The sequence below is a fragment of the Silurus meridionalis genome, chromosome 4 (assembly GCF_014805685.1).
Source record: "Silurus meridionalis isolate SWU-2019-XX chromosome 4, ASM1480568v1, whole genome shotgun sequence".
Lineage (NCBI taxonomy): Eukaryota > Metazoa > Chordata > Actinopteri > Siluriformes > Siluridae > Silurus > Silurus meridionalis.
In genome coordinates, this window is record NC_060887.1 from 10,413,665 (window position 1) to 10,557,843 (window position 144,179).

The 144,179-nt window shown below is 38.5% G+C and overlaps 7 protein-coding genes across 12 annotated transcripts; 2 read left to right on the forward strand and 5 right to left on the reverse strand.

Annotated features, from left to right (window-relative positions):
• Positions 1 to 4,769: 4,769 nt before the first annotated feature.
• On the reverse strand, positions 4,770 to 6,351 carry s100w (S100 calcium binding protein W). Of its 2 annotated transcripts, none has more exons than XM_046846942.1 (3): positions 6,196 to 6,351; positions 5,673 to 5,803; positions 4,770 to 5,124 (listed from the first exon to the last, which is right to left on the reverse strand). In XM_046846942.1, exons 2-3 carry the CDS (start codon positions 5,799 to 5,801, stop codon positions 4,963 to 4,965), a joined length of 291 nt encoding a protein of 96 aa, XP_046702898.1. In that variant the 5' UTR covers positions 5,802 to 5,803; positions 6,196 to 6,351; the 3' UTR covers positions 4,770 to 4,962. The 2 variants fall into 2 exon arrangements, with proteins under 2 accessions (XP_046702898.1, XP_046702896.1); XM_046846940.1 differs by having other exon boundaries at positions 5,667 to 5,803; positions 6,196 to 6,349.
• A 23,880-nt stretch (positions 6,352 to 30,231) lies between these two features.
• s100a10b (S100 calcium binding protein A10b) lies at positions 30,232 to 32,154 on the reverse strand. Its single transcript, XM_046846939.1, has 3 exons — positions 31,998 to 32,154; positions 30,633 to 30,782; positions 30,232 to 30,498 (listed from the first exon to the last, which is right to left on the reverse strand). Exons 2-3 carry the CDS (start codon positions 30,771 to 30,773, stop codon positions 30,340 to 30,342), a joined length of 300 nt encoding a protein of 99 aa, XP_046702895.1. The 5' UTR covers positions 30,774 to 30,782; positions 31,998 to 32,154; the 3' UTR covers positions 30,232 to 30,339.
• Positions 32,155 to 37,975: 5,821 nt separating this feature from the next.
• On the reverse strand, positions 37,976 to 43,160 carry krtcap2 (keratinocyte associated protein 2). 2 transcript variants are annotated; one of them, XM_046846933.1, is made up of 5 exons: positions 42,974 to 43,160; positions 41,179 to 41,330; positions 40,780 to 40,843; positions 39,876 to 39,942; positions 37,976 to 38,453 (listed from the first exon to the last, which is right to left on the reverse strand). In XM_046846933.1, exons 1-5 carry the CDS (start codon positions 42,975 to 42,977, stop codon positions 38,333 to 38,335), a joined length of 408 nt encoding a protein of 135 aa, XP_046702889.1. In that variant the 5' UTR covers positions 42,978 to 43,160; the 3' UTR covers positions 37,976 to 38,332. The 2 variants fall into 2 exon arrangements, with proteins under 2 accessions (XP_046702889.1, XP_046702888.1); XM_046846932.1 differs by having other exon boundaries at positions 41,179 to 41,333; positions 42,974 to 43,156.
• On the forward strand, positions 42,279 to 60,128 carry trim46a (tripartite motif containing 46a). 4 transcript variants are annotated; one of them, XM_046846890.1, is made up of 13 exons: positions 42,279 to 42,775; positions 44,566 to 44,746; positions 46,648 to 46,903; positions 47,148 to 47,298; positions 48,600 to 48,798; positions 50,327 to 50,473; positions 52,637 to 52,732; positions 53,176 to 53,429; positions 54,273 to 54,394; positions 55,414 to 55,752; positions 56,398 to 56,627; positions 56,754 to 56,821; positions 58,133 to 60,128. In XM_046846890.1, the coding sequence occupies exons 2-13, from the start codon at positions 44,687 to 44,689 to the stop codon at positions 58,521 to 58,523; spliced, it is 2,313 nt and encodes a 770-aa protein (XP_046702846.1). In that variant the 5' UTR covers positions 42,279 to 42,775; positions 44,566 to 44,686; the 3' UTR covers positions 58,524 to 60,128. The 4 variants fall into 4 exon arrangements, with proteins under 4 accessions (XP_046702846.1, XP_046702845.1, XP_046702847.1 ...); XM_046846889.1 differs by lacking the exon at positions 42,279 to 42,775 and adding an exon at positions 44,149 to 44,374; XM_046846891.1 differs by lacking the exons at positions 42,279 to 42,775; positions 56,754 to 56,821; positions 58,133 to 60,128 and adding an exon at positions 44,149 to 44,374 and having other exon boundaries at positions 55,917 to 56,530.
• An 11,077-nt stretch (positions 60,129 to 71,205) lies between these two features.
• On the forward strand, positions 71,206 to 75,580 carry si:dkey-247k7.2 (uncharacterized protein LOC797677 homolog). The gene is made up of 4 exons (XM_046846936.1): positions 71,206 to 71,345; positions 73,812 to 73,900; positions 74,979 to 75,103; positions 75,318 to 75,580. Exons 2-4 carry the CDS (start codon positions 73,828 to 73,830, stop codon positions 75,456 to 75,458), a joined length of 339 nt encoding a protein of 112 aa, XP_046702892.1. The 5' UTR covers positions 71,206 to 71,345; positions 73,812 to 73,827; the 3' UTR covers positions 75,459 to 75,580.
• An 18,174-nt stretch (positions 75,581 to 93,754) lies between these two features.
• Positions 93,755 to 102,207, reverse strand: slc50a1 (solute carrier family 50 member 1). The gene is made up of 6 exons (XM_046846926.1): positions 101,988 to 102,207; positions 99,420 to 99,497; positions 99,164 to 99,287; positions 98,377 to 98,538; positions 96,390 to 96,509; positions 93,755 to 95,711 (listed from the first exon to the last, which is right to left on the reverse strand). The coding sequence occupies exons 1-6, from the start codon at positions 102,053 to 102,055 to the stop codon at positions 95,607 to 95,609; spliced, it is 657 nt and encodes a 218-aa protein (XP_046702882.1). The 5' UTR covers positions 102,056 to 102,207; the 3' UTR covers positions 93,755 to 95,606.
• A 4,330-nt stretch (positions 102,208 to 106,537) lies between these two features.
• efna1b (ephrin-A1b) lies at positions 106,538 to 117,576 on the reverse strand. Its single transcript, XM_046846923.1, has 5 exons — positions 117,290 to 117,576; positions 108,605 to 108,900; positions 107,596 to 107,658; positions 107,315 to 107,425; positions 106,538 to 107,192 (listed from the first exon to the last, which is right to left on the reverse strand). Exons 1-5 carry the CDS (start codon positions 117,379 to 117,381, stop codon positions 107,068 to 107,070), a joined length of 687 nt encoding a protein of 228 aa, XP_046702879.1. The 5' UTR covers positions 117,382 to 117,576; the 3' UTR covers positions 106,538 to 107,067.
• Between the last annotated feature and the right edge of the window lie 26,603 nt (positions 117,577 to 144,179).

Sequence of the window (144,179 nt, forward strand, 5' to 3'; positions counted from 1 at the left end):
TACTCACTATTACTATCAAAAGGCATGTTAACAAAAACAAATTTTAAGCATTTTTAGAAAAAAAAAAAAAAAGTGATCCGACAAGGGCACGAGTCACAGGAAAATCCCATTACTATTTTTGTTGCTTCAGTCATTCTTCACTCATGCCCTGCCCTAGCAAGTGTTAAGTGACAGAAAAAATGTCGAGACTGTGTTTAAATATCACAAACAGATTCCACACAGTTCACACAGTTGTCTTGCATACATTCTAAACATAATTGCTGGATATACAGTAAGTACTCAAAAAATACACTGTCTAAGTATAACACTTGTGTAGTGTATTGTACTGCCTGTGCTGTGTGCATATTTTTTTTTTATTTATTTTTTTTTTTTGCATTTGTACATTATGCAGTTAAATGCTTTTCTTTAACTCACCTGGAACCCTTATAGATGCTCAAACTCGTTTTTAGAGCACAGATCCTTGCATTATTATTATTTTTGTTTGTTTGATTTTTTTTTTTTTGCATTATGTGTTCTGGCATACACCTCAGTCAACAACATTGTCTTTTTTAGCTAAAGATATTCTCAAGACATTACTACAAAAGACAGATAGAGACAGACAGGCAGACAGTTGTTAGATTATCAGATATTCACAAACTTTAACACATTAAAATGGAAAGATAAAATCACTAGTATGCACCATTCTTTCATTCTTCTTTGCTTATTGTGGTCAAGGGTTACATTAAATCTCGGGAGATTTACCATTAAGTTTGACGAACATTTAATTCATCAATTCATTTAACATTTAAAGCATACATTTTACTTAACATGTAATTATTAGAACTGAGACACACATACAGTGGATTTCAAAAGTCCACATTGAAACCACATTTTGATCTGGGATTTATTTTTTACTGAAATTTTAGAATTTGAAAATGCGCAACATCAGGCAACACCTGTTTCACACTACTATATAAATGTAACCAAATTAGGCATGTGCTTTGTACATAAGATCAGATTTTTCATGTGTTCAGATGACACAACTTTATCTCATTTAACATGGATCAACAGGTTTTACTTGTGTTTCAGCTCAAATGCACAATGCCATTAAAGCAAAAAAGTGGGATATACCAAATATTAAGACATTCATTCATATTTTTTAACCTCTTTCTGAGACATTTTTCTTAAGATATAAACACTGCTGATAATGACATTTGTAGTTACATGGCCCCATATGTATACTTAGCAATAAAATAAGACATATACTATATACTGCATAACTAAAATATTCATGGCAACAATTTGAAATTACAGTATTGTTTGTTTTTAGAATTCTGTTAAATTCAGTTGAAGTTGAATAAGTTATAGATGAGTCAAATGGCATTCTTCTTAGTTAATTGTCCGTCTTGAAATTATTTCAAATATTGTAATAGAAAATACTGTCTATGACAAATCTGAGAGTAATCACATGCTCCTAAATCAGTTTTATTTAATATAAATTAAATATGCAACAGTTACACAAATAGTATCTAGTAGATTCGGTAATAAATGCAACACTTTGTCGTTGCAATACACAATGATATGGAGTAGTTTACAGTTTTAATAGGCCACACTATTTGTAATAAAATTTTGGTAAATAATCTACTTAGATTGCTTAAATTATAAGGAAGGTTAACATTCTTATCTGTAGCAGGAAAATGAACCAGAAGCCGTGGATGACCGCAAAAGAGTGTGAGCTGCTGAAACAAGGAGACTTCACCTTCATAGCATGTGACAAGACGGCCTCAAGAACAGCAAGAGCCAAACTGTCCCATGCCATCAGAGAGGCAAAGCACACACACACCAAGAGAATCCAGAGCCACTTCCAGGACAGCAGAGACACCCGGCGCATGTGGCAGGGCATCCAGACAATCACAAACTAAAAGACAACTTAATTTGCTTGTGACCATGACGCCTCCCTCCTAGATGCGCTAAACGACTTCTACACACGGTTTGAGGTACAAAACAAGGTGGAGGCGAGTAAGATGGCCCCCTTCCCAATGACCAGGTGCTCTGTCTAATCAAAGATAAAGTGAGGAAAACTCAGAGTTAATCCATGGACAGCTGCTGGAGCAGACAACATTATTCAGAGTGCTCAGGGAATGTGCAGAACAGCTAGCCGATGTCTTCACCGACATCTTCAACATCTCCCTGAGCAGCAACATTGTTCCTACGTGCCTCAAAAGCCCAACGTGATGAAGTGCTTTGAGAGGCTCATCATGAGGCACATCAAGGCCCAGCTTCCACCCTCATGCAGTTTGTGTATCGTCCTAACTGTTCCATTTCCATAACCTTCCAGCTGGCCCTCATCCATCTAGACAACAAGGACACGTGTGTACGAATGCTGTTCATAGACTTCAGCTTAGCATTCAACACAACCATCCCTCAGCATCATAAGCATAAGCTGAGCCTACTAGGCCTGAACACCTCCCTCTGCAACTGGACTTCCTGACTGGAAGACCTCAGTCAGTCTGGATCAGAAACAACATCTCCAACACCATCACACTGAGCACTAAGCATTTGTTTTTGGATTTGTTCATTTGTTTTCGGATTTGTTATTTTGGTTTTGCATTTGTTATTTTGTTTTCGAATTTGTTAATGTGTTTTGCACTTCTCGGCCACCGTACGTTTGACCTGCCGCTCACTTGGACTGTGAACAGGAAAGGCGAATCATTCGTCATGCTGAAAACAACCGGGCATGAAAAAACGCACTTCACCTGTGTTCTGAGCTGCACGGCATCAGGAGAAAAGCTTCACCGATGGTGATTTTTAAACGCACGATGATGCCAAAGAAAAAATCTTAAGAGAAATTGTTGTCAAAGGAAGAAGGAAGACAGTGAACAATGACTTTCTTGGTACACTACTGTTTAGATACAAGCCGTGTAACAGACACTGTCTTTTGTTAAAGCCTGTGTAAAGTTAATTAGTTTCAATGTAGGCACCTGCAGCTTATAGACAGGTGCGGCGTTTTTATGTTCAAAATAAAAATCTTTGTAAAATTCAGTCGGTGCGGCTTATATTGGGGTGCGCTTAATAGTCCGGAAAATACGGTATTTTGTTTATACTTAACTATATTATACTGTTTACGTGTTGTTTTATGCACCTCTCGACTGCTGCTACTGCTGTTTTTGCACTGCATTGTGTTTGTTTACATATAATCTTGTTCATAGTCTTTTATAGTCCTCTTTGCACAGTACTGTGTATTCAGAGTATACAGTAGGTTTACTGGTCAGCGCTATTTTGTGTTGTGTATCTGTCCCACACTGTCTTGTGTTGTCTGTCTGCACTGTTTTTTGTCTGCACTGTTTGCACTATGTTGCACTCGATGCAATTTATGTAGATTTATGTTGTGTGTTGTAGCTCTATGTTGTTTATTGTAGCACCAGGGTTCTGGAGGAACGTTGTCTCATTTTCACTGTGTACTATGTACCACTGTGTATGGTAGAAATGACAATAAAAGCCTCTTGAACTGACTTGACTTTAAAAGCATATGAAAATTAATTTTAATTCAGCCCATATTTAATTTATTGATTTACATTTTTTAAAAGAAAACCAACTTTATAAAATTACATATACATATAAAATGCTCTTATCCAAACCAAATTACAGTATTATTATTTTAATGAAAAATGTCAAGATTTCATGTGAACACTGATTTTTATTACTTATATAAAATGGTTATAAGCCTTTCAGCTATTTTGGCCTGACTGATCTCTGCAGGATTCCTTTAGCAATACTTTAAAGAGTTTCTTATTCAATGGCCCAACTGAGGCAAGTCATGGGGCTTGAATTTCTGACCTTATGAGTAGTAATCCAGAGGCTTAACCACCACTGTCCCAACCACCCTCCGCCACAACTATTATGCAGTTTGACACCAAAATAATCGAAAAATGCTCTGTAGCCAAATCATGTTAGCTTCTGGAACTGATACTTGTCCACCCCTTTTGCCACATTACTGTGGCAGTTGACACTTTGAGGCAGGGTTGACTGAGCTCATGCTTAAAACACACACACACACACACACACACACACACACACACACACACACACACACACACAGCCACAACAACAATTATTCAAATTAGAAGGTGTTTATAAAGCCTGCTACAGAGGTAGGATTACTTGTGCTCTTTTTCCTGAAGAACTTCGCTTGACATAATTATTAATGCAGTGTTTAATTCATGCTTTGCTACATCTGGAGCCTACGATTTAAAATCAAACATTTATTATATAGGCAGTTCCTCTGTACAATGAACTTGCCTGTGTGTGGGTGTGAGATAGCTGTCTGAACTTTAATCATGAGACCTGTTTAACATGCTCGTGGTCTTTAATTTTAAGCTGCAAATGTGAACAAAGAAGCTTTGTGATGTTAAATGGGTTCTTTACTGTGTCTTTTGCTGACATCTGGTGCTCATTTACAAAGACAAATACTGTATTACAGCTAGTTGCTACCAAAAAGTATATATAAATAAATTAAATGTGAAAAATATTTTCCTACAATTTACATTGTAAAATCCATTGTAATTTTCATTAGTAAAAAATCCAGGAATATTGCCTTATCTGGTTTTTAAAATGCACGATTCATTAAAGTAGATGCAGCGTTAAAATTACCACGGTTCATTCATAGCCTTTCATTAGCAGAACACGAGTAAGTGTACTAAAAATGCAGCTGGCAAGATTCAGCTTCAGAGTGAGATTTATACAAATGTTTATAAAGTGCCCCAAAACCAGTAATGACACACAGAACAGCATTGAATGTTAAGTATTTTTATTATTCACGTCCAATGTGACATACAGAATTCTGCGTATATGCAAAGCTAGGAGAAAATATGATGAAGAAGCACAGCACATCATTATCAAGAAGATTGACATGACAAAGCTTGCACTGATCAACTTTTATTTTCTTTTATACATTGACGATGGAATAATGGTGCATGTTGGAGTTCAGTTTTTGCCTTTGCACTTGTCCTTGCAGTACTTCTTCTTGAAATAGCCCTGGGAAAGTTGGGCTACAAACTGGCTGAACTCTTTGTAGGAGACCTGGCCATCACGATTTTTGTCTATTTTTTGCAAGACATCTTTCAGCTCCTCTGGATCGATTTTACTCTGAAAAAAGAAAGAGGAGAAGAGAGATAATTGAATTGATGGTTTATTGTACACATAATGTTTCTAGATTTTTTTTCATTTAGAAAAGAAAACAAAAACCAATCTGCAATTATGATATAGCAACAAAACTCTCATATTAAATATTTTCATTTGCTCCTATTGGATCATTTGTATGGGATTGTTTTAAAAGGAATGTTAACAAAGCTTGCACAGTTGACACATTACACATTATGTATTTATTACAAATATTGGAAATATAAAAGTATAGGAAATAGATATAAGAAGAACTCAAATGGAATTCTGTATTGTCTATCTGTCTTGTCCATCAATGTTATTTATTTCCCAACATATCTGTAGGTCTCTACCATGTACACCACATTTTGGACACTAAAGCCCCGAAGTGATAAAAAATAAATAAATTGACTTCCAGTTGATTTTGAATTTAAACTAGTTTTATACTGTACTATGCATTCACTGTTTTATAGTCAGTGTTTATGATATACATTGTGCAGCTAAATGCTTTTTTTTTGTCTCTTTCTCACCTGGAACTCACTCAGTTGACCCTTAACCAGTGCACCGAGCTCTGCATTACTCAGCTTCATCTTGTCTTCATCTTTTCCGGCATACTCCTCAAACACCTCTACCAAAGCGACAATGCACTTCTCTAGTTTAGACATGACTGAAAAAAAAGAGAGATTTCTTGCTAGATTTCTTGCAAGATTCACAAACTTATCTAGGTCTCTGTCACAAATCCATCTTCTACATATTTTTAGAAAACCCATGAGACATCAACCTAGAGTACATGTACATGCAATGAAGTGGGGTAAATAAGAAACACCATATTTTCCCTAATCTTACTACTGAGCTACTGAACATAACATCACTTATTTACTTAAATACATATAGAATTCATTTCAGTTTTTGAACGATAAACAAATTCCTAACCACTGCTTAATTCATGCAAACAAGCACACCCATGAATACATGCATATACACACACACACACACACACACACACACACACGCACACACACACATACACATACACACATTCCAAGCATTTGTGCTCACCTAAGTGTTTGCAGGTCCAGCAGGGATCTCAGGTGAAGAGTGGCTAAAGCGTAATGATATATTTATAGCCATCCTTCAGGCTGTGATTCATGCAAGAAACCCCCCCTGTTGTGCAAACCAGCTATACACAGGACTTAACACTCCCCTTTTCACTTGTCGAACTTGTCCAGCATTGCAAAACAGTTTTTTTGTTCTCTTGCACAAAATTGCCACCCAAACACAAATACATTAAATTGTATATGACGCACATTTCTTGTGTCTTTGCATCCATGTTTAAGCAAAGGTTGATTTTTTTGCCCAGATCCCATTTTCAGTTACTTAGAAAGTTTGATATGTTCAGCTATGCCATTAAGCGGTTAAATGCATTTTACTCTTATTATCTTTCTTTGTCTGTCCTAATGGCAGTTGACTGACCGCTAAGACTTTAATAACTGTCTCTGAACAACCTGAGAGCAAACCGGATGCTCCAACAAACACTGCATCTGTATAGTTACACACCCATTAAACAATAAACTTGGCAATAAATGTAAAAATCTGGCATTCAACAACAATAGTATAACAGAAAGGAAATGGCAGACATATTATGTAATGTGGATTAAAGAATAATCGTTTAGGAAGTTAGATGCCAAAGGTTTATATCATTATCTCGAGGTGGGAAGTGATATAGTACAAATACTTTGTTACTGTACTTAGATTTTTTCTGGTATCAGTACTTTACTTCACTTTTTTGGACTTTTTTTTTTTACTTTTTTCTACTTCTTACATCTTAAAACCAGACTAGTTATTTTAGTTTTAATCTGTTGGGTAATATGATCAATATTTTTCTTTCCATTACGCACAATTTAAGCCCATCAACCTACTTCTTGTCATAACGTGGCTTTTTTAACCTGCCATTGGTGTATAATTTCCTGTCTCTTACACACCACAGATGTAGGCTAGTTTACGAAGTCAACAATGATTAAGTCAGAAGGCAACAAGAAGTATGGGACTAACACCAAAACATTATGAAAACAAAATGCTCCAGAAATCTTTATTTCCAGAATTTCCCAATTTCATTTGAATCAGTGCTTTATTTAACACTGTGAGATGTGAGCCCATGCATGCAGGATTTTTGATACAGTATGTTCATGTTGTGAATATTAGATAGTTCACTGATGTTATATTCAACACATGCTCTGTACTGTACTGTGCTGTTAAAATAATCTAAATCCTGCTTGATTCATTTTTGCATACCCATACAATCAGTTTTGTTGCAACCGATTCAGTCCAATCTATTACACTTCGTTAAATTAAATTATATATGTTATATGATATAATATAATGATTTTATATATAATTATTAGATTATGGTGTGTGAAGCACATTTCTTTGGTTCTGTGGATGGTACAGGTTATCAACAGAGCCATATATATTGACAAAAAAACAATTTAATAATCTAGTGCACCTACACTGAAATCACACACACACACACACACACACACACACACACACACACACACACACACACACACATTCATTCACAGCCTTATTACTCTTTTGGGGACCTTAGATATATAATAATTAAGTATGTGTGATTAGTAATATGCCTACACGGAAATCTACACCTAACTATGATCAGTAACAAAAAGCAAGTATTTTGGCTCATAATCCCATTAATAACTTCTGTAGGTTTTTGTTATATGTTTCTCTCATGTGAATCATTCAAAGTTCCAGACATTTGTGTCCTTTTGTTAACATCTAAAACAAACAAAACAAAAAAAAACACACACACCCACACACCTCATACCTGTTATTATAGCTCTTTGTTTTGTTGAATACATGCTCATTTGCATTTTAGCATTGAGGCATAGTACTTATAGTACGTTTCCACACGATCTCAATTTATTAACAAAATTCTAAAGCAATTAGCAAAACAACCCCTAAAAGTCTCCAAACACCTGTAAAAAAACAATGGTAGTGCTGCTGTGTAATGTCTTTGTTCAGGATCTCAGTTTAAATCAAAAATGTCTTTAATGCTGAGGAGAAAACCTTGGTTTCAAGCCAGACCAAATCCTTGGAATTGATTAACAATTTTGTTCCTTCTCCAATTTCCTATCACCTGCCTTTTACCACTTGTATCATATAGAACATCTACCCATGCAATCTGGCCATGCATTAATTACCTTCCTAACTAACAACTTAATGTGCAATAGATTCAGACTGTTGACTGTCTTTCCATTTAATCCAGAACATCCAACAACAGTCTGATTGTTAATGCTACATATTTTTCCCATTTACTTCTAAAAGAAATGTCATCTTAGAAAGTAAAATACTCAATATGGAATGAGTAAAGGGAAAGCCTGTATTTCCAGCCATTTGTGGTTCTTCCCCAAGCTGATAGCAAAAAGTTGGAGGCACACAATTGTATAGAATGCCAAAAGCATTTAATTGTCCTTGCACTTGAACTAGGAGACCCAAGCTTGTTTCAGCATGACAATGCCTCTGTGTACAAAGCCAGCTTCATGAAGATATGGGCCTCAATCCTATTGAACACCTGTGGGATGAATTAGAAAGCTGACTGGACCCCAGCCCTTCTCAAGGGTCAGTAGTGATTTTTCTTGACCGGTTTCTGGTTATGTATGGTACAGGTCCTGGAGAGTGGGCAGAGGAGTACCAATGATTTTTTTCTGTTTTCTGCACTCTATTCCTATCCTGTTTTCCTGTGTTGCTGCTCCAAACCAGATGGTGATTAATGAGAGTGTAGAACTGCATCAACAGTTTCAGTGGCAGACCATACTTCCTTAATTGGCGTAGAAAATAAATCCTCTGCTGGGCCTTTTTGAGAATGGAGTTTATGTTAGACTCCCATTTCAAGTCTTGGGAAATGGAAGTGCGCAGAAACTTGAAGTTCTCCACAGATGACACAGGGCTGTTGGATATTGTGAGGGGGAGTAGTGTTGAAGGGTGTTTCTGCACCAGCTGCTCCACCTCCTACTCGTATGCAGACTCATCGCCATCTTGGATGAGTCCGCTGAGCGTGGTGTCATCTGCAAATTTCAGGAGTTTAGCAGTTGGGTCACTTGATGTGCAGTCATTCGTATAGAGGTATAATAGGAGTGGGGAGAGGACATATCCCTAAGGAGCACGAGTGCTGACTGTCCGAATACTGGAGGTAATACCTCCCAGTCTCACCTGTTGTTTCCTGCCTGTCAGGAAGCTGGTGATCCACTGACAGATGGGAGGGGGTATAGTGAGGTTTAGGAGTTTGGAGCGGAAAATTCCTGGAATTATTGTATTGAAATCCGAACTGAAGTCAACAAACAGCATTCGGGCATATGTTCCTGGGCCTCAAGGTGTTGCAGAATGTGCAGCCCCATGTTGACTGCATCATCCACCGATCTGTTTGCTCAGTAGGCAAATTGTAGGGGATCCAGCAGCTGTTCTGTCTCCTTCTTGAGGTGGGCCAATACCAGCTTCTCAAAGGTCTTTATGATGACAGATGTGAGAGCGACAGGCCTGTAGTCATTCAGTCCAGTAATAGAGGGTTTTCTTGAGGACCGGAATAATTGTGGAGAGTTTAATAGAGGAGGGAACCTCACACAGCTCCAGTGATCTGTTAAAGATATAGGTGAAGACAGGAGTCAGTTGGTCAGCACATGCTTTGAGACAGGAGGGGGTGACACCATCTGGGCCGGGAGCTTTCCTTGTCTTCTGTCTCTGAAAGAGCTGATACACATCCTCTTTACAAATCGTGAGCGCAACTTGAGTGGTGGAAGGAGTTGATAGAGGGGTTCCCAGAGGTTTATTGGGGTCAGACAGTAGGCTGGGTTGGGTGAGAGGTGTGAAGATATTGTTCTTGAACCTGCAGTAGAAGGTGTAGCCAGGTCTTTGTTTGCTTCAGTGGGGAGGGTGGTCTTATGTAGTTTGTGGTATCTCACAGGCCTTTCCACACTGCCGAGGATTGTTAGCTGAAAACCTGCTTTTCAGCTTTTTAGAATAGCTTCTTTAGGCTATTCTGATCTTTTTTGTCAGTAGGTTCCTGGCCTGCTTGTACAGTGCTTTGTCCTCTCCTCTGTAGCCATCTTCCTTGGCATTTCAAAGTTTTTTCAGTTTGGCTGTGAACTGTGGTTTGTTGTTACAGAATTTGTAGAAGGTTTTGGTTGGCACACACATGTCTTCACAAAAACTGATGTAAGATGTCACATTGTCAGTCAGTTCATACAGGCTGTCAGTTCCAGCCTCAAAGAAACTCCAATCAGTGCAGTCAAAGCAGTCTTTTAGTTCCTGCTTTGCCTCACTGGTCCATCTCTTCACTGTTTTGACTACAGGCTTAGCAGATTTTAGTTTCTGCCTGTATGTTGAAAAAAAATTTAACCAAGCAGTGATCGGAGTTCCCTAAATCTACCAGGGTACAGAGCGATATGCTTCCTTAAAAATGGTGTAGCAATGATACAGTGTGTTTTTCTCTCTTGTGGGACAATTAATATGCTGCCTGTATTTTGGAAGTTCAACTGTTAGTTTTGCTCTGTTAAAGTCTCCAAGGATAATAAAAAGAGAATCTGGGTGTTTTTGCTCCAAGCCGGATATTTGGTTTGCCAGGTTTTGCAGTGCATCACTCACGTTGGCCTGCGGTGGGATGTAAACTCCGGTGAGAATGAAGGAGGAAAATTCCCACGGTGAATAAAACAGTTTACAGTTTATGAACTGTGATTCAAGTTTGGGCTGCAGTATTTATTCAGCACTGTGACATCTGAACACCAACATTAGTTATTGTAAACGCCGCCTTTCATTTTGCACGATAGCTCTGTTACGCTGCGCAATTGGACGCTTGAGAGAAGTAATCCACTGTCTGGGATTGAGTGTCTAAGACAAGTTCTGGTAAATATTTCCAGCCAAATTTCATTTGAATCAATGCTTCAGTTAGCCCATGCATGCAGGATTTTTGATACAGTATGTTCATGTGAATATTAGATTCACTCAAATTATATTCAACACATGCTCTGTACAGTGTTAAAAATAATCTAAATCTAAATCTTTCTTGATTTATGTTTGCATTACTCATGCAATCAGTTTTGTTACAACTGATTTCGTCCTATATATTGAACTTCTTTAAATTAAATTATATATGTTATATGATACAATATAATGATATTATATATCATTGTAGATTATGGAGTGTGAAGCACATTTTTTTGGTTCTCCGGATGGTACAGGTTATTAACATAGCCTGTAACAAAAAGCAAGTATTTTGGCTCATTTAGTTTAATAACTGCTTTGTGTCGTTTTGTAAACATCTAAAACAAACACACACACACACACACACACACACACACACACACACACACACACACACACACACACACACGCCGAATACCTGTTATTATAGATCTTTGTTTTGTTGAATACATGCTCATTTGCATTTTAGCATTGGGGCGGAGTACTTATATTACGTTTCCACACACCCTCAATTCATTTGCAAAATTCTAAAGCATTCAACAAACCAACTCCTGAGAGTGTCTTTTTATATACCTAATGTGAATGTTGTACTTCCTTGTGGAACTTGTTGAACAACATGCAAGCCTCTTATGTTTCCAAACTGGCAATGCTGCAAAGTAAACAAAGAACATTTGTTCTTGCTTCAAAATCTAGTGGAACATCTTCTCAGAAGAGTGGAAGTTTGTATAACTGCAAATGGGGACAAAATTTGAAATGAAAGTGCATACAAATTAAAGGTCAGGTATCCAAAAACTTTTATTCCCATAAAAAAACCCACATGTACAGTGAGGAAAATAAGTATTTGAACACCCTGCTGTTTTGCAAGTTCTCCCACTTAGACATCATGGAGGGGTCTGAAATTGTCATCGTAGGTGCATGTCCACTGTGAGAGACATAATCTAAAAAAAAAAATCCAGAAATCACAATATATGATTTTTTAACTATTTATTTGTATGATACAGCTGCAAATAAGTATTTGAACACCTGTCTATCAGCTAGAATTCTGACCCTCAAAGACCTGTTAGTCTGCCTTTAAAATGTCCACCTCCACTACATTCATTATCCTAAATTAGATGCACCTGTTTGAGGTCGTTAGCTGCATAAAGACACCTGTCCACCCCATACAATCAGTAAGAATCCAACTACTAACATGGCCAAGACCAAAGAGCTGTCCAAAGACACTAGAGACAAAATTGTACACCTCCACAAGGCTGGAAAGGGCTACGGGGAAATTGCCAAGCAGCTTGGGGAAAAAAGGTCCACTGTTGGAGCAATCATTAGAAAATGGAAGAAGCTAAACATGACTGTCAATCTCCCTCGTGGGGTCTCAATGATCCTAAGGAAGGTGAGAAATCAGCTCAGAACTACACGGGAGGAGCTGGTCAATGACCTGAAAAGAGCTGGGACCACCGTTTCCAAGGTTACTCTTGGTAATACACTAAGACGTCATGGTTTGAAATCATGCATGGCACGGAAGGTTCCCCTGCTTAAACCAGCACATGTCCAGGCACGTCTTAAGTTTGCCAATGACCATTTGGATGATCCAGAGGAGTCATGGTAGAAAGTCATGTGGTCAGATGAGACCAAAATAGAACTTTTGGGTCATAATTCCACTAAACGTGTTTGGAGGAAGAAGAATGATAAGTACCATCCCAAGAACACCATTCCTACTGTGAAGCATTGGGGTGGTAGCATCATGCTTTGGGGGTGTTTTTCTGCACATGGGACAGGGCGACTGCACTGTATTAAAGAGAGGATGACCGGGGCCATGTATTACAAGATTTTGGGGAACAATCTCCTTCCCTCAGTTAGAGCATTGAAGATGGGTCGAGGCTGGGTCTCCCAACATGACCATGACCCAAAGCACACAGCCAGGATAACCAAGGAGTGGCTCTGTAAGAAGCATATCAAGGTTCTGGCGTGGCCTAGCCAGTCTCCAGACCTAAACCCAATAGAGAATCTTTGGAGGGAGCTCAAACTCCGTGTTTCTCAGCGACAGGCCGGAAACCTGACTGATCTAGAGAAGATCTGTGTGGAGGAGTGGGCCAAAATCCCTCCTGCAGTGTGTGCAAACCTGGTGAAAAACTACAGGAAACGTTTGACCTCTGTAATTGCAAACAAAGGCTACTGTACTAAATATTAACATTGACTTTCTTAGGTGTTCAAATACTTATTTGCAGCTGTATCATACAAATAAATAGTTAAAAAATCATACATTGTGATTTCTGGATTTTTTTTTTAGATTATGTCTCTCACAGTGGACATGCACCTACCATGACAATTTAAGACCCTTCCATGATTTCTAAGTGGGAGAACTTGCAAAATAGCAGGGTGTTCAAATACTTATTTTCCTCACTGTATGTGTATTTAATGTAATACTTGAAATCTGAAGTCTTGTTCTAACTGGAGATAAATGTTCTAATTTAATGCTTTTATTTACAGAATGATACAGGTTTTGATTATTTGTATAGCTGGGTATCATCGTCCTAGAACTGAACCTTGGGTCACGCCATAATTTACTAGCATTAACCTGGATAGCGTTCCATTTAAGTCTACAAAATAGTAACATCATATATATATTGACAAAGAACAATTTTAAAACCTAGTATACCTACACTGAATATCACGGGGCATTGCACACACACACTCACACACACACACACACACACACACACACACACACACACACACACACACACACACACCCAGAATACCTGTTATTATATATCTTTGTTTTGTTAAATACATGCTCATTTGCATTTTAGCATTGAGGCGGAGTACTTATATTACGTTTCCACACACCCTCAATTCATTTGCAAAATTCTAAAGCATTCAGCAAAACAACCTCTAAGAGTCTCTCTTTAAATACCTAATGTGAATGTGGTACTTCCTTGTGAAATTTGTTGAACAGTATGCAAAACTCTTACGTTTCCAAACTGGCAAAAAGCTTTTTTTATTTTTATTAAATAAAATAAAAGGTAAATTCATCTATGTAAGAATTTTGCAATAAATGATTAAAGCATTGTATAAAGACTGCAAGAAATGTGAGATCTTGCAGTGAAGCTTAAAACAAAATAAAAAATACAGGACAAAAAATGGGCAAATGGACATTGGAGATAGACTAAAGGACACAACAGGAATACGTTGTAAATGATAAGGATAATAAAACATGTCTGCATATGTGTCCACCAGCCACGCCTCCCTCCTGTACTCAGCACTCTCGCTCAGCCTCTCCCTCCTACTAAGCACCCACACCTTTTCCCCATTTTCTTTCCCCTTTATAAGGCCTCGTTTTCCCCTCACTCACCGCCCGATCTACAGGTTACTCCATAGATTTTTGAGGAATACCTTATGCTCTGTTAGCAATCTGGTTCCAGACTCCACTTCGCTGGAAGCACTCTGTTTTGTGTACTGTTAGATTTTTATAATGCCCAAACAAAACTTAATTCTTGGAGAGTTTGTCCGTACGAACTGCGATGCCCGTGGTGACTTTCTGATATCAGGGAAGAATCAGATGAAGACTCTCTGTATACCTTACATACTAACATCATAAATATTCTATAGACACTGAACAGAAAAAGAATGTGTGTGAACCAGTGTGAGAACCATCTTAACACGAACATGTACCTAGACAAATAAAGCCCTATCTACTTTACTCCCGGTCTCTGCCGCGTGGTCTAGTCGTGGCAATATGTCTGCATTAGTAGATAGTCTAGTGCTAATGGCATTATTAATTTTATTATTATTTATTATTATTAGCATTAGTAACTTCAACAAAATTACATAAACCCTGTGTGATCTAAGAAACACAAGTTCATGTTATCTGGTGAAGGAAAATAGTGGCAAAGTCATAAATCTTTATAGACATAAAAACAAAGACATATATAACTTGTCACTATGCTCCTGTTGGGTTTGTTTTTTGCTAGCATGCAGTGTAGCCATAAGAATGTCAGTCTAAAATACTATAATGTGTATAACACAAACAGTTTCAGTTAAGGAAACCCTGTAGTTACAACTGGACTCCCAACAACTGTAAAAAACAAAGGTAGGGCTGCTATCTAATGTTTTTGTCTTTGTTCAGGATCTCAGATTAAATCAAATGTCTGCAAAATCTCTTTCTTTTCCAAGCTGATAGCAAAGTTGGAGGCATTCTCCTCTTCTTCTTCTTCTTCTTCTTCTTCTTCTTCTTCTTCTTTCGGCTGCTCCCATTAGGGGTCACTTCCAATGAAAACCCAACATCTTCAGCTCTGCTACCTCCACCTCCACCTCCTGTCTTTTAGTCAATGCCACTGTCTCTAAACCATACAACATAGCAGGTCTCACCACAGTCCTATAAACTTTCCTGTTCACTCTTGAGATACCATTCTATCACAAATCACTCCTGCCACTCTTCTTCACTCTGCCTGCATGCTTTTCTTTACTTTTCTAACACACTCTCTATTACTTTGCACCACCTCTTCTCCCTGCAATCGAACCACTCCACTGCCCTCCCTCTTATTAACACAGATGATACTGTCACCACAAATAACAATATCATCTGCAAACATTATAGTCCATGGAGAGACTCCTGTCTGACCTCGTCTGTCAACCTGTACATCACCACTACAATCAGGAAAAGGGCTCAGATCCGATCCTTGATGCAGTCCAACCTCCATCTTGAACCAGTATGTCATTCCTACTGCACACTTCACTGCTATCACACTGTCCTCAAACATGTCCTGCACCACCCTCACATACACACCTGACTTCCTTTTACAATACCACAACTCCTCTCTCGGCACCCTGTCCTATGTTTTTTTCTTAATTTACAACCACACAATGCAACTCCTTCTGACTTTCTCTATACTTCTCCATCAACATTCTCGAAGCAAATAATGCATCTGTGTTGCTCTTCCTCAGCATGAAACCATACTGTTTTTACAAATGGTCACCTCATCTCTCAGCCTGGCTTTCACTACTTTTTCCCATAACTTCATGGTGTGACTGATCAACTTTATTCCCTTGTAGTTACTGCAGGTCTGCACATTTCCCTTATTCTTAAAGATCAGTACCAGCACACTCCTTCTCCATTCCTCAGGCATCCTCTCACCTTCCAAAATCTTGTTAACAAATCTTGTTAAAACCTCCACTGTTATCTCTCCTAAACATCTGCATGCTTCTACCGGAATGTCATCGGGTCCTACCGACTTTCCACTCTTCATACTCTTAATCGCTGCTCTCACTTCCTCCTTACTAATCCTATCCACTTCCTGCTTCACCATCCTTACACCATCCAACCTTCTCTCTCCCTTATTTTTCTCATTCATCAGCTGCTCAAAATACTCCCCTCATCTTCTCAACACCCTTTCCTCACTAGTCAAGTCATTTCCATATCGATCCTTTATTGCTTTAACCTGCAGCACATTCTTCCCCGCTCGGTCCCTCTGCCTGACCAACGGGTATAAATCCTTTTCTCCTTTCTTAGTGTTAAACACATACAGCTCCTTATATGCCTTCTCCTTGGCTTTTGCCACATCCCTCTTTACCTGCTGCCACATCTCCTTGTACACTTGCTAACTATTTTTATCACTCTTTCGATCCCAATTCTGTTTTGCCAACCTCTTTCACCTTATGCTCTCCTGCACTTCTTCATTCCACCACCACGTCTCTTTGTCTTCCCTTCAATTACCAGAAGTCACACCAAATATCTTTTTTTTTCTGTCTCCCCTATTACTTCTGCAGTAGTTGCCCAATCATCCAGCACCTCTATACCAGAGCGGCACGGCAGTTCCTGGGGCTCACAAATGGACCACGCAGAGAGTTTCGAGACCGGCCTAGGGCCTTTGTCTCAGGGCCCCGTGTTGGGAGTTTCTGGTTATCGCGTAACGCTACCAACAGATGCGTCCTTCATAGTGTGGGGAGCGGTCATGAGTAGTCCCCCCATCCAAGGTCTATGGAAAGGGCCCCATCTACTTTGCCACTTCAATTGCCGAGAGATACTGGCCGTCCTTTTAGCCTTAAAGCATTTTCTCCCAGACCTCAGAGATTACCACGTGCTGATCCCTACGGACAACGCCTCAGTGGTTTCTTACATCAACTATCAAGGAGGTCAACTATCAAGGAGGTCTGCACTTACACCCCCTGTACAGGCTGGTGCACCAGATCCTCTTGTGGACCCAGGGGAAGCTCCTCTCAGTGAGAGTAGCTTACATCCTGGGTCAGTTGAGCGAAGCAGCAGACACCCTGTCGAGGGAGGGGTTAAGACCCAGGGAATGGTGGCTCCACCCTCTCATTCGGGAGATTTGGGAGAGATTCCACTGGGGCTAGGCTCATGCATGGCTGAGGTTGCATCTGTATGTGCCCCCCCGCAGCTTCCAGGAGTTTTGGAGCTAGTTTGCCAGGACAGAGTTTGTCTCCTCCTGGTGTCTCCAAGGTGGTTGTGGCCCTTAAGGGGCACAGCTTCGAGGTTCTGTCCTCTCCACTGAGGTGGAAAAGACCATTCTCCACTCCAGAGCTCCCTTCACGAGGTTGTATGCCGCTAGATGGCGTCTGTTCTGCTTGTGGTGCGATCACCACCAGCTGGATCCAGTCCACTGCTTGGTCGGGTAAGTGCTGTATTTCCTCCAAGGACAGTTTGCAAAAGGGTTGGCTCCATCCACCCTGAAAGTCTACGCATCCGCCATTTCGGTGTTTGAGGCCAGCGTGCGACCTAGAGTGCCTGAATGGGGCCTGGCCATTGTTTTGTGGGCTCTTTTTGAGCCCCCCTTTGAGCCTCTGGCCGAGGCATCTTGGAGGCATCTTTCTATCAAGAATGCGTTCTTATTGGCCATTTGTTCTCTTAAGAGAGAGGGAGAGCTACAGTCCCTTTTTGTGGCCCCCTCCTTTCTGGAGTTTACTCCAGGTATGGCCAATGCCTTTTTCTAACCTAGGACGGTTAACATCCCCAAGGTGCCCTTGGTCGTCCCACGACCTTTGAAGTTACAGGCATTCTATACTCCTCCCTCTCAGGCCCCAGACCAGGAGAAATTGAACCGGCTGTGACCAGTACGCACAGTAGCTCCATAGGACAGGATTTATCCATTGATTCCTTTTTAATAAGCACTTTATGCTGGTCAGGGTTTATGGAATATCAACAGCGTATCTTGGGAACACTACATGTGAGAGAAGAATACAAACTAGATGGATGGCAGCCAATAGCAAAATAAAATGCGTCAGGAGCGGGTTTCTGCCCAGTAAATGCCCCGACAAAGCAGACGTGTAGACTTTAATGGTGAACGGACCCAACCTTTTGGGAACTGTTTCTGCAGGAACTCCATCACTGAACCAACCAGGCAGTGGACTGTGTCAAATTGGTGCTGAGCACACCACACAGTAAATAGATGCCATCTTGCCCCCTCATGGAGGGAGCTCTGGATTGCCAAAAGCCCTGTGGGGCTACCAGGAAGATACAGACTCAGCTGCTTTGTTCACTTGGCCTGGGATGTAAGCTGCTCTCAGGAAGAAGAGCTTCCCCTGGGCCCACAGGAGGATTTGGCGCAGAGCCCCGGTGGTTAATATACAAGGTGTTGTCCGAGCGGATCAACACATGATTGGCATCTGAGGTCCGGAAGGAAACGCTTCAGAGCCAGAAGCACAACCAGCATCTATAGGCAATTGATGTGCCATAGTAGATGGGTACTTTCCCATAGGCCTAGCATAGACCGGGCACTTCCAGCATGGGGCCTTGAGATAGGAAACTGGGATCTCTACAAACATCTAAATCACGTAGGAATCGCCAAGTAACCTTGATAGTACGGAGGGGATTGCCCTTCTGTGAGAACCCATGGGCCCTGAGCCACCACTGAAGGGGTCTCATGTACAGTAGACCAAGGGGAATGGCATTAGGATGCTGCTGCCATAAACCAGAGCAGTCTCTGAAAATGCTTGACAGTTTCTCTGAACTTCCTGATGGCGTAAAGATTGACGCAAGGCAGAGGAAAGCTGCCCGCATCCAATCACATATCACGCCAAGATAGGTGGTTCTCTGTGATGGAGAAAGCCAACTCTTCCCGGCATTCAGCCGAAACCCCAGTTCCTTCATTTGAGCGAGAACGATGCCAGACCGCTAACTGCTCTGATTGAGCTAAAATCAACCAATCGTCGATATAGTTAAGAATGCGGATGCCCTGAAGTCTCAGGTGAGCCATATCTGTATCGACACATTTTGTGAAGGTGCGGGGTGATAGGGCAAGGCCGCACGGAAGGACCCGATATTGGTATGCTTCAACCCTAAAAAGCAAACTCAGGAACTTCCTGTGAGAAGGGAGGATGGTACATAAAAGTACGCATCCTTTAAACCTACTGTAACAAGCCAGTCCTCGGATCTGATCTGAGACACGACCTGCTTGAGGGTCAGCATTTTGACCTGGAGCCTTATCAAAGAGCAGTTTAGCTGACAAAGATCTAAGATAGGATGCAATCCATCATCCTTTTTGGGAACTATGAAGTACCAACTGTAAAACCCAGACTCTCTGTCTGATGGAGGGACCACCTCGATGGCCTCCTTCCTCAGAAAAGTAGCTACTTCTCATTCCATGACCAGAGCCTGCTCGGTTCCCACCAGAGTGGGACAACACGTCTGGCAGAACTATCCAGGCTGCCAGGTACTCTCTTAAGGTTATCAGTTTCTCTAGACTGACCTCTGGTCTGCCTAGAGCTGGAGCAGTGCCCTGACGCAACTCTAGTGACGAGACCTCCTGGTCTGCAGTGACGCCGGCTGAAAACTAAGGAGGGATCTCATGTCAGCGAAAAGGCCTGAGTGCAAGAGTGGGGCATCCAGCAGCATAGCTTTGTCCCTGTCAATCTCAGACAGGGTGAGCCACAGATGTCTCTCTGTGGCTGTCAGGGCAGCCATAGACCAGCCAATGGCCTTAGGGGTCTATTTCCTGGCTCATAGGGCCAGGTCCGCCGTACAGCGGAGCTCTTGGATCTGGCCACCCATGATGTCTCCCACACCCAGCTCCCGCAGCAGGTCAGCTTGGTATGCCTGTAACACCAATATGGTATGCAGACATACAGCGGCCTGACCTGCTGAGGCATAAGCCTTCCCCACTAGCGCTGTTGTAGTAGGCAGAGGCTCGGTGGGTATTGTCGGGGTCTTAAATAAGAATGCCACACCTGAGGAGAGATAGCCTACTAGCATCTCTTTAACCCATAGCATGACTCCATAGCCATGATCCCTAATCCCCATGATGTTGGAGTACATCGCGGTCTTAGGGCTAAAGTTCCGGCGCAGCTCGAGTTCCTGAAAGGTTGGCTGTCAAACTTGTCTGGGAAGTTGGCTGAGAATCACTCATCACTTTAGAAGAATAACATGTAGTACATCTAAACTACCCAAACCAGTCACTCTGCTTTGCCAGCATCAATAATTGACCACATCTGTTTTTGTTTTGTTTCCCCTTTTGAATCAGAGGAGACCGAAAGCAAGGCACAAAGCCCTTGTTTTGAAACCGCAAACTGAACATTTCTTTCAAACAAATTACAAAATTTAATTAATGCTTATTACAAGGTCACACAGGCACCAAGTTCACATTTCACCTGCAACAGAGCAAGCACTAGTACAAACAACTGCAAAATCAAGCAAACAATTGTTGGTCTGATAATTAGATGCCTACATGTGTTTTGGCTTTATAGTGTGTCTGTGATCTCAGTAGAAAAATAGGGTAAGTCCTGTGTTCAGTATATTACTTGAGCGCTCCCATACCAACCATGGCAAACAATGTTTCAACAAACCTTGCAGTACACAGAGGCATTGTCTTGACTGAAAGAGTTTGGGCTATGACTCTATAGTACTGGTTAAACACCAGCTTTGTTTGAAGCTGCAGTATACAAAGCTGTTCTAGACAGTTTTATGCTTCCAGCATTGTTTGGGAAAAGCATACACATGGATGTACTGGCCAGGTGTTCTCACGTTTCACACCCTATTAGAAGATAAAACAAAATAATGTTGGATTCTTATTTATTGCTGTAGCAAACATAACCAGGAATGCTTTTGGTTTTTCAATGACAATAAAAGCATATTTGGCAAAAAAAAAAAAAAAAAAGAAAATCAATAAAAACAACACTACCTAAAAAAATAATGAAATCCTCCCATAGCAGATGACATATGTATTTCTTTTTGCTTCTCCCATTAGGGGTCACCCCAGCAGATCATCCGTATTCATGATCCACATGTTTGATTTGGCACATGTTTTTACGCTGGATGCCGTTTCTAGCACAACCCTTCCCATTTATACTCTTGAGACTATTAGTTATTGACCAACTCATTAAAAAAGAAAGCTTATAGGTTTATAGAGCAGTAGCTAGGCTAAAACTTGCATAGTATTCGCATTAATGAAATCATTTAATTGAGTATGTATTGTATTAGCACTGTATATATAACACACCTATTTGTATGGCCTACTAATATTTGTTTCATACCACCCGTATAGCCCAAATATTGCTGTGGATGGTCTCAACTAAATTGCATTATGGATTACACTTACTGAAGGCAGTTCATGCCCATGTCTTGTTCAATATATAGTATAATAATATATATATAATATATTATATAGAATGAAAGCACAATTTAATTAAACAGTAAAGACTTTTCAGCAATTTGAGTTACAGCAGCTCGTCTTTTCACTTGGACCACACGGGCCAGCCTTCACTCCCCATGTGCATTATTGAATCTTAGACGCCCATGACCCTGTCACTGGTTCAACACTGTTCCTTCCTTAGACCACTTTTGATAGATACTGACCACTGCAGATCAGGAACAGCCCACAAGAGCTGATGTTTTGAAGCCATCACATTTTGGCCATTATCAATCTTAATGATAACATTATTGCTTAAATCTTTACACTTGTCCATTTTTCCTGGGTATAAATCATCAACTTTAAGAATTTAATGTTTACTTGCTGCCTAATATATCCCTCCCACTAACATACTGTATGTCATGATGATGAGATAAACAATGTTATTCACTAACTGGTCATAAAGTTATAATATCATAATTTTATGCCTGCTTGTTATACACCTAAGATGAAGGATTCACTTTTGAGCAGTGACTTTAGTTTGTTTTAACAAATTTGAACTATTAAATACAGGTTCTTTTACATTTCATTGTAGACAGAGAAGTGCTAAATGTTGTTGTCATTGCCACACATACCTTTATTTATTACATATAAAAAGTATCCTGTGTTCTACACTAATAGCTGAAAATTCAACTCTGAGTTTGGCTGATAACGTTATGTTTTACAGTGTATGTCTGCATACAACTCATTTTACTACAATGGGTGAATGTGGTGTTTTATTTACTGTGACTGCAAAAATGGTCCAATAACAATTATTTTTACACAGTGTTATTTTTTTGCATATCTTAAGGTTCAGCAATTACATCTGCATCACCCAATGAAGCAGAAGCACACAAAGTCCACTTGTTCCATGATTTAGTTAAGTCTTGCTTGTACTGCAGTGTAAAATCTGTAGTTGTGCAAGGACTGCATATGCAAAATATAAAAAAAAAACATGAGCAGCAAAAGTAAACTAGGTTTAGAAGCTCTAAATGAAATACTTTTGCTGGCATCTGGTGGTCATTTAGGGAAAACTTATAAAAATAAAATTAAACTGAATTAATTAAAAAAAAAAAAAAAATATATATATATATATATATATATATATATATATATATATATATATATATATATATATATTTTTTTTTTTTTTTTCCCATTATAATTGCTATAATAGATGGCAATCATAGTTTCATGTGTTTTGAGGCAGTTGGTAACTATAAGCACACTGTGGTTAGGATCCTATCTGCATGGGAACTAATAACAGCAACAAAATGTTGTCAAGGGAACTAACACCAATGTTGAGATTTATTATTTGTGTAATACAATTTGTTCCACTTGCTCTGCTGTGTCTACTGTATACATAGATCTGGGATTGCAGAGGATGTTCAAGGTTGTGGTTGCTATTGTTTCTATATGCTCTTAAATTTCGTATGGCTAAGAAACAAATAAAATGGACGTGATGACAAATATGTTCCAGAAGATTAAAGTTGCAGTTTTACTGCACTTATTTAGTATGATTCAAGGTAATGCTTTTTGAGCTCAGCAGGTGGGAGGCTACGTTTTAGACTGTATAGTCCAGAAATGCCCAAATTATTGTGACCTTTGATTTGGCCCACAATGCCATTTATGACTAAATTAAAAAAGAAAAAAAGAAAAAAAGAAAAATTTGAAAAAATAAGAAACATTTAGAAATAACCAGCTGTTTGCCTCTAATTAGAGGTCATTGAAATAAGCAATGAACTTTATTATACAATGAATTGGATTGTTTCTTACTGTACTATGTGTGTAGTTTTTCTCTCTGGTACACTAATACAGGGTACATGGAGAAATTTGCCTCTATCCACTCGTAGTGCCAAGGTATGGAAATGACCAGAAGCAATCTGCCGTATTTAATGTAGGCTGAGTAATCTAACAATGTCATGTTCTGCCAGAACTGTATTCAAAATCTTTATAATTCCCATTGTGCTGTTTAGCCCATTGTAATACCTCCAGTAACTCTTTCCAGATGACTTGGAAGCAACTTTACACAGAGAATTTGCATAACAATTAAAAGAGTGAACACATATATTCAATTACTTAGTTAATCAGATAATAACAAGGACAGAATGAAACTGGAAAATTGGAAATGCTTAATGATTAACTTATCTTAAACTTACCTAACTGAAATTTAATATTGCACACAAGAATAATGTAAAATAAAATAAAAGCATGACACCATTACAGAGGATCAAATGAAAAGATTACTATTGTATAGTTTAACAGACTAAGATTCTTGCAGCATCAAGACATCCAAACATGCTAAGTGAAAAAAGGTGCCTCATTTATATATCTAGATTTTAGTTAATTAATCTGAGAGTAAACTTGTAGCTTGTGATCTGCAGATAGCTCCTTTAAAGTAAGGTTGTTAAATACTCATTGTGAAACTGTAAGAAAACCTCTCTAAGTTACATATGTAACCCTAGTTCCCTGAGGGAATGAGACGCTGCATCGAAACGATTTGGGAACGAGAGTCCAATAACACCACACCGACCAGTCTCTGACTAGAGTGAATGAGCACAGCTAGGTTGAAGGACAGAGGTGCCAGGAGTGGCACAGAGGTCAAGGTTATAAAACCTGGCAAAGGTGAGCCGAGTGGACCAGCCCGCAGTGTCGCAGAGGTCTTGGAGGGAGAATTGGAGAATTGTCTCTACCACCTCGGTGGAGAAACCGGAACCTCTGACTTGTGCCCCTTCAGGAGCCACAGCCACAGCTTCCACAACTTGGGGCGGAGGTGAACTATTGCACTGCCTGATTGAGAGAGGAGATCCCTCTTCAAAGGAATCTCCCATGGAGGCTGTTCGAGGAGGGCCACCAGAGGGCCACCAGAACTCCCAGGAGCAGCGCGACAGGGAGGAAGGCCACGGTTGTGCCATGGCATCCAGTCCCAGCGGGGCTGGTGGATATAGGGAGAGCCATAGGGGACAGTGCGATGTCTCTAAGGACACTAACAGGTCTACTTGGGGTTTGCCAAATTTCTCCCAAATCTGCTCCATCACCTGAGGGTGGAGGCACCACTCCCCGGGCTTGTACCCCTGAGGGAGAGGAGCTTTCCCTGGGCCCACAGGCGGTCTGGCACACCAGCCTGTACATGATGGCCCCTGAGATCTGGAAAGAAGTGCTTCAAAGCCAGAAGCACAGCCAGCATTTCCAACTCAATTGATCTGCCACCATAGATGAGGACTCATTTACATTTACATTTGCGGCATTTATCAGACGTCCTTATCCAGAGCGATGTACAAAAGTGCTTAAAATCTCTAGTAATGAATAAATCTACACTGGTACGCAAGATTACAAACTTAATATAAATATAACTCGAATTCTACAAACTTGGAAAGTGCTAATTTAGGTATTTAAGGAAGAGGTAGGTCTTCAGTCGTCGCTTGAAGATAATCAGGGACTCTGTTGTACGGACATCTGTGGAAGTTCATTCCACCACCTCGGTGCCAGAACAGAGAAGAGCCTTGAAGTATACTTACCTCTCATTCTGAGAGAAGGTGGTACCAGTCGAGCAGTGCTGGAGGATCTCAGACAGCGTGCTGCAGTGCGAGATGTGATGAGGTCACTGAGGTAAGATGGTGCTGGTCCATTTTTGGCCTTGTTGGCAAGCATCAGTGTTTTGAATCTGATACGGATCTGATCTGAGACACAACCTGCTTGAGGGTCAGAATCTTGAACCGGAGCCTCATTAAAGAGTGGTATAGCTGACGTAGACCTAGGATAGGGCGCAACCCACTGCCCTTTTAGGGAACTATGAAGCGTTAGAACCTGGACTCTCTGCCTGACAGAGGGACCACCTCGATGGCCACCTTACTCAGGAAAGTGTCTACTTCTCATTCCAGGACCAGAGCCTGCTCCCTTCTCACCAGAGTGGGAGAGAGCCAATTGAACCAAGGCAGGCAAGACCCAAACTGAATCGCATAGCCTCGCTCTACCTAAAGAAGCGGTTCTACACGCCCTCTGGTCATCTCTTCACAGGTCGGGTCAGGACCTTTTCGCCGAAGCCCTCTTCCTGGAGATGACAGTCTTAAGATCTGTAACCTCACAAGGTTTTGACCCAGGGCAGCCATAGACCGGCCAATGGCCTTAGCGGTCTCTTTTGTAAACTGTAGATCCAGGTCTCCCATATCCAACTCCCGCAGCAGGTCGGCTTGGTTTGCCTGTAGTACCGACATGGTGTACAGACATCCAGCGGCCTGACCTGCTGAGGCGTAAGCCTTACCCACCAGCACCGAGGTAGTGCGCAGGGGCTTAGTGGGTAATGTTGGGGGTTAAATGGAGGATGCCACACCTGAGGAGAGATAGCTAGCCAGCGTCTCTTCAACCCGTGGCATGACACCATAGCCAGGATCCCTAAGCACCAGGGCGAGAAATGCCACCCCCAGGACCTGGACACCTCTGTGTGCAGGTCAGGGAAAAATGGAGGCTGTGATGCCGCTCATCAAGCTTGCCCGAGGAAGGTTATGCTCACCGGCTGGCAAAGCTATATACAGCTTCTGAACGGTACGTGTCGCAACATCCAGGAGCTTCTTCGCCTTCGTTTTCAGAGGAAGAGAGGTGGAGCTGTGCACTCTCGTGACGGGGGACTGCTCTTGCATGCCTATTCCGCTCCCGGCGGGTGCTCAAAGGCAATCGGCTCTCCTGATCTCTCTCACAGGCTGTATGTATCCCTTCCCATAATTAAACAGGCAGGAAGAAGCACACAGCCGAAAGTGTGCTTGGTTTTCTTCAGTGCCTTCATTAGATATATATTTTTTGACAGACAGATAAACATTACATTTACACAGAGCGCTTCATGAACAAACAGAAGCTGAAGCCAGCTTCTCTCCATGGCCATTTTATTCTTTCTGATCATGACGTCATCCCAGTCTGCCTTCAATTTTGACTGATTAGATTCATTATTCAGAGCATGGAAAGTGTTCCGACGCAGCCCGAGTTCCTGAAAGGGAATGGCGCATGGTCTTGGGTTTGTAACTGTCTCAGTCTGAAAGTGAAAAAAAATAAATGAAATGAATGTTATGCTTACATGATATTGTTATGCGGGAAACGGAGGCGGAAGCTGTAGTGACAGCAAACAAAGTTTATTCATGCAAAAAAGGCAAAGCCAACAGAAAAACCACACAAACCGAAAGTAAATCCGCTCAGAACAAGTAAATCCACAGGTGCGCTAGGGAAAGCGTGGCGCGGGGCTGGAACACAGGCCCTTACTCCACACAGTGACACTAATACAGCCGTACCGGGAGGATCAGGGTAATCCGAAGTGCGCTCCGGAAGGGAAAGCGCAGCCGTAGAGAGAGAGAGAGGAGTCCGAGAATACCGGTACGTAGCGGGAATGCGCATACACCGATAAGCTTGCACATGAGCCTACACAAACATGCATGAACATACATAGACACACATGAACATACAATAACGGACGGGGAGTGTGGGTGAGTGAGCGGTTTATATTGGTGCTTGGAGTGAGTGAGTGAAACGAGCCCCAGCTGTTCCCCATGAAGCCCAATTGCGAGCAGATCCGTGCGGGCGGGGTACACACGGGAGAAGGAGCGAGGTGCCTTGGGGAAACCTGAGGTTTGTCAGCCGCCGAAGGGGGCGTGACAGGGGGATTCCTGACAGATATATTTAACATTTAGTATTTATCCAGAACTATTATAAGCAATAATTATTACTATTTTCAGTATAACCTCAATACTGCTTATGTGATAGTGCTTACATAATCAGTATAGGTAGAATTAATCTTATCTTATTGATCTGTCCGGGGTATACTTGATGTTATACCAACATAAAAAAACTTACAAAAATATCCAGTTAAAATATTTAATGTCTATTAGAGAAGTCAAAGGAGACACATAATTTAATATAAGCCTTTGTTTACTCCGGCACATTGAACGATTTTGTTGCTGTGGAGCCAAAGGTGCTTAAACCTGAGCATGACAAGCTGATCAGCAGTGACACTGCTATGACTCTTGCTAGATTTTTTAAAACATTGTGGATTTTCGCTAGATGCTAACCAGAAATGTAAATAAAATGCAAGAGATCTTTACATTTATTGACTGAATGCAGTTATTAAATATCATGTAGTCAGTGGCCTTAATGAAGGAACCTTCAAATTTTCTATCTAGAATGTTAAAGACCCAAATCAAAATGAAGAAAAAAAAACACATGTTCAACAATACTCACTTTAAGTACAAATACACTAAAATAATACTTAAGTGTGGTAGCAAAGTATAATTAGTTATACTTTGCTACCACACTTAAGTAGTTAAGTAGTTATCAACCTTGCTTAATTGAATTAAAAAACAAAGCATTCAAAGTCTTTTAATAAACTAATTACAAATAAACTTCTAATTAACCTCACAAATAGAAATGTGCAATAAATAACCATTTCAATTATTATTTAATCATTAATCATGTAAGAAACACATTGTGCGAGTATTTAGAAAATAAGGACATGAGCAGTGTTAAACCAGTAACGCGTTACTTTTGACAGTAACTAATACTGTAACGCGTTACTTTTAAAAATAAAGTAACTTCGTTACCGTTACCGTTTAGTGCGTTACCCTTACTCTAACCCTTTTTTAAATGAATGAACTTGGTCTGAAGTGTAGACTACAGTCTAATCTGTTTACAGCAGCAAGGCATTGTAGGATTGGAGGATAAACCACTGTATACACGTAGAAGACGCATTGTAGGATTGGTGGATTACCCTCTGTATACACGAAGAAGATGCACTGTGGGCGTGTCTCCGTTTATTCAGGTCTGTGCAGCAGTAATGGCGAGTCAAGGCGCGAGCAAGACGAGTACCTCAAAGTGGAAATATGCTCATTATTTCACTTTAGTTGAGTATAAAGACAAAAACTTTTAAGTCAAATGTAAACTGTGTCTTTCTGGTTTGAAGGTCGTGTCTACTTTGATAAACAGCAACTCCAATCTGTTGAAGCACCTCCAGGAACTCCATGCTAAATGCTAGAAGCTAAAAGCTAACCCGGTGTTCTGTTTTACATTGTTGATAGTATTCATACTTCAGCTGAGAAAGGAACATTTTTAAGAGCTCAACACAACAGCTTTTATGATGCAGAAGCCACTTTAGTTTTTGATTGTGAATATAATCAAAATCCTTGTTTTGTGTAATCCTTGTGATATATTCAGTTTTTGCTGGTCTGACTTTAATAAAATAGTGTTTAAAAATGACTTTGTGTTTAAGTCAGTTTTGTGTTTGTATAGAACATAACGCATAAAAGGGCATTAATGGGAACATTAAAGAATGTTTTTTGAAAAAGTAACTAAATAGTTACTTTTAACAGTAACGCATTACTTTTTGGTGTAAGTAATCAACAAAGTAACTAAGTTACTTTTTGAATGAAGTAATGAGTAACTGTAACTAGTTACTATTTTTTAGTAACTAGCACAACACTGGACATGAGCGTACAAGTCTTAAGTTTTAAATACAGTGTGACCCTTTATAACCACTAGTTCCTCAGCAACCAGTTTCTTTGTATAGATAACAGACACACCCTCCTGCTCATGGAACCGGAGAAAGGGGTGGGAAGGTATAGCAAAAAAAAAAAAAAAAGAAAGAAACCGCAGTGGTAGTTTTGAAGTAAATTCAATATAAAAGCAGCAAACTTCGAAATATTATTCATGTTAGTTACCTCAGTGTCTAAATGTTCAAAAGACATCAGCTGCAGTACATTAAAAATTGCTGAAGTTATTTCAAACAAAGCTGCCAAAGTGGCACTTCCTTATTCTCACACTTATGTCATAATTGTTGCTAAATCAGTGTTGGAATGGTGGCACAAAAAATCTAGTTCCAAGAGTTTTGGTTCATCATAAACTCTCGTGTGCCACTGATTCATCTACAAACATTTAGTTGTTTTGGAAATCTATTATCATTTTCTTTTAAAATTATTTTGCTTATACTTGTATACAGTAGTTAAAGGATTCATAGTTTATTGGTCTTGAGAAAACTGATTCCTATTAGTACATGTGTCTAAACACATTTAGCATTGCAGTAATCCAATACAACAGAACTAAGCAAAAAGAAACATTTACAAAACAAAGAAATTAAGGCATCAACATTAATGAGGAATAATTGTGAGCTGGAGAACTTAGAGCACATTGGAAGATGCAGCCAGCCTTTGTCCAAGTAAAACAAAAGTAACATCCTGTTTCAATGAGTCATGAGAAACAAGCTGGATATGCATCTGACAGACGTTTTATACATAAACATAAGTTAATTTAGTTTGGTTTTGTCTTGCTTATCTGGAAAGCAGCATCTGCCAAATAAATTCATTATAAATGTATGAGACATTCTCAGGTAATATGATAACTTTTCTGACATGCCTTCTTAAAAATCGTTATGATCTGGTTAGAATCATTGGCAGAGCACTGAATTTGAATGTTTTGTATACGTGCAAGTATTATTAAACAGAGACACAAGAAAAAAAACTGATTCGTGGGTCTCAGTTGCATTTATTAACTCATTTTTACAATACTATTCAGTAAAAAAAAAGAAAATACCAAAACAAAAACATATATTTGCACTCTTGGTCCCCTGCCTTTACTTTTTTGTTTTATTAAGGTGCATCTGGTAACACTGTTCACAGGCAATGGACAGACCGACCACAAGGGCCACAAACTCTTCAAAGTTCACCTCTCCATCGCCATTGGTGTCCAGATCTTTCATAATCTTGTCAACAGCAGCAGGGTCTTTCTGAGACTGCAGAGAGCGAAAAAAGATTTAATGCAGAAAAGGAGAAGTGGCAATCATTTACATATGTGTAAAAGACAGTGAGTAAGAGTTGTAATAAGAGAACAAAATATGCTAAGGAGAGAGAGTGTTGTCTGTGGTACCTTAAGGAAGCTGCTGAGCTCCGATTCCATGAGCTGCCTGAGCTCTCGGCGGCTCAGTGTGACTGTATTGCCATCTTTACCCGCATAACGGTGGAACACAGTGATCAGCGTTTCCATAGCTCTCTCCAGATCAGACGGCATGGTGACTCACTGCAGAGACACAATGAATAGTGCTTTTACAACATCCATCTATTCTCTCAGCACACACCCCTGTCTGACTAACTGGACTGTTTTCATAAAGACCATAAATTAAGCTTCACTTTCTTCCCATGTAACTTCCTTAAAATCCCCCCCCATTTCTTTTTTTGTCTTCCATAGTGACATCATTGCTGCCAGGACCACTGCCTAATCTCCCCCCTACTATTCAAACTAATTCTGGGCTCTGAATATCTACTGCAAAATAAAAGCTGCTTGTTGGCACTTGTAAAATTAAGTCTTGCAACATGCAATGACTTCATCAAAGGGATTTTTATCTCAGGCACTTTCTTCCTGTGATTTCCTGTGATTTTGCTCCTCAGAAGCAACTAATATATATATATATATATATATATATATATATATATATATATATATATATATATATATATATATATATTTATTAATCCCAAAGTGCTACACTGACAATAGAACAGTGACTTCACTGGAACTAAGTCTGATTTGCTGTGTCTCAAGGCCAAACAATTTGCGATAGTTCGGTCCAAACTGTTAGGAGTTCCAGATTACAAACACCCAATCTGGCAACACCATCTATTACGCACAGTGATGGAAAAGTACACATATCTAGAACACCCTTTTTTTCCATGAACTGAAAATCTAGCTGATGCAAAGTATTTAAACAGATTTTTTTTTTATATAAATAACCAATGATGTGCAGGATAGATGCTACATACTGCATTTTATTGTTTAATATTTATATGCACATTTCACACATTTTAATAGACATTAAACTTAGATCTGTACACAATCCCTGAGAAGTATGTCTAATGTGGCAGGAAAATGTTTTTTTTTGTTTATTTTTTTATTTAACAAAACCAATGTTAAAGTTGGTGTATATATATAATAGGAAACGCCTCGTGTAAAAGGGATGGACTTCAGATGAATTCATACATGTTTAAGTTGGGTGGAGCACTGAAGTGCATTCATCTTCAACCCTGAGTCCAGAAGTTAATATAGTTAATATATATTAATATATAATTAATATGTATACTATATATATATATATATATATATATATATATATATATATATATATATTATAGAAAACCGGAGAATGTTTTTGTTTCCACAGAAAAAAAAAGTAAATACTCTTTCTAAAGAAAAAACGCATAGGATTTTTTTTTTTACTTCATATTAACAACAACTTACCTTTTTTCAGGGACAGAGATGAATTTCTAAAGCAGAGATTTTAGCCTGGAACAGGAAAAAAGTCTACACATTCCTCACTCTAGTTATTTATAAGGCGGCTCCACCCGGCCTGCAGTGTGGGCGTGCACAAACACAAGCGCAAGCAGGTTTAACCGTTTCAGCATCTGTATGCGGGATGTGCGAGTTACTTCACTGATTCGACTCTTTTGAACTACGTGCTCGAGTGAATCGAATGTTGGGGAGTCGAGTGCGGGGTTCACGAGCGAGGACGTCGTTGAGCCTTCAACTGCAGGCTGTGGCGCATTTGGTACCTGGCCACCAACAATAAAGCAATCAACATTTTCATTTGTATTTCAAATTGTTTGACTTTCACATCTTTTGAAAGATTTCATTTTCCCCACCCTGGTTTCAGTCACAGTTTTTTTATGTGCATCTTTCAATTGAACTGATTCTATATTATGGTGAATTTAGTTAAATTTTTGGTATAAATGTAAAAAGAAAAAACTAATTCAATCATCTTATATGCATAACAGTAATGCTACTTGTTTAAGTTAATCAAACTGGAATTCTACTCACAGAGAGAGGTACTGCCAAAGTTTATGCAGCTTTAAACTAAAACAAAATTAAATGTTTAATTGGAACTAAAGACCTGTGTGAATCGATTTTGGTCTTTTTCTCTTTTCATATATGGCATCGCATGCCGACGTTGAATTTCTGTATCTATAGTCTACAGGCTATAATCTATAGTCTACAGGCTACAGCCTAAACATCTATTTTAAAGGCTACCTAATCTTAAATCTACAAGTACATAATAATAGTTCTAATAGAAATACCATAATACTCAATGCATGACAATACAACTGAAAAGTTAATAGTAGCTTAAAGCTCTAGTGGACTAATGTAACTCTAGTAACTAATGGAGCTTGATGGTTATGATTATAACTGACAACACAGCTAAACACCAGACTACATTCTGCCAGCCCCAAATTCTACATTCAAACCTCTCATAGCTTGTAACTTCAAAAACCTAGTCTACACCTGCACTGTGCAGTTGCAATATAATGTAACATCACAGTGTGGTTCCGGAATGATGCTCCACATAAAACTTTAGAAACCCCTGATGAAAATTCACCTTACAACCAAAACAGAGGTTGAGCGAGTTAAACTGGTAGACCATGTTCCTTCCTTTATATCACTTTGCTAAATTAAACATCACCTGTTTGCGAACTCCTAATTGTGTTTGTGTCTTAAACAAGGCTAATTATATTAGCAATATAGAAACTGTTTCCCTTCTAGCAGATGGTCAACCAGCTCGATCAGCTCGACCTGATCAAAGTCTGCAAACACTTGAATTTTGGGGAATCAAATGCAAACAAATGAAACTTACATCAGCATTCAACTATGTATTGTTTTTGGTTTCGCCAACTAGGAATGTATTTTATAATAAAAATTGTGGTTCCTGCAGACATAAACAGCCAGCCCTTCTATTATAAGTTACATGGATAATAAAATCAGCTGTAAGCCTGGACATATTTCATACTCCTTAATCTACTTGCAAAGAAGCTTCCTAACTGGTTAATACAGCTAGGCCTGGTTGCCAGAGGACATTTTTAGAGTGCTTTTGAAGATCTGGGTGCTGCCTTTCAAGATCCAAAGGCAGTCAAATCAGATTGTACATAAAAACAATTAGAAATACTACAAATAATACTTGAAATTCAACAAATTTTAGAAATACATGCAATATCGGTAGAAGAGCAGGAAACATATTATATTTCTTATTAGAAGTGTGCATGCATAAAGATTGTTGACCAGAAGTTTACATAGAGATTATACTGGAGCCTGGTTCCACCCTCCTCTATTTCCCAACAAAATGAGTCATAACTTCCAGCACTGCCCTTACCCACAATCCCCTGTGTGTGTGTGTGTGTGTGTGTGTGTGTGTGTAAAGAGAGAGAAACATAAGTGTATCTTTTGGATTGTAGACAAAAACTCTTTTTATCAGGTTGTTATTTTGAAGGGAAGGGCTGCTTTTGGCTGCATACCACACACATACACACACACTACTTGCAGATATGCAGATCCTTTGTTATCGGTGTCAGGGACTGCCGAATTCATTTGGGTAGATAAGATGAACCGACACCAAAATCCCCCGGGTTAAATTTAAGTAGTGTAGCTGTGTGCTTTTTTGTCCAGCCGAATCAACTTGAACACATTGTGTTGATTCAACACTGAGGACTGTTTCAAGCAAACTCATGCTTACTCGTGCTACATCAGTAGCTCCCCCACACCACAAGACATAATTAATTCTTACTCTGCCTCAGACAAATATCAAATATCAGGCTAGGAAAGAATTTCAACCAATCCACATGGGATTTGTTTATGATAAATGGAAAAACTATATTAAATATCTATCAAAATTTTAAATAAAAGTCTTATGAGGTGAAGGGATAATATTTACCACATAGCCAACATCCTCCTTTTGAAGTGAACGTCCGTGTTGGGTGTGGTACAATAGCATCATTCCCAAGCAAACATGGAGCAAAAAAGAATCAGCTTTTATTTATTTTGCTTGAAATTGTCCACCAGTCAGCTACAGCAACATTCCAGAGTCTATTACAAAGAGACCCTGCTAATTATTGCAGGCTGTAATTTAACAGAGACAGAAGAAAGGTGCAGAATAGGAACGGTGATTGCATAAGCCTGTGAGAACCACTCCTTAGAATTTGGAGTTTGACTCGGGTGTGTCTTGTGGAATTAGAGACCATGTGTTTGAATGCTGGCTGTACTGCTCCACTGACATTGATTGTCTAAAGTTTTCAGTGGCCCTCTCATTCTCTACATTCCGAAACAAGGCTGCTGCAAGTTTGAGCAAGTAGGGTTTCAAAAATGTTTATTAAAAAATCATTAAAGCATTTAAGATTTATTTATTTAAGAATTTAGTGACACTGACAGGCTTCACATCTGCCCCGACACCTGGACATTTAAATATTGTAAAATAATAAAATAATAATAATAATAATAATAATAATAATAATAAATACATGTCCCTATCTTATTCCAATTTTCAGCTCTTCAATTTTGATAGACTCTGATTTGTGCTCTAGTTTCTGGCTGGAACCAGGACTTATGATGTTATAGAACACCTGGCTCAAGTATCAGCATGTGTTCCGAGAATGCTTTTCTTACAAAGTGTTCAACTGAGTTATTGCAGACTTCTTGTCAATTCAAAACTGGATGTTCTACCTGCAGAATTGCATTAGACCTTTTTTTATGACATCCTGTGTGAAACTAGAGCTATTGTAAAGAGCCCAACTTTCAACCAATCAGGCACCAATAATCATGCCTGAGTTCCTGAGATTTCTTATTCCAATTTAATGTTAAATGTGACCATTACCTAAAGCCTTTGGTCCATTTCTGCATAAATATATGTATTGTACAAGTGTACATAATAAAATGTACTGCCAAAGGAATACTAAACAAGATAAGTCACCTTATACTTAACCCAATTCTGTCTGTATCTGAAGATTTTCTATAAATGCACACAATAATGGCTAAAATTCATTTGAACAACTTTGTACCATTTAGCATTTTTTCTTTCGAAGATAAAAAAAAAATACTGGTGTCCCTTCATTCTAAAATATTTATAATATACTATTTTGAAAAAAAAATTCTTACCATGTCTTTGGGGTAAAACAAAGGATTGGCTTATAAAACAGGTTTTCTCACTTTTTGACCTTCTTTTCCTGAGTTTAGCATTCACTGGTAGCTCTCACTGATGCATACAATTCTTTTGTAATCAGTTCACATCAGTAACTGGTAAAAGCTGCTTTCTGTGGCAATCTGATTCAAGGGCGTACCATTTTTAGTCATAAAACATGTAATACATGTCATGTTTTGCTTATGTTATGCTTGGACTCATTTAATTGGAAATAAGTAGGGACAGGATCAGTTGGCTTGAGTATAGGAAGGATAAATATAATATTCACTATACTGAAAAAGTAATTGTGGCCTGGAAAATGTCAATAGTACAATTAATAAGAAGTACAACAAGAATGATTGTGTAACACATTTGCTATGCTTAACAATTTCCAGAACTGAGCACTTTGCTATTATAAGAAACTGCTGATCTCCTTTTTGAAAAAAAAAAAAAAAAATAGAGAGTTTACACAGCCTGGTGTAAAGAAAACCCCCTAAACTTGCATGTAAGATGAGCATGTTGTATGCTAGGTGGCAGTGTTGTATTAACCATAACAGAATTGAAAGAAAAGGGAAAAAAAAATCATTGGGAAAGAACTCAAAGCCGAATAAATATTAAACAGAAAGTTTCACTGTGCCAATTGTTTTTGTATTTTAATTTTTTTTATATTAAGTATTGCAGTGTGTTAAATCATATATGTATCATGACTTGACTTGAATAATACAACAGTTTAAATGCATGTTCATAAAATGCCTTGTTAGTAAACTGTAAGGTCAAGCCATCACACTGTCACATGGCAATTTTTAGAGGCTTGCATGGTCTGAATATATTCAGTCGACTAGACATTTACAACAATTATTTTTCAATTTTAGAAAATTGAGCTAAAATACAAAGCTGCCTTAATTTCTGTTACCCCGCATTAATATCCACACTAGATATTATTTTAAGATACTGTGGTATTAATAATAATATGTTAACAGGCCATTGTGATCATTTTAGATACCACTAATGAGCCGTTGAACAAGACCCTCAATGGGTAATTGTATAAATGAGATAATTGGAAGTGGCTGGTTAAAGGCATCTGCCAAATGTCCTTAATGTAAGAACGGTTGGGCTACTCACTACTAAGTCCTTTTTTGACACTTTTAGTTCTGCTGTGGTGATTTTTGGGCTATGGTCTTAAAATTTTGATCAGCTGATGAACAGCCTGTTTGAGTTTAAATGCAGTTTTCAATACATTGTCAATCTGTTATTTTTTTCTCTTGCTCCTTTTTCTTCTTTTGACATTTTGAAGCAGCTCTTACAAACTGGTTATGATACTTATAATACTTGGAATGTTTCCCTTGGTCTTAATATTTTGTATGTATGTATATTTTATATATATATATATATATATATATATATATATATATATATATATATATATATATATATATATATATATATATATATATATATATATATATATAAATATATATACTTTTGCCCAGACATGACCCTGTCCCTGAATTCCATGTCAAAAACTTTTATGAGTCTCATGATATTCAGCAGCCCTTAAAGGGAACAGGTGCAAAAAAATAAAATAAAACATTTATGTTTATTTCCAATTTATTTGGCCATGACCAAGAATAGGAAAGTTGTTTTTTATTTTAAAAGTTAGTGAAAGCAAGCTTTGTTCAAAATAAACTTGCCAAACTGACACTCTTGGGCCCTTGAGCAGGGCCCTTAACCATCTGTGCTCTAGGGGCGGTGTATCGTGCTCTGACTCTAGGTTCTAAACAAGCAGGAATATGTGAAGAAAAGAACTTCAAACCATTGAACTACATTACATTGTATATACAAAAAGGTTTGTATGTGCTGTTTGAACATTCCAGTCCACATTTAATCCCCATTTGCTGTTCAAATATCCTCCACTCTTCTGAGATGTTCCACTAGATTTTTGAGTGTGGTTGTGGAGATTTTGCTGATTCAGCCACAACAGATCTTTTAAAGTCAAGTACTGTGACAAGGCCTGAGGTGCAGTCAGCATTCCAGTTTATTATTCAATAGGGTTGAAGTCAGAGCTCTATAGCAGGCCATTTAATATTCCAGATCCAACGTTTGGTTCTTTTACTTATACCCATCCAGACACATCCTATACAATTGTGTGCTTCTACTTTGAGGTAACAGATTGGAGAAGAACCACATATAGCTAGGAAAGTCTGGTGTCCCAATACTTTTGTCCATATAGTGTATTATAGGGTTTAATTCTGCTTGCATTTGAAAAAGGAGAAAAGAACAATTTAAGGATTTTAAGTGTTTTTAATAGCAAATCCTTTAAGAAAAATACTTATATACTGATTTACACAGCTACGACTGGACACAAAACATGAGAGATTTGATCAGGAATCAGTGCAGTTAACTGCAGTGTGTGAAAAAAATGTAACGCAATATTTGTGTATTTGTGTAAAAAGACAAATATGTACATGAACAACTTGTGTATTTAACTCTGTTGGACTCCTGATTGGGGATTGTGTCTACAGTTTGCTGGAATGGAATGGAATGGTTCTAGAATGGGCCAAATTTTCACAAAACATTACTGCAATATGAGAAGTACTCGGTGTTGCTGCTGTTGGGACGATGACGCAGATTCGGTCATTCAATTCTTCCTTTTGCCCTTGCCGGTAGATTTTGCGGGAGTTGCTACGGGAGCAGCCACCTGGTACAGAGCCGTCGACACTTTGTTGATGTAGTACAGCGCAAAGAGCGAGAATATCAAGCTGGAAAAGGAAATTTGAGATGTTACTTTTTTAATTTTACACTTTTATTTTAATTTTTTTTTATAAAAAATACATATTGGCTCAAGACTAAGGTCATTTGCATACAGCTTGCAGGATGTGCAAAATATAAATGTTTATTATTATTGGGGTTTTTTTTATGTCTTCTGTAAAGCATGTAAATATTTTAAGTAGCCTTTAAAGGGAAATTATAACAATTTACACGGAATGCAAATTCCCACAATTGTCTTGTGGGAAGGAGGAGTTCAGATGTTTGAATTCTGATCTCAAGGTTGCGAGTTCAAATCCCACCACTGCCAAGCTGTTCAGATATTTACTAGTAACAAGATTTATTTCTCAGTACACTATCATAAAAGAAAGTTAGAGTAGGATCAGAAGGTTGTGTAAATGAAATAATAGTAAGTCGCTGGTTAAGTGTCTGCCAAATGTCCTAAAAGTAAACATCTTGCCTTCTTGAGAGCAAATAAATGCTTGGATCTTTTGTAATAGTACAGTATAGTACCTGATTCAAAACAACAGGCTTCCCGTCATACCAGAAGGAATCCTCTTCTGAAGCTGGTTTACAAGAAACCCCACAAACAGTTTGCTCAAGACAACCTGTCCAATTAATTACTGAATTACTGGAACAATGTCCTGTGGTCTGATGAGACTAAGATAAACTTGTTTGGCTCAGATAGTGTCCAGCATGTGTGGTGACGCCCTGGTAAGGAGAACCAAGAAAATTGTGTCTTGCCTACAGTCACGCATGGTGGTGGTAGCATCATGGTCTGGGGCTGCATGAGTGCTGCTGTACTGGGGAAGGGAAACAATTAACGTGTGCAAACGGTAGTTTTTCAACATTATAAAGACCCGATAGTTGATGGTGTGGGCAAGTATGTCTCCAGACCCGAACCTGCTAACATCAAGCAGCTCCGTGATGTCATTATGGAAGAGGATCCCAGCAACAACCTGTGCAGCTCTGGTGAATTCCATGCTCAGGAGGATTAAGGCAGTGCGAGATAAAAATGGTGCTCACACAAATAGTGACACTTTGGACACAGTTTTGACATGTTTACTTAAAGTGTACTGACTTTTGTTGCCAGTTATTTGGACAATAATGGCTGTATGTTGAGTTATTTTCATAGGACAGTGAATCTCTACTGTTATACAAGCTGCACATTGACTACACTAAAATATAGGCAAATTTCATTTCTATAGAATTGTGCCTTGAGGAGATTTATTAAAATGGATGCTGAAATGTAAGTGGTGCACTCACTTTTGTGACATACTGTATGTATGATGATTTGCCAGATTTAATATGATTAACATTTTTTTTTTTTTTTTTATGTTAAGCTAAAACGATGAGTACGCACAATTTCTACATGTCAATCCAGCCGCTGGTGTTAAGTGTTTCTTGTTACTCACCATGTGGTGACGCACACGCGATGAACCAGACCAGACGCAAAAAGGGACAGACACAGGCACAGAAAAACTAAAAAAAAAAGAAAGAACGGGGAAAGAAAAGAAAATATTTAATCTGAATACATTTAATAAAAGGATATTATTAAACCTGTATTCTTAAATGACCAGGCATAACATTATGACTGAGCGAATAACACCGATTATCTCTTCAATATAGCACCTGATAGTGGGTTGGATATATTAGGCAGCAAGTGAACATTTTGTCCTCAAAGTTAATGCATTAGAAGCAGGTAAAATAGAATGGATAAAGATATGAGTTTGACAAGGACCAAATAATGATGGCTAGACAACTGGGTCAGAGCATCTTCAAAACATCAGCTCTTGTGGGATGTTTCTGGTCTGCAGTGGTCAGTATCTATCAAAAGTGGTCCAAGGAAGGAACAGCGGTGAACCAGTGACAGGGTCATGAGCGGCTGAGACTCACTGATGCACGTGGAGAGCGAAGGCTGGCTCGTGTGGTCTAATCCAACAGACGAGCAACTGTATCTCAAATTGCCGAAGTGTTAATGCTTGATGGGTCAAAACTGTTTTGGCAGCAAAGGGGGACCAACACAATATTAGGCAGGTGGTCATAATGTTATGCCTGATTGGTGTATAAGGCATATAACATACTATATAAACAAAAGTATTGGGACAAAAACTATAAGTCACCCTGGATAAGGGCATCTGCCAAATGCTATAAATGTAAATGAAATCTCCATAAGCACACTTCAAAATCTAGTGGAACATGTGGAATGGGATGTTCGAACAAGTACAAATCTAAAGCTCAGGTGTCCACAAACTTATGCCCATATAGTGTAATTATAGAGACTGAACAGGAATGAAGGCTGCAGTTTTGCCCACTCACTCTCTGGAAAGATCTTCGCCTGGAAACCTTTACCGAAGACAAGATTCTCCAGATTGTTGAAGGCCTGAGAGTGAGGTGTTAAAGAAAAACTCGGACATCACTTAATATGTTCCTATTAAACACTACCACAAAAGAGCAATAATCCAAGTATATAGGTACATAGGTACAAAATATCTATGTGCTTTATTTTTTTGTATGTGTTTTTGAGTGACTAAAACTAAGATAATGATGAACTTATTCTTCAGGAATATACAGTGAAAAATATTTAATAAAAAATAAAACATTTCATTTTTTTCATAACAAAAAATGACAACCGTCCTCTTCATAACTGCTACAATGGGACAGTATTTAGGTGATAAATAATGAACAATCCGCAGGCCAGCAGCCATTTTAGGATACAGTAAGCGAGCAGATGAAGAGCATGGAGCCCAGAAAACCTCCCAAGATGGTAAGCCACTCGGAGGAGGCCAGCTGCTTGCTGAACATCTGCATACCAGCGAAGACCAGCACAGACAGCAGACTGGACAACACCAGCGACGTCCCTGTATTCACTGCTGAGGAGCAAAAATAGTAATATGAATGAAAATAATGTAAAAATGAAAGGAAAATACAATTTTACCACAAATTTCTGTTACGTATCAGTTCTATCTTGGTAATATTTTGTTAATGGACCGACTGCAAGCAATGATCTGACCCTAGTTTATTAGATTGGTAAAAAAAATTACATTCCAAGAAGCTTCTCTGGTCACAGTGTAGGAAAAAAAAAATCTAACAATCGAGTTTCAATATGCAATAGTCTTGTTTGCAATTAACAAATGACTCGAATTTAGCACATCGTCATTATCTTGTTATAGTGGAACCGATAATAATGTTGAAAAGTCAAAAGATATTATAAAATATTCAATATTTATTTATCTTTTGACTTTTCAACATTATTATTATTAACCTTTTTTTTGTATTCCCAATAACAACTCACCTTAATTATACGCCCTGTTTCATATCTAAAAGTACTGCATTGTAAGAACAGGCACTCATCATTTTATTTCCATTTGTTAAAGTCCTAAAGTAACCTCTTTATCTTATGTGATGCACACTACTGCTTTTTGCACTACTATGGACTATGTACATTAGCGATATGTCCTATACTCTGTATATTGTGGTCTTATTTAATCTGTATAGTCTTGTATAGTCTTGTCTATAAGCTAAATGTATAGTGTTGTTATTTATGTCTGTACTTTTAACAGTCACTACCAGCTGAAACCAAATTCCTAGTGTGTGTGTGTCAACACTCTTGGCCAATAAACCTGATTCCAATTCTGATTCAATTTCCAATCAGGTTCAAATCCCAGGTCATAGAGATCCCCAGCTCTGCACATGTGAGTGTTTTTAAAAATCCAAACACATAGGTTCCTAATCTGATCAGCCTTTCTAAACTGAGTTGAGATGATGACGATGATATATATATATATATATATGTGTGTGTGTGTGTGTGTGTGTGTGTGTGTTAGGGCAAGAAACAAGGCTGAGCAATCAGAAGTGTTGTGTATGATAGAAAGCATTATTCATGAAAGTATAAAGGTAATATATAGTATACATGTGAAAGTGTATTAAAATGTCATTTTTCATGCCACACTGTGAGCCTGAGCTGGGTTTAAACGCGTTGTGTGATTTGTAGGCGGAAACATTATTCAGGACACAGCGCTAGTGAGAGGCCACGTCAGTGTACGTCTTTTAAAACGTTCCGACCGGAAACACGAATAGCAGTCTCTGTGAAGTTAGGCTTCATTAAAAAAAAGATTTAATAAACAAAAGAAAAATCACATGATGTCTGATATAAGACATTGACTCCAAAATGATCTACGCTGAAACATCCCGATTGTAATTCCTATACGTTTTTTATAAACTGAAAGACGATCAGCCAAGACTGTATGAATGCAATAGAAATGAATGCAACCCAAAGCTGGACAAATGCATTTCTTGGACAGACAATGATACAGTACGTAACAATTTATGTCGTTAATTTGTCATGAATATCTGCCATTTATGTCTAAGTTATATCTGCAATGCGCGTGAACACGACAGGCGCAATAATGCACGTCCACGTTACATTTCTTTCTATATTTATATTTATTTCTGTTTTTAAATCTGTATAACCTGATCTCATTTTTGATTAACCAAACGAATAAGCACATACCCATCCTGTACTCGGCTTATGCAGGACTGTAAGGTAATGAAGCTGAGAGCTCGGCCAGCACTTCGGAAAGCTTCTTCCGGCGACACCGAGTGACGTCACCAGGATGGCCGTATCCTAAATTTGCGCTTTAGCGTGTGCATGGAGTGAACTACACAGGGACGTGAGCGCTATTGTTTTTCACATTTGCCTTAGCCACTTGATTCAGCATTAAAAAGGTGGGGTTGGAAGTTAACCAGAGTGAACGCCTCTCGTTTACTACTTATTAATTTTCAGTAACGACAGACTGCAAATGAGCTCAACTGAGCCACCCAGTGGACAACTTCTGAATAGCAGGGAAAGTGATGCTTTAAAACATAATAAGAAGAAGAGGAGGAGGAAGAAGAAGAAGAAGAAGAAGAAGAGGAAGAAGAATCACCTCTAATGATACTACTAATAATAATAACAGGAATAAGACAGACACCACCAGCAATAATAATAATAATAATAATCATAATCATAATCATAATCATAATAATAATAATAATAATAATAATATTAATAATAAGAGGAAGAAGACAAAGAAGAATAACAACACACCTCTAATGACACTACTAATAATAATAAGAGGAAGAAGACAGACACCAACACCACCACCACCAATAATAATAATAATAATAATAATAATAATAATAATAATAATATGAAGACAGATACACTACCACAACCAATAATAATAATAATAATAATAATAATAATAATAATAATAATATGAAGACAGATCCACTACCACAACCAATAATAATAATAATAATAATAATAATAATAATAAAATAATAATAATAATAATAATAATTAATAATAATACATTATTCTTGTTATTACTGTCATTGTAATAACTGCTGTTTGTTATTATTATCACTTTGTTGTTGTTCTCGGTACTAATAGTCTGGTATCATACAGCAGTGTTTTTCTGATATGTTCAGGGTCTATCAGGTAGAAAGCTGATACCTGCAATAATATTATTTTCTTTAGCGCTTTTCACAATGGACATTGTCTCAAAACAGCTTTGTGTCTTACACCTTACAACAACATCTCTTAATATCGCACTCTTTCCCCTGGTTATCATTTGGGCACGTGACTCAGTGCTTGTTCCCTGTGCTGTTGCGGTGCCTCCTCCGCCCTCTGCTGGTCAGGGCTATGAACTACACACGTTCATTCTGTAGACCTCTGTGGGTATTATGAGTGGATGATTCTTAGCTCGTGATGAGAGCACCGAGGCAGCGCATATAGACCAGGAATATTTTATTAGTATTTTTTTTTGAAGATCTGTTTTTAAATATAGAAAAAAATACCAGTTGTATTCCTTATTTGCAGTTAATAGATTTTCGGCTTATACGGCAACAAAAAAACGCATGCTTTACAGTGAGTGAACTCATTTCATCATCTCAGACGGCTTTTGTAGACCCTTTTTTTGCGTTTTTATTCCAGAAGGAGCGTTGTAATCCATTTACATATACAGCCAGCCTAAAAAAAACGGGGAGACTCAAACGGGATTGGCGAATTAGATCATTATTGCATGTAACAGGCTGCTTTTATTTATGTGTGTCATGCAGGCTCCAGGTGAAGGCCAGCCCCATTCCTGATGTGCATCCCTCCTGATGCTGGACTGTCCGTGCGCACCGTTAAACCATCAGATGGAATAATTATCTCCTGCACCTTGGCTCTTTTGCGATCATGGCAGATGCAGAACTGCAGACTTTCACGTCTATAATGGACGCGCTCGTGCGCATCAGCGTGAGTATATCCCTCTCTATTTATCTATAGGCATCTCTGTATATCTATATTCATATCATATCTCTCCTTTTCTCTGCTTTCGATTTTGGGGTCTTTGGGGATGCTTATATCATCATGCATCACCGTGAGATTATTGGGCCGCTGCATGCATCTCACCAACAGCTATATTTATCAGCGAAAGCGTCTCGGGGGCGCGCGTGCGCGCTCGCGCTCTCTCTTTATTGCGCTTAAAAAAAAAGAAAAAGGTGTATATCCGGTTAAGCGGAATATATGCACTTCGATGGCGTGTCAGGCCTCATCACATTATAACTCATCACAGCATTCTACACGTGCACGTGTTTTTTACCTGAAGAAGTCCGACACCATTTGGGTATTTCAAGACAAAAGCCGAGAGAGGGATGCGTGCGCGACCGGGACGTGTTGCTATAGTGACGGACGGTACGACGAAAAAGAGGGGAGGGGGGAGGGGTTAAAAGGTGAATATTATACACCTTATAAATACCAAATTATAATAAATAATATAACTACATATTAGGTAAAAACAACAACAACAACCCCAAAACAATCGTTGTGTCGTATTTTAAATAAATCCTATGGGTTGTACCATCTAGGACTGTATACAACCGTGATTACAGTGACAGTAACCCAAACCACAAACTCCTCACTCTAAACCGTAACCACTAACCCCTAATCTATAACTGTAACCCCCTAACCCCTAACTCCCCTCCTAACCATAACGCTAACTCCTAAACCACTTAAATTAAGAGGATTTTTTTATTAGCACTTCCAGATTACATCGTATTCGTCACGCAATGTGTTATTTGATTAAAAACTGTACAGAAGCATACTATAGGCTATCCAATTTGCCCTCAAAATACTTTGACTTGCATGTCTCAATAAGCATATAATATCCTCGAAGGGTAGAGAAGCTCCACCATATCACTGTATAAATGGGATACAGTTGTCAGGCAGTATTTCAGTTAAATAACTATACAAAGAAATCATCCTATGTGATGAATCTGTTCTGTGAATGTTGCATCACTTGTATTGGTCGGCTATTTGTAGTTTCACAACTGTCCACAATTTGCACAACATTCATCCACAACTGTCCACAGTTTTTGCTCCAGCAGTAAGGCAAGCAAAGTCATACTGCTGAAGTGTCTGATCTTTGTCTAGTTCTTCACCTCAAAGCTCAATTCACTCACACACACTGGAGAGGAAACATTTCGCGGAAATTAGCGAAAAGAGGAAATGTTTGTTCACAGCTCGCATTCGGTCCAGTACACGTTGCACGTTGAGTGTTGCTTTAAAAAGACAATTTGAATTTCTCAAACTGATTCTGCTCCCTTTCTTTTTTTATTTCATTTTAAAAGAAATGTCTGGCCTTCAAACCGGGTCATGCATCTGTCTCGCTACACCTCTGCTGCGTTAACACTGCTACATGCCGACACACACAATAGGCCATGTGTCTGTTCTAACAATACAAATATGGCAAGAATAGTCAAACACTAGATTTGCCATCGCTCCCACCCTCATTAAATGGCATAGATAACAAAATTAGACATATACTAAAAAACAATGGATTATTGTGCTATATTTAGTATTTTTGATTCCTCATCCCGTACTGGGAATATGAAAGAGGACAAACCTGACGTAAAAGGGTTGTTTATACGTCTCCTGCATTGGTGGTTGGGGTGATAATGAAGATATAAAAAAAGACTTAAACATGGCAAAGAAAACAAGCTCAAGTCCCTGTTGGTTTGGAATGTAAGAAAGTTCAACTGAACAGCAAAAATAAATTGAAACATCACAGAAAATGCACTTTTTTTTGACACTGGTGATAAATAACAACCAAGAAAATTCTCTCTCTCTCTCTTTTGCTCTCACACATATACACACAGTCCAATATGAAGAGTATGGAGCGGGAGCTTCGCTGTCCGGTGTGTGAGGACTTGGTGAAGCAGCCCATTGTGTTGCCGTGCCTGCACAGCGTTTGTGTGTTGTGTGCGGCGGAGGTGTTGGTGCACAGAGGCTACCCTCCCCCTGATCTCCCGGCCGAGCCCAACACGCCCACGTCCAGCCCCAGCACCCGCTCACCACGACATGCACGTCGACCGCCACCCAAAACTGACCGTCTTGAGCGGGTGCTCAAAACAGGTGTGTGTGTGTGTGTATGTGTGTGTGTGTGTGTATGTGTGTGTGTGTGTGTGTGTGTATATTTACAGCTACAGTCTAAATGAAATTGCTCCAGTTTTTGATGTAATATTAAAACGTGATGTAAAAATGTCTCTGCTGTACTTGCTAATTGTCTAATTAATAATCAGAACATTTATTTTTTTAAATAAAAATTATACAGCTCTTTCTTTCTCCTCCAATCTCTCTCTCTCTTTCTTCCTATCAGTATGTGGTACCTATCCTGGACGGAGGCGGAAAGACACAGTTCCTCTGAACATGTTGTTTCCGTGTCCAACTTGTTGCCGGGATGTGGAGCTGGGAGAGCGAGGCCTTGCCGACTGTCTACGTAATCTAACACTGGAACGTATCATTGAGAGGTCGAGCACACACACACACACACACACACACACACACACACACACACACACACACACACACACATACACACAATATTGTCTTTTGCAGTTTATCTTTGCAGTCAACTGTAATACAAAAAAAATTTTCCCCAAAAAATATTTTTATAAAAATCTAATGTAAGTAATGTAATAATATATATAATATCCAAAAATAGTCTATCAATAATGTTTTTGTGCCTATTGTTGCTGTTGTTAAAAAAGTTGTTTTCCAAAACACACACACACACACACACACACACATGCACACACGCACACACACATGCACAAAAATAATTCCGGTTTCCTGGACGCATCAGATGTCTCTATAGCTGTTAATGACCCTGCGCTGAACATTTCCATTTCCTGAACACATTCTTTTTAAAGGTCTTACCAGATATTATAAAGATTTTATAAGAACTATTTCTTGGCAGGGTCAGATTTCTCTTTGTTAACTGTGTGACATTCTTCAAAAAGCAGGTTGCTACAAACCGGTTTTAGTAACATAGCAGAGAAGCTGAGCATTCTCTAAAAAATAAAAATCAATGCACAATGAGAAAAATGCTCTCAGACTGTGAGGCTTCGCTCACTGTTTTTCCTGGCAACAGCAGATAGAAAGTCCACGTAGCCCTCAATTCTTTATACTGACAAATGTACCTGTCTTTATATGGGCCAAAAACAGCCTTTCTAGACGGAAGATCACAGGCACACTTAATTAAAGATAAGCAAAGCAAAAAGGACTAAAAGAAAGGAAGAAAGAAAGTGTGCAGTGTGTAACGTTTAGTAGTGTGCTGATGTGGTGTTTTGTGTGGCTTTGATACGCTGAGGGATTGCAGCATGTGGAAACATCTGCTGAGGTCGTTCCTTTGCAGGGTGTTTGCTCACACAGACGTTTTAGACGACAAAGGAATTGAGAAAAACATATTATAGTACCATTTATCATGCGGAATATAAACACATTTGTATAGAAATCATTTATAGAAGCATTTGAACAAGAAAGTTGGCTTGTAAAATTTAACCTTTAACCTCAAATCATGTAATTAGCAAGTAGTTACTGCCACTTTTAAATTTGTTTCATATGTATATAATACTTACGTTTAAATAGCCTATTAATTGTCCCTGTGATTTCAGCTTTGTAAGAGCTAAACCTTTTATGGAGTTTTGTGGCCGTCATTAAATGCGAATGCGTCAAACTGCTATATGCAAATCAGGTTTATGATTCAATAGTTTCTATTTGTGTGTGTGTGTGTGTGTGTGTGTGTGTGTGTGTGTGTGTGTGTGTATAGGTACAGACAGACAGTGAGTCTTGGCAGCATGGCTGTGATATGTCAGTTCTGCAAGCCCCCTCAAGCACTGGAGGCCACTAAAGGCTGTGCTGATTGCAGGGCTAACTTCTGTAATGAGTGTTTCAAGTTGTACCATCCCTGGGGAACCCCACGCGCCCAACACGAACATGTCCTACCCACACACAGTTTTAGGCCTAAGGTAAGCCTGTAAACATTAGCAGACTTCTAAAGGTTTGTGGTTATCACAAATCTATGGAACTGATTAATTATCTGTTAATACAAACCTTCTGCTCAGGCAAAATCAGATGATGATGTTATTCATTTTTTTTGTCTGGGCTCCTTAGTAGGAATATGCAAATTATTGCAATTATTTCCATGGTTCTAAGCGACCACTCTAGCACTGACTGTTAAGCCGAGGAGAGTCTAGGTTAAACATCTTCCATATACAATGCACAATGAAAATATTTTTTTTGACCTGTTACTTGGGTAAAAATCATATAGTTTTGTTCTTATTACTGTTTGTAGTTACTTTTCACTGTTAGTCCCTATAAATATTGTAAAGTTTGTCCTAATGTATTCCATCAGTGCAGTGTTAAATTAAAAATAAAAACATCAGAATGAAACCAAACAGATAAAATAAAAATGAAAAGGTAATTAGGTAAAGCTTAAATAATAGTAATAAAAGTAAATACTGAATTTATTTTATAATTAAAGGGGTTTCAGAACTTCTGACTTCCATTATCTCTATTATGTAGATTTGCATGAGTATTCATGTCCTTGAACTTTTTTTTTTCTCAAGGGGATGGCCTCGTGATTGCTTCTGTCAGACAGTGTCTCTGAACTTACAGTAACACTGCTGCTTGCTCAAAATGTATTGCATCAGTACAGACTCCCTCTGAAAAAGCACAGCCAACTTTGAAAGGACAAATCATATGAATATAGAGATTATTTTTACAATATTTACTAAATATTTTTCCTTTAAACATTTATCAGAATTCTTTTAAAAAAATACCTATTTGTGTTAATCATGCTACAGATGCACTAGATAGAGATTGGGTTTAAAAAAAAAAACCTGAATATTTCTTTAATATTGGTCAGGTCTGCTGGGATATTAGTAGTCAGCAATAAATAAGGAGATAATGAAAGACACCTAATATATTTCTATTAGAAACTCCTGTGCTCGAGACCAGAAGGAATAATGCATCTAGAATGTGTATTGTGTACAAATGCACATGCTTTTCTTCTTTAGCTTTTTCAGCTGTCTAATAAGAATAATGTTGATTTCTTTCATGTCATTATATAGAATGTTTTGATGCACCAGACTCTATGTGTTCATGTGGGATATTTAGAACACTTAAAATCTCTTTAATCTTTATTAAAAATATTTATGACCAAGCCTAGCTTTTTTTTGTCCAACATGACACTTTATATGCTTTAGCATAGGAAGCAACTTTGTGTCTTTCCATAAATATTGCGAGTAAAATCCAATGTATCATTAAAAACGCGAGTATAACATTAAATGATTGATATTGATTTAAAACCAAAAGCCATTCAAGAGCATTAAAACATCATTACACAAATGAATTATGTTCGAGAGAGGCATCGTACCAAAATAAGTTCATAAAAATAACACAATAAATACAAATAAATGGCATGTAATTATATTATAATTGTAATGTTATTTTGGTAATGAAGGGCATTTCTGTATATCTCTCTCTCTTTTTCAGGTGCTGGTGTGTGTTGAACATGAGCAAGAGAGAATGCAGTTTTACTGCCGATCGTGTCAGCGTCTGTTGTGTGCGCTCTGTAAGCTTCGTCGTGTTCATAACGGGCACAAGGTCATGCCTATCACACACGCCTACCAGACGTTAAAGGTACTTCTTTAAAACCTGAAATACTTGATTAAGCAGTGCCTGTCATCTGTACACTCAATGTACATTTTAATCAATCGATTTAATAACCAACAATTAGCCTCAGTTAGTGCATCAGTTAAGCATCAGAACAGGGACCTCAGTAACTTTGAGCATGGCGTGGTTGTTTGGTACCAGTGAATAGCACTTCTACAGGTTGAAAAGCCTTCTTGTTATCGACCTGAAGGTTTTGGTGTGCACTGAATTGTGAGGTGCTTTTCTGCTTACCAAGGTTGTATTAGAGTTACTGTACTACTCTGGCTGTTCCGCCGGCTGATCTGCCACTCCCTGGATATGTGTTGTTTCTCGCACTATAAAGTGTAAACCCGAGAACACAGCTGTGCTTGAAAATCTATGGAGATCAGCAGGTTTTGAAATACTTCAGCTTAAGCACTAACAACAAAACAATCCCAACAGACCTGACTATGACTGGATATTTTTTGTTCTTTGCACTAGTCTCTATCAATTTCTAGATATCAGCAGATTTTAAATTATTCATACTGGCCTGTCTGCCACCACCAAACATACCAAAGTTACTAAAATCATACTTTTCCCCCACTCTGATGTTGGATGTATTCACAACAACAGACTTTTTAAGACTTTAATAAAGTTTGAGTTCTTGTTTTAATGTTTACTTAAATTAAACATTCAAACTGTTACAGTATAATTTAGTTTTTTTGTATACTGCTTTAAACAATGGGCATTGTCACAAAACAGTTTTGCTGCGACATATAGGTTCAGGATATGCATTTTAACGTGCTGAGGAAAAACTCAGAAAGAGAATCAGAATCAGAAATAGCTTTATTACCAAGTATGCTTACACACACAAGGAATTTGACTTGGGGTCAGGAGCTTCCAATCCATTCAATCAGACTCAAAAGGGAACCCAGTGATAGCAGATATTGCGATTATATATTCCTTGCTATGTGGTATATGGTCAAAATGTCTATCATGCTTATATGAATCTTAAAAATGAAATTAAATCTCAAAATTAAACTGCATTAGTAAAAATGCTATTAACTAAGGTACAGTCTCACTGTTGTCAGGTTTTAGAAAAGCACATACACTCATCATCCACTTTAAAAGGAAAACTTAAACACCTGGACATAGAAGCTGTTATCTAATGAGCCAATCATGTGGCAACAGTACAATGCATATAATAATGCAGATGCAGTTCAGGAGCGTTCAGAGTGTTTTTACATCAAACATCAGAATGTGATGAAAATGTGTGATCTCTGTAACATTGATTGTGACAAGGATGTTGCTACCTCGAGTAACTTCTGATCTCCTGGGAATTTCACACACAGGCACTTTTAGATTTGACACAGAACGGTGCAGAAAACAAAAAGGACTGAATGTCTAAGAGGGGAAACACCTTTCTAATAATAACATTCAGAGGAAAAGATTGAGAGAAATCTATACAGAGTTTTTATATAAGAAATCCATATAGGTAGTAATGAGCAGGATCATGTTAAAGTGTGTTAAATATGGATAAATCAGCGTTTATTATAACAAAAAAAAAAAAAAACTTACAAAGCTCTGAATGGATCATTATTTCTGTATTTTTTATTTGTAAACTGCAATACCAGTAACACAAACATTTATTCATCGTTCATCTTCCATATGCACTTTATCCTGTTCGGGGTTGATGCAGCAACACTATCCAGCACAGGCTCTTACAGCTCCAAAAGGTTTTAGATGAATGTCTGGGTACGATACTGTACACTGGCCCCTGTACACAAAGCCAGCTCCATTAATATATGGTTAACGTGGGTTGAAATGGAAGATATTGAGTGACCTGCTATAGAGCTGTGACTACAACCCTACTGAACACCTTTGGGATGAACTAGAGCATTAACTAAGCCTCAGGCCGCCTCACCTTACATCAGTATTTGACTTTGCTAACCACAAATCTCCACAAGCACATTACAAAATATAGTGGAACATCTTTCCAGAAACATGATGCTTATTATAACAGCAAATGGGGACTAAAAGTGAAATAGGATGTCCAAAAATACGTTTCTTATGGTCAGGTGTCCACAAACCTTTGTCCATATAATGCTAAAGTTGCAATGAAAGATATAGTTTGTTTTGCTTTGAGTGACTACATTTTGTGATTTTTATCAGGATAAAATTACTAAGCAGATGAACTACGTTCTGGCCCATCAAGAGCGAGTGCAGGCCCAGATCACTCAAGTGGAGAGTGCCATCGCTCAGACCGAGGTAAATCTTTATATATTTGACATTTTATCACATGAAAACATTCAACCAAAATGTGCTGAATAGGTCAAAATAACTCATGATAAATTGGAAAATTAAAAAAAATCTTTTATAATGTTTTTCTTATTTTCACGTGAAAGTGAGATAAAGAAAAAGGTAACTGGTTTATTGAATGTATGGTACAAGAAGTCATTTTTAGTCACTTGATCTCACTTTAATATTTGCACCTATACCTTATACACAGGTTCTAGCAAGAGAACCTCCTTGTGTCTATTTTTGCTATTAAAGGTTTATATACCCATAATCTACTGTATGTTGAGTTTTTAGGTAATTTGTATTGATATTATGCCTTAAAAGATGAGCTTTGTGACCTCTAGGAACCTGTGTTATCATTCTATGCTGTAAACATTGAAAAAATGTATTTGTAAATGTATTTGTGCACTTAGGTGAACAGTGCCGTTGCTAAAGAGCAGCTGAATCAGTGTGTGAACAATATGTGTGAAGAGCTGGCTGAGCGACAGTCTTCTCTGATCAAAATCCTTGAGGAGACTCGTGTTCAAAAATCCGAATCTCTGAACACACAACTTTCAGAGAAACAGAGTTTGCTGGACAATGCGGGGCTCGTCATGTACACCCAGGAGCTGCTGAAAGAAAATGACCAGCCGTGTTTCGTGCAGGCCGCCAGAATCACCCACAACCAGTGAGAGCATGTCTGGGTGTTTGTGTGTGTGCTTGGGAATACATTAATATGGCTAATACATTATGGAAGTTTTCAGTACGGTTATTACATAATTCAAACGTCACAGCTTGTGCTTGGTAGCTTCAGCATTGTACGTTTTATGAGCATGTGCTATTGGTTTTAACATGCTAGATCATTTCACCTTCAGTTAATTTAAAAAGAGTTTTTTTTTTAACTCAAAAAAACATGTAGTATAGACACAGTATACATTTTCTATTATATATTCTGTCATTATCTATTCAAGTATATTTCCTTATTATTGTGTCATATCAATACATGTTAACATCAAACACTAGAATGAAGAAACATGTGATTTCTGTAAATTAAATTGTGGCATAGGTGTTGCTACAAGATGGCTGGTTTAAGTATTTTAGGAACTGCTGATCAGTCTCTAGAGTTTATACAGAATAGTGCAGAAAACAAAAAACATTGAGTCAGTAACAGTTAGTAAAAAAGGCCTAGTGGAAACCTTTAACTGTATTTTTTTGAGCTCCCAGAAAGGAAATTGCTTCACGTTTATAATCACTCTATACAACCGTGGTGAGCAGAAAAGATGTAACTGAATAAATAGTCACCTTTTTTGAACTCCACTTCATCTTTGATTATTTTTATTTAATAGCATGACCATTTGTATTTTATTACCAAATTATAATACAATAAACTCAAATATTTGGACGTCACTTGATATCTCAACCTAAAAATCTGGTGTTTATTAGTCACCAAAAAAACAGATGTTCATTTATCTAGACAGATTCATGTTGACATTTTGAGTCTTTATTTTCTGTTTCTTTGTGTCATGAACAGGTTGATTGCAGCCATAGAAAACCTGCAGCGCTTTTCCCTCTCGGCAGATCCCTCGTTCCGCCGTTACCATGTGGACATCTCAAGAGAGATCAAGCTACTCAGCAGCATGAATTTCATACAAGGTTGTTATTGAATCCACCAAACTTAATGCAATCTCAAAATCTCACTTATTTACAAACATCCTCACCAATATATGACATTCGTATAAGTTTTGATTGAGTTCACTCCTGTGTCTGCCATTTCGCTACAAAAAAATCACAAAAATCAAAGGCTTTTTTAACAAATATTTAAGATACATCTTCATGAGCTCTTATATGAACCTGCTCTGTTTTTATGTCTTTGTTGTACTATTTTGGTTAATTAGTTTTAGCTTTAGCTTTCAGGTTAATTAGAAGGTCTAGAAGAAGTGACTTAGTGTGTCGATGCATTTTGCTGATTCAGTATTTCACTTCATTGTGACCATAGACTGTTTTTTTTTATACTTTCAAGTTAATTGCTCAGTCAAGGAATTTGGTCTGTTGATTCAGTGTGCTGATTTAGTATTTTACTTCACTGTGATTCAGTGTGCCCATATGTTGCCCTAATTTTGTTTATTGTAATGTTTGTGTCATTAATGGATTCAGTGTGCTGATTTGGTGTGTCGAGTTACAGAGCCAATTGAGTATTTTACATGTGTGATTATTAATCGTGCCGATTAATGTCGTGTGCGGATTAATTAATAATGTAATTAATTAAATTATTCTGTATTTTGCTGCCTGTGTGAAAATTTTGTGTCCCGAGTCACTTTGACGTTTCAGCGTAATGGTTTGATGTGTTGATTCCTTGATTCCTAATATATCAATTAAGTTTATTGCCGTTTCGCAATTAATTTTTTTAGTGTGATAATACAGTGTGATAATTTGGTGTGTCGATTCACTGTGATGTGTTAATTTGCTCAATTAAATGCGCTGATTCTGTTATGCTTCCTGTGTGATGACTGTGTATGCTAATTCAGTGTCATCATTCGGTATGCTTATTTTTATTATCTAATTAATTGCACTGATCCCGTGGGTTGATTAACCATTGTGAATTGATTTGCTGGGTTTCATGTTCAGCTACCTAAAAACATACTAGGAAACCTTTCTTATGTTTCCTGCCACAGCTCCACTGGCCCCTGTAATCGACACCCAGAAGACTCTGGCCTATGATCACCTGTATCTGTGCTGGCGCCTCCCACAGGACTCAGCTCCTGCCTGGCACTACTCCGTGGAGTATCAGAGAAAAGATGGCAGGGATGGGCCTTTGTGGGGCGGAGTCAAATCCGAAGGCTCTGGAGGCCCCAATAGTCCTTGGCAGCGCATAGATGAGGTGGGCGGGACTAGTGCAGTGATTGACAGACTGGAGATGGACAGCGTGTATGTGTTGAGAGTGAGAGGCTGCAACAAGGCGGGTTTTGGCGAGTACAGTGAAGAAGTGTACCTACACACACCACCTGCACATGGTAACACACAATCTCAGTGACACCATCTTTACATTTTATTTCTCAGTACAGTATACATTCATGGGATATCAGTCATCCTAAACTCATTTTCTCAAATTCACTTCTGCACTTATTTTTCCATACCTTCATTTTTTTATCCATCCTTCGAATTGCCTTCCTGCCGCCTTTTTTTTTTCAATTTCTTCCATCTTTCTCTCTCAGTCTCTCTGTTCGGTAAATCATAGTCCTTCCTCACCCCGTCTCTCAAGGCCACTCTTTTTCCATTCATTCTTATGTTTCATTTATCTTCTCTTTCCTTCCATCTGCTTTTTGTCTGCTCCTGCTCTGACTTGTATTTCTGTGTCTGATCCGGAATATATTAGCTGCTTGACCTTCTCCAAATCCTACTATATGTACAATGTCCCTACATTTATCTTTACCCTCCGTCCTTGTTTCCTCTCCTCCCCTTCTATGAATAATCCCTTTGTCCTTGTTTTACCTGTCTACTTGTCATATCTACTTTTTTTTTATTATTCCTGTCCTCCTTATGTTTGTTGTCCCCTTTCTCTCTGTTGGAATACGATCCCCACTACTCCTGTTCCCTACTCCTCCCCCGCTCTTCTGTCTTTCTCTCTCTTTCTTTCTCTCCTTCTTTCTAACTCTCAGTGCTGTCATTTTGTCTGGACTCTCGCTGGGGGCTCCATGCTGAGCGTGTGGCACTGGGTAAAGGGCAGACGTATGCCCGTAGTGTGCCTGGTCTGACTTTGCTGCAGGCCGCCGACCGCGCCCTCACTTCCTTTCATCTGACCTCTGACCTCCTTGTGGCAGACGTGTCAATCACACAGGGTCGTCACTACTGGGCATGCTCAGTAGAGCCTGGTTCTTACTTAGTCAAGGTGAACAGATTGGACAGCACAGATTTTTATTTAACATATATAAACTGTCATTGGTTTACACCTGTGTGTGTGTGCGCGTGTGTGTGTGTGTGTGTGTGTGTGTGTGTGTGTGTGTGGTGTGTTTAGGTTGGTGTTGGCCTAGAGACAAAGCTTCAGGAGTGGTTCCACTTACCACAGGACATGGCAAGTCCACGGTAAAGCTGAGAAAATCAGTTCTGCTCACTATTTAAAATATATATTGTTGTGTTTTTCCATTTAAATACTTAGAAAATAAATCAATAGAAAATTAGTCTGAAAATTTCTAATTATATATTTCTAATGATATTTGATGTGATGATGACCACACACACACACACACACACACACACATATATATATATATAATTTATAAAATATTATAAAAATCTTAATAAATAAAGTAAAATATTATATACAGTATATGTGTGTGTGTGTGTGTGTGTGTGTGTGTGTGTGTGTGTGTGTGTGTGTATATTAGTGCTGTCAAAATTAACGTTAATAACACGTTTTTAACAACATTAAATCTTTTTACCCGCGATTAATGCAGCCCACATTTCTGTTTGACCATTTTTATAATAAATAAATAAATAAATATAAAAGAGGGAAAACTAAAACTTTCAATGCAACACACATTTATTTACAACGCCCTTTTCTTTACTCGATATTAAAAGAAAAACTTGCCTGAAAAAATCCTTTTTGGAAACATAGCAAAAGTTCTGTTTGGTGTCCTGATGATTTATGTAATTTAAAACACCATAATTACTTTCAAACATTTACAAGAATATTTTGTCTTCATGCTCTATGTTGAGTCTGGTTTCACTAATAACAAACATACATTTGCATAAATCATCCATTTTTGTCCATGAAAAGTATTAATTTAAGGTACATTTAGAACAGATAAAAATGTGCGATTTAGTTACGATTAATCAGGAGCAGTCATTCAATGAATTGCGATTAAATATTTTTATCGACTGACAGCCTTAATATATCCATTCCACATTTAGCCCGTATTTGCCATTATGACAACCTCCACTCTTCTGGCAAAATGTTCCAATAAAATTGTGGTGTGCTTATGGAGATTTGCAATCAGTCAGACACAAAAGTGTTGATAAAGTCAGGAACGAATGTATGTGAGGTGAGAAGGCCTGGGGTGCACTCAGCATTCCAATTCATTCCAAAGATGTTCAGTATGGTTGAGTTCAGAGCTCTATAGCAGGCCACTCAAGATCTTCCACTCCAACCCATGCAAACCATATCTCCCAAGAGCTCACTTTGTGCACAATTGCATTGCTATGCTGGTACCAGTTTTGGCCTCATAGTTCACGGAAAGGGATTAAACACAGCAAAATCTTCTGATGTTCATTATAGTTTTGGTTATTAAATATGATTTAGTCAGAGATCTAATGAAATATTAGAAAGCATTATGTTGAATTATGGCCTAATGTGCTCACATGTTTCAGTGATGCTCTTCCTTTATTTTTTTGTAGATGTGATCCTGATAGTGGGCATGACAGTGGAGCAGAGGATGCCCAGGACTGTCCACCTCCATTTTGCTTCCTCACCATGGGCATGGGTAAAATCCTCATGCCCAAATCAGGGGCATCCAATGGCATGTCCGGTCCCCTCACTGCACCCTTGCCCCCCCGCCTCGGTGTGTGTCTGGACTACGATAAAGGGTGTGTCACTTTCTACGATGCCCACTCACTTCGAGTGCTCTGGGATGGGACTGTCGATTGCTCCGCCCCTGTCTGCCCGGCTTTTTGCTTCATTGGCGGAGGGGCACTGCAGCTGCAGGAGCTTATAGCTAATCGTAGCACGGACCAAGCCACGGCCAGGAGAGTCACCGTTCAATCACATGCCACAAATCTGAATAACTGAAGCCATAAACAGTTCTACAGCAAACTGTCAAGCACCTTTAAATGTTAGTATTTATTTTATTAGTTAGTATTTATATATTTATTTATTTATGGATTAGCTTTTATGTATAGTTATTTCATTTTATGCCACACACAGGGCTTTAAATTAAGATTAACTCCTGCATTATGCCTAGAAACTGCAGCATGCAAATGATCATGATTTCTTAATGCAAATCTTTCTGCTTAAAAAAACATAAAGTACTAGTCTGGTGCATGATCTGTATAACACACCTGTAGGCATAAATCGCGAATGATGCATTTCTATTGGAGGGAATGATAATTTATAAGCTATTTTTTCACATTTAGCCTATAAAGCACCTAAAATGGATATGTCAATAATTTGTACTGGCTTTGACAAATGCTGGTCTGTTTGCTTTTTATAGGACTGTATAGTTGCCACATTTGGGTCTGTCTCCATTGGTTTAGATCGGGCTTAGTTTTAATGTCAAAGTCCTCACAGTACCGTGCTGCTGTTTCGTGTGTAACACAGTAGAATCACCACATATCTGTTCCTTCTTCCACAGTTTGCTCTTTCATTCCACAGGGTTTTGCTTCATTTATAAAACAGCACATCACAGCATGGTCCAAAAACATCCAATCCTATGCTATATGTCTTAAACTAATGCCATCAATGTTTGTAATACGTGTGCATTACACATATAAACATTTATGTCAGTATATTAAAATTTCCTGAAATTGATGTCAGACAAACTAGCATACATACTCTATATGTTTGTTTTTTCACAACAAAGCGCTTTAACTGTGATGTCATCAGACGTGACAATATGAAAACGGACACTTTTAACTATTTTAACGTAAAGTATCACAATATTACAAGTGTTTAAAGTATATCAAAATGTCATGTCTCAGATTAATATACGGTATACACTGTATACACAGTACAATAATCAACATCTCAATACTGTATGTCTGTTTATTACCAGCAGTTGTTTCAGCAAAGCATGATAAAAAAAATTATAAATGAAACTGTATATGTTTGAATATTGAAAATAATTAGTATCAGATCCATGTTTCTGCTTATAAAAAATACTCGTCAGAATGAACTAAATTGGCATTAAGTGGTTACTCAGGCCTGTGAAGTCACAATCAAATGTAAAACTATTGGAAACTGATTTTGTCCTTGTAATACAGTGCAGGTGAATTCTTGATTATGATTGGTCAGGAGGTCTTATTGTTTTTTAATTTTTTTTATTTGAGTAGCTCTGTTGCAACTTGATTACGTTCCATTATATAATTTTGTTTTATAGCTGCAGTGTATAGCAGACGATTCAAAAGGTGTAATTGTGGATATGCTGTTAATACTGTAAGTTTTCTGTAAGATGTTCAATTAACATTTTTGGACGGAGTCTCCAGTGTGAGAATATTTTGTAACTGAGGTAAAGTTGTACTTTTTTATTCTTTTCTTTCCTAATCTTCAAGACGGAGGGCTTTACGGTTTCTCTGTGACAAGCTGCATTGATTTTTGTTTTATTCACATGCGAGAGATGACTGTTTTTTTTAGTTGCTATAATAAGTTTGCAGACAACATTAAATGCAACTTTAAATTGATAAAATTGACAAGGTGTTGTCTTTTTTTCCAGGAAACATGCATAGCATAACCCTCTGTGCTCCAGGGGCGCTGCATCATGCTGAGTGATATATATATATATATATATATATATATATATATATATATATATATATATATATATATATATATATATATATATACATACACACTCACCGGCCACTTTATTAGATACACCTGTCCAACTGCTCGTTAAATCAAAAAATTCTTAATCAGCCAATCACATGGCAGCAACTCAGTGCATTTAGGCATGTAGACATGGTCAAGACGATCTGCTGCAGTTCAAATTGAGCGTCAGAATGGAGAAGGAAGGTGATTTAAATGACTTTAAACTTGGCATGGTTGTTGGTGCCAGAAGGGCTGGTCTGAGTATTTCAGAAACTGCTGATCTACTGTGATTTTCAAGCACAACCATCTCTAGGGTTTACAGAGAATGGTCCAAAAAAGAGAATATATCCAGTGAGTGGCAGTTTTGTGGGCACAGATGTCTTGGTGATGCCAGAGGTCAGAGGAGAATGGCCAAACTGGTTCGAGCTGATAGAAAGGCAACAGTAACTCAAATAACCACTCATTACAACTGAGGTATGCAGAAGAGCATCTCTGAATGCACAACATGTTGAACCTTGAGGCGGAATGGCTACAGCAGCAGAAGACCACACCGGGTGCCACTCCTGACAGCTAAGAACAGGAAACTGAGGCTACAATTCGCACGGGCTCACCAAAATTGGACAATAGAAGATTGGAAAAAACGTTGCCTGGTCTGATGAGTCTCGATTTATGCTGCGACATTCAGATGGTAGGGTCAGAATTTGCCGTCAACAACATGAAAGCATGGATCCATCCTGCCTTGTATCAACGGTTCAGGCTGGTGGTGGTGGTGAAATGGGGTGGGGGATATTTTCTTGGCACACTTTGGGCCCATTAGTACCAACTGAGCATCGTGTCAATGCCACAGCCTACCTGAGTATTGTTGCCGACCATGTCCATCCTTTTATGACCACAGTGTACCCATCTTCTGTTGGTTACTTCCAGCAGGATAACGCGCCATGTCATAAAGCGCGAATCATCTCAGACTGGTTTCTTGAACATGACAATGGTTCACTGTACTCAAATGGCCTCCACAGTCACCAGATCTCAATCCAATAGAGCACCTTAGGGATGTGGTGGAATGAAAGATTCGCATCATGGATGTGCAGCCGACAAATCTGCAGCAACTGTGTGATGCTATCATGTCAATATGGACCAAAATCTCTGAGGAATGTTTCCACTACCTTGTTGAATCTATGCCACGAAGGATTAAGGCAGTTCTGAAGGTTTAATAAGACGTTTGTTCAAATTACACTTATGCACATATGATAAAAACATTTTTGATGATCCCTTACAAATAATGTATTCCAACAAACACCTTTTGTCAGTAATTATAACAATAAAATATGTATTCCAGTATGCTCCTTTCAATGGATGGCACTCATGACCATTTCCCAACCTGTGAGGGCATCCGTAGAGTTGCAATGACCAGGAACTCCCATCATGGGGCCCTGAGACAGGAACCTGGGATCTCTCCACATATCTAAGGCACGTAGGGCTCAACGCATGACCTTGATTGCAAGGAGTGGATTGCCTTTCTGAGAGGGCCCTCGGGTACTGAGCCACCACTAAAGGGGTCTCATGTGCAGGAGGCCAGGTGAAACCACATTGGATGCTGCTGCCATTAGCCCCAGCAGTCTCTGGAACTGCTTGAACTTGCAGTGAGTCACTGGCTTTCTTTCACCCTGCTGACGACCGTAAGGATGGATGCATTGCGGGCAGGAGACAACTGCGCACACATAAGAGTTGAATTCCACACAACGCCTAAGTAAGTGGTTCTCTGTAGTGGAGAAAGGACCCTCTTTTTGCCGTTTAGCTGTAACCACAAGTGAGCAAGACAGCATCTCGATGCAGGATCACTAAATGCTCTGATTGAGCTTAAATCAACCAATTGTCGATATAGTTTAGAATGCGGATACCCTGAAGTCTCAGAGGGACCAGGGCAGCATGTGCGGAATACATCCACACACTTTGTGAAGGTGCCGGGTGAGAGGGCAAGACTGAAAGATTGGTAAGCTTCGAAACCAAAAGCGAACCTCAGGAAGGAAGGACAGATACATGGAAATATGCATCCTTCAGATCTATCGTGTCGAAACAGTCCTCGGATCTGATTTGAGACACAACCTGATACAGGGTCAGCATCTTGAACCTGAGTCTCAATAGTGAGCGGTTCAGCTGACATAAATCTAGTATAAGACGCAACCTCCCGTCTTTTTTGGGAAATATGAAGTACCGGCTGTGGAACCCGGATTCTCTGTCTAATAAAGGTACCACCTCAATGGCGTCCTTCCTTGGGAGAGTGTTTACTTCTTGTTCTATTACCAGAGCCTGCTCGGGTCCCACCAGGTTGAACCATGGAGGACGAGACCCAAACTGAATTGTATAGCCTCTGTCTTCAGTATGCAGGACCCACCGAGACACATCTGGCAGAGCTTTCCAGGCTTCCAGGTAGTCTCTCAAGAGTATCAGTCTCTCGTGACTGACCTCTGGTGAGCCTAGAGCTGAGCTATGCCCTGGTGGCTCTAGGGGCCTCCTGGAATGCGAGTTCTCCAGGTGTGATACGGTACTGGGCGACAACCGAGGAGGGTACTCGCTGGAGCTGGCAATGCCATAAAACGAAGCCCTCCTAAAATGACAGTCCTCAGATCTGTCATTTCTCGGGAGTTTGGCTCAGAGCATTGCACAAGATCTCTTGTAGGGGGAGTGTGAGGCGACTCTTTGTTTCTGAACCTCCCGGTGTCAGGAGGTGCTGGGTTGATCTTGGGGCTATGCTGGCCGAGCAGCATTATGAGAGTGATGTGGGAGCAACTGCTGGACCGCCGCAGACTGTTTCTAGGCTTCCTGAAACCTATCGAGTCGGCATTAGTGGGACATCCCGCAAAACGGCCCTATCCCTGTCAGAAAGATAGGGTGAGCCAAAGGTGCATCTCAGACACAAGGGGGGTGACCACAGACCGGCCAACAGCCACAGTTGTCTCCTGGCCGCCTAAAATGCCTCCCATGTCCAGCTCTCGCAGTAGGTCTGATAGGCCTGCAACACTGCCATGGTGTGCAGGCATGCTGCAGCTTTACCTGCTGAGGTGTAAGCCTTGCCCACCAGCACCGCCATATTTCGAAGTGGCTTGGTGGGCAGAGAGATAGCTGGCCAGTGTCTCTTCAACCCAGGGCACTGACCTGTGACCTTAATTATTCAGTCCAACAATGTTCAAGTAAAGGAAAAATCCAGGACTAAAGTGTGCAGATCTGGAAAGAAGGACAGACACGAAGGTTGTGACGCAAGTTGCAAAAATCACTAGTCAAGCTTGCTGGGTGGGCAACCTTTCTGCTCATCAGCCAGCCAATCTATATCCAGCTTGGCTACAGCACAGGTCACAACCTCCAATAGCTCCTCATAACAAACAGGCAGAAAGCAGCCTCACCCACCAATCCTCATAGAAGAAATGGGAAGAAACTGCCGAAAGGCGTGCTTTCGAAGCTTGCGAATGAGTGCTGGACCAGGCAGGTGAGGAAGGAGAAAGGGACAAGCACATCTCCAGACCCTCTACCAGGTCCATCTGTGACCCCCAGGAACTAGCATGAGAGCGGGGCCAGAAACACGAGGAGCAGAGGCACCCTCCTCAAAGAGTACCCACCGGAAGCGGAGCGTTCACATCGACATGCGAGCACAATGTGCGCAATTGGCTCTCTCGGAAACTGACCTAGCATGCTCTGTTCCAAAGCAAGCCACACCGGAAAGTGTGCTTAGTTTTCTTGCTTGCTTCAATTTTTATTAAAATTTTTTCCAGAAATTTTCCATTTAGACAAGCACACATAAAAAAACAGAAGCTAGCACCGGCTTCACTCCATGTGCTTTTAATAGCTTCCTGGTAATGACATCACCCCGCTGGTGACGCCGCACTTTGTGTTCCCAAAGCGTTGTTAACGCAGCTCGAGTTCCTGAAAGGGAAAATTAATCTGGTTCCTTATTTTAAGTTCTAAGTTTATATATTTATTTATATATTTACTATTATTTATTTGGTGCTTTTTTGAATTTGCTGTTTTTCTCTACTTCTTATTTTAAATGTATTTTTTTTGGAGATTAAAATAAAACAAATGTCTAGTTTGGGCATCTCTGGACTGTATCCACAAAAGTTTTGTATTTGCTTTTTAAACATTCCATTCCACATTTAGTCCCCATTTTCTCTTATAACAACCTCCACTTTTCTGGGAAGATATTTCACTAGATTTTGAGTGTACTTATTCAGATTTGTGCTCATTCAGCTGTAACGGTGTTAGTAAAATCCGGTAAAGATATATAAGGGTATCTAATGTCATGCAAAAACTTAAATTAAAGCAAGAATGCAGAAAAAAATGTATAATAGTACATTCTGAAGCTGAACTTACTGGCAGGCATGTTTTATGAATTCCACAGCCTTTTGTGTATTTCCAGGAGCACTTCCTCATGCTTTATGTCCCATGTGACTGTAGGGTTCAGGATTATTGTCCGGTCATACAGGTTTTTTTTTTTTTTTAACTGCATCTGACAAACAGTTTTGCAGTCAAGAAGATGCATATGATACCTGCTAATTTGTGTGTATGGAGGTTTAGGAATTGTGTGTATAAAAGTCTGTGGGTGGGCATTAATCTTTTTAATAGCTGGAAGGGTAATATGCTATGGTATAATGCAATGATATAAGAACATTAGTATGCTTTATTATACAATTAGAAAATCAGTCAATATTCTGGATGCAGCACAGTGTATAGCAACACAGTGGTCTTGTTTTTCTGTGAACATTTAATTGCCTTACCTTACATCACCCCAACACCTAGTTATGTGACCCTTTACTGTTCCTGACTAAAAGCAGTAGAGCCCTGATGTGATCTTCTGCTGTTGAAGCACATTTAACTTATCTGAAAAGCTATTCTGCTCAATACCTGTGTAAAGAGTGATTATTTGAGTTACTGTAGACTTCTATTCAGGTTGAAACCAGTCTGATCATTCTCCTCTGACCTCTCTCATTAAAAAGGCATATTCAAATGCAGAACTGCTCTGCAATGAATTCCTTTTATGTGGTTGTGTGAATGTTTGTGTGTTGATTCTAAGTGCCTTTAACAGAAATTCAATGTGAACATCACCTGCCTGTGTCTGAATGCTATTACATGGCTGCCTGACTGGATAACTGTTTATCGAGATGTTGAAGTGTTTTGTGATCCAAGAGAGTACACCAAAATATCTAATGGTAATCATTAAATTTTTTTATTCGAAGGGGCTTTTGGTGTACTATTTTTACAAACATTTGCTAAAGATTAGTAAGGACTTTCTTTACTCTAACTTTCACACTTTGTCTTTGTATTATATATATACAGTATATATATATATATATATATATATATATATATATATATATATATATATATATATATATATATATACAGGGAGTGCAGAATTATTAGGCAAATGAGTATTTTGACCACATCATCCTCGTTATGCATGTTGTCTTACTCCAAGCTGTATAGGCTGGAAAGCCTACTACCAATTAAGCATATTAGGTGATGTGCATCTCTGTAATGAGAAGGGTGTGGTCTAATGACATCAACACCCTATATCAGGTGTGCATAATTATTAGGCAACTTCCTTTCCTTTGGCAAAATGGGTCAAAAGAAGGACTTGACAGGCTCAGAAAAGTCAAAAATAGTGAGATATATTGCAGAGGGATGCAGCAGTCTTAAAATAGCCAAGCTTCTGAAGCGTGATCATCGAACAATCAAGCGTTTCATTCAAAATAGTCGACAGGGTCGCAAGAAGCGTGTGGAAAAACCAAGGCGCAAAATAACTGCCCGTGAACTGAGAAAAGTCAAGCGTGCAGCTGCCAAGATGCCACTTGCCACCAGTTTGGCCATATTTCAGAGCTGCAACATCACTGGGTGCCCAAAAGCACAAGGTGTGCAATACTCAGAGACATGGCCAAGGTAAGAAAGGCAGAAAGTCGACCACCACTGAACAAGACACACAAGCTGAAACGTCAAGACTGGGCCAAGAAATATCTCAAGACTGATTTTTCTAAGGTTTTATGGACTGATGAAATGAGAGTGAGTCTTGATGGGCCAGATGGATGGGCCCGTGGCTGGATTGGTAAAGGGCAGAGAGCTCCAGTCCGACTCAGGCGCCAGCAAGGTGGAGGTGGAGTACTGGTTTGGGCTGGTATCATCAAAGATGAGCTTGTGGGGCCTTTTCGGGTTGAGGATGGAGTCAAGCTGAACTCCCAGTCCTACTGCCAGTTTCTGGAAGACACCTTCTTCAAGCAGTGGTACAGGAAGAAGTCTGCATCCTTCAAGAAAAACATGATTTTCATGCAGGACAATGCTCCATCACACCGTCCAAGTACTCCACAGCGTGGCTGGCAAGAAAGGGTATAAAGAAGAAAATCTAATGATATGGCCTCCTTGTTCACCTGATCTGAACCCCATTGAGAACCTGTGGTCCATCATCAAATGTGCGATTTACAAGGAGGAAAACAGTACACCTCTCTGAACAGTGTCTGGGAGGCTGTGGTTGCTGCTGCACGCAATGTTGATGGTGAACAGATCAAAACACTGACAGAATCCATGGATGGCAGGCTTTTGAGTGTCCTTGCAAAGAAAGGTGGCTATATTGGTCACTGATTTGTTTTGTTTGGTTTTGAATGTCAGAAATGTATATTTGTGAATGTTGAGATGTTATATTGGTTTCACTGGTAAAAATAAATAATTGAAATGGGTATGAATTTGTTTTTGTTAAGTTGCCTAATAATTATGCACAGTAATAGTCACCTGCACACAGATATCCCCTAAAATAGCTAAAACTAAAACTACTTCCAAAAATATTCAGCTTTGATATTAATGAGTTTTTTGTGTTCATTGAGAACATGGTTGTTGTTCAAATTAAATCCTCAAATAAAATTAATCCTCAAGAATACAACTTGCCTAATAATTCTGCACTCCCTGTATATATATATATATATATATATATATATATATATATATATATATATATATATATATATATATATATACTGACTTATATATGTCAGTTTATAAGGGAAAAAAAGTTGTCCAACTTAATTGGGCTGAGATCAGAGCTCTATAGCAGGCCACTCAACATCTTCCACTCCAACCCTTGTAAACCATATCGTCAAAAAAGTTTATTAAATGTTGCAGAACTTTATTACTCCCTATGCTTCTGTATTTTCTTTTCCTTTAAGGAAGTATTTCTTTCTATTACTTACTCTACCTGCATTTGTTGTTGGATAACTTGTATAACAGCATTCCAGAAACATGAAACATTTTGATATTTTAGATAGAAGTTAAGAAAAAAACAAAGATTAAACAACATCATCACAGCAATAACAATGATTATGATACTATTGTTCTTGTACAATTGTAAAAATTTTGTCTTAGTTATAGTAAATAATTATGATCCTATAATAGCAGTAATGTGGGCATGTGTGAAAGTGAGAGAGAGATACATTAATGCAGGCAGTTATATATTATACACACACACACACACACACACACACACACTCACATATATATATATATATATATATATATATATATATATATATATATATATATATATATATATATATATATCAGAGGTGGAAAGTAACAAAGTACAAATACTTCCTTACTGTACTTAAGTAGATTTTTTTTGTATCAGTTTTTTGTACTCTACTATTTATTTTACAGACAACTTTTTACTTTTACTCATTACATTTTTACACAAATTTTCAAAACAGACTCGCTACTTTAGTTTTAATCCATTTTGCACCTGAGTCACTTCTCATAGACTTCGAGTAACTGAGAAAATGAACAGGAAGGAGAAGTTTTGACCCTCTACCATCATGATCTAAGAGAAAACAGTGGTCTCTTAACTATAGAAAACCAAGAGTCCAAAAAGCAAAGCCTTGTTTGCCACCCCTGTGGTAGTGTAGTGGTTAGTGTATGTGGTCTCTGCTATCTGACTCACCCAGTTCGATTCCTACCGCTTCCTTTAAATTGTTTAAAAAGATTTAATAAAAAGAACTATAAAAGGTCCCAAAAATCATGTTCTTGCAGGAGGTCCTGTGGCTCAATTGGAAGAGCTTTGCCTCTGGGTTGAGAGGTTGCCGGTTCAAACCCCGGCCAGGGCTCGAAGTTAAGTGTGGAAGGTGTCCGGAATGGTTGCGTTAATGGTTGGATGTGGACGGTTTCGGAGGGTGTATCCTGAAGCAGGGGGGCAATATCCGGGCATCTGCCCCCCCAGCGTCTGAGAAGTTGAAAACAGGGGGTTATGAAGCAAGAACCTCCAAAAAAGTATGGACTTAGTTTTGCATATATACTGAAAAATTCTGCCAAAAACCTATCACCCTCACTTTTTCTGAGGCTGTGAAGCAGCAGTCCTTCACAGCCTTTGTTCACAGTCAACCACACTATTGCTCACCACAGACTACTTTCCACACAGCTTACCCAGTGTGGGGACAAGCCAGATTCGAACCAGCAACCTCTGAGCTCAGAGGCAAGGCTTTTACCACAAAGCCATCAAGTCCCACAACAGACCTTCTTTTTTTTTGGGGGTTTATCCTTCGTTTCATTCTTCAAAACAAGAAATTCAGACCAAACAGAAACACAGAAAGCAGGATTCGAACCCTGAACCCCACCAACAGCGAAATACCAGTCTTAACCCACTGAACCATCGGGAAGGACTGGCTGCGACAATTGTTTAGTGCAGGTCTATCTTTTCTTTCAAACCATCAACACAAGACTATAATGCTAAAGACAGACGTAGGAAGCAAACCCATATCATGACTAGCAGGGACAAAGCAGAATTCGAACCCTGATTCAGACCATTAGTAACGCACCAGCATTAACCCACTGAACTATCAGGAAGGATAAGCTGGAAAGCTTGTTTAGAGCAGGTCTATCTTTCTTTTTAACCCATCAAAACAAGAATATGAAGATGTAGGAATCAGGAATTTAACCTACCTCATGACTAGCAGACAGAAAGCCAGGTTTAAACCCTGACCAACAACATTAGCGAAGTACCAGTCTTAACCCACTAATCCATCAGAAAAAAACAGGATGGGAAGCTTGATTAGAGCAGGTCTATCTTTCTTTTCAAACCATCAACACAAGAATTTAACGCTAAAGAAAGATGTAGGAAGCGAATACAGATGTAAGTAGCACAAGTTGAACCCACATTGTAAATGGCAGGAAGAAAGCAGGATTCAAACCCTGATCCTCACCATCAAGTCAAGTCAAGAGGCTTTTATTGTCATTTCTACTATACACAGTGGTACACATTACACAGTAAAAATGAGACAACGTTCCTCCGGAACCCTGGTGCTACACTAAACAACAACAAGCTACATAAAGTGCATCGAGTGCAACCTAGTGCAAACAGTGCAGACAAAAAAAACAATACAGACAGACAGTGCAGACAGAAAACACAAGACAAGACACAAAACCTGAGATAGTGGCAACTAGTAAACCTACTGTATACTCTGAATATACAGTACTGTATGAGGAAACTGTAAAAACTATACACGGGACTGAATATAAACAGACACAATGTAGTGCAAAAAACAGCAGCAGTCAAGAGGTGCAAAAGACAGCATGTAAACATAATAACATATAACGCATACATGTAAAGTATGTATAACATGTAAAGTATAATAACAGTATAGTGTAATAAGAAACAGTAAAGGTGCAAAAAACAGCATGTAAACAGTGTAGTACGGTAGAGTATAAATAATAATAAATAAATGATGGTGGAATGGGCTGAGATGAGTAATGAGTGTGTGTCGAGTGTTAAGTCTAGGACTTCAGCGAGGCACCAGCCTTAACCCACTGAACCATGGAAGAGTTCAGACTGGGAAGCATGTTTAGATGAGGCACAAGCCTTAAACCACTGAGCGACCACTGCTGAAAAGCATGTGTGCTTTTTGGAGGGTTCATACTTTGTTTCATGCCAGCGCAGTAAGAAAGAATGCATGTAGGACTGGCTTTGAAACCTTATCAACAGCGTGGACTATATTAAGGACCATGTTCAGGCACAAGCCTTAACTGAGCTACCACAGAAGTGCTTTTTTTTTTAGTTATCTTTCATTAAAGACCAGGAAATCAAGAAATTAATCCAACACAGAAAGGACAGAATTGAAATGTTTTCAGAGTGGACAAGGTCCAGACGTTTTATTTACCAACACAGCAACCAGCTCGACCAGGAATCAAACTCTCAAACTCATCCTCATGGGGACCCTGACATTAACCCACTAGGCTATCTATCTATCTATCTATCTATCTATCTATCTATCTATCTATCTATCTATCTATCTATCATCTATCTATCTATCTATCTATCTATCTATCTATCTATCTATCTATCTATCTATCTATCTATCTATCTATCTATCTATCTAATAAATATGGTGTGAGGTCCAGTTAACAGCTAAAACAGGTAGAAGTAATATCTACTTTTTTACTTAAGTACATGTCAGAGCCAAGACTTCTTTACTTTCACTTGAGTAAAAAAGTATAATCAGTACTTCAACTTTTACCCGAGTATTTTAAACATAAGTATCTGTACTTCTACTTAAGTAAAGGATGTGTGTACTTTTGCCACCTCATATATATATATATATGTATATATATATATATATATATATATATATATATATATATATATATATATATATATATATATATAAAGGTGAAAATATTTAGTAAATGCATATGAGATATTATTGCATTATTTAGATAATATTTTTATATATAAAAAATTATATATATAAATATAAATATATATATATACAATATATACAATAATATCTCATATGCATTTACTAAATATTTTTCCCCTTTTTATATGTTTTTATTTTTATTTTCCTGCTTGGAACACACACACACACACACACACGCACACACATGCGCGCAAACACACACACACACACGCACACACACACACACACACACACCCATGCACATGCATTTTTTTTCTCCTCCATTCTTTTGTTCCTGTGTGTGACAAAGGATATAAATAAAAGCCTTGTCACAATTCTCTTTCACTTTAGTTTTCTCTGACACGTCCCAAAGAAACGTCTGTACACCTAATATGTAAGTAAAGATTTATTAGCAGATTTATTTTTCTCTTACTTCTACTTTCTCTTACATTGTTTAGTTCTAAAAAAATATATTTTTTTTGAGATATCTCTCAAAATAATTTCCTTATTACTATTATTATCGTTATTATTATTATTATTATTAATAGTAATAGTATAATCATCACCATAACATATTATTTACATATAATTATTATTTGTCATTTTCCGTTCCTAGCTGTAGGACATAACCCTGAAAATAAATAAATAAATGAATAAATAAATAAATAAAATAAACAGACAAATTACATTCTGGCAAATGTAGCATTTGCCAGAATGTATGCTCTTTAGCAGCATTGACAAACGAATTAAAGTTTTTCTCAGTTTCTTTCAAGCATTTCTCAAATCATCCTTAATATTTGCAATCCAGTAAGTGCATTTTTAAAACAATTTGTACAACAGCACAATACACTGGATTTCTTGCCTAAACCTGTATTTTTCTCAAAATACTTAGTTCATATTTTAAAAGTACAGTAAGTATTTGTGTTAATGAACATCTCATTGCCATCAGAGGTTCTTTTGTCATTGTTCACAAACAAGATAGTCAAAATGTTTAGTCATGTTTTCAGTATGACGCTTTTCTTGATATAAACTACGGTTTGGATTACAATGATTGAAAATGCACAAGGCTGAATTTCTTCTGTATGGTCTATATGAATTTTAGCATCACAAATGTATTTATTTGATTGCATATTTGATTTACTAGTACTAGTGTACGTTGGTTGTTCGTCTATTTTCAGAAAGTGTAATTCTGTGCTTTGCTCCGTCTGTATATGTTCGCCAATGGAAGGTTTACAAATCATCTTTGATCTTTTTTAGTTTTTGAGAACTAGTTGATTATTGGTTGAATTAAAACTGTACACTTACCTTCATTAGTGAAATTTAAGATTCACCTGCACAATTCATCAATTCAAGAAATATTTACCAAAAAAAAAGGTTTAATAGAAATGTAAGCATGACAGATTCTGACACCGGGTTTAACCATTTTGTATTCAATTACTTATGTCATGAACTGATGCTAATGTTTTGGGGGTTAAGACTATTTAGGTGAAACTAGTATAATATATTTTGATCAACGTGACATAAACAACTGACAATGTAGGAAACTGCAGACACTTGTACACAATAGAATAAATGAATGTACAAAATCGTTCACAATTTGATCCAAGCAACGAGAAATGTTCTTAAGATGTAACTAAATGACGTGCAGGTTGAATAAGGAGTTTTAAGAATTTTATTTCTGATCTAAGAAAAGCTCCAAAAAACTGTAATATAGGATTCACACAGTGCAATACGCTCTTGGTGAAATGGGCGGGCTGAATTATCATGAGTGAGCGAGGGGGCTTTGAGGCTTTGGAACCTCACTGTAATTACTTATCAAAATATTTGCCCTTTGCTGCATCATGATTTAATATTTGCTTTTCTATCTTTCCAATGCATGAGATAAGACAGTGTGTCTAAGATAATAATGTCATCTATAAAGGTCTTGCCCAATGACCCAGCAATCGATTAGGGTAAGGGCATCTGAGAAATGCTGTCAATGGGAAGGGGTAACTCAGACAGTGGTCTTTTGCCCTAAGGTGGGTTGTGAGTTGAAATCCAAGCATTACCATTTTAGCACTGCTGGACCCTTGAGCAAGACCCTTGACTGCCCAGTTGTATAAATAAGATACATATATGTCGCTCTGGATTAGAGCATCTACCAAATACAGTAAATGTATATTTTTGCACAGCACTTATAAGTATAAATACAATATCACCCTGGGCAAAAAGGAATGGCATGGTACATGACATTTATTTCTCAGACTGTACACTAACATGAAATACACCAATAGGTGTGATACTGCCATAGGAACAAAAACCCTGCCCACAGCATTGTGGCCCAAAACTCTTTCAGGCATTTAATCTGTCAACTTAATTACATCAAGGGCGAGCACATTCATTAAGGCAAATCATGTGCATGCATCAGAGTTCACGGCTCGAGTTGACCAACCAGTTCATCCTGTTTACATCTTTTTTGTTCTCCTTTGTCCTCCTTTCTTTCTCTTATACATTCTATACAGTGATCTCAAGAGCTCTTAAGACACACTGTCTCATCTCATGCATAAGAAAGAAAGAAAGAAAGAAAGAAAGAAAGAAAGAAAGAAAGAAAGAAAGAAAGAAAGAAAGAAAGAAAGACATTTTTCATGACAAGGCAAAATGCTAATATTTTTATATTTATTATAGTGGGGTGTGAAGGTCTTGGGGGTATTCAATTGTTAATATTTTTAGATATTGGAAGAAGATATGTGTGTGTGTGTGTTTGTGTGTGTGTGTGTGTGCGTGTGTGTGTATATACGAGAAAGAGTTTTCTTCATTTTGAAGTAATGTTTCTGACTGTCACTTTTCCCTGTGCTGATTTAAATATGTCTGTCTTACACAGTCCTTGACTTGCTGTAATGGCACGCTTCAGTCTCCAGGTTGCAGCGTTGAGCCTGGTTTGCCTCATCACCATGGTTACTTCGGACAATGGTTTGTATAATGTTGAACATACTAAACACCACAATTTTGGACAGATTTAGAGGCCAATTTTTGTGGGTTTCTGAGACATGGATCGTTTCTACAATGCCTTTACAGAGTTGAGTGTTGCACTGGAACTATCGAATTTTGTTAATGGGCCATAATGGCAACAAAAAATGGCTGTGTTAATCAAAGTTTTATTGCAAAGAGGCTATAGTCGTTAGACTTTTATTATTAAGCTAGAATTTCAAGCTATCTCTCCCCACACACTCCTGCCAAAAAAACTGTAAGGAAAAACAATTAATAATAAAGATTTCCCTGATTCAATAGCACAATTTCAATAATAACATTTTATGTGGTTATAATAAGTTCTCCACCTCTCTCTCTCTCTCTCTCTCTCTCTCTCTCTCTCTCTCTCTATCTATCTATCTATCTATCTATCTATCTATCTATCTATCTATCTATCTATCTATCTATCCATCCATCCATCCATCCATCCATCCATCCATCCATCCATCCCTACCTACCTACCTACATATCCATTAACACTCCTGTCAAGGCACAAAAAAGAAAGTTGAAACTACAAAAATAAACAAACATTTAATAAACACTATGAACTATATTTATCTTGTACTTTTTAATATGTACTCCATCTCTCTCTCTCTCTCTCTCTCTCTCTCTCTCTCTCTCTCTCTCTCTCTCTCTTTGTCTGCCCCTCATTCTGTCCCTCTCTTTTCTTTCTCTTTCTCTATATCTCTTTCTTTTTTTTCTCTACCCTCTCTATTTCTCTCATCACATGCCTGCCAAAATGCAGAAAGTAAAAGGAAAGTAAAAATGCAAGAAAGTAGAAGAACAATTTCCTTTAATAACAATAATAATAACTTCTTTAATGTGCCTATAATTGGTTCTCCACTTCTCTCTCTCTCTCTCTCTCTCTCTCTCTCTATCTGTTTTCATACTACTGACAAAGTACAGAAAAGTAAGGTAAAAATAGAAACATTTTAATAAACACTTCTCCTATCTACAACAATATTAATAGCTTCTTTCATGTGCTCATGATGGGCTTTCTATCTTTCTCACTCTCTCTTAGATCCAGCAGGCCCACCTGCAGTAACAGATGCAGACATATGCACCCAGTTCTTCAATGAAGGCTCCAAGATGACTATTGGTCGAGCCTATGACATGCTCTGGATAAAATTCAGTAACTACTTAAAGGTGTGCATCTACCTTGTGTCAAAAACAGACATCCATGTATATATCAAGTTTTTTGTATTGTGTTTCTCTTGTTCATTGGCTGTTTGCTTCCTGTAACTTTATCTGACAGGATCAATGGCGAGGCACTTTTTTTTCTTTGACACATTTTTTAATGACACATTTGCACATAACAGTGATTGGTTAAAGCTTACAGCCTCTGTCTTTCGGTCTCTAGGAGCAGACGCTGGGAACTCAGATAATTTTGACACTGATGCCATTGGTTGATGAAGACAGAGATAACCGCCTTAACTTAAGTGAATGTGAACAACTCATCAAGCACATCAAGCTCATGGGGCCCCAGCCAACCTCCAAATAAACAGCAGTTTGGTCATAAACAAAGCCAGAAAGCAGGCATACGGAAATACTACTCTTTTATCATTAAGCATGTTTAAGTTGCAGACAGCTTGTAGGTGGAGATTATATATATATATATATATATATATATATATATATATATATATATATATATATATATATATATATATATATATATGATTCATCTCTGAATAAATCTTTAATAAAATCTATAACATTTTGAGTGAACTGTGTATGTAAGTATTGTGTGACCCTTACAAGAGATAACATTTATCCTATTTTTCACTCTTTAGCTCTTTCTCTTACTACACAAATACACAAAATGTTCTTACATATACAGACGTGGACCAATTTGTTGATGCCTCTTCATGAAAAGAAGCAGACAAAATTCATTGGTGCCCATTATTGTTTATTTCGAAGTGAATATAAATCTGAGTTAAAAATAATAAAACAAATAAAAGTGGTCTTTAGAGATAGTCACTGCCAACAAACAATTTCTGTAGGTTTTACTGACATACACATGTCTACAGCTGATAGGACTATTTACAAGCAAACGGTTTCATCTTTGTTTGATGGGGTTTAGATCGGGGTTGATAAGAAGGCCACTTCAGTGTAGTCAGTGTTTTGTTTTCTTTTTCTGTTTGTATGTACTCTCTGATTTCCACTTCAGCCACTGCTTGCAACCTTGGGATAACCACGTCCTTTACCCTCACATGATGCAAATGTGGCAGGCTGTTGTCCGTTTCTTCTCTACAACATCAGAAGGATTTGATCGTTTTTATCCACACAGGTTGCTCAGTAACTTGTTCAGTCTCTTGTCATTTTAAGACAGGACTACTGCAACGCTCTGCTGACAGGTCTACCTATGATATCAGTTACTCCTCTACAAAAGGTTCTCACACACCACCCCACTGCTACGCTCCCGCCATTGGCTTCTGATAGCTGCATGCACCAACACCCTCAACCTCAAAGCTCTTATCACTCCTCACACTGAACCATGCTCTAACTGATCTTCTAGCAATGCTCAATTGGTACCACCATCTCTCAGAGTAATAGGAGGTATATATCTAGACTAGAAGTGGTGGAATAAACTTCCCCTAGATGTCCAAACAGCTGAGTCACTGGCTATCTTTAAACAAATAGTTAAGTATTTAAACAAAAAAGAGTGATATAATTCCTTCCAAGATTTTAGTCAGATGGTTGATGGTATCCTAAGTTTGCAGTCTGGGGATCCGGTGTAATGGATGACAATAAAAAGCTTCTTGACTCTCTCTTGGCTCCCTGTGCCAGCGAGGAGGCCCCAAAACATCATGTCAAGTCTCGTCCATGTTTCCCAGTAGGCATCATGTTCTTGTCTGTGGAAGTTTCATTTTTGCATCTGTATACATACAGCTGATGTGTATTCAGCTGATAAAGCTCCATTTTTTGCAAAATAAATATTGTTTTTTCTCATAGTTACATGAAATGCTGTCACATTAACATTTGATGTCAAAATAAACTCAAGGGACACCTGGCTTTTTCATCCATATAAGTTCTTCCTCAAACTTTGACCACAGAATTAGTGCCACACAACTGCAAAGGATGTCTTTGGATCAGGTAGCATTGAAATTTCCCTACATTTGAACTAGGAGATTCAAACCTCTTCCAGCATGATACTGCCAACTCCAAGAAGATGTGCTTGACATGGGTTGGAGTAGAAGATCTTAAATGGCATGCTAGAGATCTCTGTCATCATATTGAACACTTTGTGATGAACACTGACTCTTCCCAAGGTCTCCTCACCCTACATCAGTACCTTACTTTACTAATGCCCTTGTGGCTGAATGAGCATAAAACTCCACAAGCACACTCTAAAACATTTTCCCAGAAGAATGTTATTATAAGAGCAAATAGGGACTTAATGTGGAATTAGATGTTCAGAAAATGTAATCATATGTTCAGGGTCCACAGACTTTTGTCTAAATGTGTTATGTATATATGAATTAAAGTAAAAAAAAATGTTAATTATGAAACGGTGTCACACATGAACAAACACATGCAGACCAGAAACCATGTGCTGTCAGGAACTAAAACAGAAATATCAGTACTAAATCTATAGGTAGGTATTATAATCATAAAGTGCTGGCACAGGAAAAGAGCTCTTTCCCCCGGTGGAGAGAATCTTTCTGAGGAGAGAGAAAAAAGTCCACACAACCTCATCAATCATTTCCATCAGCACTTCAGCGAAACACTTAGAACAATATACATTATTAAGCGCCGCTGATTATTTGGTTTGAAATATTAATGAGCCGAAAGATCAACCGGGCTGAAGAAAAGAAACTTTTAAAGATGTCTAAGCAAAGTTTCTGCTGAGAAGCAGAGAAGGCGTGAGAGCGGCACACAGGGATGTTGAGGAGAAACAGATGGTTCTGTAAAAACAAGGGGAAAAAAAGTAAGAACAAATAGCTATGACTTGTAACTGTGCATGCTGCTCCTAATAAATACCTTCTGAAACAGCCGTACATATAAAACCCAAAGCTCAGCGAGTGTGGGTGAGGTGTAGATGCATGACAAGCAACTTTTTAAGCTGATCTCTGACCTCACCTGCTCCCTTAGCAGCAGACAGCTCTCCTCTCAGGCTTCCTGACCAAACGCTGGTGTGTGGTTTAATGCGTGTATGAGTGTTTTCTCAGATGTTTTGTGTTAAAACTACAACTGATTGCTTACTACTGACAGGAAGTTTTTTCTGAACTGAGAGAAAAATTCAAGACTCATGAGTTTAGAATTTTTATCATCCCATGTCATTCACTTCCTGTTCATTCTCGCACATTCAGCTGAATGTATGAATAGAACTTGAGAAATTGAGAAAAGGTGTAATTAACATAATCATATAGTACTTCCTTTAGTTTTGAATTTCTAAAGGAATTAAACATTACATAGCATGCTGTTATAGGACAAAGATAAAATAAAATAGAGTTGTGTGATCCAAAATGACACAAGAAGTGTTGCTAATATTTTTTCCCCCCAAACACAGCACATTGTGAGGTGCTTTATTTCTCTTATACCTGAACAATTTTGACAAGAAGGACTAGTTAGAATGTTTAGTTTATAGTTAATAGAATTGATTAAGAGCTATACCCTCAGCAACATCTATTTTTCTCTCTTGGAGTTAAACTTATTTTTGATATCCCCGAAAAACCAAACATTGAAAAAACCTTTTCGAACAAGGACACTTCTCCAGCAAACCACCAGAGGGCACTTTTCTCCAATTTTTCCTATCATTCACTTTCTGTTCATCTGCTATAGACAAGCAAAAGGTTCATTATGTCTGTTACGAAGCCTTGCCAATAGTGGACTCGCATGTAAGACCTTAGCTGTTTCTATTGTTATTTCCTTATTGTGTTTTACTTTTTCTGCCTATTTTATACTTTTCTATAGTTGCCTGTTCATCTTGGAAATGTTCTTGAAGATTTGCACCCATATTTGCAGACACTGCAGATCAGCAACTTAAGAACTTTGAGGATTGATTTGGACTGTAATTTATATTAACAGTCTACTTCAATGACTCAGGACCACAGTTTGCATGAACAGTTCTGCATTTAAACACCTCTCACTGAACAGCACACCTCAACAATTATGGAACTGAAATAAATGCCAGTTTGGTGCCACCCAAATAAAGATGGGTTCCCTTTTGAGTCTGGTTTTCTTCTTCATGTCATCTCAGGGAGTATTTCCTTGCCACAGTCACCACTGGCTTACTCATTAGCAGTGTTGTGCTAGTTACTAAGTTACAGTTACTCGTTACTTTATTCAAAAAGTAACTCAATTACTTTGTTGATTACTTACATCAAAAAGTAATGCGTTACTGTTAAAAGCAACTTTTTAGTTACTTTTTTAAAGAGCGTTCTTTAATGTTCCCATTAATGCCCTTTTATGCATTATGATCTAAACAAACACTACACTGACTTAAACACAAAGTAATATTTAAACACTATTTTATTAAAGTCAGACCAGCACAAACTGAATATATCACAAGGATTTCTGAAATAAAAATCAAAACAAGCTGAATAATATATTCAGGATCAAAAACTAAAGTGGCTTCTGCATCATAAACGCTGTTGTGTTGAGCTCTTAAACATGTTCCTTTCACAGTTTATCAAAACTATCAACAATGTATAACATAACACCGGGTTAGCTTCTAGCTTCGTCGAGGCATGGAGTTTCTGGAGGAGCTTCGACAGATTGGAGTTGCTGTTTATCGCAGTAGATACGACATTCGATCTAGAAAGACACAACTTACATTTGACTAAAAGATTTTTGCCTTTATGCTTAACTACAGTGAAATAATGAGCATGTTTTCACTTTGAGAAACTCGTCTTGCTCTCGTCTCGACTTGCCATTACTCCACACATACGTGAATAAATGGAAACACGCCCACAGCGCGTCTTCTTCGTGTTTACAGTGGTTCTCATCCACCAATCCAGCAATGCGTCGCTGCTGTAAACAGGTTAGACTGTAGGCTACACTTCAGCAGAAAGTAACGGGTAACGCACCATATGGTAACGGTAACGGAGTTACTTTATTTAAAAAGTAATGCATTATTGCCCAACACTGCACATTAGGGATAAACTTTTACATTCTTTTATACAATTTAATAACCTCTTTATCTCTGTGAATCTGCTTTAAGACAAAATCCATTGTTTAAAGTGCAATACAAACAAAAATGAATTCAATTTAACAATGCCTTCCGGAAATGTCACATAAACCTATTTTTTAGAACGCGTCACCATTATTCCGCAGGTTCATTTTTGGCAGTTTGGCATGTGTTTCTTATACATTTTAGGTGATATGAAAGTAAAAGTGAACAAGCTGTTACAAAGGCATCAATACAAACGTGTGACTCGAATCATATACTTAAGAAAATCAATGAACACTTTTTGACCAGCCGAGAGTTATGAATTCACACTAGAAGCCTATCAGTGTTACAGATTTGAATTATGACCTGTAAATCTAAAACATTTCAACACAGACTAGTGGAAACTGGATTCAGTCATTTCAATGATATACAGCTGGGAAATACACAGTGAAACAATACACATTACTGAGGTACTACATCAAAGAAAGATGAATTACACAAAGAAATATAGAAACATATGGATGGTTCTTCCCCAAGCCGTTACCAAAACAAACTGGTGGCACACATATCTAAAGGATGTCTTCGGATGAGCTAACATCAAATTTTTGAGCAAGGAGACCCAAACCTGTTCTAGCAGGACAATTTATCTGTGCACAAAGCCAGCTCAATAAATATAGGTTTTACTTGGGTTGGAATGGAAGATCGGCCTGCAATAGAGATCTGACTTTAACCCTTCTGAGTACAGTCGAACCCACCTATCTCGACCTCGGTTAACTCGCCAACCCTATTAAGTGTACGTTTTTGAAGTGGAACCGCCAAATTCTCTCTTTGTCTTTTTTCTGATAAGCATTTTCTGATCAGTTATGTTGATTCTTTTATGTCGCCGAACCCTAATATCTTGAGCACAAAAGAGGGCGGAATTTGACACTTAACATCGGTTATCTCAATCCACATGACCAATCGCCGGCTTTTGAAAATGTTAGTTATCGATGCCACTTTACCATCTCACTACCGTATTTTTGTATCAAGTGTGCAGTCAGCACAGGCATGCACATCTGCATGCGGCAATGACAAAGAAGATGAAGAAGATGCGGACGAAGATTTGGAACCAATTCCCTCAGCTGGTGAGGTGGTACAAATGCTATTAAAAATTCGACGGTATGGTTCTTTTGTGGGAGATTAAACTGTTTTATACTTGTAGGATACTTTTCAGAGCTGTGTCAGAGTAAAATGATTCACGAGTTTAATTTTGACACTGGTTAGCTTTTTGTAAAAACGAACTACACCCCTCACGTTTTTTGTGATTTTGTGAGGTAATAAAGGTTTGTATCGAGAATCGACGGTGGTTTGTTTGTATTGTATACTGGTAAATCTCTGCTGTTAGTTGGTGCACATATGCCTTTTGTTGTTAGCAAACATGTAAATTTTTATAGCATGCCGATCTCTTCATCAAACAAATCGTGGCAACGCTGTTGTGTAAAAAAAAACCTCCAAAAACACGTGCATGTACATTCTCATTTATTAACACACATCATGAAAATGAAGAAATTTCAAGCACATGTTAATATATTGCCGCCATATTGTTTTTCGTTTATCTCGTTTATCGGTTATCTTGATGCTTTTTGGCGAACCCCTAGGCCGGCGACCTACCCGGGTTCAACTGTACCTTTTTAATGAATTTGGAACCCTGTACCCTAGGCCTCCTCTCACTACTAACATCCTTGAAACTGAATGACCACAGATCTCCACAAACACATTCCAAAATCAAGTGGAACATCTTCCCAATTGGGGACTGAATGTGGTATAGGATGTCCAAAACAGCACATACCACTCTTATGGCTAAGTGTCCACAAATTCTTGCCCATATAGAGTATTATCCATGTAATAATAAATACTGTGAAAGAAAATATGATGTTGAATTATAACATAACCCACACCCTTAGATTTGCACTTGCAACAACCTTTTTAAAATTAACAGTTTTTTGTTCTTTTCTCAGCACCGAAAATGTATATACTATTTGTGTGATAACGTGTGAGAATGTGTGTGGATGTGTGAGGATGTGGGTGGGTGGGTGTCTTTGCATTTACCTCCCATTCACCACTTTACCCTTCGCAGCCAAACAAAGCGCTCTCACAGTCGCACAAAAGGCTCTTGCAAAGACACACCACTTTACCTAACACGTACACACAAAAAGTGGTCTCATTTTCATCCGGAACGAGTGAACATGAGAGGTAAATTAGTGCATGTGCATATAAATAAAAGATCCAGTGCTTGACATCGTATACATGCATTCTTTGAGATAATGGCCTACATGACACCTGTATTCCATTCTTCACATTTTTCCCCCTTTCATGCATAAGGCTTTTCAGATTGCACTTTTGGCTCAGTGATTTTTTTTTTCTCACTTTGACTTTGGTAACAGATTCAAGCAGCTGAAGATGAGCAGCGGCAGATGAGCACACGCAATTATAAGGAAGCAACAGAAATAACCGTGCAGGGAAAAGAACCTATCAGATGGGGAAAAAAAGTGCCAAATTAAGGTTCGAAAGAATGTGGAGCAAACAAGAGCACAGTGAAATGAGTGAGAGAGAGAGGTGCAGTCCTCCTCCTTCTCCTCCTCCTCTTTCTCCATTGCTTCTTTTCTTCTTCCTCACTCTTACTTCAAAACAACAGCTGAAGAGCTCACAGGTGGCTTCAAGTTAGGGAAAATAGAGTAAAAAAACAGCCCCCTATATGCCTTCCAGAAGCTACCCTAAGCCCCCACCACCTCCTCACACACACACACACACACACACACACACACACACACACACACACACACACACACAAAACACAACTTTAGTCTTTCAAAATGCAGTGCTAAGCAATCAACACTCACTCTCAAAAAGTTCTATTTCAAGCTACTGGCTGGAGTTAAATCATTCTGCGCTAAAGTAGCATTCACACAGCATACACATCATCAAACATCATCTGATAGGAAGGATATGTTGGATCTGAATCAGTCCAAGCTTAAACGTAACACTAATCTTCAACTATTAATGCAATTAATAGTGGAACTGGGAGACTAGTCACGATCGAGATCAAAGATGAATGCAGCCATGTAGAGAGAAATCCTTGATGAAAACCTGCTCCAGAGACCTCAGACTGTGGCAACGGTTGATGCAACAGTACAACAACCCTAAGCACACAGCCAAGATAACAAAAGAGTGGCTACGCAACTATGTGAATGTCCTCTGACCCAGCCAGAGCCCAGACCTGAACCTGATTGAACATCTCTGGAGAGATCTGAAAATGGCTGTGCACCAATGCTCCCCATCCAACCTGATGGAGCTTAAGAGGTTCTGCAAAGAGGAATGGGAGGAACTGCCCAAAAATAGGTGTGCTATGCTTGTAGCATCATACTCAAAAATACTTGAGGCTGTAATTGGTGAATACTTATGTACGTGATTTTTTTTGTCTTCTATTTTTAATACATTTGCAAAGAGTTCCAACATTCCAACAACAGAATTTTGAGGAAAATAATTGATTGAATTCATTTTGGAATAAGGCTGTAACATAAAATGTGAAAAAAGTGAAACGCTGTGAATACTTTCTGAATGGACTGTATATTGATTGCAAGAGACTGGACAGGATTTACACTTTAACTGTACTTTACAGTTTTTCTCAGTTACTTTGGAGCATTTCTCAGATCAGAAATGAAATTCTCTAAAGGTCATTGACACAAATACTTTTGCAAGAAATCCAATGTATTGTGCTGCTTGTACAAATTGTTTTGAGAATGCACTGCTTACTGCATACTGCTTTGCAAATACTGAGGATGATTTGAGAAATGCTTCAAAGCAACTGAAAAAAACTGTAAATTGATGTACCAAAGCATTCGCAATTTGATCAAAGCAATGGGAAATTGCTTTTATGATGTGCACAAGTCACTCTGTGATGTGAAGGTTGAACAAGTAGTTTTAAGAATTTCATTTCTGATCTGAGAAATGTTCCAAAGCAACTGAGAAAAACTGTAATCATAAAAGCCAGTGGGATGTCAGCATCAGAATCAGCATACGTTACAAATATACAAGATGTCACTAGCTTAGGTTATTTTAGGTTCCATGGATTAGTGCCCGGACAAATTAGCACTTTGCATTAGCAAATGAATTAGCATACAATATGTGATTGTTCCAAGCCACAGGGGGTTAATTTTTGACATCACAAATGGGCTGTATATAAAACCCCCCAAAAAGCTTAGTATTACAAAAAGTACTATACCTGATCTGTCTACCATATACAAATACGGATTTAAATAAGTTTTAACCTTAATGGCTAACATGCTTCTGAGATGAGTTTAACCATTTAAGAATTTATCAAGGCTGCTTTACGAATGTGGAGACACAAACCCACAGCCATATACACACACACACACTTAAACCTTAACCACAAACACCCTTTGAAAAACTCCTAGAGAAATTACTGAATTGCACAAATGGAGTAAATTATTTTACCCTGCAGACATTGGATATGTTTGTGTTTCAGGAAAAAGAATCAACACCATCCCACAACCTGTTGGTGTGTAAAGATGAACCTAATATCCTGTGCATTAATAATAGCTTGAAATAGAACTCATTTAAAAGGGAGTGTTATTAGCACTGCATTATGCAAAAAGTATAAATAGTTACAACATTTCACTGTAGCAGATGATCATTACACAACCCACAAAAGGCATTTAATTTTTTTTTTTTATTAGATACACACATTTATCTTTTGTACTAAGATCACATTTTCGAAACTCTTCACACCTCCTGTCTCCTGGTCCGAGTCTTTTACTCTTTTGTCACATGGCAGTGGCACAGACAGTACAGGAAACAGAAAATAAAGCTTTTTACAAGAAGAACCAGGAGGTGACCTAATAATTTCTAATTCCTGTACAAATGGATAGGAGCATTGATTCTAAAGTATTGATACTTTTGTAATTGTGTTCTATTGTGAGGATCGATTCTCACATTCAAATATCAATCCTACCTACAAGCAAGTCCAACTGTAACGACATACTGGGCGGGCGGGCGGGCGGGCGGACGGACGGACGGACGGACGGACGGACAGACAGACAGACAGACAGACAGACAGATAGATAGATAGATAGATAGATAGATAGATAGATAGATAATTCACTTACTATTCATGCCAGAGGGAAATTCACAAATTATTGCAGATTTAATTATTCAAATGACAGCAAATTACGGATGTTGCACATGCACGGCCAAAACTAAACACACAGAACAATCTCAGAAAAGACTCGTTAGGCCCAAATCATAAAAAATGAATCACTAATTATAAATAAATTAATCACTAATGAATGGCAAAATTGCGGTAAATTAAAATGATAGCTCTTACCCAGTAAGTTGTCCTTGTCAATCAGCCCCTGTTGGTCATTGGCAATTTGGGATTGTGACATAATAAAACCAGTCCAATTCACTTTCAAGAACCTACTTCATCCAAGCAAGTTCATATGAAATAAAATACAATGAGCTATTTAACATTATATAAGAACAAGTGTAGTGCAGAAAGACTCATGAAGGACACATATCGATGTCTCCTGTTTAAACCTAAAATATAACCAGAACCAAATATAATGTTCAGTGACACCTATTATTAATATTAAAAGCCAAATCAGAAAACATTCTTCAAGTTTTTGTGCACATTTATCTTAAATTGTAAGATTGTTCATGTTATTGTGAAACTAGTAGCTCCATATAGTGTATGCTATGATACTCATTGTAAACCAATACAAACCTGATAAACACCAGAAATATTGCTGTGATTCAATGTCCTACTGTCCATGTCTTGTTTTGAGATGTAATCAGACATAATCAGAGTTGGAAGATAGCTACAGACAAAACATGGGTAATGAAGAGAGCTGAGAAGGAAACTGTGCACTCATGTAATTTACAGAAAGAGCTTCTGAACATTTTGGTAAATGAGTCACTTGGAGGAAACTAAAGTCCCCCTTTTGAAATATATGTGCAGCCACCATCATCACTTTTTTCTATCATCTAGTAGCTAGTATCACAGCTTTTTTCAAGACAAATTGACCAAAAAAATATTTGCCATTGAATTTTAAGGACCAAAGCACTGGAACCAGTGACTTTTCCAGCTATATAAAGTTCCCTGACCCCATTTTGTTACCAAAGTCAGAGCCACATAACTGTATATGATGACCTTGGATGTGAATGCATGACATTTCCCCTTTACTTGAACTAAGAGACTCAAACCTGTTCCAGTACAATGCCCCTTCACACAAAGCCAACTCCATGAAGATATGCTTTACATGGATTGGAATGGAAGATCTTGAGTGGCCTGCTATAGAGCTCTGACCACAACCCTATCAAACATCTTTTGGATGAACTGGAACACTGACTGCACCCCAGGCCTCCTCACTTCACCTACATCAATACCTGACTTTACTAGAACCATTGTAGGTCACAAATCTACACAAACACACTCCAAAAATCTAGTGGAACATCCTCCCAGAAGAGTGGAGGATATTATAACAGCAAATGGGCACTTAATGTGGAAAAGGATGTTCAACAAACACATATGAATCTTTTGCTTAGGTGTCCACAAACTTTTCCGAAATAGTGTGTGATTTAGATTGGTCTATGTGATTGGTTGAATAGAGGAGGGGTAGGGTTAATAAATACCAAATAAATTTACACTTTTCAATGTATCGTCTCCTATTCACCGCATGCATGGGGTGGAGATTGGAAATGCAAGCTCAGTCTGAGGAACCTGTGAATTCATATCACATGAAAACAAGTGACTGATTAAAGATCGATATGAACGTTGTGACCTTTTCAGAAAATACAAGATGAAGAAACACTAATTACAGCTGTGTTGCAGCATCCTGAATTATACAACACAGCTATAACATAATATAAAAATCAACATTTTAAAACAAAAGTTTCCAGGTGTGTGGTGTTATTGCTTACATGGACAAATATATTTTAACATTTATCATATCCAGTTCCTTCCCATTTTCACAGCAGATATCTGGGAAAAGAATTTGCATGCTGAAAGTTTAGTATGACCCAGACTTTACATTGTATTGCTTCATACCTACTTGTGGTAAAAGGAGTGGATTTTGCTGTGTATGATGTGTCTTTCCATTTTGTTTTGTGATACCAAACTCCATGTTGTAGCATAATAACAAAACTGTAAAATTATGAATGAACCTCGCCTGTATGCCATCTGCTCAGCACATGAGCAACTCCAAGATGTGCTTTAACATGAAGAAAGAAGCTGAGACAACACACAAGTCCTTCATGAACCACAAACCTACTTGGCTGCCAAACTCAGACTTGCGTGTACATGCTAGCAGGTAGCACCACCCTTTGTGAATGAACATGGGCTTGTTTACAGTCAGCCATGAGACAAAGAGCCGTAGCAGAGGAAGATAATCTGTACTATGTGTGTGTCCAAAATATAATATGACTGCAAACATGTTAGTGTGTGAGTGATGGATCATTAGAATGGCACAAATGGCCTGTGCGTGTGTATGTGTGTGTGTGTGAATCCCATGGAGACTACTCAGGAAAAACACAGATCCTGTTTTTGAGCATTGAGCAGACACCCATTGTTGGACTGATTAGCCTGAGACACACACGCAAGCACACACACACCAAGTGTTGTGTGTTACAAGTATCACAAGTCTATTGTCATTTAAAGACCCTTGTGGACTTCCTGTCTATCCATTTAAATGTAATACTGTAGCTACTGCATGGACAGCATAGTCTTAGTACAGTGCACTCTCCTTTCCTGCACACACACACACGCACACACACACACACACACACACACACACACACACACACACACACACACACACCTTACAGCCGACCATAACTGCAAACTCAAGCACTTTTTAGAAGAAATGAGCAACAGTAATACAAAATCATTTCTTTTGACACTTTATTACATTTGTACATGCCATTGTTTCAGGGTTTGAAAATCTAAATGGATTGGAGCTCTGCATGTCTTTCCTGTGTCTTTGTTAGCTTTCCTCTGCATACTCTGGTTTCCCTACTACCTCCCAAAAAACAAAAAGAAAAACAAAAACCCCATAATGTCAATAGTGGAATTGAATAAGTGTGTATACATGGTAGTACTGCAATGTCTGGGATGCAGAGTTCCTGAAATATCTATCCATCTAAAACATGTGTCAGCAAAGCAGCATCTCACCACTATCTAATTAAAGTAATTAATGCTTTATCCACAGCATGTAATAGCATCGAGCTTGCCGCCAGGTGACCTCACCCGGTGTCTGTTTGTGAAGTCAGGGACCTTAAAGAAAAAAAAAAAGCTAAGCACTTGAAGCAATTTGGCTTTCGAAAGAAAAAGAAAAGGCATATTCCCCCCCTGAAACATCACTTAACTCAGCAGAATATTTTCTTCGCTGCTGGCAGTCAGCATCAATGACTCGAATACAGCACAATTTATGTGCTAGTGTTAGCGTCAGCGTCGTTACCCGAGCATCAGACACTTTTAACAACCATCACAGGAATAAGATTCATAGGCGAAGACATCGAATCCATTCTAAAAAGACCTCTTGATAGTTCCTTTTCAAATGGTTTGATGTAGAACACAGCAGCCAAACAAGTGTCTATTACGTATAATGTGGGTGTTTTTATTGTAGCACTGAAAATGGCTGCGGCTATTGGGTAATATTTACAAATGAAAATAATCAAACAACTATTTAATGAAATACAGCACAGTTGTTTTTTTATTGCTGCCACCATTTCCAATTCATGTAAATTCATGTAAAAAAAAAAAACCTATACATTTTACTGAATATAAATTTGCAGATTTCCATTTTGCAGAAGATGCAAAATAAAAATCAGAGTGCTGCATGCAGGGTTGCCAGATCACAAAAATAGCAATACACATGATAGAAAGGTGTCTATTTTCTAATTATTTGCATAGATACACCTTTTGTATTTGTGTGGAATGGTCCTAATACTCTTTCCCCACTCCCAGTCTTAATTCTTTGTATATAGGAATGCTTCTATATATTGTAAATACACCATCCTCAACCATTGCTGGACTGGACCCACCATTTTTTAGGGTCCAAGTAAGACATGTTTCAGGACTCTTCTCTGTGTTGGTACATAGGTGGTGGAATGAACATCCGCTCGATGTCCAAACTTTATGTCTAACACTCTTTCTATTTTTCCAAAAAAGATTAGAATATATATGTATTAATGGAGAAAGTACTTTTGTAAGTCGCTCCAGATGAGAACATCTGCCAAATGCCATAACTGTAAATATAAATTATCATAAAGTGCCAAGTTCAAATCTCAGCACCACCAAATTGCTGCTTCTGGAACCTTGAACAAGGCCCTTAACTTTCAACTTTAAGGTAAATTAAAGTGGGGACATACAGAGGGAAGACTTGAACACATTTGAAACAGAGCATACCATGGTTAGGTGAAATGTTGACGTGAGTATGTTGGAAGGGTAGAAGCTAACCAACTTAATTTAGTTCATCCTTATCCTGAGTGACTTACAATGATCTCAGTGATACTCCTGAGTATAAAGGTGTTAAGGGCCTTGCTCTTGGGGCCCAACAGTGGATTTGAACTCACGACCTTCACAATTTTCAATTATCTCATTTATACTCCTTAGCATCTAGGGTTAAGGGACTTACTCAGCGACCCAACCACAGAAGTTTGGTAGAGCTTGGATTTGAACTCGCAACCCTACCGATCAGAGGTACAACATCTCAACCACTGAGCTACCACTTCCACTTATTACATTCCCAGTATATCATCAATGCAAAACCCACCCTCTAAAAGCCTAACTATTGGCCCGAGGGGAATATAATTTCTTTAGGCTGCTCACAGTGGTCCCTGTAAAGAGCTTTTCATAATTCATAACACTGTCCTCGTAAACATAATGTTCACAATGTTGCACTATGTACTAAGTGCACTTGAACGCATTAGCTCATACCTGAGTGCCTCATTCCGTACCAGTGCGTTGTGTAGAGAGTTAGACACTTAATGGGAAGAAGCAGTAAAGCAAAATCCTTTACCAGCTGCTGACGTTGGTTCCATTCTGGTTCCATTACTGCTATTGAACTCATCAAACTGTCTACTCGTGTATATTTACACATAAATAACAGGGTTGGCATTTATACCTATGGTCTCTGATATGCGTATGTTGCACGGGTCAATAAGAATTTGGACAAATTGTGATAATTTCCAGAATTTTGCCTCTGTATAACAACATTATGAATATAAAATGAAACAATCGAGATGTGTTTCAAGTGTAGATTTTCAGCCTAATTTTTTTTTTTTTTTATACATAGTCCCTCCTTTTCCAAAGGGTCAACAGAGATTGGGTAATTGACTGAAAAACATTACATGGCTAGGTGTGAGACGCTTCCTCATTATTTTATGACAAATGCGGGAAACTAAAGGTCTGGAGTTGATTTCAAACGTTAAATTTGCATTTAGTAGCTGTTCACAGCAGCTCTTAATGTGCAGTTAAAAGAGGCAAGCCTTTTATCATTTATGAAAGACACATGCATGTTCCTTTTGCTTATAAGCAACAAACTCTGTAATTAAAAGGGTATGAAGCAAAAACCAAACAAATATATAAATGTACGAACATACTTAAATTTCATTGAAAAATACTCTCTTCACTTGTATTACAGCTTTACACACTCTTAGCATTTGGACAGATACTTTGCTAAAACTTGCCAGAGGTGAAGAACACTAGTTAGATATTTATTTTTTGACCTTGCAACTCAGTTTATATCCGTGTAGTTCAATAAGATTTCCAATGACTGGTCAGGCCATTCCATAAATAACGCCTACAGAGCTTAGACATATGCTTCAGGTCATTGTCTAGCTCTACAGTGAATTTGGTTCCAGAAAGCTGCAGTTCATTTGCATGGTGTTGACGTATGGAATGGTATCCAAGTTTGTTTAATATTTCTTTCACCATTTAAATCTACATGTTGCATGTTGGTTTCAGTTAGCCTTGGTTCAGAATGGACTGGCTGTTGTTAAAGCATGACAACTTAAGCTTCCACCTACATGTTTGACGTCACTCCTGTTCTCTGTCTTACATAAGTTCTTCTGTTAACATTTATTTGTCTCAAAAATGATGAAAGACTTGGTGTTTCCAAACTTTTGACATGCACATTTTGACAGGCCTGGAACAGTACAAATAACAGCCAAAATGGATGATCAAAGAATTCTTTTATCTCCTGTTCTTTAATTGGTAAATAAAAACCCCTTCATAACATCTAGCCGAGCTTATTTTTGAAGGAGGTGGTGTGTCATAATCAAAAAGTACAATCAAAGAATGTTAATGCAGAGGGTTTACTACAAGATACAAACCACTGATAACACTCAAGAACAGAAAGGCTAGAACAGACACTGCTAGAAAAAAACGATAAAATTGGAAATGGAAAGGAAGGGCTCATGATTCAAAGCATACCACATCATTTATCAAACATGTAATAAAGCTGCCAATGAAACTGGGTCACTGATGTTTACTGATAATGTGACACCTTTTAGAAGTCGAAGGGTGAGTTCTGAATCGTATTGAGATATCAATACTTTTTGCTTAACTTAAGTCAAACACTGCAAGACTGATAGGACTGTTCTTCAGAGTACAGAAGATGACTCGAATGCAACCCAGGAGCTCCTTAGGACAATGAAATTATATGGAATAGTCAGTCATCTGACCTCAAACCAGCTGAATTACTAAAGACAAAACTAAGGTCAAAAAGGCCCACAGACATGTAGCAACTGTATCATTGACTGGATTAAAGGCTTCACAAATAATCTCAAAGGCAGAAACAGAGCATTTGGTGAGGTCCATGGGTCCCAGATTTTAGACAGGTATTGAAGGCAAAGGATTTGCATCTAAATATATAAAAAATATACTGTATATTTATAATTATTCTAGTTTGTCAGGTGAAGCTTAGTTTGAGTTATATATGAAGGAAATGAAAATGTAGTTTCTAAAAGGTTAATTCAATAATTTTGGTAAACTATTTGACTTAAAATTGAAAGTCTACAATCCAACCCCTCCTTTCTCCCATCTTGCTTTTCTTCCAAATCCATTGGTGTTGCATCTAGGCAATATTACTAAGAATCGTGTCTCTGTGACTGCCTGACCCTGATTCACATCGTAAATCCATCCAAACTCCCAACAAGCCAGTATATTTTCTCCAGACATTTGTGATTATCAAGCATAAATGTTCTCCCCCTGACCAGAAGGAAAAAGCTGCATGCAGAACCTCTGCAGATACTCTGACAATTATTTCATTCACACTAGTAGTAGACAATGCAAAAAAAAAAAAAAAAACCTGCCTGGCAATCCTACACAGTATTTGTAGCTAGCTACTCATATGAATCGCATTCCATGTCATGAGCCGCAATACCGAGGATAATTTTTTGTTTGCCTGCTCTTTTCACCAAGAGATTATCCTCTCTAACAGAAAATCCACTGCCATTCACATACTAAGCTGTGCTTCTCTATCATAATTCCCCCTTTAAAATGGTTGCAAAAGATGCTCATTACATAAATACCATTTTATATATATTTTTTTATTTCTGAAAAAAACAGTCAAAACAGAAAACACACCAATTTAATCCTCTCGGATAAAATGTAGCATATAAAAACATTTCAAAGATACCATCATCATACACTTTACAAACATATAATATATATAACAGCACAATGATCACTGAGGTAAATATTACTTTTGAATCCCACATCCCTGGCTGGAAACACACTAATAGAGAGTATAAAAGGTTCTTGATGGCAATAAAATGCTGGTACTCATAGAGCTTTCTTTTATTGCCTTCGTACTATTTGCGAACACATTCGAGCAAATATGTACCTCTGTTAGACTTTAACTTAAACCCTGTGAATTTGTGTAATATACCAAGCTGCACTCTCTCCCACCCTGGACATTTTTGACCCCTCGTTCCGCCACCATTCGGATTTTAGTGAAATCTACTGCAAGGTGAAAGGAGTCTCAGGACTTGTATATCTGTACCGAGCTTGATTCTGACACAAGCTGCTCATTCAGCACACCACTTAACTAAAGGTGCCCTTTGAGGAAATGGCTTTAAGCAAGTAACGGAAAAACTCCAGAGAATGTCTATGCAGATTTGTGCAATACACTGACAGGATGTATGGTTTTCTAATTGGATTACTTTAACCTTATGATGCCCAGTCACATAATTACCCTGCAGAAAGAAAAAGAAAAAAAATCATGGTGCATACCATGTTTTCCAGCACCTGACTGATTATACACCACACACAAACAGACTAGTATAAAATCATAGAAACGAGACCAAAATAATGCTGAGGAGTCTAGGGCTTCTCTAGGCTAGAGTAAGAGCACAAAGTCTTGGCAAATCAGGCTGATATAAACTAAGTCACACCCAGAAATCAGGGTGTGTTCATGCTTGCTGCAGCCCAAACCAAACACACCAGATAACATTATTTATGGAGCATGGGTGTGTCGAAGAGAAACTGCAGCAAAAAAACTGGCAAGCAAGCGTTTTAAACGGTTCTGCTATATATATATATATATATATATATATATATATATATATATATATATATATATATATATATATATATATATATATATTGCATTCCACATTTATTTACAATTTGCTCTTATAATTCCCCTCACTCTTCTGGGAAAATGTTCCACTGGATTAGGGAGTTGCTTATGGATATTTGTGTTCATCAGCCACAAGGGTATTATGAAAGGCAGGTACTGATGTACGTTAGCGTTCAGCAGTCTTCGTTACAATTCATCCCAAAGGTGTTCAGTAGGGATGAGACCAGAGCTCTACAGAAGCCCACTCAAGATCTTCCTCTCCATAGCATGTAAACTAGATCTTCAAGGAGCTTACTTTGTGCACTGGGGCATTGCTGGTACAGGTTTGGGTTTCTGAATTCAAGTAAATGCAAAAATGTATTAGAGCGCATTTAAAGACTTTGTGGTAACAGTTTGGAAAATAACCACATACAGCAGGAAAGTTCAGGTGACCCAAATATAATACGCAAATAAATATTTTGCCAATATAGTGTGTGTATGTGTATTTATAATTTTATTTAAATTTTTTTTTGCTTTATGCAAATGTATGTTTTTTATTAGTGATACCAAACTCAACACAGAGTATTAACACAAAATATTCTTGTAAACGTTTTCAATTATGTTGCTTTTAAATTGGGTAAATCATCTGGACACCAAACAGAACTTTTGCTGTTTCCGCACGGACGGTTTTAATTGCCGCACGTTTGCATCATGGCGGAGTTTGGTGCTTGATTTGAGACTTGACGCATCAGTAAAACAAATGTTTAGCAATTAAAAGTTATGTAAGGATGTCATAAATAAATGTGTTGCATAAAAAGTTTTAATTTCGCCTCTTTTCTATTTATCTATTTGCTTATTAATAGGCCATAGGTGGTTATTTCCCAAACTGTTTCCACATAATTAGTACACAATTGTATTAGATGTCTTTGGATGCAGTAGCAGACATTTTTTTTCTACACTTGAACCAGGAGACCCAAACCTTTTTCAACATGACAATATCCCTGGGTGCAAAGTAAAGATATGTTTTACATATCTTGTTACAAACCTCTGACCTCAACCCGAATGAATTAGAACGCTGGCTGCCCCCCAGGACTCCTCGCACTACATCAGTACCTGACTTAACTAACACATTCGTTGTGCCTGAATGATTAAAAAAGTCCACTAGCACCCACCAACATCTAATGGAACATCTGCCCAGAAGAGTGGAGATTAGCATAACGGCAAATAGCAAATAATGGTAATGGTCAAGTGTCACAAGCTTTTGTGCATATAGTGTATGTATATGTATATGCACATGTTATTGTAGCTCAGTACATAACATACTATACAACAACTATACAATTATCACCTTAAGGCATTTACAGGATTAGAAAATAGAGATAAATTGGCAAATTAATAGTGCATGTTTGTATAAAACAATAGCCTTCAGGAAAACTTCAGGATGCCAAAATCTAATCTGCAATTCCATTTAATTGCTCTTATCTGTTAGCAAAACACTCTTGAGGTGTCATTTTTAAATCCAAACGTCAAATATGGTTTGGGGAACTTTCCCCGTAGTCTGATTTTTAAATTGGGGTCACGGTGTGAACAAACACCCCAAAGCATTTAAGGGTTAATTTGAATGGTAGTGGAACTGAGAGAAAGCCTGGAGTTGAACTTAATATCATACCAGCGGAATACTATAACCGCCGACTTATTTCTCTCTGGATTGTTTGAATTCTGCTGATAGCAATATCGTGTGCAGACGAAAAAAACCTTCTATGTAAATGGTCTAAGGACAAGGTCAAGGAAGTGATGTAAGGTCAAGGAAGTGATGTAAGGTCAAGGAAGTGATGTAAGAGGTGACTGGAGATTTGGCTTTGATTGGCCTAGGAAATGTGGCTAAGGCACTTGGTGACTTAAATCGATCTGCTTAGATCTGTAAGGATTTGTAGGACGGCTTGTCTTGAGTAGAGTTGAATAACCAGAAGAGGAGGAACCGGATGAGACTTGTTGCAATACCAGGTGTATTAGGCACCTGAGAAAAAAAAAAGAGAGAGAAAGAGATTAAATATTTCAGGTATCGCAAAACTATTTGAGTCCATTTAACTTCTTAAACTCCAACTTCACTCCATTAGTTACATCACATTCTCCTTCATTTTGGAATTAACCGTTCAGTTCCCTATAGTTATTAGTGGAGTAACCGTGCACAAAGCAAACTCTATGAAGATATATGAAGACTCTATGGAGAAGATATCTCCTGTTATGGAGCTCTGAACTCAACCCTATTGAACATCTGAAAAAAAACACATACTACACTTATGACCAGGAGTCTGCAAACTTTTGCCAATGTAGTGTACCTTCATGGAGATGGCTTTGTGCACAGGAGCATTGTCCTGCTGGGTCTCCTAGTTCAAGCGAATGGGAAATTTAATGCTACCACATCCAAAGACGTCTTTTCGAGTCATGTGCCTCGAAATTTGTGGTAACAATTTGGGGAAGAACCACAAATGGCTGGGAAAGTCAGGTGTCCAAATTGTGTACACCAGAAAGCAATTTCATTTAGAGTTACATAAGTAACACGAGATGAATAAATTGGACCGCTGACCTCACAGAAACGATGTTCCCCGAGGAACAGAACGCCGAGTTCTTCATCTCGTTTACGCTTGCTGAGGGGCACGTTACTGTGATTTATGTAGGTGTGTTTCCTCCTTACCATAATATAGTAATCCCCTAGCTGGAGGCCATACAGGGTCCAGGAGGTGGATGTAAAGAAGGTGGCGACAGTGAGGGAGAAGGACAAACGCTCCACTGAACGAGTGCGTATTATATCCAGCTGGAAGAGAGACAGAACATAACAGACTCAAATCTGTTTATTGCCTCTAAGATTTCTAATGTTGAAGGGTTATATGTGTGTTTCAGCATCGAGCACGTAGGTACAGAGTGAGAGACCGAGACACACCATTTCCCAGCACATGGATACTCACACATTTGACATGAAAAACAGGAAGAAACAAGAAGAAAGACAGGAAACTAACCATAGCTTTTGTGTAGACTGAGCAATGGATCAAAACACACACTCACTCACACACACACAACAACAAAGAAAAAAAGACAGAAAAAAGACGTACACACAAAGACAGAAAAGCTGTTTAGCAACAATACTTTTTTTTTCGTGTCTGCTCTGTTCCTTTGCCAACCAATCAGCAGAAACAGTATTGCTCTTATGACACTAATCCATACTGGAAATCCATAATTTTTGAGGGAAAAATGCTTCATTTTTGAATTGTAGCTGTAAGAAATTTTTTTGCTTAAAAATAATAGTAATGTGTATAAAAAAATAAAAATAAAAAGTCAATAAAGCACACACTGAACTAGTTTAAAACAAGTGTGTGAACATAAAGAGCATTTACACACATTTATAAAGAAAAATGATCTGCATGCAACACACACCTGGTCCTTATAAAATGGTGGTGCCATATGGCAGGTATTCACAATAATTCATTTTTTTTTCTTTCTCTTTATGATTCAGCAAATTCAGATTAGCTGTAAACCAGTGAGTCGAAAGTAAAGCACACTGAAAAAAGAAAGTGCTCACAAACTCGTCAGGATGGGTATGACAGATTGCCGTTCTATTCAAAGGGCTTATTTCATAGCAGTCGTGTTCATCTTTAAAAAAATTTAAATAAAACAAACACTTCGTTTTTTAGATTTGCTATCGGTGGGGTGTATCAGAATCAGGTTCTTCCACAGGCTAAGACTAAACATCTACAGTTGGAGAGCAGGTACAGGTTTAAAAAAAAAGGTAAATACGTATAACACTGCGATGCTGACGTTTGTTTCTAATCTTTGATTTTTGGGTTGGTCTGGGTTTGAAAATATTCCATTGCATGGTCATCATCATTCCACCAGAGATGATACTGTAATTTCAAAGAAGCTTTCTTCAAACAAAAAATACTATATGGACAAAAGCACTGGGACACCTGACTTTTCCATCCCTATGTGGTTCATGTCAAAACTGTGACCCCAAAGTCGGAGTCACACGATTGTATATTTCCTTGACTTCAACCAGGAGACCCAAACCTGTTCCAGCATCACTATGTGCCACTACACAAATCCAGCTCTATGAAGATATGCTTGACATGGGTTGCTGTGGAAGATCTTAAGTGGCCTGCTTTATAATGAACATCTTTGAGATAATTTGGAACGTTGACTGCACCCCAGGCCTTCTCACCTCACCTACATCAGTACCTGACTTCACTAACACCCTTAGGGCTGAATAAATGCTGGGTGCAAACGGGAACTAAATGTGGAATGGTATATTCAAAAGGCACATATGAATCTTATTGTCAGGTGTCCACAACCTTTTGTCCATACAGAGTACAGACAATTTCACAAAATGTGTCTGTTTTGAATTTTATATATTATTATATAAATGTTCTCATAATAAATTTTTATAATTTTTTGTTTTATCAACATGTGCACAGCATATGGGAACGTCCTAAAACATCCCAGCTGTTGCTTAGGGAATGCCAAGACTGTGCAAATCTGTCATCGATGATACTTTGAAGTGTGATTTTTTTTTTTTTTAACGTTTCAGTCGGTGAACAATTCCACACGCCTCATTTCATAGTTTGATGTCTTCACTATTCAAACATGTGGAAGAGGCCGAAGAGACCTGTGCGGATGTGATGTGTGCTTACCAGGTCGGCGAGCGGCGACAGGTACATGGTGATTGTGAAGACGCTGCAGGCCAGGCCGAGGTGCGAAAGCTGAATGCTTCCCGGGGGAACGATCATGCTGAAATACACCCACGAGACACACAGCAAGCACACCATGCCCAGTGTCTGCACAAACACATTCCTCTGAGACAGACACACACCCCACACACACAAAGAGATAATCCAAAATTAATTTTAACGCTATTTAAATCTGTACTTAACACCCACCCCACATATACACTACATGGACAAAAGTTTGTGGACACCATAAAACTGTTATGTGCTTTTTGATCATTCCATGTTGTATCTCCGGGTAGATGTGCCACTAGATTTTGGAGTGTGCTCGTGGAGAATTGAGCTCATTCAGCCTTAATCGTTAGTAAATTCAGATACTGATGTATAGTGAGGAGCCCTGTGCTGAGTCAGAGTTTTATACCAGACCACTCAAGATCTTCCACTCCAACCAATGTAAACCATATCTATATAGAACTGGAAGATATTTAATGCAACAGCATCTAAGGAAATATGCAATTGTGTGGCTCCATCTTTATGGTAACAGTTTGAGGAAGAACCACATATAGCTGGAAAAGTCAGGTGTCCCATTACTTTTGTCCATACAGTCTATGGCATGTTTTGTAAAATGCCATATAATTGTTTATATGGTCGCAATGCTTTACTTATAAACAACAGCAAACTTGCCAGGTATTTTATTTTTAAATGTTTTGAAAGATTGGCTATTATTTTTGGCTCCAGATCGTATTTCACCCACCTTCTCTTTGGCGTAATGGAAGTAGGTGAAAATATACAGACACTGCAGAGAGGCGCCGATGGAATTAACGAGCATCACGGTGCCATCGTTTTTCAGCACACCATAGTACAGCCAGCCTAAATTACTGAACGCGTACAGAGATGTACAGAAGCATGTTAGGTTATCAGCTCATATGCAAAAAAAAAAAAACTGGCGTGTTCACATTTGAGAGGAAAATAATGCATCAATTCCTATGTATACATTTGCATGCACTCACTTTAAGCACGTGGTGAGGAAAGGCAGGAACTGGACGCTATCGGCACTTTGAGTGGCTCGCATTTTCTTCAGGTCGGTCCTGTGAAACAGAACACTGTGTATGAGTTCAGGAATACACCCTGGTTGGGATGCATATACATCGCAGGGCACCATGCACCTACAAATCACCCACTCATTTACTCCTAGCGGCAATTTAGCATAATCTGGGTGGTGGTGGGAAACCCAGTAACTCGCAGACATGAGGAGAACACGAATGAGAGATCTTGAGGTTAGGATTGAACCGAAGACCACGAGGCTACAGTATTATGAAGCAAGAAATGATCTTGGTAACAGTCTATAAAGCCCTGAAGTCCCTTCCGGCGTCATGAATACATAAACAGCTGTCTACAAAAACATTCCAATGCACCAAATCAAATTTTACTGCTGCTGGTTGAACCGTTTTCATCCTCCACTGCTTGAAAATTGAATTCGAATCGTTCCTGAAAGGTTACAGACGAGTCGCCGCAAAATCTTTGATCCGCAAAAAAAAAAAAATTATTAAAAGCTTCACATCAAACCAATAAATTACTGGAATGGTCCTTCAAATGCCAGTGATTCCCCCAAAGAAAAAATGACAAGTGCTAGCATAAAATTAGCGTATATAAAAAAGACATACTAAAAGTAAGGCTTGAGATAAACACAGTAAAAAGATTACAAACAGCATCAACTCAACCTCAGGATGTTGGGATTGAGGGAAAAAAAAAACGACATGGATGCTAGAATTCATACTGGAATTGTGTTTATGGATGCTTTGAATCAACTAATATTGGCTGAAGTAAGCTAATCTGTGGCTAATAATCTCCTCAGAGAGCTGCAGTAAAAAGAAGATTGCCTGCTGAACTGTCCCCTTCAAATGATACAAAATTACACAAATATATTTAAAAAACAAAATTATATAATCCCAAGATAAACCTGTAAACCCGGTTCATGATAGGATTCAACTGTAAATTGAAAGCGTTCTCTCTGTGAGGAAACTAATGCTAACAAATTGAATCCAAAATGCTTTCTTAGAAAACATACAGCGTAGGTATTGTGGTATTGTGCAAAATGTAAAATCATTCATTTTAGACACAAAATTACTGATAGATTTTAAAATTCGCTTCACATTTGAAATACTAATTATAAAATAAATAGAAGTGACGACAAATATTTGATGGTAAATATAGCTAATCTAATCTACAGTGCCTGCCAGTAATCTGGAAATGCCTGGTCTTTTACGTTTTTTCAAGAGACTTTTCCTTTTGTATACGCAACAATCTAGCGAATTAAACAGTAAATACACATTAACCAACAAATATATAACTGTAAAGATTTTCCACTTTATTTTCATTGAAAAATCCTCTCTCAGCATAAATAACAGCTTAACACAATCTTGAAATTAGCAGTTCTTTTCTCCAAACCCTCAGCTGAAATACTTTGCTATGCCTCTTGGAAAACTTGCCAAAGGTGTGCTTCACTAGTTTTAGTACGACCTTGCGATCCAGGTTATCCCATAGCAGTTCAGTAGGATTTAGGTGTGGTGACTGGACAGGTTATTCCATGATAGACAGCTGACTGTTTGCTCTCTAAATACAGAGCTTGAACATCTGCTTTGGGTCATTGTTTAGTTGTATGGTGAAGTTGGTTCCAGGCCACAGTACTGTGCAAAGGTTTTAGGCAGGTGTGAATACATGCTGTGAAGTCAGAATATAAAAAAATATATATGTTTATTTACATTAATGTCCAAAATGTAAAATGAGGTGAAAATCAATATTTTGGTGTGGACACCCTTCTGGCTTTCAAATCTTACACTTGCACAAAGTCGAAGGATTTTGTAGGTGTATGATTAACCAGTTTATACTAAGAAGGTGCTAATGATCATCAGTTCTATATGTAGGTAGAAACACGGTCATTAACTCAAATAGAAACGGCTGTGAGGAACCTTAAACCTGAGTGAGGAACAGCCAAACTCTGCTACTAAGGTGAGCTTGTGGAAGATGATTTCATGTCACAGGTCAGTCACCATGGCAAGACTGAACACAAAAACGAGACACAAGTTAGAAACGAGGAAAGCTGGAGACAAAGACGCAGTGTTTTGGCCAAGGAAACTTGCAGAACATAAAAGACATCATACTTTCTATCCTTCAGCATTGGAAAGACGTGACAGAAACTGGTGAGTGGAGCGTTACACATCAACATACATTTGATCTAAACTGTAATTACTGTAATTGTCTAAGGTGACAGTTTGATCAATTTACATTACCTAGTTTGTTGTATATAAACAAAAGGAACATACATGTGTCTCTCCAAAACCATAACTTTTCAACAGTCCTGGAAAAGGAAGCATCTATTGTTAGTCTATTATCAGGAATTTATAGTTTATCATTGATGCCAATATACCAATAATATTAATAATTGCTTTTTTAAATGTGTTTAATAGGTAGGAATAATTAACAACATTATTGTGCAATTGTGTCTGCCTTGCGTGTAAAACTTATTCAATTGTAAAAATGTACACTTCCTGACAGTGGAGAATAACGTGGCAGCTTACAGTCCTGTAGAGAACATGCCGATGGTGAACACGATGCACGCCCATGATAACAACTGCAGAAAATCCATAGAACGGGAACAAAACGTGTCCTTCACCAATAATTATCGCACACTTTTTCTATGTATTTTTTTTTTAACTTCTAAAGCTACAGGCACAGTTGACGTCTACACTCTGTATTTCCGTGTTTGTATTCTGGAGGCTGCGTACTCCTACGCGCGGATTGGTTACCGAACCAGGAAATAACACAGAGAAGCAGCCAATGGGGAACTAGTTTGTCAACCTGACGTGTCTCAGCAGATCTCTGTTTGACCAGACGAGCAAAAAGAAAACGTGAAGACTCGTGTGTTGTTTCCTGGTGTTTTTTGTTTTTCTTTTTGTTTTTTAAAACTATCAACTTTTTCATTTACTGTAGCAGGGCAACCCTGAAAGTAGTTCCGGCTGCAATTCAACGTGTATAGTAAATTTGAATCAGAATAACCTTTATTTGTCAAGGATCATGGGTTGCATAGATAAGGAATATGTAATGTGTGCTGGTGCTTCAAAACATAAAAAAGAAACTTATAACAACTAGGAAAATAAAATAATAAATAAAGCTCAAGACATTGTACAGTTTGTGTAGAGTAGTGAGGCAGGGCAAATTATGATGATATTCATGCACCCACTGTAACAGGTTAGTTTTCATACATTTACAGCATTGGCAGATGCCCTTATTGTTACATTTATGTAATTTATACAACTGAACAGAGGTCAGTTAGGGGCCTTGCTCAAGGGCCCAGGAGTGTCATTATGGGAAAATTATCTACATTCTATTCACGTAAAGATTTTATATGCTTGATTAAAAGGGACATCTTTTACCGACGTTCTATAAAAATAAATGTGACACATTTTTTTTATAAAAGTGTCCTCTAAGTATTCACAAATCACTGTTAAGTTTTAAGTATTCAAGTTTACTTGAACTATCCATGATTCCATATATTTTTTTCTAAAGTTCCAGTTCTGGTTGAACTGAAGCAGCACTAAAGCATGATGCTCCCATCACCATGCTTCACTGTCTATATATAGGGTGTCCAGTGGGTGTACTGTCCTGATTTTGCACCAAACGTTGAAAAGTCTTTTGAAATTATGTCCAAATTTTAATTTCTACCTTGTGTTCTTTAAGCTATAACATTTTGCTACATGGATGAAATGATTTATCTGGCTTGATTCTTTTTAAGAAAACAGTCTTTCTGTCTAGCCCAGAGGTGCCCAAACTTTTTCTTATAAAGAGCCAAAAAAACCACACTTGATTAAGGGCCAAAGGCCAAAAATAAATGTTGCAATATATCAAAAATTTAATTAAAATTAAAGTTGCCATGGTTCCTTTAACTTATGATTTCATAATATAAAAAATTGAAAGAATCAGTGAGCTCTAATTAGAGACATGAAGCAGGTCCAAATGGCAATTTTTTCCTCTTATTTTCTTATAGAATCTCTGGTTTAGCCACCAGACTCCATTGCCCAGACATGTGAAGAATACAATATATATTTGTCTTTTTTGCAGGCTCCCTTATAAGTTGCTCTTGCTCTGCAATGCACTGTTATAGTCTCTATATCTATAATAATATATGCATTATTATTCTGCTTTACTCCTCTCAACATTTGTTGATGGTTTGCATCACCATCAAAATCAAAACGTGTGACTCGATCGAGAAAGATGTACTATTGCTTATATAAGCAATCTGTAACCGAAAATCCGAGGAGAATTGCATTATGTGGGATGACAATACTCCTGACACAATGTGCAGAATTGCATTAAGTGTAACAAAATAAGTGGAATTAGAAAAACTACGACATACCTGTCACATATCAAAACACTTAGCTCAGTGGCGGATTTGCTTTCTGGGTAATACGGTGATGCTACGTGTTTCTCAATCCTCAAATATGTAGAATCACTAAATTACTGCAACATACATATATGAGCACATCATTCACAATAATTTTGTTGCAATTTAGATTTTTTCGGCAACTGCAACAAAGTACCTGGTGAAAATGTAGAGCCTGTTCAAACAGGTTCATTAGCTTCTCACAGATCTGGTCTCTATGAAAGTTTCCATGACTAAGGCTAGAAAATATAAAACCAGTGAGCTTTTGCAAAGAAAATGAAAGCCATTTGGTCTCAAAGTAAAATTAATATTTGGTGTAGACAAAATACAGACCAACACCCAATTAACACTATTTTTACCATCAGGTCTGATATTGGTATTATAAAACTCTGTAACTACTACAAACTTTTGCCTTCACAGGCTTTATGGACAAAGCCAAAGATAAGCACATTGTTGATGTCAGCCAGACATCTGTGTTTAGGGTGAAGTATTTACGAGCTGAAGAACAAGGCAAAAACTACCAAGGAACCATTTTATGTGTGGAATGGCTAAGACTTAAACATTTTCCAAAATATTTGGCCAAGTTGCAGAAGGTATTGAAGAAAAGAGGAAGAAATACTGTGTATAGACAAAGGTGGACACCCAACTATAAGATTCATGTGTTTTTGAACACCCTGTTTTACATTTTGTCCTCATTTTCTGTTACAACAACCTCCAGTCTTCTGGGAAGATGTTCCACAAGGCATTGGACAGTGCTTCTAGAGATTGTAGCAAAATTGGCATGGATAAATTCACGTCCTGATTTAGGCTGAAGAGGCCTGGAGTGCAGGACACTAAAGATCTTCCACTCCATGTAAACCATATCTTCACGTAGCTGGCTTTGTGCACTAGGGCATTGTCATGCTGGATCAGGTTTGGGTCTTCTAGTTCAAGTAATGGGGAAATTCAATTCTACCATATCCAAAGACATCCTATACAGTTGTGTGCCTCCATTTTGTGGTAACAGTTTGGGTTGGGGAAGAACCACATGTGGCTAGGAAAGTCATTTGTCCCAATTCGTTTGTCCATATAGTGTACCTTAATCAAAATGTGCAACACTCATAAAGGCACATGAGATAAATCGAATCTACTAAAGGGATACTTTCTGGAGGTAGTGTATAAACTAAGAACATTAAAAAGGCAGTATGACTCTAATAAGACTGAGTGCTTATTGAACTGGTGCTGCTTCTGTTTCGTCTTTGACAGAACCCCAAACACACACACACACACACACACACATCTGCATTACTTTTTTTTTTCTCCCTTTCAGCAAATTTAGTGAAATCAATGCAACGTTGTCTACGAGAGTGGCGAATTTTGCTGGCCAAACAAAACAAGCGCTGACACATATTGACATTTCAGAAAAAAAAGCACTAAAGTGACGTCTTCACACCCTGGTGACAGTTTACACTCCTTCCCCCTACATTCCCCCCTTTGCTCTTGCCCTCCTTTTCATCCCTTCCCCCCTCTGAGGTGCTTGGTGTGTTTCGGATAACAACCGTGAAGTCGTGGCCAGGGAACGAGGGATAAAAAGAGGGAATGGAGGAGAGGGGGGAAAAAGCAGGAGATGGAGCAGAGAGCTGACATTTGGCTTGGTTAGGAAGGGATTTGTTCACACCTCATGAATAAATCTTCAGGAAAGCAACGATGCATGGGTGCCAAGGTTTTGTCCCTGGACTCGATAGTAAGAAAAACACGACAATGTTCTATTTTTGTACGTATCACAATATGTTTTTTTATTTTCTTTCACATTTTTTGCACATTTTCATAATTAACAAAGGCATTATATAACTCTCTATGTACACTTTGTACACAATTATTTAGAGAACCACAGAAATAAAACACAGCTTGTCTTGGGAACTTGTAAAGTTCCACACATCCCTGCGTCCATGAGTGTGTGTGCAGTTGTACTGAGTGTGTATTGATGTCAGAAAAGACCAGCTCCTCCTTTCTCTCTCTCTCTCTCTCTCTCTCTCTCTCTCTCTCTCTCTCACACACACACACACACACACACACACACACACACACACACACACACACACACACACACACACACACACACACACACACACACACACACACAGAACAACTGCACATATGTCTATGTACATTTATGTCTGTTTGCTTGTATAGTGTCTGTCAAAAGTAAATATAGTGCTTCATTACATAAACCACCCTGTAATCTTTAAACAAAAAATAAACAAAAAAAACAAACATTAGCAAATGGCTACATATCAGCTTGCACATACATAAAGACATGCAAGTCTTTTCTTTAGAGGTCCAATAAGCAAGACCTACACTATATGGACAAAAGTTTGTGGATATTGATAAAAACAAGATTTATACAGGTTTTCATCTCATTCCACATTTAGTCCCCGTTTGCTGTTGTAATAACCTCCGTTCTTCTGAAAAGATTTCCCACAAGGTTTTGGAGTGTGGATTTTTGCGTTGGAAAGGGTGAGGAGGCCTGGGGTGTAGTCGACATTCCAATTCATCCCAAAGGTGTTTAATAGGGTTGAAAAGGCAGAGCTCTATAGCAGTCCATTCAAGATCTTCCACTCCAACCCATGTAAGCGATATCTTCATGGAGTTGACTTTCTGCATTGTCATGCTGGAACAGGTTTGAGTCTCCTGGTTCAAGTGAATGGAAATTGTTATGCTAGCACATCTAAAGACATCAGATACAACTGTGTGCCTTCAACTTTGTGGTAGGAACTTTTTGTTTATATAAACTGTATATATGACACTTATTTCGAAAACATAAATAAAAGTTAATTCGTATCTTGTAGTTGCTGCTATGAAAAGACATATTCTTTACACAGACACAGTCAGAATAATGAAAAAAAAAAAATACATGGGCAAACAGGGCAAGCTGTTCGGTAATAATCTCCTCTTTAAAAACAAAGAGTATGTAGAACAACGACAACAAAAAATCACAGTCACTCGCAAAAACACAAGCACGTCACTCAACAACATACACACCAGCACCCACGCTTCACATTGTTTGATGTGTGTATATATATATATATATATATATATATATATATATATATATATATATATATATATATATATATATATAAAATATAAAAATCGGTGTATAAAAACAAGTGTTTTAAGATCCAGCGACCAGCACCGGTAATAAAGTCTGTTCATCAGCAATGGAGCTGAAGCCGGTCTCAGTGTAAGGGCAGGAGGAAGACAAGCGCGAATGTGATGAAGAAGGAGACTGGCATAACGTGAACGGCAGAGCTGGAGCTGCCTACGCTCCTTTCAACAACTGGAATCATGGCAACAGGATCATCTAAAATAGAGCGAAGGAGAGAAAGTGAGAGGGGTGACGAGTTGCACTTCACAGCGGAGTTGTGAAACAAGCCCGCGGAGCTTAATACAGGGTTGACAGATCACTGATTTGACGTCGCTCACCTGCAGGAAGCCTGTTGGACGGGTTGTGCGTGCCTCCTGCGCCCGTTCGTCCGTGCTTTCCTCCCTCCGTCTCCTCCTCTTTCTCTGTCGTCTTCTTGTGGTTTTTGGAACCTAAGAGCATCAATCAGCACCGTTAGGAGAAACACGCAACACGAAAGCTGTAATTAAAGAGACGGGCTAAAAATAGTCGTCGACGTCGTCTGCTAGCGCAGGTATTGAGTAAAAAAAAGGGGGGGGCCGTGCTTTATGCTAGGAATGCCACTAATATATTTGGGGCTTACCATGAGATCCGACAACGACCTTTAACCGGAGACATTCGGCCCCATGCTGGTGCAAAGGCTTGGCTGTGGATTAAAAAAAAGAAAGAGAGAGAACATATAGAAATGTTTAGAAATGCAATAAAGGCCATAATCAGTGGCTATAAAAAATATTATGGGAACTTTTAAAAAAACCTAAATTCAACTTTAGACAGCTGCTTCGTCATAGGGGTTTTTATGTAAAGCTCTTTCTGCTCGCACGCTGGTTCCCAAGACTAAATAAAGGAGCCGGACACAATATCCCACGATGCATAGTGTTTATGGTAGAAAGTTATGCCAAATAAGTTCCGAATTTCGGAATCAAGTATTCCATTTGCAAAGCGGCCCGGTTCTAGTCTGTTCGAATGCGTAGATTGGAAAAATGAAACTAAAATAAATCGACAAATGATATGACCTTCCTTATTCACTTCATTGTAGTTCCTGAATAATTCGTCTTAAATACTGAATCGTTTCCTTATATGGAGTTATTTCAGACATTAAATCTGCAATGCGACCTGGTTCTAGGCTCTTTAAGTGATTCGATTCCTCAACAGGAACATCACACTGACTTGCATTCCTCCCTCATGTAACTAAAGACTTCTCTTATTAACTTCCTTGTAGTTCCTGAATCTTCTCGATGCCCTTATGAGAAGGTGAAAATGTATAAGGGCTGAAAAATGACCAGATGTGCTCTTTAAAAAGAAGTCTAGACCGGTTTCACTACATTTTTTACACCCCTACGTTCCACTCTCAGGAATAAAAAAGTACTACATTGTTCCTGAGGTGGAAACAAACAAACGTATCTTTAGTATATTATTTAAAGAAACACGATTTATGCACAATCTTTCAGCTGAAAGTTATTAGTTTGTAGGTGAAAGCACCTTTAAATACCTTCGGTAGCTTTATATTCGAGTGTGAATTTCGTTCTACGTTATCGTTCTGTAAAATGCATCTCGCACATCTAGACTCGTTCGTGTTTTTCTGTGACACTCACAGATGTAGTAGTAGCTCTCTCCTTGGCGGAACTCCTTGCCCAGCGTGAAAGGCGTGAAACGCTGGAACTTTTCGGAGAACTTCTCGGGCGCGTGGGCAGCGAAGGGCCTGGAGCACTCCCAGCGCAGCTGATCGAAGGAGTGCGGCTTGCACACATCGTAGTCCTCCATGTCCACCATGTAGAGCACGTAGCGCTCGGCCTGCTGCGACGGGATCTCGCCGTGCTTGTAGTGCGGGCAGATGATGTCCAGGTAGTCGTTGATGCTCACGTGCACCGTGTACTCGTCGTCTACAAAGCTGGACAGAGAGGGAAAGATTAAAGATGAGGGTTAAAGCGGAATTCTCAGGAGAAAGTCGAAAAAACGTTACACGCCCCGAACGAAAGCGTGCATCGGTCCCAGGCAAAAACAAAGGGATGATAAACGTTATCTAACGAGATCATGCACCCGTCATCTCGTCCTACTGGTTCTGTCAAAGGACATAAACACATTTTTTAAGACCATGAGTGCCTCCATCCCCTCCTCCACCTTTGTGTCTCCGTCAGTGTTTGTGTTTCTGTTTTCTGTCATGTGTGTTATGTGAAGAATTCAGATTGCGTGAGGAGGTAAAAGACAAACGTCTGACACGAGCGCTTGGATACAAATATCTATCTCTTTCTAACTAACCCTTTTGTCTCATTTTCGCAAGGTGCTTTATAATTATACAACTTTGAACTTTGGCGCATGCTGCTTTTGGTCAAGACCCGCGTCCTGCCATCTTTCCGCCGTTTATCAAAACGAAGACGGCTCAGGAGACGCCCAGGCTCCGTCTGCCTTCCCGGCGTCCCCCTTGGTGTGTTTACGACTTTACTGTCTGCGCCTGTCTCTGTCGTTCCTCTTGTTTTCCTGTCTTCCCTTTTGCCATGAACAGATCGTCTACTTCCATTGTTAAGTATCCTGCGTTGTATGCTTTACCAGATGAACACCTGAAATTTCTTCTCTTTCTGTCGTTTTTTTGTTTTTTTTTTGTTTTTTTTGGAGGGAGCATAAGTGATTCAAATCCTGCGGAAAAAGCAACACTTAAGAATGATTTAGAGTGATTGCAGTTTTGGATTTGAATAAGTGTGTAATTTTTTCCCCTAAATGCACCCCCTCGCCTGCGGTGACCACGAGGCCTGGTTGCACGGCAACGTTTAGATCCCGCTGTCTAATGAGGTGCCTGATTGGCTGCTGCTACCCGGCCGTGTTACTATGCTATAAACTCCGCTCGCAGATTTGCATTTTACAAACCCTGGGTCTTTAGGCGGTACATAAATGGCATGTGTGTATGTGCTGCCATCAAAGGAAATGCTGTCCTCTCCACCCTCACCCTCTTTCTCGTGTTGTTGTCGGGACCCCTGTTTGAGTTTCCGAGACGTGCTGGCTCCTGCGCCCCAGTCACACACTCTCTCTCTCACACTTGCATATACCCTTCCATCTACCACCACTGTTTCCCTCTGTTAGAATTAGCAGACCTGTCAAAACAGCCTTACAGTCTATTCAGAATGGGGTAACCACACACATGAACACACTGCTCTTGTTAGCACACAGGCTGCTGATGGGATTAGAGCCCATCTCGTCAAGCTTGTAATCAAAGCCATGTCCAAATGGCGGAAAGTATACGATGCTAAGCCTGGAGACTTTTCAGTGTGTGGGAAAATGACACACGTCTGTTTCGTAGCAAAATGCCTGAGAAAAACCTGTGTCTTGCTAACATTATTGAGGAACAATTAAACCTCCTGACTGCTCTGACCAGAGACCGACCTCCTTAATCACTCTGACGCCATTTGATCAGCACCATACGCAATACTGGGGAGATTTTTTGCTACTACCTCAAGTCAAGTCATCCGGCTAACAATCTGGCTATATGGCTAACAAACATATATTTATTAATGAATGCCATTTGGGCTACAGAACAAAAGAAAAATCTTTCTACATAAAAACTGAAATGTTGCTCGTGAGGTAAATGCTAGCATGCTAGCTCGTTTTGGTGACAAGTAGACATTTCGGAAGTGTTTTTTTTTTAAGTCGTGTTTTTCAAGGTATAATCAGAGGTACTACTGTTTTTATGCGATTTCGCTGAACAAACTGATCAACATGATGCATGATAACAGGGAGATTTTATGCTTAACATGACAAAAGTAGCGTATTGGTATTTTTAAAGCTTTTTCTGGCCACATTATAAAACATCCTGAGAATATGTCTACACAAAACTCTACATAAAGAAATCTCTCTTGTGAACTAAAACTTAGCTTGCTAGCTCTTTTAAGTGACAGAAAAACATGTTGGAAGTTTCCAAACCTGTTTTTTTTTTTGTGGTATAATCAGACATTCTCTTATTCATATTGATCACTTCTTGGGCTTAAATTGGGCCATGTATTTTCCTTTATAGGTTATTTCTAATCGATTTGAACAACACGGCTATTTGAATCGCCTTCCTGTCTATTCTCCTCGTCCCCTGCTCCTTTTCTTTAAAGCCGAGTTGATTAGGAGCTGTTGAAGACCTGCTCGCAATGTGGTTCTCTGAAAAAGAGCCTAAATGAGGCGTCATTAACACGCTTGAGGTTTTGCCTGGTGGAGTGTTGGTGCTCGGTGATGCCTGCAGTAAATGTGCGTTACTAATAGTGTGTGTGTGTGTGTGTGTATGTGTGTGTGTGTGTGTGTTTAATGTATCCACCTTGATCCGAGGGCCTACAATCACAAGAGCGTGGTTTGTTGTTTTTTCCCCCAGTCTTGGCCAGGCCACTTCAAACACTTGCTCAGCTTGTGCAGCCAGCCCCAGTTCTTGTTCCCGTGTGATAGTTAGCATGGTGAGGCGCTGGCTATGAGCGAGCGAGTATGGGATGTTTATGTGAAATCAGCTGCAGATCAAGCTGCTTCTCCTCTTTTTTTTTTATCGTCTATCGTTCTTCTGTTAACTCTGCGGCTTTAGGAGTCTGTGCAGCTGCAGGGCCTTAGGCTTAAAGCCCCAAAACAGAGAACACACACTCTGTGATTATGTCCATGTGTATGTGTGTATGGTTGTGTGTGTATGTACATCAAGTCTAACCTGCTAAGATTCGATACCTTCATCCTGTCCAAGAGCTCTGTCTGCCATATGTTATGTGTGCTTTTTGCATTTCTCTGCATGCGTGTTTGTGCGCGTTGGATGTGTGTGTATGTGCGTATGAAGAACGTGTCTCGTGATGTACAAGACGTTCGACCTGAACCCATCTTTCTTTCTCTCTCTGGAATGTCTCAAGCTGCCGAGCTGTCAAGCAGGTCAACAGAGTCAAAGTGCAGGGTCAGACGTTTCACACACACTGTCGGAGTCAGCACGACACACACACACACGGTACACAACATGTTCACTGAACACATGCCTGCCACACCAACTGCATTAGAATGGCAGTCAGCACTTCATACAATGCATACACACACACACACGTACGCCACACTTGCACACCTGTGTGCACTGTTTCTGCAAAACAGAGCGTGTGTGTGCATGTGTTTGTGTGAGTGTGTCGGGTGTTGGAGCATGTCGTGACAAGCGATTTAATTCTATTTTGGGGTTTTGTTCTTAGACTGCTGGGTAATAAAACCAGTCTATCCACACACACACACACACACACACACACACACACACACACACACACACACACACACACACACACACACACACCCTTACTCCTGTAAACAGCTCTATTACCAGAGTAAATTTTGGGGGGAAATTCCGTATTACTGGATTCGTCGATCGTTGCTTGGAATTGATACGTCATATGGATAACGTGATGCACAATTCCGTAGTTGTTTAAAGGCGACTGACTTTTCCGTTACTCATTCCTCGTTCTGATTGACTTCCTGTTGCCTTCATAAATATTGTGTGGGTGTACAGTTTTTCAGCAAGTACATAATAAACCTTCATCCAAAATGGCTACGAGATTTTAAGCTAAAATTGAAGATCGCGTGTCATGGAAACGTGTTAGATGAGCACAGCCGTGTCGTTCTGCAGGACTACCCGAGCCTGATGCTAATAAGCACATGATTCTCTCGCTATCGATCGGAGCAGTAATTAGTCCAGCCACAGAGGACCAGGTCGGAATGCTAAGTGGCTCATCTGCTATTCCCAGGTGCAATTATTACACTCAGCCTGCAGATCGCATAGCCCTTGTTTGAGAGAGAGTGATGTATGTGTGTGTGTGTGTGTGTGTGTGTGTGTGTGTGTGTGTGCACGCGCAGGTATTTGTGTGGTGTGTGTACACGTTTGACAGTGAAATTCTAATCAACTCAACGATGTGACTTTTCCTCAAACATTTTCACCTCTTTAAAAACTCGTTGGAGACGACTTGCCCTTTTTTCCCCCTGTGCTGCCTCCCAATTTCCATCCCATCCATCACTGTTCCTGTCTCTCCTCCCACTCTTTGTCCATCTTTTTATTTCTCTGTCTTCAGCCCATCCCCCTTTCTTTCAGTCTTTTTTCTCTCTGTTTTTTTCCTCCTCTTTAAGATCACATAATAAACCTCTTCATTGCGACTAATTTTTAAGCGAGTCGCCCCTTTCTTTTTGGTCAACCCCCTCACCCTTCTCCCCATCCACCCATCCCCCCCACTACATCATCCCTTTCTGTCTTAAATGCTTGTCTCTTTCACTTTTAAATGGATGCTAATTGCTAGCTGGTAGGACATCCTGTAATGTGACCCGTTTCCAGCTGTGTGTGAAGTCACCCGACTCTCTCTCTATATATATATATCGCTTAATAGGATATGGATTTTGTCTTTATTCGTTTGTGTCTAAGGTTAAAAAAACAAAACGTGCATTAGCCATGCAAGCGTTATGATAATGATTGGGTTCAAGGCGCTCCCTAGGTGGCAACAGTGTGCTAAGTGTGACTACCAAGGCCTGGGTGTAAAATAATCCAATCAGGCTAGACGACAGCGCAGACACTAATTAAAACACCCCGGCCTTCGTGAGTAAACAAGCGCTGTCGGATCGAGGGATCGCAAAACTGTGTGTATGCTACGAGAACAATACCTTTCAGGGAACCAACAGAAAGCGGTGACAGGAAAGCGCTGACTTCTTTAGTGTGGTGAGAATCTAAACACTAATCAGCGTGGGAGACGGCGAGCGGAGATGGTGTAGAGAGGTGGGAAAAAAACACATTACGTCCAAAAGGGGGGAAAAAATAAATGAAGTGCAGGAAGAGACTGTAAGAACAAGGACGTGGAGAAGAAGAAATCGGAGGCAAAAGAGGAAGTCTGGGACGGAGATAAGAAGAAGAGGTGGGGCGTGGGGCCTGAAAGTAAAGAAAACATAAGGAAGAGAAACAGAATGGGTTGGGGGGAAAAATCTACTTAGGGTGAATGAACATAAAAATCTAAGCAACAACCCAGTGTAAGACGTCGTACAGTTATACATAAGAGGTCATGATTAGTCAGGTGAGATAGAGGTGGGTGTTTTTTTTCTGGATTAGTGATGATTTTGGTGTGAATGCTTTTTCCCAGGCCTTGGATTACAAACCTGTGGCTGTGCTGCAGACGAGTACGTGATTAAAGCCGGACTGTCAGAGGAAGCCTCAGAACGCCAGAAGGCACACGACACTATTCAGAGCGTCCAACTCGCTAAGAAGAAACTGCTGTCTCCTTCTTAATCAATAAAATGTCCTCAGGGATTTACAGACCGAAAAACAATACGCATTATTTGACAAAAAAAGAGAAGGTGTAAGTTTTGCTGAACTTCCCAAAAGGACAAAAAAGCACTTTGTTGATGTCAGTACACACACACACACATTAAAAAAAAAACAGGGAGTCTGAGGGAGTGGAGATGGAGAGTGGAACAGAGAGGTACCAGGAAAAATAGAGAGAGGGAGGGGGAGAGAGATGGGGAAATGTCCAGAGGATGAGTGGACAGCTGACGGTCAAGTATAGACGTGCATCTGCTGCCAGTGCTCCACACTTACTAAATATACCCAAAGCAGTCATTCCAAGTCTGTGTATGTCTGTGTGTGTGTGTGTAAGAGACCCGTGTGTGACCCGTACATTAGAGGACAATAAATACCCCTCCAATCCCTTTCACTGATGAATGCTAATGAAGAAAATCATTAAAAAAAAAAAAAAAAAAAAAAATTAACACCCAGTCCCTGCCCTATGACTTTTACCCCAGCTGTTGCTAACTTCATCACCCATAGCACACAAACACGCACTCGCTGCAAGCCGAGGCACGCCGACACGGCTCTGCTTGAAACAGGCGCTCACAAACAAGTCTGTGTAAACCCAGACGGGGTGTAAAAAACATCACAGCTGACAGGCCCGTCACCCTGGGCATACCCACGCCAAACCTGAGAGGCGACTTTTCCCAAGTTGCACGCAAAGGGCTTTAAATCATTACCGTCCATCATACATCTGCACACACGCTACAAACACACAGCGCGCCCTCGAGCGACTGGTGTGATGCGTATCTGAGTGAAGAAGTGTGTGCATTTGAGTACGACTCTTCTCTTAAAACACTAGGGCCATCCATTAGGGACTAATCCACTCAGGGATTGATTAATGGAGTTGTGATATATCACTGAATTCGGCAGGACGTTCAGAGAAACGATTATCTCCGGCACGACGTGAAAAAACTGCATAGAAGATTAAAGGTGATTGACAAACCCGCGCTGCATTTTCTCCCTTCTGTCTTCTTTAACGGTCATAATGCGGTATAAATAAATCAGCACTCACATCAGATTATGGCATTCTGGTTAGCAGGAGTGGGCTGCGCGCGGTTTGCGAGTAGGCCGACAGCTTGCTAGCTATATTTAGTAATTGTCAGGCGATTTTGCCTTGTCTTGTATGGATTTCTTATATTAGTTTCATAAGGAAAAGCCTTAGAGTGAATGTGGACCGTGACAAGGTTAAAAAACCTGGACCAGTACATAAGCTTCTTTCATCCATGTCTCATATTCCTTTTTGTTTCTCTCCTTCAAATATAAATCATACCTATTCACTCATTCCTGCTCAATCTCAGCACCTCAGGCTGACATCACATTTCTGCTTCTGAAAAAAGTTTGACCTCTAGCCCACGTTCTCCTGGTTTTGCCTCTCCATTTCCTCGCCCAGCTGTTGATCCTGCCCCCCCCATCTCTCTCTCTCTCTGCACTGCCTGAAAATGAGTCAGACTGTTCCGAATCTGGTCGGAGCAGGAACAGGTAGTCGAAAGTTACGCAATCCTATTAATGCTGACGCACCCTATCACATGCGACACCCTGAGTTTTACTCATGGCAGAATCATCCCAAAAAAACAACGATTTCCAACGATCGATTTCTAGAGTGATGACTAAGTCTTTATGACGCAACAAAACAATGACAGGTCTTCTCATGAACAAATCTCGATTCCTTGATTCCTCTTTATCACCAGGGGGGAAAGTACACAAGAAATCATAAAAGCTGTTTACGATCAACCATGTGACTGCGGCTCACTGACCTGTGAGACATATTCCCGTCTAAGACTAAAGACTTAACACCCTGTGTGCTAAAAGCCTGCAACAGTCCACCATTCTTTCTTCAGGGTTTTTTTTTGGGTTCTAAAAGATCGATACGATCACCCCGAACGGCCCTGTCTAGTATTGATCCCCGTAAAGTGCCTGTTTGTCATTTCAACCTTTCAATGCAGAGTGAAATGAGAACACAATCAATGACACAAACTACATTTCCACACACACACGCGCGCGCACGCACGCAGAGTAAAAAAAAAACCTACTGTGCTGATTTAACACTAGCCATGTTTACATAATTCCAGATGGACATGTACAAACACAGTAAAGGTTAATTTAACCTTGGGGGAATTTGCTGTGCAGGTTCGAGCTTCATTCCCTGTCTAATTGCCCTGGCAGGCCTGTGTGCCTTCTTGCCCCTGGTAACACACTGTAACATAAGACTTCCCTCTTAAAATTAGTAGCCTACTACAGACATGCCTACTGTCTAGTATGCTTATGGGCTGTCTATTTATTGCTGGGGACGTGTGTGTGTGTGTGTGTGTGTGTGTGTTATTGAGTGATTGTTTAATCTGATTAGTCTAACTGTTTGTCATCATGCTTGAGATCCCTGTCTGTGTGTATGTGTGTGTATATCTATCTATCTATCTATCTATCTATCTATCTATCTATCTACACACACACACACACACACACACACACATACATATACGTGTGTGTGTGTGTGTATATCTATCTATCTATCTATCTATCTATCTATCTATCTATCTATCTATCTATCTACACACACACACACACACACACACACACACACACACATTTCTACTACTTCCACACACACTTTCTACTATTAAAGCTTGCATACATACATATACGTGTGTGTGTGTGTGTGTGTGTGTGTGTATGTTTTAGTGTGGAGGTTGAAGTAATTACAGTCCAGTGTCATTTAAAACTTGGAAGCAAAAATAAATCCAGAACCTCATGAGACACAACACACACACACACATTTCTACTACTTCCACACACACTTTCTACTATTAAAGCTCGCACAAATGGCGTCGCTCGCGCATTGCATCCAGTGCGCGCGCGTGCGGCGTAGACGGCGCATCCTATTTAATAGCAGTTTATATCACGAGAAAATGCATGCATGAAGTCAAGCACACAAGTGCAGGAAATCAGAATAAATGTGGAAAAAACAATAATCTGGAGAGATACTCACTTTGGGTTGGTTCTGTTCCAGTAGACGCTGTGGCGCTCCGCGGAGACGCACCAGGCACTGAGGAGCGCGCACACGAACCACAGCAAATCCATGGGGTCGCCTCTTAACCAAGTTAGTCTTTTTGTTTTTAAGAAAAATAAAAAGAGAGAAAGGGGCAAATGACAGACTTTGCAGAGATGAAAAAAAAACGCGAGGTTCCGCTTGTCTGGATCCTGGTTGTGTACAGGTCGTAGGAGTAACACAGCAACAACACTATTCAACAAATTACCGCGAGATGGGAATAAACACGGCGCGGCGCGTGCTGCTAGTTTTAATACTTGGCCACGCCTCTGGATTGAGCTCGACCAATGACAAGGATGGAGTACACTATGGCCACGCCTACGCGTAGTGATTTTTTTTTTTTTTTGCTCCCAGCTTGGATGAATAAATTACTATGCTTGAGGCGAGTGGTGACAAATGGTTAGAGCTAAACACACACACACAAACACACACACACACACACACACACACACACACACACACACACACACACACACACAAATATACTTATTTCCACATCCTACAGACGTCAACAAAATTTTTTGCAAACTATTCCAGTTGTATGAGTCTTACTGTGTGCTCAGCCTTCTATTCATTACATTTTTTTCTTAAAATTTTTGTAATTTAATAAAAAATATATATATAATGAATGAAAACTGGAGGTTTTTTATGCCAATGTTGGCACTAACTCAATCATTAAGGTTAATTAAACTTATAACTAACATATAAATTCAAAATGTATAACCTTAATCTCAGTGAAGCCGCTTTCAGACAATGTCCATTGTTAAACATGCCATACAAATAAAACTAAACATATGAACTGTAAATATGAACTATAAATATGAACTGAATTGAATTCAAGTAGTTTGGCCATTAATAGCATTAGTCCAAGCGAACAAAATCACCCCATCTTGCGTATTATAATTTAAGACGAAGCCGCCTTTCTGAAAACGGATACAATTATAATAATACATATTATATATAATATTTATTCATATTTTTGGGAAAATTACATCGCGTGAGTAAGTGCTGACAACAAAACCAGACTTTTTTTTCATGGGTGTCAGTCAAAGTGTATAATCCTAGCAAGCCTTCTCTGTGTGTGATAAGGATATCATGGCCTCCCCTGTAGAGTCACAGAGGCTTTTCCTTCTTTCATCCCACTCATCCAGCGGCTCCTGGTGTTCTTAACCCAGTTTGGGAGCTCAGCCAGCCTCGGGGCAACATGGAGACACCCAACCCCCTCATTAGCCAAAAAACCTAGAGGACAGAATTGGAAACAGGAGAGAGAAAAGTGTATGTTTGCCTGTTTTCTTCAGGATCGGTCGAGGTCCGGGCAAGCACACACACGCCTTGTGCTGCCTGAGCCTCCAGATCAGGGCTATTAGTCAGGATTGAGCATGAGTGCATGAATAAGCATGGATGGTTTTAACCATGTGTTTGTCTTAGCAGTCATTTTCTCTTAATCTAAAGATCTGGACCTGGTATGGGGTCTGGCGGCGTGTGTGTGTCTGTGTGTGTGTCTGTGTGTGTAAGTGTGGGAGTGCATGTGGGTGTATGGGTGGGTGTTGAACTCTCAAAAGATAGAAATCTTCTCTGCTAGCTTCACAAGTTTGAGTTTGAAGAGAAAAAAATAATTTCCTAATATATTCCTTATCAATTGGGTTTCTTTTGTAAATTCTTGGTGGCTTTCCTATTTGCAATTCTACTCTTGAAAGTAGAAACAGAAAAAGCCTTTATGCATTACACATGCGTTCCAATTGGGACCTTCAGGATGGGGAGATGCAATGGTAGATAGTAGACAGCTGAATATCATCATAGACTTGGAATTGATTGCATTTTTAAGATGAAGAAAAGCTAGGAATTGTTACAAATAACCGACAACGCAATTGTTTGAGACAACCATGCCATCCTAGCTACAATTAGCTGTGTTAGCGTATCTCTCATAGCCACGTGACACAAAAACTGTGAGCTTATTTGATTTAAATCTAATTTTCAGATTCTTAAAAAGTCTTTAAATGCACAGCCTTCCACTGTTGTTTTTGTTTGTCCTGATTATTCTGTACATAGCGGACTAGAGGCTAGCATTGGAGATTCACTAGTGTGGGTGGTGAAAAGGAAAAAAAAAATACTGGCCAAATGCTCATGAACAGATCAGGCCTCAGCAGGCCTCTGGCTCTGAAAACCACGAATCTCACAGTAGCTTTGTGAGGCCCTTAAATCCTTTTCGTTCTTGTCTCTTTCTGCTTCTCCTCTATTCAGTCATCTGTTTGAAACTTTAGTGCTGGAGTGCTTCAGTACTCTCATTGAGCTCATTCAGTGTGAAATCAGACAAAATGAAAATCATTTGCATGGTTTGGGTAAGAATTTCTACTCTCTCGATCTTCTGAAATAGTACGACTAGCTACATTAGGAATATATCAATGTGTAATAAAAGATACAAACCGCTCCATTGAAAATGCTAATGCTACATTTACATGCACACTTTCACCTCCTAATGACTTCTCAGAGAGTTTTATTGTGGCTTTGCTTATTAGAGATCTAAAAGCCATAAAAAAAGGATCAACAGTAAACTGATTGATGGTCTTAAAGCATTGATGTTTCAGGGTCTTTGTTTTTGAGTTATGATTTGGAACAAGAAAATATCCTGGTCTCTGTCCTTTCAATTTTCTTTTTACTTATTTCCTTATTTCCTCTGTTTATTTCAGTTTCTTGCTTCTTTGCTTTGCATTCGGTCCTATGTTGCTGTTTAGAGTTCTGACTTGCTAACCAGAAGGCTGAAAGCTCAGCATGTACCCAGGGGTTTGTATGCTAGTTGGAAACGATACTGTTGGGGTAATTGGGGCAATGCTGCTGACCCTTTTTTTTATTTTTGAAAGCTTAATAAAAAATCATCTATGCACTGTTCCCATTCTAATTACACTATTTTGCACAGTCATGTTTGTTCTTCCACACTTTTGCACTGTCTCGCACTGTTCTCTCTTTGTTCTCCACAGAACTGTGTGGGTGGATGTAACATTTGTGCAGCATGCTGTCCACTAATGACTGCAAGTCTGTGTGTGTGTGTATGTGTGTGTGTGTTTTGTGTGTATGTGTGTGTATGAATGTGAATGGACAGTTGTCCAGCTCTTTCAGCCATAGCCGAACAGGTCAATTTTTAGATAATGGCTTGCAGAGTTACTAAAGAATTGGAGGGTGTTAATGGCTCTGCATTCAGCCCGGAAGCCTCACATCCACAGCTACGTAAACTCCCCAAAGCCATGCTAATGTTGCTCCAGTGTTCTATCGGTGTTGCTTACCACATTCCTCACCAATGTCCTTAATTCACAAGGCATAAAGCAGCTATTGTGCCTAACAGATTGAGGATTAATGTCGAGTCAAGTCGAGCAATATGGACGGGAAAATGGTACAATTATAAAAGCTCCCAAGCTAGAAAGATAATAGTTTCAGTGTTTTAATGTGCGGGTGAGCCGTTACCCACCAGCTGCAGCAATGAAATTATGTAAAATTGGCATTTATATTCTATACCCTCACCATTTTGCAGCGAAGCAAACCAATCATGTCTTCACGACAAATGACAAAAGTTTCAACCGATACACTGGAGTCGAGAAAACAAGACTCTGAGTTGTTATTGTGCTGTCAGAGTGTCTCTATGGAAGAGCGGCGCGGCGTGTTCAACCACCTGACACGCCGATTTATTACCACAATCATGTGACAAGAACAACAACCGCAACAACACTCTTGGCAGTTGAGCAACTAATGCACACGGCCTAGAAGAGTTTCGATCAGCGCACATACACACACTTGCAATATGTTTCAATATGCCCACCTTTACCTATGTAAGTATTGCGTAAGTGTAGTCAGTGGTTTGCAAATACATCTTATCAACTCAATATAGACAACAAATGAGACAGAGAGAGAGAGAGAGAGAGAGAGAGAGAGAGAGAGAGAAAGACAGTGAGAGAGAAGAGAGAGAGAGGGAGAGAACGAGAGAGAGAGAGAGAGAGAGATCAATTAGGCATGGACTTGACAAGGTAAATACTGAAAACTGGAAATAGGAAGGAGTGATGCAGAGAGTGTAGGAGGAGAAACAGAAAATGAGAAAACGTGTGTGGGCTGGTAGGAAAACGGGAGCCGGGCGAAAGCTTGGTAAAAAAGAAAAGCAAAGTAAATGAAGCCATGGTGCATAATCTCAGGGGGGGAAAAAAGCAGTTTTGTTAGAGAGAAGAGGAAGCAGTATTCTATCTTACAAGAAGGTGTACAGGACAAATGAATAAAAGCGACAAGGGTAAGCCAGTGTGTGGGAGAGGAGGTGTGTATGTGGAAGAGGTTAACTTTCCATATGGAGGAATGAACGAAGGAAGGAACGACTTCACAATCCACACTGTGTTTTCCTGTGTTTTTTACGCCCCCTTTCTACCGTGTTAGAATACATCTAAAATGATAAAAAGCAGTAGATATAGTGCCAGAAAAGCTTTGTGTCTCCTCATAGAGACAGCAGATGTGTGTATTTGTGTGTGTGTGTGTGTGTGTGTGTGTGTGTGTGTGTGTGTGTGTGTGTGTGTGTGTGTGTGGTGTATATGTGTGTTAAATATTTGCTTCAAAAGGGTTTTGTGTTAATGTGCCTTCATTGTGCACAAGTGAATGTGAGTGTGAAAAAGGAATCAGACCAGTGATCTTTCATCTACTGTGACCTGCACCTGGGGTCACCAATTAAAAACACAACTGGGTGACCCCTACTGCACACACACACTCACACATGTCTGCATCTGTGTTTAACCCCCTCCTGTTGTGGCACACTCCGACAAGCTGCTCCCTTTTTGGCCTGACAAAAAGGATGGCCACTGATTACCATACAGGTGGCCTGCATTGCCCTGTGGAGTGCTCTGGCTCGGTTAGCACACACACACACACACACACACACACACACACACACACACACACACTACAAGTTAAACACTAAAATGAAGCCAATGATTAACAAACGCATTTTGAGAGCATCAGTTCAGTTGTTTTCAATTACTTCTCTGTCGTTTTTCTCTGTCGCCTGTCCACATGGCCACTTTTGAGCTTTCATTGAAGCACACTTCTGGAGTGTGTGAGATGTGTTTCACATGCGCACACACACACACACACACACCATGATATTTGCCATGTTTCCTTAAAAGTTTAGTGCAACCTTGCAACAGCCTCTTGAATTAGACATAAAAATTATTTAAAGATGCTTCTTTGTCTTAAATTTCAAATATACACTACGAAGTACGAAACTTCCGTGAATTTATGTAGACCTTTTGGACATAAAAACTTTTACTAATACTTCAACTATTGCTATTACTACTGCTTTAATAAAACTACTTCCATTACAACTAATGTTATTATTAATACTTCTAATATAACAATAACTACTCCTACTACTAGAATAACTAATATGTCTAATGTAACTACTTCTGCTTGTACTACTACTACCATTTCAACTAAGACTTCTACTACTTCTGCTAGTACTATAACAACACTACTACTATGGCTGTTACCACTGTTTCTACTATACTAATACTACAACTGATACGCTGATGTGTATAGTTCTAGTTTTACTACCACTAATACTACTATGGCTTCTACTACTTCCACTGCCTCTACTGACATTACTATTCCACTACTATTACTACTACAACTGCTACAATTGGTACTAGTACTACTTCTCTTACCACTATAGCTACTTACTACTTCTACTATACTATACTATACTATACTATACTATATTAACCATACTAATACTGTTTACTACAACCACTACTACTGCAGTTGCTACTAGTAATACAAGTACTAATATTACTCCTTGTTACTACTTTGGCTTCTAGTACTACAAATATTACTATAATTGCTAAATATTACTACTACTACTACTACTACTACTACTACTACTACTACTACTACTTCTACTACTACTAATAATATTAAAATACTTTTTAACAAGCAACCGCTACAACGGATAATACTACTACTAATATTAGTACTACTCCTTGTTACTATTATGATATAGTACAACTACTTCTATAATTGCTGCTACTTTTACTACTACTACAAAGCATAATAATTAACTGATAATACAACTACTACTTTTACTATTACTACGACCAATGCCTTAAATAATATTCTACTATTATTAGTAGTAAAATAATCCTTGTTATTACTACTACTAGTTTATAGAGTTATTACTACTTCTAATACTAGTACTAATACTACTTCTTTTTACTACTATGGCTTCTAGTACTACTACTACTACTATTACTAGGACTGATATTAATATGAATGTTAAGAATACTTCTATTATTACTTTGACCAATTCTACTTTTATTACTATTACTACTACTGTTGCGATGACTACTGTTACTCTTAATATTATTACTACTTCTACTAGTACTATGGCTGACTGAGTACAAAAAACTTTTTCTGTAAAATTTCTACATGACATCTAGACTATTCATTATTTCACACATTTTGTCATTCTCTTTCAGTCCCTTCACACAAATCTGTCCTTGTCCTATGAGTGATGTCCCACATGCTTGTGTGTGTGCTCCATCTTTGCTGCATGTCTCATTGTTCAGATCTCTTCTCCTCCCTGTCAACCTTCTTAAAAACCCATCTAAATTTAGCTGTGGTCAAAAAGATTAATGTTCTGATGATCATAAATTTCCTGTTCTGGTTATGCAACCGGAGGCTTTTCTCTGAATCTGGACCATGTAGGAATTAAAACAAGTAGATCTAAGAATGGCCAGTGAGACAGACTGCTGCCACTGAATCATATTATACAGCAAGTCTTTGTGTTTGTCACACAAAGTGTCCATCGCACAGTGGGTTCTGTTAGTTTTGTCCATAATTTTTGACACGCCGAGGCATAAATATCGTATCATGAAGTTGAAGTTGGAAACACAATGACAATGACTCTTCAGACAGAGTTTACTCATTACTACACTAAATTATTTTTTATCTATATAAATTATATCTAAAGAGAGGAATTAAATGTCACTGTCCTGAAAGGTAAATGTTGCAGAAAATACATTACTACAGTATATAGATATTGGGATACCTTTCCTTCCCATATGTAGTGCTTCCCCAAACTGTTACCATCAAATTTAGAGGCATATAATTGTATAGTATGCCTTCGGATGTGGTAGCATTAAATTTTCCCGTAAATCTAACTAGGAGAGCCAAACCTGTTCCAGCAGAATGCCCCTGTGCACCACTATAGACCTTTTAGACTCTTAAAAGGAATGTCCATTGATAATCAGCACTAAAATGGAAATTTGAAAGAACTTTGAAAATTTGAAAAAATATCATTTTGGAGTGTTGGAATTCACAATTAATTTATTTCAGGTACAGCGTTTCCCCACACCCACTGTAATTGTGCAGTTCTGTCTTGCGTGAACCTGTGTGGACGTGTGTGCTTGTGCATATGTGTGTCTCCGTCTCTACACCTTTACACCTCTACAGATCTGTGCTTCCCCTATGCCCAAGAGCTATAGCTCTATTCATCAGCACTGACTTAATGATCCCAGATGGGCTGACTTGTATTCTGTGGAGGCGAGGTGCAAATCTCTCTCTCTCTCTCTCTCTCTCTCTCTCTCACACACACACACACACACACACACACACACACACACACACACACACACACACGGATGGACACAGACACTCATTTAAAATTTTTTTTAAATTCGAATACTGGCAACGAGAATCATGTACAGGTGGTAAAAGTGTATCTGTATGTGTGTGTCTGTGTGTACGAACGTACGAGTGCGTGGGTGTCTAAGAGACGAGCAGCCGGAGCGAAATGAGATGGAAAGCAGTGAATGAGAATGAGATGGAGAAAAACGAAAGAGCAGGAACAAAGAGCAATGCCAGATCATCCACTGGACCTGAAGTGCTGAAGTGTGTCTATTGTTTCAAAGAGCTCCATTGTGACTAACACACACACACACACACACACACACACACACACACACACACACACACACATACATTTACCATCAGTACAGCTTTATAAAAGTATGTCTAGACTGAAATAGAAATAGTCTGGTCATGCCGCTAGGAAATCGGGAAATCACCAACGCTGCTGGTAAGCTTACACATCTATTCAGACACACACACACACACACACACACACACACACACACAGACACACAGACACACACACTAACATCATCAGACAGGAGGTAGCTGTCATGTTTTCCAACATCTGTTCCCAAACTGACTACCTTTGTAGAACAATGAGCTTTCACAGGTACATTTATTACTGTCTGCGTATCACAGGTACTCTACTGTGTGTGTGTCTGTGTGTGTGTCTGTGTGTGTTTGTGTGTGTGTGTGTGTGTGTGTGTCCATTCAGCACACTATCAGTCACTATACACTTCACAGGGCAAGAGATGCACAAGTAACATCTGTCCTAAACTAGTAAGTAGTTTTCCCTAAATGTTCGGTAAAATGAATATTCTATGAAAACCATCAGCAGGTAGAGAAGTTAAGACATCAAAAACCAGGACGTCTGTCCAAAACACACCAAAAGACAAGACGGAATCTTATCAGGGAGGCTGCCAAGAGTCCTACGGCAACATTAAAGGAGTTGCAGGAATATCTGGAAATTACTAGCAATTACTGCCAATTACTGGTCCCTCCCAGCATGTGTCAACTAGTAGGGTGAAGATAAAAACACCTAAACTCATCTAAATGTAGCCAAAACACAATTTCCACAAACTTACAATGGCAAAATGTGTAAGTTTGATCATAACCAGGATACAAACTTTCTGGGTTTAACTCTAAAACTACTACTACTACAACTACTACACATAGTACTAATAGCATTCCTCTTACAATTTTTGCTACTTCTAACTATTATTCTAGATATACATTATTATACTATTACTATCACTTTAACTTTTTTTTAACACTACTTTCACTGATACTTCTTCTTCTTTCGGCTTCTCCCATTGAGGGGTTGCCAGAGTGGATCATCTGTCTCCATACCCCCCTCTGTACTCTAGATCTGCCTCTTTTAAACTAACTACCTGCATGTCTTCCCTCACCACATCCATTAACCGCCTGCTTGGCCTTCCTCTTTTCCTCCTTCCTACTGTTACTACTAATAATACTGCTTTTACTAGTTCTACAACTGCTAAAACAACTGCTCCTAGTACTAATAATAGTCATATTACTACTGCAGATACTACTTCGACTAGTATAACTACTACAGTTTTTGACGAATACTACTACTACTACTGTTACTGTAACTAGTATTACTAACAATGCTACTGTGCCACTACTACTTTTACTACTAATGGCTGCTAATAACACTTTTGTTGCTATTACTGCAACTGCTAATACTAGCGCTTACTAGTTACTACTACATGGTTACTACTATGACTACTACTGGTGCAAATGCAACAATTACCACTACTATTCAACTCAGTTAAATTCATTTTTATTGTATAGTGCTTTTTACAGTAGACATTTTCTCAAAGCAGCTTTACACAAACTTTACACAAAAAACTATTACGTCTATTAGTACTACAACTGATATTTCTACTACTACTACTAGTGCACCTAGTAATAGTAGTATTAAAATTTTGTAAAAGTACTTATATTACTCCTGTTTCCACTATGGCTGCTACTACTACTACTACTACTATGACAGATTCTATCAGTACAACTACTACAACTGCTATTTCATCACGTTAGTACTACAACTAATATTTCTACTACTACTGATACTACTACTACAGTTACTATTAGTGGTAATCATACTATTGTTAGCACTACTTCTATTAATAAATACAGCTGAAACTACTACTTCTGCAACAACTACTAGTACATGCACAATAATTCTAATAAGATTACTCTTATTACTACTATTAATACTACATTTACTACTACAACTGATACTACTACTACATTTATGAATAGCACTATACTAAAACTACTGTTACTACTGCTACTACTATAACTGCTACTACTGTTGCCTCTAAAAACATGTTGTAAAATTTCTACAAAAGACATTCAGTAAATGTCAACATTTCCCAAATTGTTTCACCTTATTTTAATAAATGGTTGTATAAACACTGGACAGCTTATTATATATATTTTTTCATATTTGGAGTAAAGCAGGGTGGTGGATGCTATTGAAGCTGCAAATTTCTAACATTTGCACCTTTCCACACAATAATAACCCAAAGCCCAAATTCAAGTAATTAAAGCAACCACTTCTGTATGAGAAGAGCAGCATTTTGGAATGGCCCATTTTTGCAAGGAAAAGTGAAATTACATCACTAGTGCTATTTTACAAACAAATGATGCTTCAAAAAGTATAAGTTAAAGGGTGTGAACACTTACGCAACCACTTGACTGTAAACAAAAAAAAAAAAGATTTGTTTTTCAAAATTTTGTTGGTTGCTATGTACAAGCCTGTGTATTTATTTTTGAAGCTGTTGGCCCAGTCCATTTTTAAATGGTTCCTCCCTCTGGCTATAACTTAACAATTAACAGGATGCGTGTGTTCTGTGGCGGCTTAATAACCGCTTGCGTTCAGCACAAAATACAGCAATAAACCGCAGTATTGTCTTATTGTGTCTAATAATTGGAGCCATTCTGGAAGGTTGTCAAACTCGTCAGGACGACGTGCGTGCGAAGAGAATTGCACGAACGAGGGATGAGCCGACTAATGCGCAGAGAACCAGACATCAAGGCAAAACATTTTTAGACTTCAGTAAAGGACTTCAGTAAAATCAGAAGGAGGTACAAAATGTTCTGGGGTAGACGGAACATTACAGCCACAACAAGACAACAATGGTTCAGCATTATCTTTAATCTTTCGCTCATTCACTGTTACTAATTGTGATTGGTCATTATGCTATTAGTTAGTGAACTACTAGCTAGCTTACTGATACAATATTGTATAGATTGTCATGCAACATTGAGCCTTTTTTTTTATAATAACCTCCACTCTTGATGTTTTACTAGATTCTGGAGTGAAGGGTGTTCAGTAGAGTTGATGTCAGAGCTCTATACAAGAAACAAGAACGATGAAAATGCTATATATGTTTTTCAAAATGGACTTTAACAAGCAGTTTAAAATCAGTGAGGATTGGCTTTTTATTGTTGCCTTCACATGACCTTAAGGCCATGACCCATCGCTGTGAAGCCTTCCACGCTACATTTACACATAAGTGTGTGTCACTGCCATGTTCATGAACACATGTGACACAAAAATACACACATTCCATCGAGCATGTAACACGAGAAACATGAGAACATGACCCGCAAATGGACACACACACACACCACACACACACACACACACACACACACACACACACACACACACATATAGATATATATTTTCTATATGTTTTGTATTAAATATTTACATATTTATCATTCTGTTTCAAATTTAGTATCCAATTGTTATAACCTTTAATGTTTTGGGAAGATGTTCCACTAGATTTTGGAGTGTGCTTGTGGAGATTTGTGATAATTGTACCGCAAGGGGTGTAAGTAAAGTCATGCACTGATGGAGGTAAGGTGAGGAGGCCTGGGATGAAGGTCAGTGTTCCAGTTAATTCCAAAGGTGTTGTAGGGTTGAGGTCAGAGTTCTAAAGGAGGACATTCAAGATCTTCCAGAGGAAACAAATAATAAGTGTACAAAGCTCATATGAATGGTACAGAATTGCTAGACTTGTGTCATACAACCCCCTAACACACACACACACACACACACACACACACACACACACAGACACACACACACACACACGCGTGCACACAAACATGCATGAACAGACTCCTGCTTCTCCCACTATAACCAGTGACCTGTGTATCTATTTGTAAGTAAGTACAAAAGTACATGCTGTTAAAGTTGTTAAAGTGGTTGTGCAAGTTTCCATTTTACCATTTGTGTGTGTGTGTGTGTGTGTGTGTGTGTGTGTTTCTGTGTGCTAATGACCAGGCCATTACCACAATGTGGTCAGGTCGCAGTCTCTCCTTTCGCTTTTCCTCTGTCATCCCACTCTTCTTCACCTCTTCACCTCCTTCCATTTCTGCTCTCCTCACCCTGTATGGTGAGTGTGTGTGCATTTGTGTGCATTTGTGTGCATATGTGTGTGTGTGTGTGTGTGTGTGTGTGTGTGTGTGTGTGTGTGTGTGTGTGTGTGTGTGTGTGCGTGTCATTCAGCTGTTCACTGTGTTCCATTTCTAGGCATGTCTTGTGATTAAAATTGGATTCTTGGAAGTTGCGTTTGCACGCTTGCTCACATCACTGCGACATTTTTCGAGCTGTAGTGCTACATTATGTGTTGTGTGTATTGTGATAATGTGTTGTGCGTCTGGTCATGTGTTGCCTTGTTATTTGTTGGTCCTGTTTGTGTTGTGTTTTGTCGTATAGTGTCGATGCTTCGTGACTGATAAGAGACAGCCTGTGTTATTGGCATACTGATGCATGTGTGAAATGTATAAGCACAACACAATTCATTAACAAGAACAAGAGTATCAAGGGCTCTTCCTCTTGTTCTCTCTTTTCACACACACACACACACACACACACACACACACACACACACACACACACACACACACACACACACACACATGCATAAACCCATACAGACACTCATGTAAATACACACACACACACATAAACACCCCACACACTCACTTAGACACAAATACACACATAAAGTCACATAGACACAAAACCACACACTCACACACACACACACACACACACACACACACACACACACACACACACATATAAACATACATGTAGATGCACACTTACACAGGCATAGATACACAAATAAACACACACACACACCTACGAACACTCACACAGACAGACATGTACAGTACATAAACACATACATTCAAATACACACCCACACACACTCACTTAGACGTGCAAACATACACAGATGTAGATACACACATTTAAAGACACATACTCTCTCACATAAACACATGTAGACACATACACACACAAATACACACACATGAACTCACATATATAAAAACACACATAATTACATAGACACACAGCTAACCACACACATACACACACTTACATAGACACACAGACAGACACATAGACACCCACAAATACACACACATTTTGCTCATCGGCCCAAAAGCCAATACATAGAAGCTATAGCAATTTACCTTGCAGTTACTTTAGACAGCAACTTGTCTTTTGAAAATCATATCACCCATATTACAAAAACAGCCTTCTTCCACCTTAGAAATATTGCTAAACTAAGAAACATGTTGTCTATATCTGATGCAGAGAAGCTCGTCCATGTATTCATGGCCTCCAGACCGGACTATTGTAATGCATTACCAGGTGGATGTCCTGCTTTATTAGAATGCAGCAGCCAGAGTTCTCACAAGGTCGAGAAAATATGATCATGTAACCCCAATCTTCTCATCCCTACACTGGCTACCTGTTAAATTTCGAATCGACCACAAACTACTGCTACTTAATTACAAATCCCTAAATGGTTGAGCTTCCCTGTATCTTTCCAGTCTTCTAACACGCTACAAGCAAAGTCTACTAAAGATGGTACAGCATTCTCACATTTAGCTCCTAAACTCTGGAATAGTCTTCCTGACAGTGTTTGGGGCTCAGACACACTCTCCCAGTTTAAGCGTAGATTAAACACATATCTTTTTAGCAAGTCCTTCACATAACACACGTCACATATCATAAACTTGTGCTCCAGTACATCTGATCAAATGCACATTATCAACTCGTGCTTGTTAATATTATGAACAGTAGCTACGCTAATTCCTCTCCACTGCTTCTCTTTCTCTACACATCCCGAGGTAGATGCCGACCCCGCAAACATCCTGAACCATCTAGAGACGTATCAGCGCCATTTGGATCCCACTTTTCTGGGTCTGGCATGGAGGAGCTGATGTTGAATCTATGATGATCTCAAACGTTGAGCTATTTTATGAGTTGCTCAGTAGCTCCTGGTTCCATAACATCAGCTGACTGTAAAAGACTGTAGAAAAGACATTACTCATAATCATACATTTCGGTACTCATGGCGGTTCTCACTCTCCGGTGTTTTGTATTGCTTTTAAGATTAATAATCATACTCTTGATATCACCCATATGAGGATGGGTTCCCTTTTTGAGTCTGGTTCCTCTCAAGGTTTCTTCTTCATAACATCTAAGGGAGTTTTTTTTGCCAGGGTCACCCCAGGCTGCTCATTAGGGATAAATACACATCAATCACTTTAATTCTTAAATTCTGTAAAGCTGCTTTGAGACAATGTCTATTGTGAAATGCGCTATAGAAATAAACTTGAAACACAAACTGATATGTACAAAAACACACACATATAGACAAAAAGACACATATAGTCACATAGACACACACCCACACACACTCATTTAGACATGCACAAATACACACACAGACACACAGAAACACACATATTGACACACACTCACTCAGCTAAAAACATGTAGACACAAACACGTAAACAAACATACACATAGTAACATAGACACACACACACACACACACACATAGAGAGACACACAGATATGCACCCACATAAAATCATATATACAAAGACACACACAGTCACACACATAGTAACATAGACACATACACACGCACATACAAAAACACACATATAGTCACATAGACACACACTCAAACATGCACACAAATATACACACACATACATAGACAGACACATAGATATACACCCACACATACACACATAAAATCATATATACAGAGACACACACCCACACACACACACGCATAGACACACACATATACAAAAACACACATAGTCACAAAGACAAACACACACAAACTATTTTTTTATGTAAAGTGTAATGTAATATTCCTATAGGATGTTATTCTCTGAGAACTTTTCTTTTTAGAGGTGACTACATTAAACAACAGCAGGAAGTCACAGCTGTCTCTCCGGCACATGAAGGAAAAATAAAATCACAAACATACACATACCATCATATAGTCTATGAATAATTTATAGCATATCCGCATCTGCTATGGTGGGCTGCAAATCCTCACAGCACACGTACGAATTCAATTACGGGCATTCAATTCCTCCGAATCTACCAGTCAACTACAGCCAGTGATGATCTTCTCTGTGGTAGGTGTCTGTGTGGTGCACACAACATCAGGAACTTCTCTCATCTCAGTCAAAAACTGTTCGATCTCTTTCCACCAAGGTGGAGACACAGGAACATTTGCACATGAAACAACAGGTTCATGCCCAACTTCTTCTTCTTCACAGCCATCACCAGTTCCACACCAAATCATGTAAACCATTCACTGTTCATGTAGCAGGGACATTGTCATCCTGTTCCAGCATGAGTTTGGGTCTGCTACTTTTAAGAAAAGATCTATCTATCTATCTATCTATCTATCTATCTATCTATCTATCTATCTATCTATCTATCTATCTATCTATCTATCTATCTATCTATCTATCTTTTTTTTCCCTGGCTACGTTCTTTTTCAAGCACTTACTTGTTGTCTGCTAGTCTACTAAGCCATCTTAGCTAATCTTGGTGATAAACAGCATAATGGACGTCATGATTTTGACATGTTTATGGCATGAATATATATTTAAGCTTGACAAAATTCAAGTAATCTTCAAACTGAAATGCTTTTATTCTTTTACTTTTAGCTTGCTAGATATTGTCTATTGTTGGAGTTTTCTAGTCATACTGTGCGAGGTGTAGTTTGCCTATGAACAATTGGTTTAAAGTTAAAGACGCATGTTTAGACCTTGGCTAGTTAAGTGTTTTAACTGAGCTAGTTAAATTAGCTAGCTATTGTTTTCTGTAAATTATCTTGCTAAATTAGTTTACTAGCCAACTAACTTTTCTAAATGAGCTTAATAAATTTGCCAACTATCTATGTTTCTTTCTTGGTATTGTGCTAAGTTAAACATGAACTAAACAGCAAACACCATATTCCAGGATTGTCTGAGGTACCAAAATGATTTCCTCATAACTGATTGCTTGGTGTGAGCCACTCCTGAAAGAATGACCATGATAGACTTGTGGTCGTTTGTCAGTTTTTTCTCATCAATAATAAAATAAATCTTTATTTTTAGACATAAAAATGTTCTGGAGTTTCTGGAGCTACTTTCTGACTTTACTTTTTGCCCTTTTCTTAATTGAATACAATTTTGACCCATATACATATTTGTACCCTAGTATTAAGGTTTTTTTTTTACTTTTTATCCACCCCTGGAGAAATGGCTGGCAACTATTAAGTAAAATCAAGCAGAAAATGACAATGCAAATCAAGAATCATTAATGTCTCCCTGTGGTGAATACAAGCTTGTTCACTAGCACTTAACTAGCCTGCTAGCTGTTTGTTGTCTGTTCGCCACAACTCCTGGATTTTTCTTCATAAAAAATAAAGCTGTAAAGGGAAAAGGGGAGGGGGTTGGAGGGGAAAACATCAAGCAGAGGATTTTCTCCACATGGATTATAGTTAATGGTTCAGAATGATACATTTAGGGAGACTTTAAGCAGTTTGCGTTGGCAGAAATAATGCTCAGAGTGTTGCTATGATTGCTAATGCTCTCTGGGCTGCGTTCTGGCGCTTTGATAATGCGTTGCTCGAGTCCATTAAGATGAATTATTACACTGAGCGTTTGGAATGTGGCGAGCTGGATAAAAGATGTACTTACTAAAGGCAAAGTGGTAAAAGACAAATCCTCTAAAAATGTTTTTATTGAACAGCATAGAGCAACAATTCCAGTTGTGTTATTGTTTTATGAATATTATTACTGTATTCCAAGGCACTCAGTAAAGCTCTTTTGCATGTAGCACATGCTTGGCACTAGTGATAAAGTATGTCTACTTTAAAGAATATTTAGTAATGACTAAAATGTACAGTAACAATCATTTTTGGTTCTTCCCCAAACTTTTACCACAGAGTTGGAGGAACACCATTGCCTTTACTTCACTTCAACAAGAAGTGCCAAACCTGTTTCACGTCCAAAATGTTTGTCCATGTAGTAATTTTACTGACTGTTCTTAAGTACATTTTTCACGTATCTGCACTTTATCATTTATTATCATTTTAGGAAACTTCACTATATTTCAATGTGTAATGTTGTACCTTTTATTCCAGCACGTTTTACAAAAACTGCTGGTTTTGTCTCTGAAATTTTTAAGCAAATACATAAACTGCATTAAACGAGAAGCTTTCGTGAGACCAAAACTGTAAACTCAGGGTTCTGCTGGGAGTCAGGGTAGGATAGTGGAGTAAGGGTTCTCTCATTGTGTGTCTGTAACGATAGAAAAGGTATGATGTGCAGGAGAATGGAATGTTAAATTGTGTCAATTATCAATACTCATCTGTATCATTGTGTGCTGTTACTCATGCAGAAATGTAAACAGATTAGTTTTACTTTTACTGGAGTCATATTTAAGCAGGGGATTTGTACTTTTCTCAATGACAGGAACCTCTGTACTTTGCCCACTATTGCCGAATAAAAATTAAAAACAGGACAGCATAGTGTCACAGCAAGTAATTTTTACTCGGATTACTCAAAACTCCAGGGTCCCTTTTTTCGTTCCTGAGCATAATTTCCTGCCAAATGTAAATAGTGTGTGTAGGCACATATGTGGTTTTTTGTGCATTGTTTACAAGATGGGTTCTGGATAAAACAGTTCCCGGAAATCAGCGAGTGAAAACAGAGAAATAAAGCATCTAATGTAGATCAATAAAACGTTTTTATTGCCACCTTAAAAACCTGCATGGAGCCTGTAGCTCATGCATTTGTGTTTGCTCAGATTCAGGCTCTGTAAAAAAAAAAAGTAACCTGTGGCAACATGAGGAGGTATTTCTTTCTTAGTCTGTCTTCATAATCGAATTGTGGTACTTGACCTTGTTTACACAAGTGCCATCGATTGTGCAACATCAAAACACCCAGGCTCCAGGTCAGATAGCAGTGTTTACGTGCACTCGGAATGCCCTTTTCCTTTCAACTGCTGACAGAAAGGGGGCAGGGTGTGGACTGATTTTGTCCAGAATGGACCTTAAGAAAGATCACATCTGAGACTGAGACATTTTACACAGAATATATAAATGTATAAATGTAAAAAGCAATATTTTTATGGTTTTGTGTTTTCTTGTATGTGCGTCTGAGTAAGTGTCTTTAAACAACATGCTTTCATCTGTTCTCAGTCTAGTCCATAATCACGTAGGTAACGATTTAACGAGTCGGTTAAATGTCACAACATTTAACATGCGCAAGATTGCGAACTGAAATGACAAGTGATTGCAAGGAAAAAGGTCACAGTCATGGGATTTATGCACCAGATGTGATCTGCACCAATACCATGGATTAAACTGACTTTTGTGACTGGTATCAGTAATACAATCCATGTAGACATCTGGCCATAACATTCGTATGTGCTTTTTTTAACATCCCATTCTTCATTTATTTCTTGTTTGCTGTTAACCTCCACTTTTCTGGGAAGATGTTTCACTATGGTCCAAAGGTGTTCAATAGGGTTGAGGTCTATAGCTTAACTCTACTGTTAAGCTCTAGACACTATAGCAGCCTAATCAAGATCTTCAACTCCAAACCATGTAAAGCATATCGTCATGGAGCTGACTTTGTGTACAGGGGCATTGTCATGCTGGGACAAGTTTGGGTCTCCTAGTTCAAGTGAATGGAAAATATAATTCTACCTCATCCAAAGACACCCTATACAATTGTGTGCCTTTAACTTTGTGGTAACAATTTTTGGGAAGAATCACTTACAGCCGGAAAGTCAGGTATCTTAATGTTTTTGTCCATGTAGAGTATATGTGAACACATTCAGTTACAATATGTATATATAAACAGATTTGTACTATTTATTATTTATTACATTGCCTTCACTGTCACAGTTTTCTGTGCACAACCTTTCACTTGTATCTGTAAATTCTGCAAGTCATTCATACTATACCTTGTTTATAAATCTTTCTTTTTTTTTCTGTCTTTCGTTTATTCTTGTAAATATTGCTGTATCTACAAATTTCTGTCAGCAAAACAAATTCCTTGTATGTGAGAATACACTTGGCAATAAAACCCATTCTGCTCATTCTGATTCGGATTCAGAAATGTCATATTATACATGTTTATTTCTGCCTTCAGGTTAAAAATATAAGCCATTTTAAATGCACTATTAAGATAATATTTGAGATAATACTGATGATAAGTGTGTTACAGAAAGGTTTGGCAATTAACTTAATTCTGTTTAATCCCCACATTCCCTCAAACATCTTAACAGGCTGAACAAGTCACAGAATTATCAATACAAATAAAGAAATGTACACTCGAAATCATAAATCCATTAGACAAATCCCTAGTAAGTCATTAAACAAAGTGTTATAAAAAAAAGTGTCTTCATCGTATTTGGCGCTTTTTAAATGCTAGTTCGCAAATATGTTTAAGGTAATTTTTCCGATTTTTCTCATAGGCCCTCTTGAATATTTTTTTCAGAGAACAGCTGCAAATAATATTCTCTTGAGCTTCCTCTCATACTCTGACCTACAGGATTTGTACTAGCATGATGAGCTTTTGATGGAGTTGCTCTGGATAATTTAAACATTCTGTAAATGTAATTGTAAATAAAGAATAAAAAAAATGTTCAGAGTGGAAAGAAAGGGCTACATCTCCTTTATTGGGGTGGTACCCTTATCTTTTGTACCTTTGATCTGCAAATAGATATAATAGATGACCTTTAAAAGGCTTCATAATTGAACCTTAATTCTAATAGACAAATACTAAAGGAACAAAAGGTGTGTGCTTGAGGGTTTGTTTTTTTAGTTTTGTTCCCATATAAGAATGCACATCGTGTCAAAAGCACTTATTGCTTTAATCCTAACCACCCACTGCTAACTCTGGAGCAAAAGAACCTCTTTTGTAACACTAATTATAATAATAATAATGTTCCTGTACTTCCTTTTCTTCTTTTCATCGTTTCCCATACATTTTTTTAAATCTCCTTTTTTATACTGCATACATGCCTTTGCTCAATCCTTTACTTTTCACCTTTCTATCCTTCTCAACACATATTCTTCCCTTTACATTCAGATGTATTCATTTTGCAGATGCTTTTATCTCCTGTAACTTTGAAGTGAGGAAAAACAGTATACACACACAAGCATATACTAAAGGCAGTAGTGGTATGTCTATGGGGTAGAAGTGTTTTGTTTGTAAATGAATCTGGGTTTTTGAGTGAATCACTGTCTAAATAAATGGTTTAAGTGAATGAATTGTTCTTATTCACTTCTATGTACTGACTCATATGTCTCATCCATTAAGGTAAAACACATTACTGCTTTTGCAGCTGTGAAGGAACAAGTGTTTAGTTGCAGCTATTGCAAGAACATAGCCTATGAATTCACTTTAGTATAACTTCACTTACTTCAGTTTAGTACAAACTAGTTGTGACCGAAATGATCAAATTTATAATTGTCGTTCATGAACGAAACAAATTGATAAGCAATTTACAGAGTTCCTACTCGAATCTTACAGGTTCAACAAGAGGAGAAATCAGCTAAACCATGGTATGAACAGAATGTTGTAGTTTGGAGAAGTTTCATATGCACACGTTGCATTTATAAATTCCAATTCATAGAAATATAACGATTGATGATGACCTTACCAAAAAACATGACTGAAACATCGAGTGAACTTTGAATACTGCAAAAGTCATGCTTCTTTGGTTTGTTTTATTTCAGCAGACTATGAAAGCAGATGATATAGTAAAATATGATAGATCCAGGTGAATGGAAAATAGTTATTAAACACTGTATTTCAAGACTCGATACATTGGTAAAACATCACAAGCTGGTAATTGTGGTCATTTGTGAAAGAAAGAAACAAACCAGGTGAATAAGTGAGGATCTGCTGGCTCAGTTCTTTATCCTTTCAGCAAGAACAGCAAGAGGGAGAATCCATGCATTTGTAAAGTAAAGTGATTGTGGAAATGGAAAATGTCGTATGCATAGGTACGAATTTTTATTTTTCTGAAATTACATTTGTATCCTCATTCATGAACACTTTCTCAAAACCAGCATGCAGTGATGTAACTTATGGCCTGGGTCTCTGAATGACTTTCCAGATTTTTTTTTAAATGGCTGCTACTTGACAGATCTAAATCATTCAACACTTATTTTCTTATCTTTCTAGATCTTGTGGAGCAGCATACTTACTGACCCATTTAGTCCTATAGTTATTGTTGCATTGATATAACTGGGAACTACAACAAAGATTTAATAGAGGCCCACTAGGGCAGGACTAATCCTGCATCATGATCACTCTATGAACAGAGTCTGTGGAAGAGGGGCAGGAAACAGGACAGTAAATGCCAAATTGAGATCATTAAAAATAAACAAACTAATAATAAGTAATAGCAAACCAACTATCATCCTTGAAAAAATATTTTCTATGAAAAAGGCAAAGTGTAAATGCAGACAGTGTGTCTACTATGTACAGACCCATTTCTATTGTAAGATATACTACAAAAAATGAGAGTGGTGATGTTTGTTATCTTTTTCCTCTTTGTTTTCTCATACACCTGAAAGGGCAATACAAAATATTGAAAAATGAAAGGTAAGAATGAAAAAACAACAACCCCAACAACAAAAAACAGCTGTGTTCCTGCCCCCTTGTTGCCTGAGGTGTTCTTTGTCAAGGTCATTTACAGATTAGCTTTATATTATCCCCAGGTCAAAGCTCAAACGCAAAGATTGGAAGCAGGCAAGCTCTCTCTGCCTTTAACACACTTGGAGGTAATGTGTGTATACGTGTGCATGAGGTCAAGAGTGCAGTGTGTGTAGTTTGGCGGATTACAGAAAGGAGCACAGATTGACCTTTTGCTTGAGGGGGAATAATGCTCATTAAGGTCGGTTAAAGGATTAGCATGTCTACGCTTCCATGCCACAGCTATGCTAACACAAGCACACACATGCACACAAAGGCAATGAGGGAGCAATTGCAAGTTTAGGAAAAAGAATGTAACTATTGCTCATGCTAGGGAGTCATTGACTAGAACGAATGCTGTAGTTTTTACATACTGCTGTATTCTTTGACGTTTTCATTTTAGTGAAAATTGTTTTGTAGTACTTTTTTGTACTATACATTTGGATGCTAAGTGCAGTAACATGATGCATTTCTCAGCTATACTATAGTACCAAACTAGTAGTATTCTTAATTGATTTATTTAATTTAATGGCAACGTGATTGTTCATTTTAAGTAGTCTGAACTCTATTTTTTCTAGAAATGTAATTAAGTCTTAAAGACAGCTAGACAGACAGCTGTTGCAACACAAGTCATAATATGAAAGAACTTGCCTGCACTTACTTTATGTATCGTATCAGAGGTGGGAATTAACAAAGTGCAAATACTTTGTTACTGTACTTAATTAAGTAGATTTTTCTGGTATCAGTACTTTACTTCACTATTTATTTTTCTGACTTTTTACTTTGTAACTCTACATTTTTAAACAAATATCTGTACTTTCTACAGCTTACATTTTCAAAACAGGTTCAATACTTTATTTATATTAATAATGTGTTAACGCAAATAAATTTTATTGGCATTCATTTTATTAACCCTCCCATTTCAGTTTTAAAAAACTTATAAAATTATAAAAGCATATATAATATTTACATTTCATATTATGTATGTTAGGGTATAGATACACTGTATATACAACAGTACCCAAAACAATACACAGTATGTGAAAGCTAGGGTATATACCATGAATCTACAATTATATAGAAAAGGACACAAAATATACAGAATGGATCTAAACTACATAATGATCTCTCTTTACTGAGAACTCCATAAATATTTCATTTCCCAGTTTTTTTTATATGTACACATTTTCTTATTCACTGCTCGTAATAATGATAAAGGACAACATAGGATGTATTTGGTTTGTGCCATTTTATTTTTTTGTTATTATTATTATTACAGATAAAGATTAGACAGCAGGTGTGCTTTAAAACATGTCAGATTGCAACAGTGTAAGCTTTCATGAGGTCAGTGACACTGAATAATAACTACATTAAGTTACATTAAAAGAAATTCTTATTGCAAACGAAAGTAAGAAAGACATCGCTGAAAGATGTCTCAGTAGAATTTGAAGTGGAAATTTGTACTCATTCAGTCACAAGGGTGTTAGTAAAGTGATGTAGGGTAAGGAGACAATCGCTTTTCCAATTAATCTCAATGGTGGTCAGTAAGGTTGAGGTCAGCGCTCTATAGCAGGCCGCTTAAGATCTTCTATTCTAAGCTATATGAGTTGGCTTTGTGCACAAGGGCTTTGTCAGGCTGAAACAGGTTTAGGTCTCCTTGTTCAAAAGAAAACTGTAGACACCTCTACAGTTGTTTGACTCCAAATTTGTGATAACAGTTTGGGAAAGCCACAAATGCCTGGAAAAGATGTGTTCCAATACTTTTGTCCATATTTATTCTGTTTCATGTTTTTATGATCTGTTACTGTGCATACATTTGGAGCATGTTTCCCCCCCCCCGTTACCCCTTTAAATTCCCTGCTTTTTCCCTGTTCGGTCTATCTCTCTATTCTGGGATGACCCTAATTACAGTCTTCCCATGTGTGGTTAGAATGTGAGGCCCTGAGATGTATGAAGGTTTCTCTCTCGCTCTCTCTTTCTCTCTTTCTCTTTCTCACACACACACACACACACACACACACACACACACACACACACACACACACACACACACACACATTGCATCACTTTCCTATTTCTGTTTTACTTCCTATTTTGTGTCTCACCTTTTGCGGTTAATGTGTCCACTCAATCTGCTCACTTTCTCCCTCGCTTGCACACATCAATTATAAATCTTATGAGAGGAAAGTTTTCTCTCTTTCCATTTCTCTGTCTCTCTGTCTCCTCACAAACACACACACACACTCACACGTACCCAGAGCACATAAAGCCTGCTTTTCCTCTGCTTCTGGCCTCAAACAAATTTGACATCATTAGGTACTGGGAATCCAGTTACCTCCACCACCCTCCCCCCAGCTCCAACCCCCTCACCCTCTTATCCTCCCCTGCTGTTTATTCACTGCATGCAGCGAAGTAATGAGCTCTCTCATTACTCGACAGCTGTGTGCTTCCAATCTATAATTTTCTTCCCGATTTATTTATTTATTTATTTATTTATTTACTTAGTTTTATTTATTTATTTATCCAGGCAGCAGGTACTTGCTTGGTTTGTGAACGGAGTTGACCCAGTGACCCTGTGAGCTGTGTTCAGCTCTGGTTAGGAAGGCACAACAATGCCTGTACTTAAGAAAGCTTATCTGTCCCTAGGGATTCTAACAAGTTTTTACAGCTGCATCATCGAGAGCATTATGACCAACTCCATCACTGTACAGTCCGGAGGATCTATCTATCTATCTATCTATCTATCTATCTATCTATCTATCTATCTATCTATCTATCTATCTATCTATCTATCTATCTAACAAATGCAATCTGGTGTGCTTGTATTTTGGCATGAGGGCAAGTAAAGAGGAACTGTGCAACTGGGCAAAGCTAAGCTGCGGAGCTGTGGTCATTTTCAGTTGTGTGTGCGCATAAGTGTTTAACGTGCGTTTAAGTGTATTGTGTCATTTGGGAAGCAGCCATGTCTGGGTCATAGTGTATTTTTAGTTTGGATCACCACACTGGGTTGGATGTGAGTGGCGTGTGTCTGTCTGTGTGTTTGTAAAGTATGAATATGTAGCCTTTATATATATATATATATATATATATATATATATATATATATATATATATATATATATATATATGTATGTAGCACCAAAAGTGGCTGACATTTCCCTTTTAAGAAATGTTTTATAGATTTTTTTAAAGTGTATTCATTTAAAACGTTCACAAACACTGTTATGAAAGGCACTTATTCTTTATATCTATGTACTTTACCTTTACTATACATGCATACAGTAGAGTAAAGCAAACTAGAATAGAGTACAGAAAAGTAGAGTAAAGCAGGATGCATTAGAGTAGAATAGAGAAGAGAAGAGTAGAGTAAAGTAAAGCAGACTGAAAGAAAGTTAGGTAAAGTATAGAAAAGCAGAAGTAGAGGAGAGGAAAGGAAAGTAGAGAGGTCTAAAGAAAAGTAGAGCAGAGTAATGTAGAGTAGAGTAAAGTAGGAAAGAGTTAAGTAAAGTAGCTACTACTTCAATTTAAGTAGAGCAGAGTAAAGTATGAGATAGTTACATAGGGCAGAGCAGAATACTAAGGGTTGGAGTAGAATAAAGAAAAGTAGGGTATATTTAAGTAGAGTAAAGTAGCATAAGGTAGAATAGAGAAGAGTAGGAGTAGTGATTCATTGGACAGGGTAAAGTATAGTAGAGTAGCATTTTATAGGGTAAAGTAGAGTACAGTAAAGTAGAATAGAGTTTAATAGGGCAGAGTAAAGTAATGTAAAGGAGTAGCATTTAATAGTGTGGAGTAAATAGGGTAGAGTTTAATATGGCAGAGTAAAGTAAAGTAGACTAGAGTTTAATAGGGCATAGTAAAGTAGAGTTTAATAGAGCAGCACAAAGTGAAGTAGAGTAGAGTAGAGTTTAATAGAGCAGCACAAAGTGAAGTAAAGTAGAGTAGATTTTAATAGGCAGAGTAAAGTAGAGTAGAGTAGAGTTTAATAGGGCAGAGTAAAGTAGAGTAGAGTAGAGTTTGATAGGGAAGAGTAAAGTAGAGTAGAGTAGAGTTTAATAGAGCAGAGTAAAGTAGAGTTTAATAGAGCAGAGTAAATTAAAGTAGAGTAGAGTTTAACAGAGCAGAGTAAAGTAGAGTAGAGTTTCATAGGGTATAGTAAAGTAGAGCATAGTTTAAATAGGGCATAGAGTAAAGTAAAGTAAAGTAGAGTTAAACAGAGCAGAGTAAAGTAGAGTAGAGTTCCATAGGGTATAGTAAAGTAGAGTAGAGTTTAAATAGGGCAGAGTAAAGTAAAGTAAATTAGACTTAAATAGGGCAGAGTAGAGTAGAGTTTAACAGAGTAGAGTAAAGAAGAGTAGTTTCATAGGGTATAGTAAAGTAGAGTAGAGTTAAATAGGATATAGTAAAGTGGAGTAGAGTTTATCAGAGCAGAGTAAAGTAGAGTAGAGTTTCATAGGGTATAGTAAAGTAGAGTAGAGTTAAATAGGGTATAGTAAAGTAGAGTAGAGTTTAACAGAGCAGAGTAAAGTAGAGTTAAATAAGGTAGAGTAAAGTAGAGTAGAGTTTAATAGGGCAGAGTGAAGTAAAGTAGAGTTTAATAGGGCAGAGTGAAGTAAAGTAGAGTAGAGTTTAAGCAGGTAGAGTAAAGTAAAGTAGAATAAAGTAGAGTAAGGTTTAATAGGCAGAGTAAAGTAGGAAAAGTTAAGTAGAGTTAGGTAAAGTCATATAGAGTGGAGAGTAATTTATTAATGGCTAAGTGGAAATCTACAGTAAATATGCAATGGTGTACAGTAAAGTGGCAATTCATATGTGTGAAAGAATGTGCACTGATGTAAAACATGAAGGTTATGTGTGCAGTTTGCAATGTAATAGTTAGATAAGTAAAATCATTAGAGGTCATGCTCTGTAGACCTCACTATTGACTCATTATAGAGTCGAATAGCAGTTGGCAAGAATGATTTTGTGTATCTTAGAATCATTGAATCAGAAAAGCGAATACTGTCTACACTAACTGGCTGAGGAACAGCGATTGGTTGTAAATTAAATGACACCAGAATATTCAACTGAATACCATATGGTAGTGGTGGATGGT

What these genes read in the sequence shown, in the direction of transcription:
- s100w (XM_046846940.1), bottom strand. Translation starts at nt 5,801, where the DNA reads ATGTCTAAACTAGAGAAGTGCATTGTCGCTTTGGTAGAGGTGTTTGAG. An exon ending in GTCAACTGAGTGAGTTCCAG is followed by an intron (nt 5,125 to 5,666) that starts GTGAGAAAGAGA and finishes TTCTTTTTTCAG; the next exon opens with AGTAAAATCGATCCAGAGGA.
- s100a10b (XM_046846939.1), bottom strand. Translation starts at nt 30,773, where the DNA reads ATGCCGTCTGATCTGGAGAGAGCTATGGAAACGCTGATCACTGTGTTC. An exon ending in AGCTCAGCAGCTTCCTTAAG is followed by an intron (nt 30,499 to 30,632) that starts GTACCACAGACA and finishes CGCTCTCTGCAG; the next exon opens with TCTCAGAAAGACCCTGCTGC.
- krtcap2 (XM_046846932.1), bottom strand. An exon ending in GGCGAAGATCTTTCCAGAGA is followed by an intron (nt 39,943 to 40,779) that starts GTGAGTGGGCAA and finishes TTTTTTTTTTAG; the next exon opens with TTTTTCTGTGCCTGTGTCTG. An exon ending in CGCGTGTGCGTCACCACATG is followed by an intron (nt 38,454 to 39,875) that starts GTGAGTAACAAG and finishes TTCCTTTTCCAG; the next exon opens with CTTGATATTCTCGCTCTTTG.
- trim46a (XM_046846890.1), top strand. Translation starts at nt 44,687, where the DNA reads ATGGCAGATGCAGAACTGCAGACTTTCACGTCTATAATGGACGCGCTC. An exon ending in GCCAGAATCACCCACAACCA is followed by an intron (nt 53,430 to 54,272) that starts GTGAGAGCATGT and finishes TGTCATGAACAG; the next exon opens with GTTGATTGCAGCCATAGAAA. An exon ending in CAGCATGAATTTCATACAAG is followed by an intron (nt 54,395 to 55,413) that starts GTTGTTATTGAA and finishes TTCCTGCCACAG; the next exon opens with CTCCACTGGCCCCTGTAATC.
- si:dkey-247k7.2 (XM_046846936.1), top strand. Translation starts at nt 73,828, where the DNA reads ATGGCACGCTTCAGTCTCCAGGTTGCAGCGTTGAGCCTGGTTTGCCTC. An exon ending in CATGGTTACTTCGGACAATG is followed by an intron (nt 73,901 to 74,978) that starts GTTTGTATAATG and finishes ACTCTCTCTTAG; the next exon opens with ATCCAGCAGGCCCACCTGCA. An exon ending in AATTCAGTAACTACTTAAAG is followed by an intron (nt 75,104 to 75,317) that starts GTGTGCATCTAC and finishes TTCGGTCTCTAG; the next exon opens with GAGCAGACGCTGGGAACTCA.
- slc50a1 (XM_046846926.1), bottom strand. Translation starts at nt 102,055, where the DNA reads ATGGATTTTCTGCAGTTGTTATCATGGGCGTGCATCGTGTTCACCATC. An exon ending in TTCCTCACCACGTGCTTAAA is followed by an intron (nt 99,288 to 99,419) that starts GTGAGTGCATGC and finishes GTACGCGTTCAG; the next exon opens with TAATTTAGGCTGGCTGTACT. An exon ending in TCCATTACGCCAAAGAGAAG is followed by an intron (nt 98,539 to 99,163) that starts GTGGGTGAAATA and finishes TGTCTGTCTCAG; the next exon opens with AGGAATGTGTTTGTGCAGAC.
- efna1b (XM_046846923.1), bottom strand. Translation starts at nt 117,381, where the DNA reads ATGGATTTGCTGTGGTTCGTGTGCGCGCTCCTCAGTGCCTGGTGCGTC. An exon ending in TGGAACAGAACCAACCCAAA is followed by an intron (nt 108,901 to 117,289) that starts GTGAGTATCTCT and finishes CTCTCTGTCCAG; the next exon opens with CTTTGTAGACGACGAGTACA. An exon ending in AGAGAGCTACTACTACATCT is followed by an intron (nt 107,659 to 108,604) that starts GTGAGTGTCACA and finishes TTTAATCCACAG; the next exon opens with CCAAGCCTTTGCACCAGCAT.